We start from the raw sequence: 144,179 nt of genomic DNA, 5'->3' as shown, positions 1-144,179 counted from the left end.
AATTCATTATTCAGACCATTTATTTTTTCATTCAAGCAACTGTATTTTTAATTTTAATTTTTAATTTCAATAATATCTTTCCCATTTTCTGATCGTTCCATATGAATTGCAGCCTGTTCTCATTTTTGGTGGCAAAAACTATTTTGTTTTGAAGTTTTTATTTACATTCCAGTTAGTTAACAGAGTGTAATATTGTTTTCAGGGGTACAATATAGTGATTCAACACTTCCATATAACACCCGGTGCTTATTATAGCAAGGGCTCTCCTTAATCCCCATCATCCACCCCACCCCGCCTCCCCGCCCACACCTTCCACTTCCCCTAATATTCATTTTTTTTAAGTGTAAGCTCTTGTTTGTTCACCAAGCCATCTCCTCTTCTCTAGGGTTGGTGTTTCTTTGTTCATCTTGGTTTTTCTCTTTCATGGTGTTGATTTTCTTTAAATGCTCAGTAACTATTGTTTTCCTTTTTATGTTTATGAAGATTGGGAAGTACACATACTGAGCTTGGGTTTCCTTTGTAGTTAGCTGGGTTCAATCTGGCGCCACATTGGTCAGAGTCCAAACAGGAAAACAAAAACCACACTAACTATTTTAAACATTAATATAGATAAAATTTAATACAGACATTCTTTGCAAGATTGTTGGAAATTCTGAAGGAGCCAAAGATGGTAGAATCAAGTTACTTGAAGATTAATAACTATAGGAAACAGTGATCATCTCTGAGACAAAAATCTTACCCAAAGGACAGCTCAGATGTGTTGCTAAGGCTCCTGCTGTTGGAACCCAGCTGCCTGAGCAGGAACCCAGTTGTTTGAGTGAAAGGTATTATAAGGGAAAGAAGGGGAACTGAGTGGGAAAATTTAAAGAGGGGAACAAACCATGAGAGACTCCTAACTCTGGGAAACAAACAGGGTTGCAGAAGGGGAGGTAGGCGGGGGGTTAGGGTAACTGGGTGATGGGTACTTGATGGGATGAACACTAGGTGTTATACTATATGTTGGCAAATCGAACTTCAATAAAAACAAATAAAAAAATAAAATAAATAATTGGGACTGGGGTCTGCTAACTTAAATGCCTACAGGGGCATGGCAAGCCCTGTAATGTATGAAGCCACTGGGCTGGTGAGCATGGAACAGCGAGGGTGGTGGGAACCATGGCTAGCTGGAGAATGCATACCCAACCAAAAGGCATTTTGCATTAATTTTACAAAATATAGTAAGACAGATTTTCAGCTAGATTCTACGTCTATTGGTTTTCACTCCCCCAAATATTTTAAATATTCACTTTAAAGGAAAACATATTTTCAGATTTACCAGAGGCCTGACGCACACCTTACTGTTGTAAGTTTACTATTATCTGTGGAGCTGAATATTAGCCACTTGTATTTTACTACATCATCTTGTTAGAATCATATATCATAGCATGATTTGGGTAATACTGGGGAAAGCATTCAGTTGTTTTTCTGTTCAGCTCTTTTGAGGGTATAGGAAAACAATTCTGTTCCTTTTAATATTTTATAGTCTGCTTTTCTGTAGCCCTGCCTGACAAACATGAGCGGGAGTATCATTATGCTTTGGATGCCTTCCAGATATGAATATCACTTTTCAGACCGTAAAAGGAGTGACAGGATCCTTGGCAAATGGACTAGAGCTGACCAAACCTCGGAAGGACTGATCTTATGCCGACCGAAACAGTGGTGAAAAGAAAACAAGGAAAAGAAAAATGGATCTGTCATACTGTCATTTGAGTTTTTCCATAGATTATTAAGTTTATGGGGGAAAAGCTCACACCAAGACCAAGCAATTAGCTCCAACATTAGGAGGAAGGAGCATTATGTCAAAGGCATGCTGTGCTCTGTACATTGTCATTTGCTTTTCTCAAATCAACCACACAAGAAAGGCATTTTAGCCCATGTTACAGATGGAGACTTGAGGCTTAGAGAATTTAAGCACTTGACCAAACAGCTATTAAGTGAAGGTGCTGCTATTTAAATATAAATCTGTTTTATTTCAACACTCGGTTCTTTCCTCTACACCATATAATCTCTTTATAAAGTCAGATGTTAGAAATTTCAGAAGATGGTCGGGAAGTTCTCAACAAAGAAGCATTTTTGAGAGCTGTCAATTTTCTACTAACAACGTACTGAAAAAGTGTTTTAGACATTTTACTGGTTAATTTGCAAGCAGAGCAATAAATGAGTAAACTTATTCCAAATTAATATCTACTTAGAGCGCTGCTGAGCCAAGTCAGGCATTGACCATGACCCGGCAATCTTTGCCTTGTTCCACAAATAGAGCAGCGATGACTCATGAGCACAGAGTTGGTAATAAACCCACTGGCTCACACATGTACCCTGAGCTGTGGTCCCCAGTGACTTAACGGGTCTCTGAATGTTGACAGCCAGCCACATCTAAAATCACAGCTAGGAATAGAAGAGGACTGAGAAATCAGATACTGCTCTCTACTTCCAGAACCCTCCCAGCACATAATGGAAAAACCAGAGTAGGCCTTCAATAGGTGGCTTTAAGCTTAAGTTTTGGGATGGCAGGGTAGCCCCAGTGGCCCAGTGGTTTAGCACCACCTTGGGCCCAGGGCGTGATCCTGGAGTCCTGGGATCGAGTCCCACGTCGGGCTCCGTGCATGGAGCCTTTTAGAAAAAAAAAAAAAAAAGTTTTGGGATGGCAGAATTAACCAACCTGAAATGTATTGTTCAAGGGGCAATTGATCCTGTGACTCACAGTAAATAAGATGCCCTTGAAAGCCTGGCAGCTCACGAACACTGTCTGCTTGTATTCCCTTTTAAGATCAACCTGTTGATAGGTTTATGAGCATATAATGGGCACTGCCTAATACCACTAATTGCCACTTAATGTCAATCATAGACTTATTCTTTCTGTGTGCTTTATGATCCCTTAATTGGTTAATTAGACCAGCATTGGCTGAGTGAGTGAAGGCAGTAAGTTAGTGTTGCCTTCTGTGTCTGCTCTTAAGAGACTAGAAGTCAATAACCGCTGCCCTACAGAGACCACACCTTGATTTTTCCTTTGCCACATCGTGTTTTGGAATTAGATACACCTGGAAAGCCCTTCGTGCTTGTTAATATTAACTCAAAAGGACCTAAATAGCTTCCCAGCATCCTCCCTTGCCTCTGTCTAATCCAAGGTTCCTCAAACTTTGGCATGCGTCAGAATCACCTGCTGGGCTTGTTAAAACACAAACTGCAGGGCTGCACCCTGGGAGCTTCCTAGTCACTAAACCTGAGGGGGAAACCCCAAATTGTGCATTTCTAGTGAGTCCCCAAGTGATTCTAATGCTACCAGCCTGGGGGCCATCCTTTGAGCTCTCCTGCTTCAAAGCTGCCCTAGAACCCCAGGACCTAGCAGAAGCCTATCACGAGACCCGAGCCTGAGCAACACTGGAGGTAAAGCCAAACTGTTTTTTCCCCTTAAGTGGGGGTAAGCCACAATGACCCTCTAGTTCAGTGATTCTCAAAGTGCAGTTCCTCAACCGTAAGTATCAGTATCACCTGGGAACTTGTTAAGAATGCAAATTCTCAGGCCAACCCAAGACCACCTGTCTCAGAAATTCTGGAGGCGAAGCCCAGCAATTTGTTCTACAAGCTCCTTGGAGATACTGAAGTGGGACAACCTCTGCTTTAAATCCATTCTCTACAAGGCAGTCAGAGCGACTTTTTTTTTTTAAAGATTTTTTTTAATTTTTATTTATTTATGAAAGTCAGAGAGAGAGAGAGAGAGAGAGAGAGAGAGGCAGAGACACAGGCAGAGGGAGAAGCAGGCTCCATGCACCAGGAGCCCGACGTGGGATTCAATCTCGGGTCTCCAGGATCACGCCCTGGGCCAAAGGCAGGCGCCAAACCGCTGCGCCACCCAGGGATCCCAGAGCGACTTTTTTTAAATTGAATTTTTTGTTGTGATAACTGTAGATGCACATGCAATTGTAAGGAATGCTATGGGGAGATTTCTTGTACACTTTGCCCAGCTCCCTCAATAGTAACATTTTGCAAAACTATAGGATAATGTCATAATCAGGATTTTAACATTGAGAGAATGCACCTATTTTATTCAGATTTCAGCAGTTTTACTTATAGTAGTGCGTGTGGTGGGCAGGCACGCATGTGCATATTAAGCTCTATGCAGTTTTATTACTTATGTGTATTCGTGCATCAACCACCAAAGACAAGTTCCAACACCGTAAAGACCCTTCGGTTTATCCCTTCTAACTGTACCTGCTCTCCTCTAGCACAGCCTGCACCTGGCTTGTTCCTCACCCTTGGCAAACTCTAATCTGTTCCCCATTCCTAAACCTCTCTCACTTCAAAACTGTTAGATAACCGAAATCATACAGTTCGTAACCTTTTGGGATTGGCTTTCTTCACTCAACACAATTAGCTGGGGATGCATCCAAGTCGTGTGTATCAATAGTTTTGTTTCTTTTTATTGCTGGATAGTTTCTAGGGTAAGTATGTACCACAGTCTGTGTAATCATTCCTGTTGAAGTACATCTAGATTGATTCCAATTTTTTTGGCTATGACAAACAAAGTGGCTATGAACATTCATGGAGAGGTTTCTGTGTAAGGATGAGTTTTCATTTCTCTTGGGGTAATGACTCAAAAATATAATTGGTAGGTGGTACATAGTTGCATGTTTGGTTTTATGAAAAACTCCCAAACTATTTTTTGGAGTGGTTGTACCAATTACATTCCCCATAGCAAAATGTGAACGATCCAGTTTCTCCGCATCCTTACCAGAATTTGGTATTCTCATTATCTTTTGTTTTAGCTATTCTGTTAGGTATGTAGTGATAGCTCACTGGCATTTTAATATATATTTCCCTAATGGCTAATGATATTGAGGCTTTTTCTGTGTGCTTATTTGCTATCTGTATCTCCCCAGTAAAATGACTACTCGTGTCTTTTGTCTACTTTCTAATCACATTATTTTTTTGTTGTTGCTATTTTTACTGTCAAGTTTGAAGAATTCTTTATATATTCTAGATGTGAATCCTGTGTTGGGTGTGTAGTTTGCAGATATTTTCCTTCAGTCTTTTCATTCTTTTCGCAGAGGCTTTCACAGAGTAAAGTTTTTAATTTTGATAATGTCCAATTTTTTTCTTTTATGGAAAAATTGTCCATAGTGAGCTTTAAAATTATTTTAAGACTTTTTAAAAAGTACTCTCTACACCCAACATGGGGCCTGAACTCATAACCGCGAGATCAAGAGTTATATATGATCCACCGACTGAGCCAGCCAGGTGCCCCATGAGGGTATTTTTGAATTGTGGTAAAATATAGGTAACATAGTGACCTTTCAGAACACTTTTCTAGAATGACCTTTCAAAACACATATCAGATTATGTTGCTTCCCTGTTTAATACCTTTTAATGGTTACCTATTGCCCTTAGGATAAAGCCTAAAATCTCTAATGTGGAGTAAAGCCCTCACTACCCCACTGTGAGGCTACTCTTCTCTGCTCTTCAGCCAGACAGACCTACTTTTAGTTCCTCTAAGATCTCTGTTTTTCTCTCACTTCTCTCCTCTGGGACCATACTCTCCTATCTTCTTCTCCCCTTTATAAATTCTTTCAGGTTTTAGCTGTTCTACTCTGGTTCCCCTTCTATTTCACAGCATTAGGATCTGTGCTCTCAAAGCACTTATCACATGGACTTACAAGTGCACGTTTCTCTGTGTTCCCCATTTGCTAAGCTCCTTGAAGGCGACAACTATTTATTCATTGCTGTCTGTCCTTTGCTTGTTGAAATGCCTGCCACATTGTATGGCTGGCTAGACCGAAGTCACTAATCCTGGGGACCTGCAGCACTCCTCACAGGACCACCCCCAGGAAAAGAAAAATAAAATCTAAGCAAACCCTTAACTCCAAAGTGAATATCACCCACATCATCTCTGATCAACTTTCAGAACATCCTGAAGTTACAAAGCAGCCTTTATTATTGAGCACTTGTGTGTAGCATGGTATTTTGGCAAAGTGTTTTATAATTAACTCCATTGTTTCTCAAAACCCCGGAAGAGAAATGTTCACCTCCTGTCAGACATCAGGGAACTGAGCCCAAATAGATCAGAAAACTGCATCTCAAATCACATGGCAAATCATCAGCCCTCACCACAAGTGGTTTTGTCTACTTGGCTTTGACCCTGATGTGTATTGGGGAAATCCATGAAACCCAGGGAACACCCAGAGGGGGTTATCCAATACAACTTTCTTTTTTGGACCATTAACAAAAATCGAATGATGATCATTTTAAATGTGTGTTGAATGTAGGAATTGAACAAATAGAAGCCAGCGTTTTAAATGTGGAACTAGTATTCCTTTTTAAAGAGGTAGGCTTATTATGAGTCTTGCTCATCACTGGCTTACTGAATGTTTCCTGGTTTATAGATTAGGTTCCACAGATTAGTATAACCCTTCCTATAGCTTCCATAATACTGAAAGTGGAGAAAAATCTTCACAAATGACAGGAATTAATTCTCTTTATTTTGTACAAATTAATCTGGATATCTTCTTTACCTATTTAGTGGATTTAAAGACAGTCATTGTAACCCAGCCACATTGTCAGGTGGACTTGAGCCCTCAATATCAGGTCTTCACAAAGGGAAGAAGGGCCTATTCAAAGGGAATAGTAATTAATTAAAAAAATTCAGGAAGAAGGCTGACTAGCCCATCCCCCATACAGCCTTCTCTATAAGGTCGAAGGTAATGTATTTTGAGAGTCTACTTAGTCTCCCTTGGGGTAGTTGTATTTGGACTGAATAAGGTATTAGACCTCCTTGTCAGACCAAGTCTTGCTTGCCGCTGGATCTCCATCCTTGCATCCTTGCCAGAAAGACAAGACAGAAAGAACAGGCCTGTCGCAAAGTATCAGCCAACCAGTGAGCTAGGTATAACGCAGCCCCAGTCTGCCATGGGCTCAGGTCTTAGCCCCCATCTATATATCCAAGCAGGGCCTGCACCTCTCTGGGGTGCAGATTCACCCCAGGACTATTGCATGAGGAGCAGAAATTGACTTCTGATAGACATCTTTTCTCCTAAATCCACTCAGTAATATTATAGGCTCAATTTATTTTATCTCGATTATGAAGATAACATTAACTGATGATGAGATTCAAAACATTTTTGTAGTCTGGCTTACTGACCAATACAAAACTCTTGTTCAAGTATTTATTCAACATATACTTATTGAGTACTTCCTCTGTGCCAGGCATTGTGTTTAGCCCTGAGGATAGAGAAGCATAAGCAGGGCCTCTGCCCTCTCGAAGCTTATAATCTAGCAGGGGAAGAGCCTAATATTAAACAGCCATACGAGAGCATACATACATCCTTTAAAGCCAGCCTATGCATGCAGCATCTATTTGTTGTAACACCATTTATATCTGAAACATTTTCCTTCAAAGATACATACACACAGAGCACATTATGTATAAAACACTCTAAAGCAGTGCATTGTGGCTGTGTGTGTTTCCCCCATGCTCAAGGAGAGCCAGCTCAGCCATTGGAGCATCACCCACCATGCTGCAGAGATCCCCAGCCTGAATGTGTTTCTGAGCAGAAACACTAGGCTGCCTACATCCACATGGAGCTGAATTCCACCAACAACTTGAATGAGCTTGAAAGTGGATTCCTCCCCAGAGCTACCAGACACCTTTGACTTTGTAGTTCCCAGATCAGAAAACCAACCAGCCGAATCTATCAGATTGCTATGAACTGCAAGATAATAATTAGTGTTGTTTTAAGATGCTGAGTTTGTGATAATTTGTTACAGCAATAGAAAATTAATGAAGGAGTAAGGGCATGGACACTAATCAAGAAATTATTGCAGAATAGTAACTACATGTTGGTGGCATGAACTACACGACAGTGTGAAAGTGATATGAAACGGTCAGTTTCTACGTATTTTGAAAGTAGAGCCTGAATGATTTGCTGATATGGTGTATCCTTGGGAGCAGCCGAGGGTGACTATGGGGATTTTTGTCTGAGCAATTGGAAGGCTGAGGTTTCCACTTAGAGTCAACTGTGAATGGAGCAGTTTGCAAAAGTGAATTTAGAGAGGTGGGTAGGAGCTACATTATACAGAGCTTTCTTTTTTTTTTAATTTTTATTTATTTATGATAGTCACACACACAGAGAGAGAGAGAGAGAGAGAGAGGTAGAGACACAGGCAGAGGGAGAAGCAGGCTCCATGCACCGGGAGCCCGACGTGGGATTCGATCCCGGGTCTCCAGGATCGCGCCCTGGGCCAAAGGCAGGCGCCAAACCGCTGCGCCACCCAGGGATCCCTATACAGAGCTTTCTGAGTTATGTTAAGAATTTTGAAAGAGAGTAAGATCCGAAACTTCTCATCACAAGGGAAAACATTTTTTGTAACTGTATGAGTTGATGGATGTTAACTAAACTTACTGTAGTAATCATTTTGCTATATATATATAGCAAGTCATTATGTGGTGTATTTATACTTATAAATAAGTGTTGAATGTTAATTATATGTCAATAAAACTAAAAAAGAATTTTTAACTTTATCTTAAAAATAAAGTTATTGAATACTTTTAAGTAGATAAAGACTAGATAATATCTGTATTTAAAAAAGAGCACTCAGGAGCCCTCAGAGTGGGGAAAGATGTAGTCAGGCACATGTACCCAAATGCAAGTAGGTAACATACACATTTTAAGAACATCAGCAAAGCCAGAGTCTTCCACAGTGAGACAAAGGAGAGTCTCCTATTCATCAGAACAGAATTTCTCCCATGTAAGTAATAAAATAAGAGACTATTTCAGACAGGAAGCCAGGATTGCTTTAAACTAATTTAATTACAATTTTACTAAAATATGTAATAAAATTAAGCATAAACAATGTATAATCATAGTTCTTATAACACTATGAAAGCAAATAAATTTACAAATTAAACACAGAGAAAAACAGAACTCAGATTTAGAACATTAGTACACTGTTGCAGAAAATACTGTTTTGCAGAACCTAAATTGCCAAGGCTTGACTTAATAGTTGAAAGATGCAGTGTCCTTTTTTTCTAAACATCAACAATACAAATGCAAATGCCTGCTCTCTAACATGTTGTAAAAAATGTTATTAACATCAAAGTTTTGCTTGCTAGTTCGAGATTATCAGATGTTATGGTAGTCAACATTTTGCCAATGAACAGTCTTCAAATGGCATTTTTAATGAGGCATAATTTGATATTTCTGTAAAGTTTACATACTGGCATCAAGATGAGATAGCATTGTAATATCTGTAGCATCTTAGAAGTTTTCATTAACATTTAATAGTTTTGTTGAACAGTCACCGTTATATGTTTACCTCTCCACTTACTAACAATGAATTATTGTAAATAAATACATATAAAGGTAGAATTTGTGTAATACAGCTGCTTACAACACCACACAGTTCCTTCAAATTTAGCATGCCTAAATGCAAAGAAGACAAGAAGAAACTAAAACTGCAAAGCTTAGAGAAGAAGAAATCAAATAAAACTTCTTGCAAATGATGTGATTTTGTGCATATACTCGGCAAAAGATGCTTCAGAAAATTGCTAAATAAACTCTTATTATTTCTGTTAAACTTGCTGGAAATAAAATTTGGCACGTATTTCACATGTTAGCAGTAGTTGAAAAATAAAATTAAAACATACTATTTAAATTAATATAAAAAGTATATAATAATAAAAATGACAAGATAGGCAAGAACTTTCTGGATAAGTGTATAAAACTTAACTGAATGATGTTTAAGGAGGTCTAAGTAAATGGGAAGATAGACCATGTTCACTGATTGGAAAACACAATGTTTAAGAAAGGTCAACTCTCTCTAAACTGATTCAGAGAAATACTAATCTTAACCCAACAGGTTTTTCTTTTTTGAAAATTAATAAGCTGATGTAAATTTTGCATAATGCAAAGAGCCAAAGATCACTAAGACACTTTTGAAAAAAAAAAAAAGAAAAAAGAAAAACAGGTGAGGTGACAAGTAGACATCATTTACATAAGGCATTATCAAGCTAAAATAATTAAGACCATAAGGTGTTTGTGGAGGCAGAGAAAAACATAGGTCAGAACAAAGTAGACTTCCCAAACAGATGCATTAATAAATGGGCTATTGAAATAAGATTGAGGTAGTACTGCAGGTCAATAGGGAAATGAGGATCTTTTCAATAAGTCATCCTGGGAAATTGACTATCCTTCCAGACAAAAACAAAGTCAGATGCCTCTCTCACACCATGCATAGAAAATTCTCAGGTAGACTAAACATCTAAATGTGAAAGCCCAAAATCATTCAACTTTATGAAGATAATAAAATAGACTATCTTTAGGACTTCAAGATCAGAAAATTATGGATATTAGTCCTAAGTAAATAAAGGTCAACTGTAAATTGTAAATAGAAGTCATGTTATAAATATTATATAAAGTGCATAAACCATAAAAGATTGATGTACTTAATTAAAATTGAGAGCTTGGGTTCATCAGAAGATACTCAAAGAGTGAAATGACAATCCACACGTGGGAGAGGATATTGATGACACGTCAATAAGATGGGAGAGACTAGAGTTTCCTCTTGAGAAGAACCTACATAAAAAGAGATGTGACTGTTAGTAGCTCAAGGTCTTTGGGATGGCAAGATGTGCGCACTCAGGGAGTGCTGTTTTGGATAACCATGGCAAAACTTGTCCGTAACACCTCTGTTAATACAGAAAGGACTCTGGCAAGCACAAAAAGAAACAGCCCCCAGGTGAAAAGGCTGCAGGGGATATGCCACCTGGGGGTTATTTTAGTGACGACAAGGAAGTGGAGCAAATGTCCAGGAAAGAAGTCAAAGGTAAGGAAGATTAATGATTATGGTGCAGGAATTCTAGAGGTCACAGGGGTTGGGTAGGAGAGTGAGGAGAGGCTCAGAGTTCAGTTAACAGGCAGGACGTAGAAAACTGTATGGGAAGGAGCCCTCAGGAGATGGTAGGTGACCAGAGATGTCTGCCTACATTTCATGTGACCCTCATAAACTCAACTAGGAGGCATAAAGGAGGAGGTGAGCACCAAGATTTAGTAGGATTGGGCTTTGTACTTGAAGTAAGCCCAGTGACTATACTGGGAGCCAGGTGAGCCTTCACTGGTGATGGCAGCTACTGTGACCACAGAATGGTCGGAAAAGATGCACAGCAAGTGTGAAGCTGTAGTCTCTCAGTGGGAAAGGGAGTGGGGTCACAGGTGACCCAGGTTATTCTTCCCAGGAATGGGCTTGCATTGTGTATACTTTAAGGGTCCCCTATGTACAAGCTGATAACTACGGTCTTTTCCTTTTCCTCCTTCCCAGGGTGACATAAACTTAATTTTTAAAATATCTCATTTAAAAAATAAATAAATAAATAAAATATCTCATTTACATATTGGCGGTTGAGCCACTTAATGTTGAATATGTACACTTAAAAGTATATAAGTAAGTGACGCCTGGGTGGCTCAGCGGTTGAGCTTCTGCCTTTGGCTTAGGGCATGATCTTGGGGTCCTGGGATCAAGTCCCACATCAGGCTCCCTGCATGGAGCCTGCTTCTCGCTCTGCCTGTGTCTCTGCCTCTCTCTCTCTCTGTGTCTCTCATAAAAAAATAAATAAGATCTTAAAAAAAATTAAAGTATAAGTAAGCTAATGAGTTTCTCTGGGTTAGTAGACCGAGGCTAAACAAGTAGAAACATGTGCTAGTTCTGTTATTTTGGGGTGGGTGGGGGGACATAATAGGCCCTGTGGTAATGCCCCATAATACAAGAGTACATCTTCATAAAAGACTTCTATATTTTCAGAGGCGCATAATACCATGAAAAGGCTTATGGATGTAACTGGACACGTGTGGCAGCCTTATTGTACCACCAGGGATTGGTAGCTGTTAAGCAACGAGGCAAACTTTGGTGGCTTTTGACAGAACAGAAACTTAGGGAAAGGAGGGCTGATAGCTCTGGAGCCACAGACAGGATGACTGGCAGGAACCTGCACCTGCCAGATGGGGGCAGATTCTTCTTCGGCACAGAAGGGCCTCCCACAAGCTCCAGGGTAGGGTGATAGATCTCCAAAATGCCCCACTTCCCCCAGGGGGCTGGTCTAAGCCATCAGGGCCACCTCCTTGAGCAGGGCAGCCCAGGGGGTGACCAGGCGAGCACAGGCTCTGTCCACACCACTGGTTGTCCTGCAGCTGCTGCCGGAGTCAGGGTCCCCCCACCCAGTCTCCCTGCCCCTGCATTGGGGGGACTCCTGATTTACCCCAAAGGAGGTGAGGAAAGCCAGTCGCTGATATATTCAGCTCTAATAATAAGCAGTGTCTGAGCTGCCCAACCAACTCTCAAAGGTGGGGAGTTCTGCAAATGCAGGAAGGGGGGGGTGACACGGGGCAAGGGGACCACCGCAGCACCCACTCATGGTTACTGTTTCCTGTCCTTGCTGTTTTCTTTGAACCTTTTATTTGGGCTTCACCCTGGCATTCTAGAACACAGGGGCCATGGTGCCTACCCTGGAGATCTGTGCAAAGTTGAAGGGGGAAGTAGTTTGCAGGAATTGTACCTGCCTCAGGCTACCCATGGGCCTTCTGTTCACACGTGGGGCTGGGAAAGGGGGGGTTGTGTGGCATGGGGAGCCGTGGGAACTGGTATGTTAGTTTAAAATGAAAGAGATGCGATGAAGTTTAACTCGATTTCTTATTTATTAACGTCTGACCCTGTCATGTTATCCTAGCTCCACACACGCATGTGGACACTGCTGCGTATACACACTTAGACACATACAAATGGAAAATACAAATAAGGCATAAAGGTACCGATCTCCATCTTTGCAGCTGTGCTCCGTTCACTTTGCTTCTGTGTCCTCACTTTTAGATTTTTGCCTTCTTCCTTTCTCTTCCCCACCTCACCCCCCCCATCCCAGTACTGTTGATTCAACTGTGTACCATAGCAACGTGCTTTTCAACCATAAGCCACACGTCCTTGATCCTGGTTCAATTTAATTCAATTTAATAAACATTTATTTGCCTATTATGTGAAACATATGCAGATGTTTTTTTAAAAAAAAACTCAGCAACAAATCTTGTCTCTCCTTGTCTCCCTCCTCACAGCTCGTAACAGATCGAGCTGCCCCAGATAGATATCTCCTGTAAAAACAAACAAAATGAATGGAGGGATTTAGGCAAGATGTGCACAGAATGAGTGAATCCGTTATCTAGAACATATTCGTGAAATACTTCTCTTTGTCACAACCTCTTGTTTTGCCTCTTTCATATCTGAAAACGCCCTGATTTAGTACAGCATTCAGGAGGAAACTCCACATACATTTGAAAATTCACTGCACAGAAGGTAGACCCTGTAGATCAATGAAATAAAGCACAGCTTTCTGCAAGAGAAACATGTGAGGAGATGCCTGTCTTGTTTTTAATTCTCTTTTCCAATATCCAGAAAATATACGCTTGTAGGATAGTGAATGATGTTAAGAAATGTGCATGTAAGATTAAGGGAAAAAAGTTCCAAGGCACTTATAATTTATAAGACCGTGATTAAAGGGTTGTTGTTTAACAATAGATACCACTGGAGTCACTTTATTGGTAATATATTTGAGGCTTCATCAGGGCTATGGTGCCAATGTCCTGGGAAGGCAATGGTTCTGAGCTTGCCAGAGCCCAGGAGACGAGGGCGGAGTGACTCTTAAGAGTAGCACCTTAAAGTCTAATTAAGAACCTAATAAGGACACAGCCGTATTGCTTTTATTTATTTATTTATTTATTTATTTTTATCATATTGCTTTTAATCTAAAGGTCTATCCTGTCACTCAACAGTCCTGAAGATAAGGATTGGCTATTACCAGTATGATCACTGTGAATTGAAGATACTTCTGCAAAAGGAGATCCCTGCTGGCAATGCTAAAAGGAGAATGGTGACTAACAGAGTCTAAAGAAAAGGAATTTGCTACACATGTGACATGGATGGCCAGCCTAAAATCAGGCTCTGGGACTTGAGCTTGGAGACATTCAAGCAAACGGTCTGCGCAGTTCTGTTCCTGTTTCCATGTTACCCCCCTTTCCTGCAACCCTTTTTCCTAACCTTCCTCGTAGCTTTCAAGCTCCCTACCCAGCTCCAGTCCCTTTCCAAGCAAATGACCTTGCCTCCTACCTTTCAGGGAAAGCAGAAGCGCTCAGGGTCGAACTCTCCCAGAGTCCCAACTTCTGCACTGACGCAAGCAAGTGTGTAATTATTTGCTCAATGTCTGCTCATCAATCCTGCTTAATGGAAAGCTCCCTGAGATGGAGACTGTTCACCAGTGTCCCCAGCACCTAGCAGGTGTTCTACCTGGGGCTCTGGAAGTATCTCTGAATGAATGAATGAATGAATGAACACACTTCCTTCTCCTCATTTATCAGTTTTTGTTTTAAAAACAAAAGCTTTGTTTTTCACATAGTATATTGTCGTGGTAAAAAAAAAAAAAAAAACCAGAATAGTACAGAATCAGATTAAAGGGAACACTCAAGTCGCCCTTCCTGGGAAATTCCACTGGTTTCTTGTCTCTCCTCCTTGCCAGCCTTTGGCCAAGCTCACTTTCCCTCTGCACTCAGACTTCATCCTCTTGCTGTGAGCTCCTCCTGGAAGCACTTCTCCTCCACGTGGACAACTCTGGGAGGGGGGCTTGGCAGGGCCTTTACCCAGGGTGGCCAAGAGTTGCAACAGCTAAGGGTGAAGGCAGTAGTGCAGCCAAGGCGAATGGTGGCTGTGTGCCAGACAAGCTAAATCCGTCATCAGATCTTAAGGGTGAGAGCAGGCTAAAGAAAATAAGAGGCAAAGTAAAAGGTCAGGGGAATCCAGCAGGAGGTCAAGAATGTAAATACAAACCCTAGACAAAGAGAGAGGGTCCAGGGATGAATGGAGAGGGGATATCGAGAATGCATTTTTTAAAAAATGTTTGGGGTGTCCCAGGGGGCTGATGAGGGCTGGACAAGCACCCTGACGCCTCTTCAGAACTTCAACGAATTAATTGTCCTCTCTCTCTCTCTCTAAAAAAAAAAATTAATTATCCTCTCTCCCCAGAACACTAATTCCAATTCCTTTCTCAGACTATAAATATGCTAAGCATCTTCACCTAAAAACAAAACAAACAAAAAAGCTTCTCTCTCAACCCTGTCTCCACTTCGCACTACCCCACCCAGTCTCTCCTCTGCCAATTCCAGACAAATTTCTTGAAAGAAGAATGCAAGCTCTCTGTGTACCTCACCTCCTGCTCATGGCCCGGCTCAGTTGATTCTGCCTTTAGCCCCACCACTTAGCTGAAAATTGTCATTGCCAACGTCATCCTTGACTCTTGTATTGCTATCATTAGGTACAGAGGACATGGTTTTGTTCCCACCTGAACTGACTCTTTGGAGTTCTGACAGTTGCCTTTTGGTCTCAGAGGTAACCTCAGAGGTCACCCACCCCTCTGTTGGTTCTACCCCTCTGTCTGTGACTCATCCCTTCCTTTCTTTTGTGAGGCCCTATTTCTCCATTCCTTTTTATCTACAGCTGCCTGTGGACATCAGGTAACAGTAGACAACAGGCTGTAGGTGTCTTCCTATTCTTGAGTGGTTAACATAGCCAAGCTGCCCAGGCACCATACCTGGACCCAAAACCTGCTCTGGATTATTGTCCAGGATTGCTCTCCACCGAGTTTCAATCTTTTATTACCACACCAGCTCACTGCTTCCTTTTTCTTACAAGAAAGCATTCTTTCCTGTCATTTTATAATATTGTTATGGTTACAATTCACTGAGCATTTGCTATTTGGGTATTTCGCTTTCACTAATTTATGCATTCAGTTGTTTCTCTAGTCTGCAAATATTTACCGACTCTTACTATGGTACGGGTGCTGTGGATGTATAATTTTTAGTTATTACAACTCACTTAGGAGAGAGCATATTGTCACTTTAGAGGCTGAAACTGAGGCTAGCCGTTGTCCCTCCTGGCTGACACTCAAGAACAGTTAAGGAATTTGGTGTCATTGCTCTTTACATTTTACTAAGATACCAAAATATAAGTCTATCTTTCATCAAGCATCTTATGTCAGGAGCTTTCCCTCCTTCACCTTACTATAAAATGGTATTATTAGCTTATGGCCTAATGTTATTTTTGAAACAGTGGAGGGAGAGACCATGACAACGAAAACCCAGAATGCCATAAGTTTGTTTATCGGCACTACCACACTTGTTTCCACACGATCCAGGCGAGGCGAGACTACCTATAAATCGTGTAGCTTGAGATTCACTTATTTATTCATGTTCTCTTAGATCTTACAATATATTCCTGGGGAATGGGGAGATGGGAAGATCAATTTTAATCAAATAAACAAAAGAGTTTATTATTATATCTGAGAAAAGTCCCAGGATGAAAAGAATACAGTGGAATACAAACTAATATCAAAGAAACTTGACCCAGATTGTGGAGGGTCAGGGAAGCTCCCCTAAGGAAATAATATTGAGATCTAAGTGATGAATAGAACTTAACTCCATAAGTGAGTAAATACATCATAAGGAGGGAACAGCACATGCGAAGGCTCTGGGTAGAAGAAGAGGCATATTGCTTTCAAAACCTAGCAACTGGGACATAGAATGAGCGTAACAGAAGAGGCAAAGAGGAACAGTCTGGGCAGACTATGCTGACCATGCACAACTCTTTTTTAGCTTAAGAATCAGAGTCGAGCAGGATGGGGTCTTATCAGATTTGTGTTCTGAAAATCTACTACCATGTGGAGAACCTGCTGGAGGGCCCTAGGAAGGATAGAGAAGAATCAGGAACCTATTGCTATCATGGAAGCAGATGATACTTTGGACTAGGCTGGTGGTCACAGGAGAAGATAGAAGTCAGTCTGATACCTATTTGAGGAGCTAGAATTAGTAGGACATGCTGATGCATTTAGAGAAGTGCTCTGTAGAATAAAGCATCAAGGTGTCTCAGGGGTTGGAAATGCTTAACTGAGCGAATGATGATGCAATTTGCAAAGAAAGGGAAAAGCAGTTAGAGGAAATCATGGGTCTCGTGGATTATGTTAAGATGGAAGGGCTTGTGGTACAGCAGGCACAAGGTGATCTCTGGCTGTACCACTCTGGAATTCCAAAGAGAGACCTAAGTTAAAGATAGGAACTAAAGAGTCATCAGAGTAGTAATCAAAACACGGGCATTAATGGGACAAGTGAGAAGAACTGCAGAATGAGAAAAAAGGTTAGGATAGAGCCATCCAGAAAGCCATCATTGAGAAGACTCACTTTCCAGTCATTTAAAAGAAAAACACTTTTGGAAGAAATTTAGCACCTTCTTGAAATAAAATTTCTCTTGACCAAATTTTAAAATATTACCATCAATAAGAAGATTTAAAAAAAAGAAGCCTACACCTCCTTGGCCCTAAATGAATCTGTAATGTTTTATTTGTTTTTTTTTTTAAATCCAAAGCATGCAAGCTATTAACATTTGGTGAAGTCTAGGGGTGCATACATAGGTGCTTGTTACATGTCTCTGTAATTTTTGTACGAATGACATGTTTCATAATTAAACAAACAGTAACAATAAAATATTCCAGGAACTAAAGACTAAATCAGGCCAGAAAATTAAATGCCAGAATCAGTTAAGGGAAAAATAAAGGATTAGAGATATGGCCAAGGTGTCACTTGGCCCCAGTAGGCAAGGTTTAGGCCCTACCTAAGAAGATGTGCTCTAAAAGACTTTGCTGACATATTTTGTAAGAATTTCCAACATTATAGAGACCATAATGAATAAAATCTTGGCTTTATTTATATTTCAGGATAATGAGAAGCAAGAAGTTGGTCAATATTATTTGTGCTGGCTGTACATAAAAGTCATTAGTCTGGTTTAATGAATTGACGGTATCTTTGTGAGCCCTCTATACACGAGAATATACTCAAAATTTGGAAACGAACAATGTCTGAAACAAGACTAGTGATCTTGTTGGTGTCTAATCAGAAATGACTTTGGTATTATAACAGGACAATGAATCCACTGCCTGCCTCCCCAGTACTACCTATTACCACAACCACCACCAACCCTTCCTCTCCACTACCCCCAAGAATGGGTGAGGAAAGAATATAGAAGAATATCATCTTTAAAAACGTACTCTGGCCCTTATATTAAGGGATACATGCCCCAGTGATGGACCTTTTCTCACAAGTACCTAGAAGAATACAAACTCTATTGTTTTGAGAAACTATTCCTGAGAGATGTGGGGACAATTAGAAAAAGAAAGGGGCATAGCTGTAACTCACAAGAGTGGTATATGGAGTGCCAAACCCAGTCCTGATTTTTCTACTGTACTGCAGGTTTGCCAACCCCACCTTGGACCATCCTGTTGGACTCATCCTTATGGTGTTCCTCTAGTAGTAAGTAACTTAGACTTAGGGAAATGGTTAATAATGACTGGGTCCCCTGGACTACCTGTTGGGGAAAGGGAAGGGCTCTAGGGGAAGGGCAATCCCTGGAGTACTGAAGGGACAGCTGTACCATGAGGGTTTGAAGAAGGAAGCCCTTCTCCATGGTTCATAGGCCTGAGATAGAAGGTCTGTTATTCATGGAGTGATGACTATGAAAGGCTTAATTACTTAAGGAATCTTTTATTAGGTTCCAAAAAAATCATAATTAGCATATAGTTGCTTTTCCCTTATATGCTGTAGTTCCTTTATATTTTCATCAAACTTCCAGCAAAATCTGATGAACCCACATAACTGTGTGTAATGAATTGTAGAGAGTAAAAAAGAACAGGCTCAATAGGGAAGGATTCCTTCACTTTTTATAGTGGGTTGAATAGTGTCCTCCGATAATTCATGCCACCCTGAAACTTCAGAATGTGATCATTTGGAATAAACCTTTGTGGATATAACTACGGCAAAGATCTCTAGTTTAGATTATCCTGGATAGGGTGTGCCCTAAATCCAGTGACTAAGTGTCCTTTATAAGAGACAGAAAGGAAGAAAACATAGAGATGAAAAAAAAAAAGACCATGTGAAGACAGAGACAGAGATTAGGGAGACCCATTAACCAAAGAATGTAAAGGACTGCCTGCAGTCGTCAGAAGCTAGGAGAGGAGCATGGAATTCATTTCAGAAGGAACGAGCCCTGCCAAAACCTTGACGTCAGACCTCTAGCCTCCTGAACTGTGAAAGAATAAATTCGTTGTTTTAAGCTGCCTGGTATGAGACAGGTTGTCACAACAGCCCTAGCAAACTAGCTCATCTCCACAAATGCCCTTGTGAGGGTGGCAACATTTCTTTGACAGGGACTGGAATCCTTCAATTGGGAGCTGTAAAGAGCAGTAAAGTAGACAGTGGCCTGCAACCAAGAGCTCAGAAACAGAGTGGAATATGAGAAGTCAAGTAGACTGCTTAGAAATTGACATAAGTCATGGCGCCTGGGTAGCTTAGTCAATCGAGCATCTGACTCTTGATTTTGGCTCAAGTGATGGTCTCAGGGTTGTCAGGTTGAGCCCCACCGAGCTCTATGCTCACCAGGGAGTCTGCTTGGGATTCTCTCTCTCTTGTTCCCTCTGCACCACCCCCATCCCATGTCTGTTCTCTCTCTGAATAAATAAAATCAGAAAGAAAGAAAGAAAGAAAGAAAGAAAGAAAGAAAGAAAGAAAGAAAGAGAGAAATTTTTTTTTAATTTTATAAATTAATTTTTATTGGTGTTCAATTTACCAACATACAGAATAACACCCAGTGCTCATCCCGTCAAGTGTACCCCTCAGTGCCCGTCACCCATTCACCCCCACCCCCCGCCCTCCTTCCCCTCCACCACCCCTAGTTCATTTCCCAGAGTTAGAAGTCTTTATGTTCTGTCTCCCTTTCTGATATTTCTCACACATTTCTTCTCCCTTCCCTTATATTTCCTTTCACTATTATTCATATTCCCCAAATGAATGAGAACATACACTGTCCTTCTCCGGTTACTGTGGCCAAGTTCAAAAAGGGTGTTGCCTGAGTTCTCCTCTGGGATTTTGATGGAATCTTGTCTCACATTTAGATCTTTCATCCATTTTGAGTTTATCTTTGTGTATGGTACAAGAGAGTGGTCTAGTTTCATTCTTCTGCATGTGGATGTCCAATTTTCCCAGCACCATTTATTGAAGAGACTGTCTTTCTTCCAGTGGATCGTCTTTCCTCCTTTATCGTATATTAGTTGACCATAAAGTTCAGGGTCCACTTCTGGGTTCTCTATTCTGTTCCATTGATCTATATGTCTGTTTTTGTGCCAGTACCACACTGTCTTGATGAACACAGCTTTGTAGTACAACCTGAAATCTGGCATTGTGATGCCCCCAGATATGGTTTTCTTTTTTAAAATTCCCCTGGCTGTTTGGGGTCTTTTCTGATTCCACACAAATCTTAAAATAATTTGTTCTAAGTCTCTGAAGAAAGTCCATGGTATTTTGATAGGGATTGCATTATACGTGTAAATTGCCCTGGGTAACATTGACATTTTCACAATATTAATTCTGCCAATCCATGAGCATGGAATATTTTTCCATCTCTTTGTGTCTTCCTCAATTTCTTTCAGAAGTGTTCTATAGTTTTTAGGGTATATTTTGAGAACCATTTGAATGGTAAATGGTTCTCCAACCTTTTATTTTCAGGTTGTAGGTGTCCTTCTGTCTAAAATGAGTCTCTTGAAGACAGCAAATAGATGGGTCCTGCTTTTTTATCCAGTCTGAAACCCTGCGCCTTTTGATGGGGTCATTAAGCCCATTCACGTTCAGAGTTACTATTGACAGATATGAGTTTAGTGTCATCATGATATCTATTTAGTCCTTGTTTTTGTGGATTGTTCCACTGAACTTCTTCTTAAAGGGGAGTTTTAAAAGTCCCCCTTAAAATTTCTTGCAGAGCTGGTTTGGAGGTCACATATTCTTTCAGTTCCTGCCTGTCTTGGAAGCTCTTTATCTCTCCTTCCACTTTGAATGAGAGCCTTGCTGGATAAAGTATTCTTGGTTGCATGTTCTTCTCATTTAGGACCCTGAATATATCCTGCCAGCCCTTTCTGGCCTGCCACGTCTCTGTGGAGAGGTCTGCTGTTACCCTAATATTCCTCCCCATGAAAGTCAGGGACTTCTTGTCGAAAGAGAGAAATTGACCTAAGTTAAGTCCTCCCACTTCCCCAACAATGCTACTAGAAGGAAGTAATCCAAAGGGAGAGGGAAAACTGATGCTTGAGTTTCAATAGAATTCCCCTTCAGGTACAGGAGTGTCACTGATGTCCTCTTCTCTTCCTGTCTTCATCTAATGGCCTTCAGACTTCATGGCAGCAGAGTCATACATCTCACCTGTGTCCACATTCATATTGTGTTGAAGATTATACATAACTTGGGATAAAGCAAGCTTAAATTTCAGTTAAGGTCATACAAAACTTCTCGGGTACTGGCAGAAAATGAGCTATCAGGTAAAGTGCTGTTCTTCTGACTTATAACAATAAAACGGCTTTATTGAGATATAATTCTCATACCATGCAATTCACTTCAAGTGTACAATTTAATGGTGTATACTCACATACTTGTACAGCAGTTACCGCAATCCACTTGAGAACATTTTCATCATCCCCAAAAGACACCTCATACCCATTAGCAGTGACTCACATTTTCTTTGCACATTCTTAACCCCGACCCCCATCCACAACTGTTCCCTCACTCACTTTCTCTCCTTTCTGGATGTGGATGTCAAAGCACATAGCCCTGAGAGTAGTTGGCAGCCACCCTTAAGAAGGCGGCTTTAGTATAAAGCTCCTACTGCAGGATGCAACACAGAGACATAGAAAGAAAACCATGATATCACTAAGCTGCTGAATCACACCAGCCCTGAAGTCGACCCTACCTTCTAGATTTTAAAATCATAGAGCAAATAGGGGCCTTTATTATTTAAGCAAACCTGTAAAGTTGCATTTTCTGTTACTTGTAGCTGAAAGCATCTTTGCTGATACAATGACTCATGATGGAAAGGGACAAAGCATAGTAAAAAAAAGACCTAGGATTTGGATTTTGGTTTCTTGTTTGGCAACTATTTCTGATTGTCTGCCAAGGGCCACACCCTTCCACATGCATACTCTGGCCACTTACTATCAGTGTGACAGTAGGTGAAATTACCCCTTTGTACCTCTGCTTCTTCATCTCTAAAGGAAGGGATAATGGGAATAGAGGGAACAGACTTAGTTATTTCTATGAGCCTCTTCCTGCTCTGATGTGTAGACTTTATTTTAAAAATGAGTAAGATCCCTCTAACATTAATTCACTCATCCATTCATTAACTGAAAATAATTGGAAATCTGCAATGGACTGAGATCAAAAGGATAAATAAGGCATGCTCCCTGATGCTAATGAGCCCAGAGTTATTAGGGAGCTAGATATATAAGCAACTTACTATAATGAGTGCCATGAGCGATGCTGAGGATGTAGGTCACAAAGCGTAGCGGTGACTCCAAAGGGAGTGTGGCTCAGGAAGGGTTTCAAAGAGGAAAATCCAACTGGAGCTGAGTCCTCCCAATGCCTAACAAGTTTAGAGGCAGGTGGTGGGAAAGAGAGCAAATTATCTTTATTTGTGTAAATAATATATTTAATATGAATATATTATATGAACATATCTAATAAGAATACAGGAAAGAGAATAGATTTATAGAGTATTAGCTGCAAATGCAAATGTGAGAAAGTAATAGTAATCAATGACAGCAATCAGAACAATAATATTAAAATCTAATGTTTACTGAGTATTTACTACATCAGGCACGATTTTGTTCCATTTTAGGTTTTTGTCTTTCCACCCTCGCACAACCCAATGAGGTACACCATTACGATCTCTCTCTTTTTTTTTTACCATCTCAATTTTATCAAGGAAGCACGGGGCAGTAAAAATGGCTTGCTAAGGTAGTAAATGGTGGAACCAAGCTACGCCCCAGATGGGTTACCCAGAGCCACTGCAGGAGACAGCTGCTCAGAATCCAGTGAGACGCTGTATTGGAAGATTCTTTTCAGACTCATAAGGTGTATTTGATCTAACAACCAACGAAGGGAGAGTAGGTATGTCAAGTATTTAAAAATAGTTGAGATGTGATGGGGTACATAATGTTAAAAGGATGATACCAAAGACGTAGTCATGGGATGAAAGAGGCAGTGATGAGTTCCCCTGGTGGAGTCTGCTGTGTGGACCTTGTAATATGGGACAGTAGAGCTCTTATCTCACAGGGCAGCATCAGGACAAGGTGAACAGCGTGGAAAATGTCCTGGTGCCCAACTCATAGTAAACAGCCAATAAACAAATGTAAATATACATAAGTTCTTGTCTGGGGATGCTATTCAGTGAAATCAGCAGATTTAACTAAAGAAGGTACAGGAAAAGCATTTGGGGAAGGACATAGTGCTCCCCGGAGACAGTTTCATTACTACTACAACTGATTAAGCAGCATTTACAAACTAGGAAACTTATTTTCTACGGGTGTTCTTTCACCTTATTTATCAACAGAACCAAGTCTCTCTCTTTTTAAGATTTAAGAGAGACAGAGAGCGAGCGAGTAGAGAGGGACAGAGGGAAAGGGAGAAAGAGTCCCACTGAGGGATGAGGGGCTCCATCCCATGACCCTGAGCCCATGACCTGAATCCAAACCAAGAGTCACACACTAACTGACTAAGTCATCCAGGCTCTCCGCAAGTCTCTTTTTTTTTGCCATCATATTGTCTTTCTCATTCTAACTTGGCAATCACTAAGTGTAGTGACAAGGTTTTCTCTGATGTAGTTCCATTGCCAACTCACTAAGAAATCAACAAACTGTACCTGAACTATTTTAAATAAATCTGTTTGATGAAGACACATTCCAGTAAGCGCCCCTCAAGAAGCAAGAAAAATTATCCCTCTGAACTATAACTGAAACTCTATGTTTCTGCAGAGAAATATTTGTTCTGTAGAACTGTAGGCTAACGGAAGAGCTTCCTCTAGATTCTCTGTCAACCTTCATCGGTCAGCAAGACCATGCTGCCTTTAATCCCCATCTCTCATGATCATTTGAGACTCAGGTGTTACCGACTGACTGTGTCTCCCCAAAAGTCATGTGTTGAAATCCTAACTCACAATGTGAAGATAATTACCTCTGGCAGGTGATCAGGTCATGATAGCGGAGACCTCACAAATGGGATTAATGTCCTTATAAAAGGGATCTGAGAGAGGTCACAGGCCCTCTTTCTGCCATAACATATCCCACAGAGAAATTGGCAGTCTGCAACCAGAAGAGGGGTCTCCCCAGAACCCAGCCATGCTAGCACCTTGACCTCAGACTACAGATCTCAGAAATAAATTCCTGTTGTTAACGGGCCACCCAGTCTGTGGCATTTTAGTACAGAAGCCCGCATTAAGGCATCAGGTAAGGACATCTCCTCTCCCTCCCTCCAGCCTCAGGTGAAGTTCCATGTCTGGCTCTGGGTGGCCACATTATACTTAACACATGTCTGTCCCTGCACTAACCCCCCTTCATTAAATTGTGAGCTCCTTCCTCATGCTGATACTCTGGTCATGGTAGAGAGAAGACAGATGTTTGAGAAATAGTCACTGAATGCATAAAAACTTCAACTTTGCACTTGGCTGAAAAATGAAGTAAAGGGGAACTATCTCATTGAGTTGCTCAGACTCTTCCTTCCCCCCACCCCACACATATTAGTGTTATCATTAATACCTCCATGAGCACCGTCATGCAGGAATTTGAGGTGACTACTTGGAACTGCCATCTCCGCATTGTTGAGGCATCATTCACCATAAGGGCCAGGCACTCAGGTAAAGATGTTCCTGATAGAGCTGATCTCCAGATTTCTTGTCAGAGACCGCATGAGAGGGGCAGAGAGAGGGGGAGAAATCCTACAGACTGTGGATTCTGGTGTGTTTTGTAAGAAGAGCCCACAGAGTGTTGGGTTGGGTTTTTTTTAATTTTTTAAAAAGATTTTATTTATTTATTCATGAGAGACACAGAGAGAGAGGGAAAGACACGGGCAGAGGGAGAAGAGGGCTCTCTGTGGGGAGCCTGATGTGGGACTTGATCCCAGGGCCCCTGTATCACACCCTGAGCCTAAGGTAGACGCTCAACCACTGAGCCACCCAGGCATCCCGAGTGCTCTGTTTTTTGTGGCTCCAGTGGCCATGAGTCTTGTCGTTTTGTTCACTGCAGGGCACAGCTGTGCCTACCCTTTAGTGCAGGAGGATAGGGCCTGGGTGTGGACAACAGTGAACATTCAGGGAGATGCCGTAGGAGGGTCTGCCCCTGATGGGCACAGAGAGCCAGAAAGTGAGATCTCAGGTACTAGGGGGCCAAGGAGACCCCAAGGACATCCAATGTGAAGCCAGGACAGTGGAACAGGCTCTTCCCGCCCTCCTTCTTCAATCTGAGGCACCCCTGGTCCTGCTTTTAACACTAGGGTCCCAGAGAGGAAGGGAGGGCAACTCTCTCTCCCAGACTTGGGACTTGGTGGTCTCAGTTTCCTAATGGGAAGACCTTTCTCTCTCAATTTTAGACAGATCACAGCCCCACAAGTGTCCCAATTACGGTGTCAGTTAAGTTGCTAGTTACCATACTGGTGTGTCAGGTGGTAATAGGCAGGCATGGGACCCATTCCGTATGACTTTAAATGAAATTTTAATATCAGATCTTTGTATGTGTTTCCCACAGCAGGAAAAACAGATGATTTGCCAGAAGGACAAAAGTTAGTTAACAAATCATTAGCATCATAAGCACTTCTAATATTCTTCCTTCTTTCCCTACCTCACACAGAGGTAAAAATAACACTTGCCTATAAGCAATTTTTGCCTCAAAGATCATAGGAATGAGAGACAATACTCTCATTGACATGACAATACAGTGTCATATGGACACTGAAACACAATGAATTCAATCCTTGGTAGTTGTCCTAAAAGCTTATTAAAAACATGATTATTTTCTCCTGTGCTAGAGCAAATCCCGAGTGTGGGTTTAGCAATTGATAAAGTCACACTTTGGGCTTGGTTGCTATCAATCTAGAAACTTCCAGGTCCCAGTTCCTTCTCCCACCCTACCCCACTAATCATTTCCTGCCAGTAACATATGTGGGCATGGCTTTTATGGCTGGCGGGCAAGAGGCTGAGCTAAAGGAGGAGGAGGAGGATGCTGGGGCTGGTGTGGCCTCTGCTTCCTGCCCAGGGCCCAAGGAATAGAGAAGTCCCTTCTTTCCACCACCACCCAACCCATCCGGGCCCTGACAGACACATGGGCATTCTGGAGACCACACTATGAGTGTGGGCCAGGATGTCCTCTGAGCTTTTCCAAGTGGCTCCTTGGATAGCTGTGGTGGAATGGGTGCCGGAGGAGGAAAGGAGGAACAGGGTGTTGACTGCGACAGACTACAGTGATTGGTGTGTGGAAATGTGTGAGGTGTCCCCTTTGGACATACTTGGAGGTAACTGGGGCACTTTGAGAGGAAAGGAACCAGCTCCTTCTGTTACTTTGATAGGAGATATATATATATATGTATACATATGTATATATTGTATATGTGCATTTATGCATACAGTGCATAATATATGTACAAATGTGTATGTGTATATATGTAACATATCATGTAAATAACATAATGTTATGTAACACATGTTATAAAATATTATATATTATAGTACATATTATACATTATATATCATATAGTATTATTTAACCTCTACTAAATTTACGCTTATATGGTGTACATATGATACCGTGTCTTAGGATAGATAGGCAATAAATATCTATGAATGAAAAATATCATTTGGGGGATGCTAAAATTCTGTCCAATGTCTTTATACATTAGACATGCAGAAGAGACAATGGATGAGTTTATCCTTTTGCTTAATTTCACATTTACTTTTATTATTTTTAAAAGATTTTATTTATTTATTCATGAGAGACACACAGAGAGAGAGAGAGGCAAAGACACAGGCAGAAGGAGAAGCAGGCTCCATGCAGGGAGCCCGACTTGGGACTGGATCCTGGGACTCGATCCGGGACTCTGGGATCATGCCCTGAGCCAAAGGCAGACGCTCAACCGCTAAGTCACGCAGGCGTCCCTTAATTTCACATTTTAAAAACTCGTTATTTAGTCTAAATCCCATAACACAAATTACTGACAAAATTATTTTTTTAAAAAGCACCCCCAGAATGGCATTGTTCTAATGTCTACTTGTATACTTAGTTATGTACTGTCCTTCACATTCTTTTTTCATTCCTTTTTGTTATTGAAATGGGCAAAAGTTTTGTAAATTAATTTTATTGGCTGTATAAAGCAGCTGCTCTTTATAAGTGAAAGTAGAAATGACAGCTTTTTTTTTTTTTTGTAACTCCTCAGGGTTCTGTTTTCTTATAATTATTTTCTCATAGGACTGAAACATGAAAAGGTGGCATTCTAGAATGTTTACCCCAGAGTTCAGGGCCATGACTTTCTCGCAGCGGTTAGGGTGCTGTGGCCACCTCCTCTGTACCTTGGCTTTACCAGCACAGCAGGGCCGTCGAGTGCTACCCCTCTTTGGGCTTACGCCTCCCCTTACTCATGGTGGCCCTTTGACTTCCACCTGCAGAAGCCATTTCAGCTCAGTTCAGAGGAACCCTGTATTCAGAGACTCCACCCCGAGTCACTGCTGTACCCAGAGTTCATAGCAAGTTGCTATATTTTTTTCTTCCATCTAAATTCTTCTTTGGGAATCAGCCTTGGACCCTGGCCTCCTTGGAGAGACTGGTGTCCCCCCCAATTCCAGGGTCCTTCTGCTGAGAGAATCCATGACCAAAGTATCTCCTGAATCCCCCAAATCAGGCCTCTCTCCACCCTCCCCATGGCACCGCTTAGAATTTCCTCCTCAGCTACTCCCCTTCCACAGACCCCTTGTTCTTCCACACTATGGTGAGTTGTCCCCAGACCCTTTAGGTACTGTATTTGGTCATCTGGACCTGTCACCTTCCCAACAGAGCCCTCAAATCTGTCTCCTCGGTGGTGAGCCTGGTCTATAACCTCAGTAGCAGCACGATCCACTTGAGGGATATCTTAAATATGGACGAACTTGTTAAAATTAGATTCCTACCCATTCCTGAGCTTCTGATTCAACAGACCTGGGGTAGGATTTGGACATTTTTCACAAGTGTCCTGTAGAACTCTTACTCAGGTGGCCATGCAAACTATTGATCTGGTCCCAGGCCCCATGCCAGGTGGCCCCATCCTGCTGTAGTTCACGGACCAGTATTCTGGAGCAAGCAACATCCATGAAATTCATATGGACACTGAAACACAATGAATTCAATCTGTTTGGAGCCTAAATCACTCTCTGACACTAAGCTATGGTCCCAGGAAAGGGAGAGAGCTGGCCTTCCAAATAGACATGCTCCAACCTGGTATAATTTCAGGCATTTCAGGAGATAGTACAATTGTCAAACTTGGCCACACCTTAACACGACCTGAGGTATGTGGTTAAAATATAGAAGCAAAGGCCACAGCCCAACATTACTGAATCAACTTCTCCAGAATGGAGTCTGAGAGTTTCTATTTTACTCTGTGCTCTAGATAAATCTGGTACAAACCTCTGCACAGACCTGTCAGCGATCTGGGACCATAGGGACACAGAACATTCCTTTCTGGTATCTGAAATTCAAATTTAGAGGTCCTAGGCCCTTTGGCCTAAAGATTGTTTTATTATTCTGTTAATATTAAACATCATTAAGAAAGAAGCCTGCTTCAAGTGCCAGAGAAAAGGAATAATAACATTAAACACTACCATGCTGCTTTTGGGAAGGTATGGAGATATGTTCCTACCATGTCCCAACCAGAACTACGAGGCTGCTTAGTTCTTCATTTCCCCCATACGTGTTCCTCATGGGGAGGAACTTTCCACCCCACACCAACGGTTACTCTCATTTATATGAATTATTTTTGTATGTATGACCCCTCCACTAGTTTGCACATTTTCAAAAACAGAGAATGTCTAATTTGTTTGTCTCTTAGACCTTATCCAGCATAGAAGTGTTCAGTAAATCGTTGCTTAATAAACAGAAGAAAGTACTTTAAATTCTCACATCTCAAAGCCAGCGGGTTTATCAGGCCTGTCCTCTGAGCAGGCTTTGATATGGAGAAGGATGAGAAGGTGAGAGCCCTGCCTCGCCACCCCACCACCCCCACCACACACACACCAGCACACACATACCTTTCGTGGGGCAAGAGAAAGTGGAAGATATATGAGACAGATGCCAAACATTCATCTTTTGAGCCAAGGTCAGCTCCAGAAAGGATGATGCCTCTGAAGGCTGCCATAACAGCTCTTTTCAGGGTTTGCTTTGCAAGGAAGCAGCTCTGTGGGTTTTGCTTAGGTGGTACCTAAAGGCCCTAAACATTCAGTTGCTGATATTTAAATAAGAACAAGCTTCTGATAAATGAGAGAAGGGGCAGTAAGTTTTGATGGGCTCTCCCGAGATTAAGACACTACACCAAGAAGCAAAGTAGGGAGTTTAACTTCCTATTTGGACAGAATATACTTTCTTGCCACTTAAGAGATAGGAAATAGGACAGTGGGCTGACATAAAGGGACCAGGGGGCAGTCAAAGGAGAATTTGAACAGTGTGCCAAAGTCACATTCTATCCAATTCACTCTTCTTCTTCTGTCTAAGGCCGATCTGAAGAGGGGTGTGCTTTGGTAAAGAATAGGGACCCTATGTAGTGGGATATGTTTAATTTTAAGTGAGAACAAGGGTACAAATAAGCTTCTGAACAGAAGACTTGGTTTGATGAGGAGACTTGGAATTTATATTTGGAAACCAAATGTCATGATCACAATGACGAACTTACATATTAGCACATGGGTACATTTAGTCGGTAGGATTTTCCCTTTATGTTATAAGTTAAGTTGCTAGCATAAAAATTGGTTACATTAAAAAACACAAAACTCTTATGAATCCAGGAGTCGGTCACAAGAAAAATCCTGGGAAGACCATAAGTACATGGAGGTTAAATAGCGTGCTACTAAACAATGAATGGGTCAAGCAGAAAATAAAAGAAAATACGTGGAAACAAATGAAAATGAAAACATAATGGTCTTAAACTTTTGGGATGCAGTAAAAGCAGTTCTAAGAGGAAAGATTCCAGCAATGTAGGCCTACCTCGAGAAGCAAGAAAAATCTCAAATAAACAACCTAACCTTGCACCTAAAGGAGCTAGAAAAAAAACAACAAATAAAATGTAAAGCCAGCAGAAGGAAGGAAATTATAAAGATTAGAGCAGAAATAAATGATACAGAAACTAAAAACAACAACAACAACAACAACAATAGAATAGATCAATGAAACCAGAAGGTGGTTCTTTGAAAAAAAAAATCAATAACATTGATAAACATGTAGCCAGGCTTATCAAGAAAAAAAGAGGGAGGACTCAAATAAAGCTACAAATGAAGAGGAGAAATGACAATCAACACCACAGAAATAGTCAAAGAGAATTATATGAAAACTTACATGCCATCAAACTAGACATCCAAGGAGAAACAGATAAATTTCTAGAAACAAATAATCTACCAAAACTGCAACAGGAAGAAATAGAAAATTTGAACAGACTGATAACCAGGAAAGAAATTGAGTCAGTAATCAAAAAACGCCTCCAAAAAACAAAAGTTCACAGCCAGGTGGCTTCACAAATAAATTCTACCAAATATTTAAAGAGTGAATACCTATTCTTCTAAAACTATTCAAAAAATACAAGAAAATTGTATTTTTATTAGAAAATACATTGAGAAAATATTTTCTCAAGAAAATACAAGAAAGAAAATTTCCAAATTCATTCTATGAGGACAGCATTACTCTGATACCAAAATCAGATAAAGGCACCACTAAAAAAAGAGAACTATAGATCAATATTCCTGATAAACATAGATGAAAAAATTATCAACAAAATACTAGCAAACTGAAATCACCAGTACATTAAAAAAAAATCATTCACCACGATCCAGTGGAATTTAATTCCCAGGATGCAAGTGTGGTTCAATATTCACAAATCAATCAATGTGATACATTACATCAAGAAGAGAAAGGATAAGAACCATATGATTATGTCCATAGATGCAGAAAAAGCACTTGAAAAAGTACAACATATTTGATAAAGGGTTAGTATCCAAAATCTATAAAGAAGTTATAAAACTCAACACCCAATAAAACCAAATACTCCAATTAAAAAAATGGGCAGAAGACAAAAATAGACATTTTCCTAAAGAAGACATCCAGATGGCCAACAGACACATGAAAAGATGCTCAACGTCACTCATCATCAGGGAAGTACAAATCAAAACCACAATGAGGGGTGCCTGGGTGGCTCAGTCAGTTAAGCCTCTGCCTTTGGCTCAGGTCACAATCCCAGGGTTGTGGGATTGAACTCCTGCTCCCTGCTCAGCGGGGAGTCGGCTACTCCCTCTGCCCCTCCCTGCCTCCCCCTGCTCATGCTCTCTCTCATTCTATCAAAATTAATTAATTCATTATTTAAAAACCCACTATGAACTACCACCTCATTTCAATCAGAATAGCTACAATCAACACAAGAAACAGCAGGTGTTGGAGAGGATGCAGAAATGGGGAGCCCTCTCACACTGTTGGTGGGAATGCAAACTGGTGCAGCCCCTCTGGACAACAGTATGGAGGTTCCTCAAAAAGTTAAAAATAAAACTAACCTACAATCCAGTAATTGCACTACTGGGTATTTACTCAAAGAATATAAGAACATTAATTCAAAGGGATACATGCACCCCTATGTTTATAATAGCATTGTTTACGATAGCCGAGGTATGGAAGCAGCCCCAGTGTCCATCATCTGGGGAATGGATAAAGAAGAAGTGGTGTGTGTGTGTGTGTGTGTGTGTGTGTGTGTGTGTGTGTAATGGAATATTATTCATCCAAAAAAAAGAATGAAATCTTGCCATTTGCAATAATATGGGTGGAGCTAGGGAGCATAATGCTAAACAAAATGAGCCAGAGAAAGACAAATACCCACATGACCTCACTAATATGTGGGATTTAAGAAACAAAACAAATAAGCAAAGGGGAAAAATAAGAGTCGGACATTTCAAGAAAGACTCAATTATAGAGAACAAACTGATGGTTATCCGAGGGAAGGTAAGCGGGAGGATGGGTTAAACAGGTGGTGGGGATTAAGGAGTAAAGCAAAACAAAACGAAACAAAACCCCCAAAACTCAGAACCTGGGATTGAGGTGTGACTTTGTCCTTTACACATTAAATATTGCAGAATATTGCAACACATCTTTCCTAACGTACTACATGCTGCAATATGTCAACATAAGTTTAAGTAGAAATGCAGGGACTGACTGTAAATCTCACTTCCAAACTGACTTTACCATTTTTGTTTGTTTTTTTTTTAATATTTTTTTTAAATTTTTATTTATTTATGATAGTCACAGAGAGAGAAAGCGAGAGAGGCAGAGACATAGGCAGAGGGAGAAGCAGGCTCCATGCACCGGGAGCCCGACGTGGGATTCGATCCTGGGTCTCCAGGATCGCGCCCCGGGCCAAAGGCAGGCGCCAAACCACTGCGCCACCCAGGGATCCCCCATTTTTGTTTGTTTAAGGTTCAAAGGAACCTGTGTTTCATGTACCATATCTTTCTCTAAATGGAGGTCCTCAGTGTCCCATGCTTGAGGCTGATTCCTTATTACCACCCCCACCCCACCCCCCATTTTACAGTCAGGCTTTTCACAAGAACCAGAACCTTTTTTGCTCCTGAACTCATCAAAAAGATTCCATCAACCTGGATCTTTCCTTCCGGACAGCAAAGGGAGTAGCCACTGACAACTAACATTCCATGATGTTTACTGCGGTGTGGCTGGCCTGAAGCAGGACAGAAAAATGATCAAAAGCACCATAGTGAGTGGGATGAGAAGCTCTATTATTCTTAAAGAATCAAGCAAAAGGAAAAGTAACTCTGGTTATGTCTAGGTGAATAAAGCACGTCTCTGTGAGATATGTGGATTCACAGAGGACCAAGTAATAGGCCAGCCAGTCCTTGGCTCTTGCTGGCAGGGAGACCAGAACCAGAATCAGAATCCCACATTTACCTTATTTGGGAGATCAGAGCATGTCTGCCTTGGAGAGAAGTCCTTCTTGCTACTTGAGATGGCTCTGCCCCTCCACCGTCTCAGGAGCACCAGCTCCAACACTGGCATGGCCTTCCCATGGGCATGAAAATGCTAAAGTCACTACTGTCTTAAGAAACAAAAACTTTCCTCAAACTCATCCTCAAGAGTCATTTCCTCAGGCAAGTCTTTCTGTGGGCCCAGTGCATCCTTCCTTCATTGTAGTCTTTGTCATTTTACATATATTTGTATCACACTTTGATTAAAATAGCTTCTCTCCCCAAATTATACACGCCATGAGGACAGGGATCGTGTTTGTTCTGTTTCTGGCACCTAGCTTTAAGGGGGAACCCAATAAGTGTAATTAAATCAGAAGATGAGTAGCTACGGACAGGACTGGGTTTTCTGAGGGAGGAGATGGGGTCACCAGGCTTGAATGGAGGGCTACCTGTGGGTAAGCAGAGTCCAGAGGGGAGGAATATTGCAAGTGAAGGTAGCGTTCAGGAGGCTTTGCGTCAGAGCCTTCCTCTCTACAGTCGAATTAGCCATGATTTCAACCTTCAAACTTCCACTTTGGAATCACCTTCTGAGATGTGCCTTACTCTTCAGAATTTAACGTACCTACGTAGTCCTGGGGAGGGGGGTGCTGTTGAGGGCTGACCAGGTAGTATTGCCACAAAAGAGAAGGGCCCAGACCTGCTTTGCTGAGAGGCTCATCAGAGAAGGAACTGGAAAAGCACTGCCCTGGGAAGAATAGAAGACAGAATTACCCCTTGCATGGAGTGAGACAGACGATGATCTCAGTAAGACTCCACTTCTCCAATGTCCCATATAGTTAGGAAATGAATGAAGTCACATAGCCTCCCAGTAACACCAGGTTACAGTTTTAAGACCAGAGAGTTCCAAAGTCATCTTCACAGTAGTATTTTAACCTGAAATTCTCCGTTTGGTAAAAGTCCAGTCTTCAAATTATTACTCAACTTTTCAACCTCTTGAAAAACAGGGAAACACCAGTTGATTTACCCATCCGTTCATTTATTTATTCAGCAAATACATCTTGACAAAACAGCCACAGAACTTACAGTCTCAAGAGGTATCAGGCAAACAAGTGATTATACAATGAGAAAGAATGAAGCAAAAATACAGCATTGGGACAGCCAGATGCTAGAGGACAGTGCACAAGGGAGCGTGCAATTCTGACCTCTTCCACACCTCTCTCTCCTACATTTGAAGACGGGAAGCGAAGGGCTTCCATGGAACTTTGCAAGTTTTATTTTGTCTTATTTTGGATTTAGTCTTCTGAAAATTAGGAAGTAGATTCATAATTGTTTCCTGTCCTCCATCTCTTCAGAGGTCAAATAGGAAACTGAGGCTTTGTAGTGGTAGCAAGGGAATAAAAGAACACCCAGAAGCTAGTCATTTGTAGAATGTAGATCACACAGGATGCAAGGATCAAATAGTCTGCCCTCTTGTACTAGGGATGAGGAAACAGGCCCAGGGGGACAGGGTTCTGGGGTAATTATAAGAATTTTTCACTAACATGGGATCCCTGGGTGGCGCAGCGGTTTGGCGCCTGCCTTTGGCCCAGGGCGCGATCCTGGAGACCTGGGATCGAATCCCATGTCGGGCTCTCAGTGCATGGAGCCTGCTTCTCCCTCTGCCTGTGTCTCTGCCTCTCTCTCTCTCTCTCTCTCTCTCTCTCTCTCTCTCTCTCTGTGACTATCATAAATTAAAAAAAAATTAAAAAAAAAGAAATTTTCACTAACAAATGATGTGACTACTATCAGCATTTTCCATTTGAAAAGGATATGTGGCCTAAGTGACTTAATTAAGCTTTTTTTTAACTTTATATATTTATTCATGAGAGACGGCGGGGGGGGGGAGAGACAGAGACACAGGCAGAGGGAGAAGCAGGCTCCAAGCAGGGAGCCCCACGTGGGACTCGATCCCGGGTCTCCAGGATCACACCCTGGGCTGAAGGCGGCGCTTAACCACTGAGCCCCCCAGGCTGCCCTAATTAAGCTTTTTTAAGCAACTCTATGACTAGGTACAACTGTTATCCTCGAATAACAGATGAGGAAACTGAGGAATAGGGAGGCTAATAATTTGCCTAATTATTATGTAAGCAGTTTTTAGCTAGTAAGTGTCAGAGCTGGAATTCAAACCTAGGATATCTGGTTCTAGAAATCAGAAACCAAGTGTTTAACTTCAAATGGCTGTCTCCTGTACATCTGACATTTGTACAAGTATGTACAATACATTTTTGTACCTATATTTGTACATATAAATGTATTTAACGTGGTAACTGTTATTAAACATGTCTGGCTTTGGGTGATAAGTCTTTTCATTTGATTTATCCAGACAAAGAAAATATGAAGTTAAGATTGACATGAATAAGTTTCTAACTCTTGGAGGAATGTCACAAAGGGTAAAATCTGCTTTTAGAGTAACTTGGTATCATTTTCTGAAAAGCTGTCATGCTACTGTGTTACCTGGCGATGGCAAATTAATGTCAGTCTCTGTTCAAACACCAGTTGTGCAAAGCGCGTCAGAGTAGCAGGTAGCCTGGGAGATTTCATCATTGTCTCTCTGGGCACCACAACTGGAGCTGGCACCTAATCATGATGTCTCTTGACTTAGGAGGAAAACACTAGGGAAAAGATACAGATTATCCTTAGGGATAAATCACAGGTGATTTTATTTAATGACTCAGGAATAGATGGTGTTTGGTACAATTGGCAAATCGTAGGGCATTCTTCACTCACTCACTCACTCACTAACTCACCCACTGGATATAGACGTGCTGAGTACCTAGGGGTCAGGTGCTATAGCAAATGCCAGGAACACAGATAAGAATAATAGAGACTGGCTGCTGAGGGGCCTAAAGTCTAATGTATTATGATGTATTTCCGGAACCCAAATGAGGGCAAGTTTACTCATGGGACAGAATGAGGAGAGCTTTGGGATCTCCTACATCTGAATCCTAATTCAAATTCTGTCTCTTGCAAGCTGCTTAACTCAGTCTGTTTTCTCATCTGAAAAGTAGGGATAAAGCATCCACCTCACAAGGTGGTTGTAAGTACTAAATTCCATGTCCAGAACATGCTGGTTTTCTTTTCCCATCCTTCTTTGAACATCCCTTCCCCACACCATGTCCCCAGCCTGCCAAGGGAAAAGATAACTGGAGTCAAGAAGGGTTTCATTCACTGAGGTGGTGACATTGAGCCAGGGCTTGAAAGATGAGGTTGAAGAAAGGTGAGGTTGACAGGCAGAGTCAGTGGCAAGGGCTTCTAGAAGGTGGGCATGATGCATTCAAAAGCACTAAGGCGCGGAAGACCATGGTGTTGGGGAGTCAGGGGGAAGTGAGTAGTTTAGAATGTGAGCTGTATAGATGGGTATAGTTGATTGCTTCCATGAGTGGCAAGTTGGAAAAGGAGTGTGATGTCTTGGTGAATATGGCCGGTCAGATGCCTGCATATAATGCCATGGCCAGACCAGACCAACAGAAGTTGACTTCCCTGGGGCTGGTGTTGAATGTTGACCACACAGTGCACTTTCTCTTCCCTGAGCTATCCGTGTGTGACACGTGGGCTCAGCTCTCTCTTTTCACCTCCTGGATGGGACCCACAGTCTGGCTCCTGACTCCCCATATTGGACACTAGACTTGGGTCTTCTAAGATCCTAGATCTAGTTTGATATTTTGTTTTGAGATCCAGTTGCTAGTTGTTTCATCATGTGTGAAACTGAAACGGTGAGTGATCTACTCAGGTATCTTTTTCCTAGTACTAGTGAGAAATAGTAGCCCATTTAGAGAACGTAACACTAAAACTCATACCATAAATACAACCCTGGGATTACTCAGTTTCTCACATAAATCAAATTCAAATTCATATAAAATAAAGTCATTATACTGACATTAGAATTTATAGAGGCTCATGCAATTATGATAGATAATTGCTTTTATAATAATTATTTTAAAAAAATCATAATTTTATGGCTAAGCGTGCCATTCAGGGATGGTTACACTGAAGGCAGGAAAACAGTTCTCAGTCTTGGAAAAGAAAATGCTCAGGAGTAAAGGGAGGTGCGCTGTGAGAGACAATGAATTTGAAACCAGTGGTTCATGCTGAGTCTGTCAATTTATTGGTTCTGTGTCTTTGGGACAAACTACCTAAACTCTCTGAGTTTCCTTTCTCATTGAATGGGGAAAACAATAATTTTATGGCTGGCTTATTTTAGTATCAAGGGCCATAATATATATTAAGGTGCTTTGTAACCTACAGCCATTTTACTAGTTAAAATAATTATTAAATGGAGAAATAATCCATGTCAAAAGTCTGCTATCAAAGGAAAAAATTTATACAAATTCTACTAAAATCACTACTATCAAACTACTCAACAATAGTCGGTAAACCAAGGAACTACATACACTGTCATGCAGTGTTAAGTAATAATTGTGTTCCATTTCTTTCATGAAGCATTCATTCATGCTAAAATTTGGTAATGAATATACTCTGGATCATCAGCCCTGAGAGATGTTTCTCCAAAAAGGGCTTATGGTCATGCAAACTCCACCCCAGCTTAGAGCGACTGGTTAAAACCTCTGAGGAATCCCACAATAACTTTGAACACAACGTTTTCCAAACCCTATTGGAGCACAGAAGTCTGTTTTCAAGTATTAGCTTTGGTTCAAAAGAATATATTTGGGGAATATTTTTTCATATGGACTTTTCTTAAAAACAAAAGTATTCATGACAAAACTAATAACCATTCTAGGTTGATGTGATTTTAGAGCCGAGAGCTTTGACGTGTTAATGTGATTTTGTATTAATATTTGTGCTAATGTGTTCATGTAATTTTAGAGCAGAGAGCTTCAGTCAAGCCAGCTTTGTCAAAATGGTAGTAAATGTTATCTGCCCTGTAAGCTTTTTTCTCAATTGCAAACATTTCATTTTCCTCCATCACTAGGCGAGTTTTTAGTACTGTCTGAAAATAGTCAGGAAAACAATGTATCAAGAAATATTCTCCATTTTTCAGAAGGAGAAAATGAGTCACGAAGAACTTAGTGATTTGTCCAAGGTCACATAGCTCGTGGATGGTGGCTCTGACATTCAAACTTGAGCTAATTGGGATCCTGGGTGGCGCAGCGGTTTAGCGCCTGCCTTAGGCCCAGGGCGCGATCCTGGAGACCCAGGATCGAATCCCACGTCGGGCTCCCGGTGCATGGAGCCTGCTTCTCCCTCTGCCTGTGTCTCTGCCTCTCTCTCTCTCTCTCTGTGTGACTATCATAAATAAATAAAAATTAAAAAAAAAACTAAAAAAAATAAAACCTTGAGCTAACTGCTCAGTGAATGATCTGATGATAAATCAGTATGTGTTTTACATCGTGGTCTTGTAGGTGTATTCACGTTGCTGGTTGGGGCTGATTCTCATTGTTTCAAAGACTGGTTTAGAACAGACATTTGAAGATTGTTGGAAAGATTCAACAGAGATGTCACTGGCTCAAGGTTTGGGTGGTAGCAGGGAAGATAAAGGGGGGTCAGTTGCCTCATACTATCCAGACATGGTTTGGAGCTCTGCTTAAACTCTGCTGGGTGTTAGCTACAAAAGATAATACACTTGAACTTTGTTCAGCGCTTCCCTGATTCACAGATGAGTGCAACTCATTTTACCTCAACCCACACCTGACGTTAACAGTTTATATAGATGAGTAACCTATTGGACTCCAGCAAATCAGGCAATGAAACACCCTTTTATATCTTTTCTGGACTAAGATATAGATGCCAAGGACTGATTAAATAAGCAGTTCATTAAAAAGTTGAGCAGTTGCACAGTTAACTAGTGTCTGTCTTAGAATTGCATGATGCCATCCTCATTTGGTTTTCTCTGGAAATGGCTTTTCACTTTAGAAATCTGAGTTTTTACACAGCCATTAGAGACGACAAATAGCCACCATTTGCTTTGATGGGGATGGAACTGGAGGGTATTATGCTGAGTGAAATAAGTCAATCGGAGAAGGACAAACATTATATGGTCTCATTCATTTGGGGAATATTAAAAATAGTGAAAGGGAATAAAGGGGAAAGGAGAAAAATGAGTGGGAACTATCAGAAAGGGAGACAGAACATGAGAGACTCCTAACTCTGGGAAACGAACAAGGGGTGGTAGAAGGGGAGGTGGGTGAGGGGTGGCGGTGACTGGGTGACGGGCACTGAGGGGGGCACTTGACGGGATGAGCACTGGGTGTTATTCTATATGTTGGCAAATTGAACACCAATAAAAAAATCTGAATTTTGTCTTTAATATATGTTAGGTTAGGCACAGAGAAATATACATCTGTCCTGCTCTCTCTACTAATCCTTTCTCAATCCTATCAATTTTGACACTTTAGTAGCTTTTTAAAATACCCTCATGTTTATTAAGTAACAATCAATGGAAAGCAAGATAGTGTAAAAATAATCTAATTTCAGCAAGTTTTAAGGGACTTGAAAATTATTCTGACATATTCTAATTTCTTAGAATGGAAACTTCTTGTTACGACAAATGAAAGAGGTATGTCATTATTGGTCAGGCAGGGGATAATCAGCTTTCATAAAACAACTATTTTTTTATTTTTTATGTTTTTTAAGGATTTATTTATTTTAGAGGGAGAGAGAGAGAGAGCAGGCAGGTGCACAGAGTAAAGTGTGGGGGAAAGGGAGCGAGAATCCTCAAGGGGACTCCCCCCTGAGGAGGGAGCCCTCTGTGGGGCTCATCCGGGGATCCTGAGATTGTGACCTGAGCCAAAACCAAGAAGCAGCTGCTCAACTGACTCAGCCACCCAGGTGCCCCAAAACAAGTATTTTTTAGATACTGAGTTTTATATATGTTTAGGCTCCAAAGTGGTCATTTATTGCATCATCCTTCTGTTGAATTTGCATTGTTGGATGGTTTGAGTACAATTTGGTGTGTACGTATGTACATACGCATGCATGTGTGTTGATATTTTTTAAGTGTTCCTGGTCATTACACATTATCTGGGTAATTCTTGTCCTTATCCTGTTTTTTTTTTTCTTTATGTGCTAAGGTGCCGCTGGTGTTTTTAGTCAATGGGAACCCTGAGTAAGATAAGATGGTTCTAGGCTTTCATGGTATGATTAAACAGTGAGACTTACCATCCTCAATACAGCGATATTGGACATGTCAGAGTTCAGAAAGCAATTCGTATTGCCTGGCGAGTTTGCTGAACTGTGGGGTCAGTTCTCCACTGGAGAATATTTTTTCCCCAAAGAAAGACAAATGAGTACTAAAATAAACAGAGGGTTGTGAACATATTTGTTACACAGGCCTTCTCTGAAACAAAAATTTTGCCTAGCATCAGAAAATAGTTTTACTATAAACAGTGTCCCTTAAAATGGTAGGCTAATGCCTTTAATAAACAGAATTAAAATTACAGTGCTATTTATTATATCCTAATTCCTTTTCCATATATACTGAGGGTTGTGTTAAAATTGAAGTCCGTTAAAAAAATTCCCACCAAGATCCCCACTCATGGTTAAATGCTACCAAGTTATCCCCATCTTCACTGACCATAAAGTGACTTTAACTGTGAACGACACGTTTTTCATTTGTACCCCCTTCCTCAATATTTTTTTCCCCTTTATGTCAAGCTCGGGTTTGACATCCATAAACCTGGAGGCAGTTTAGAGTCAACCTACCTGAAAGATTTTTTTTTTTTTTTTTTTTTTTACAGACTTCAAAGTGAAGATCAACAGGTAGTCCTGCATAGAGGGCAGATTCGACAAATGCAACCTTGACTAATGAAGACACTTCATCACAAAAACAACAACCAACCAAACAACAACGAAAACCCCAACTCACACCAAGATCTTCTGGTTTCAGGGACCCAGAAAAGAGGGAGCAGGGGCTGGCGGCTCCCAGGCTTCACTCTGGCAGGACAGCTGGACAAGTCAGCCCACCTGGGAGGATGCTTTTGTTTACATCTCAGGTTGCCGCCTGACGATTGGTGGCTGGGCTGGAAGGGAGGGTCCGCAGGAAACGCGACACTGGGGATGCTGCCCCCTATCACATGATGGAAATTTCCACTCTTTGGAAAGGCGAAAAGAAAAGAAAGGAGGGTCTCTCAATCCACCCTTTTCCGATACTTCCCTTGGGTCCCAATCGGCAGAGGTGGAAAAAGACGCAGGTGAGTGAAACTTCTGTTTTCTGCTAGGCTTAGAGACCTGTCAGTGTGCAAACTTGTGGCTGGATCCCAGCCCGGATTGGTGTTTGTGCCTGTGTGTGTGTGTGTGTGTGCGTGCGTGAGCGCATAGGGACACGCACACGTGTGCAGTCCGGCCTCTCAACCGTCTGGGGCTTAGGTTAGGTATTGAGGCTCTTTGTCACTTGTTTGTTGATTGACCCCAATTCTTATGATTTTCCAAAGGATCGCGCTTTGGATGGGTTACTGCAGGCTGATGACCGGATTGGCTAGAAATGAAGTCAACCGGGGCAGAGTTAGGGGGACCCATTGGGAAGGCTCACGTGTGACTTTGCAAGAGAGGTGGCAGGGTAGCCACCTACCCAAGAGGTTGGCCAGGTAGCCCAATCCCAGGAGGCGGGAGGGGGGCGCTGGGGTTTGCCCCCCTCCACCCCCCACCTCCCACCCCAGGCCCCAAGCCCCGGGTTCCCTCCACTTGGATTTCCAGTTGGGTGTCCCGGGACCGCCGTCCCCAGCCGTGGCCCCGCCACCAGCCTAACTCGGGTCGGCTTGGGGATCAGTGCTGGCAAGTGCTACCCAAGTTGCGGGCCCGTGTCCTCAGGGCGGGGACATTGGGTGCTGGACCTAAAATAGACCCGCTGTCCCTGACAGCTGGGCTGCCTGGGCCGGGCCAGCCGGTCCCTCGGGTGGGGGGCTGCGGCCCCGGGAGTCCCCAGAGAGGCTCCTTCGGGGGAGGAAGGAGGCGGGAGCTGTGCTGGGTGGGGGCCTGCAGGGGGGCGCGGGGACCGAGACCGCAGCGCCGGGACGGGGACGCCTGGGACGCTGGACCCAGCGCAGGGCGAGCAGAGGCGCGGAGCGGGAGAGGCAAGTGGGGTCGAGCGCACGGGGTGGGGGGGGGGGCGGAGAGGGGGACAGAGAGCGCGAGGCTGGGGGGGGAACGGGGAGAGGAGAATGAATTAGGGGGGGAGGGAGCCCGACGCCGGGAGCCCCAGGGAGGGGCGGGAGCACGTGGAGCCCGAGAGCGGGGCGCGCGGGGAGCAGCGCAGGGAGCGGGGTGCGCCCCAGCGAGAGGGGGCGCCCCGGGAGAGGCGCACTCGGTTAGGGGGAGAGGATGGACTAAACTGGGGAGGCTCGGCCCCCGGTGCGCCCGGGGGTACCTGCCGGGGGGAGGCAGGAGCTGGGACCTGGGGCGGCTTGGAGAGGCCCCGGACACCCCGAGCCACGCTTCCAAGCACGGTGTTCAGATACCCGGGCCTGGTGTCGCCGCAGGATGGGGTGGCCTTTGACGTCCTTCTCTCAGGGCGAAAGTGCATCTCCACCCGTCTCGGGGGGCATCTTAGATCCCGAGAAAAGAGGCGTCAGGGCAGCGGCGGCCCTGCAGGTGCTGCAGGTGCTGCAGGTGCGCGCGTACCTGTCCGCCCGCAGGGCGCTGCTCCGCGCCCCTGCACGACCCGCTTTTTTTGTTAAGCACTTGGAGCGCTGGGACCTCGGCTCCTCCGGGGAGGAGGGAGCCCCGACGGCCTGTCCCCCGATTTCCTGGCTTCTCCTAGTCCTTTATTAGACTTAGTTGCTATGAGTGAATTGTCTCATGTTGTAAAAAGCACTTGCTACACCTGGATCACGATTTCCAGGGCCCGGTTCGCTAGGGCCCTCTAGTCTGGGTTTGTTCGGTTATTGCCTTTTTAGGGACACTGACTTCTGGGAGTGGTAGGGTGGGAGGAATTAGCCCCACTGCAGACTAGTCTCCCAAGAGGCACAGAGATGGGTGGACTCTCCCACATGGAGCACAAGACGTGTGTGCGCACACACACCTGTGTAATAGAGCTTCTGAAAGGCTAAGAGAATCTATAGAAAAAATCTATGATCTGGGTAGAAGCTTGTAAGGACAGAGAAACTGAGGAGAATATATATGAACTTTCCAAATTATTGAATACCACGTGGTGTTTGGAGACAGAAAGCTTTTAGTGGGCTGATTCTATCACAAAACATTAAAAAGCAGGGAGATGGGTGGAAGGGGACAGATAGTTTTCAAGCCTGCGGGGGTAGATGAGCTCTTCCGTCAGAGTATGTAGTGCTGGGTGCTCCGAGGAGGCTAGTCCGCACTCGATTAATGGTAACAGTCACACATATATATCAATTATTACATTTCTTTTATGTTAAATCCTCATAAGAACCTCATCTGTCATGGGACAGATTCTATTATTATACTCATTTTACAGAGCAGGACAGAGACATAGACAGGATGAGGAACACAGACGGTCTCTGGAAGCCCTACGTGGTCATTAGTTATTCTTAAATCTAAATGAACAATTCTCTTTCACTTTGTATTTCATCAGAGGCAGAACTGGACAGGTGACTTTTCGGGAGCCAAAGCTGACCGTTTGGCCTGTGACAGACTAATCCTATGCTAAGAAAGCCAACACATGGTCATTTAGCTATAGGCTGAATCCCCACAGCCCCAGAACTAGATTTTTTCAATAAGTGACATTTGGGAAATGCATAATATGCCTATGGTTACCCATCGGTTTATCGAATCCTCAGGCCAAGCATAATAAATAGATCAGATGCAGACTTCTGGTTAAATGATTTTCTTCTTTCATGTCATTGCCCTTGTTTGTTTCCTCAGTGTTTTTCAGGAGTCTTTTCCTTTCTCTTCCTCCTTCTCCTTTGTACTGACTTACTGATAATTTCCAACTATTTTTTTTAAAATAAGCCTTTTTTTTTCTTTTTTAATTTTAACATACCTGAAGCAATGATTAAAAAAAAAAAAAGCCCACAAAGGTTTAATGGGGTTTATGGCCACTTAGGTATTTTTAGATGTATCAAAATAATATGGTCTTTTAAAATGTACTTCATATATCACCTGAAGTCATCTTGCATGCCCCTGCTGCCCTGGTGACATCTTGTAGGAAGGGTATGGGGTGGGAGTAGGGGAGAGACATAGAAAGGAGAGAACTCTCTACGAATTCACACACTCCTCCTTGTTATAGGTGTTTGTTATCTCCATTTTAAAGAGGAGGAAATTGGGATCCCTGGGTGGCGCAGCAGTTTGGCGCCTGCCTTTGGCCCAGGGCGCAATCCTGGAGACCTGGGATCGAATCCCACATCGGGCTCCCGGTGCATGGAGCCTGCTTCTCCCTTTGTCTGTGTCTCTGCCTCTCTCTCTCTCTCTCTCTCTCTGTGTGTGACTATCATTAAATAAATAAATAAATAAATAAATAAATAAATAAATAAATAAATAAATAAATAAATAAATGGAAATTGAAGCACATAGAAACTAAGGAAAGAGACAAGGGTCACCCAGCTAGTAAATGACAGTGCTGGCATCAGAGCTTTAAGCCCCTTCTATGCCAGAGCTCCTGCTTCCAATAGAGCTGGCAGAATGAAAGTTAACTAGGAAAACAAAAACTTAAGGAGGAAGGAGGCTTACGGAGATGTTACACAACACGGTAGGATGTGCCCAATGGGAGGAATGGAACTGCCAAATGTCTTCCCTGTGACTGCTCATCTTCCTCTGGTCTTCCTTCTATTTTTGTAATGACCTAATTCCATTCGTTCATTCCCCAAACAATCACTGAGTATCATTATCTTCCAGGAACCCTGTTAGGGAGTGTCTTTTATCCCTGTTTCCCTAATACCTACCGCAGTCCTGGGCAAATACTAGGTGCCCAAGAAACATTTGTTGAATAAATGAATCAGTCTAGAGGAGGAAAGAATAAGCAAGCAAATGGTTGTACTAACAGCATGTTGAGGGCCCAAAAAAATTCAGATTTGAGCCCCTGAAGCTGGCTTGGGAAGGGGTCAGAGAACATTTCGAGACTTGGTAATGAAGCAGAAATAAAAGTCAGCCAGGCAAAGAAGTGAACAAACTGGGAGAGAATTCAACAGAGACCTGGAGAAAGGAGGAAGGAGAAAGTGGGAGCCACTCTGGGAATTTAGGAGTTCAGTAGTGGGAAGTGGAACTCCCATGAGAGGAGGTTGGGAGGGAGGTGTGGTCTGGAAGGTCCTTGCCAGCCTCTCCGTGAGGCTCCCAAAGCTCTGGCCCACCCTTGAATTTCAGAAGTGACCTGTGCTAAGGAGGAACACAATGACTGAATACAGAAATTAGCACCTTTTATTATTTCATCATTCTATTATGCACTCCTCTATTAGAGAACTTTAGTGTTTCAGACTCTTTATAACGTTAGGGTTTTAAACTCTGCACTCAAATGGAAAGAGTAGACTTGGCTGTCCTCTGTTTGGGAAAATCAAATTATTTTTCTCATTCTCAAGGGGGATATTTTATTTTAACAAAGATACAATTGACACAATCACAAAAAAATATTCCCAAACAAATGCTTTTCTGTGTTTTTCTGGTTAGGGAGGGGTAGCTGGGGAGAATTTCTCTCCTTATTTTAGTTTTTAGTGGCTTTGTTTATTTTAGTGTGTTACAGAAGAGTCTGGAAGGAAAAAAGCATTTAAAAAAAATGAAGTGAGATAGGGCATGGAGTGACAGTAATGATGTCAACCTCTTAGCTCCAAAGTAGATGTTTATGCCAGTTAAGATTCTGGCTTTTGATAACAGACTTGGAAAATGCAATTCCCAGAGTCTCTTGTTTTTTTTTTTTTTTAGAGATCTTTTATACCAGTTTTCCATCCCAGGCTCAGAGGTCTGCATGCCTCTTCACTATTTCCACACTTGTAAAATACTCTCGTAGTTAAACTGTTATTTGGAAGGGAATCCGAACGGTAAATGAAATCCACAAATAATCCAAAACCTAATTTCAGTTAATACACTAAATCCTCCACTTTTTAGCGTTACATCCTTGGGCAAGTTTTTAAATCTTTTTTGAGCTTCATTGTCTTCAGCTATAAAATTGAGATCATACTGGCTCCTGTCTCATGGGATTATTATGAGGATTAAATGAGTTAACACATGTAAAATACTCAGACTAATGCCTGATTCATAGTGAGCACTCAATGTGGGACAACCATTACTGTTAATGTCATCACTCGGACACCCAAAGCATTATTTGAAATGTTAACGAATGTCTATAATAGAGGTTCTCTGGTGTTTTCCTCTGTCAAAACAAAAATGAAGGAAACAGAAGAGAGGAAATGAAAAAAGAGATAAATAATACTCACAAAGGACAGTCCAGGCCAGAATAACGTCATTCCCTGTATAAGAAGATTGAAATGTTCCCTTCCTGTTGGCTATTTGCCCCTATTTCTTTTGATAAATCTAGTGTGTATCCATCATTAAAATGCACACCATCTCCAGTTCCCTTGCTTTCTCTCCTTTTTCCCTCTTTGGTCACTCCCGTCTCCATGGTGCCACACACAGTGCCTGGTGCAAACAGATACTCACGCATGTTTGCTGAGTGAATGAAGGAAGGAGTGCCTATTGTGTTTTTTATAATAGTGTTTATTCTTCAGTTAAGCGTGTTTTCACTGCAATATTTAAGGCCTCGGCAAAGTGAATTTATGCACTACCGGCAGTCAATACAAATATTTTTCAATTAAATTGTTTATCCAGTGTGCATTATTGCACACAACTAAGCATGCGGGCTGGGGAATCAGGGTGTGTGGATACGAATCCCTGTGCCACACAGTTGGGCTTCCTGGGTCCCGATCTTGGCTCTCTCACTGGGTGGGACTTCCAGGCCTCCAATTTGGGTCCCCCGCTTTCTACCCGAGTGATCCAGATAGAGCTAGTTACCTAACCTGAGTGCTTCATTCTCTTCAGCTATAAAATGAGGGACACATTTCCTACTTCATGAGCATTTTTTTGAGGATAAAATGGAATTATATATGGCTCATGGAGAGCATTAGGGGTGTTTCTTAAACAGTTAAAAGAGTCTTGTTTTCCAATTAGATGCAATACGAATGCCTACCTTATAAAATTGGCGTGATATCAATGGAACGTAATAAACTCTCAAAAATGTTCCTATTCCTATTGCTTTTATTGCATATCCTTATTTATATTTTTCACAAAGCAGTTAAGGCTCTGATTTGGCTTTTCCATTTTTTTTCTTTCCTTCCTTCTCCGCCTTCCCTTCCCTTCCCTTCCTTCCCTTCCCTTCCTCTCCTTCCTTTCCTCCCTTCCCTTCTTCCCCTTCCCTTCCCTTTTTCCCTTCCTTCTTTTCTTTCCCTTCCCTTCCTTCCTTCCCTCCTTCATTTCCTCCTTCCTTCCATTCCTTTCTTCTTCCCTTCCTTCCCTTCCCCCTTTCTTCCCTTCCTTCCCTCGTTCCTTCCTTCCCTTCCTTCCCTCCTTCCTTCCTTCCCTCCCTTCCTACCTTCTCTTCCTTCCTTCTGTCCCTCCTTTTCCTCCTTCCCTCCTTCCTTTCCTTCCTTACCTCCTTCTTCTCCTTCCTTTCCTCCCTTCCCTTCTTCCCCTTCCCTTCCTTTCTTTCCCTTCCCTTCCTTCCTTCCCTCCTTCCTTTCCTCCTTTCTTCCCTTCCTTCCCTCCTTTCTTTCTTTCCTTCTTTCCTCTCCTTCCTTTCCTCCCTTCTCTTCTTCCCCTTCCCTTCCTTTCTTTCCCTTCCCTTCCTTCCTTCCCTCCTTCCTTTCCTCCTTTCTTCCCTTCCTTCCCTCCTTTCTTTCTTTCCTTCCTTCCCTCCCTTCCTTCCTTCTGTCCCTCCTTTTCCTCCTTCCCTTCCTTCCTTCCTTCCTTCCTTCCTTCCTTCCTTCCTTCCTTTCCTTCCTTCCCTCTGTCCTTCCTTTCTTTCCCTCCTTCCCATCCTTCCTTCCCTTCCTTCCTTCCCTCCTCCCCATCCTTCCTTCCTTTCTTTCCTTCCTTCCTCCCCTTCCTTCCTTCTCTATCCATCGAAAGTCCTATTGATCCTACCTGACGCTTCAGGGTCACTTTTCCTCCCCACCCACCCGGGTGTTTGTCCGGTCATTTTGCCTTGCGTCATCCGCGCCTTTTACACCGCATACTCCTCCGGACAAGGACTTTGCTCTTTGTTTTGGCATAATTCTATAACCCCGGGTACACTCCTGGCGCTATAAAAATGTTAAAGAAGAAAAAGAAAAAAGAGGGGGAAAAAAAGAAAAAGGAGGCAATCCCCCAGGAGGCCAGCCCGGCGGGCGGCGGGTGCTGTCCAGCAGCATCCCCATCTCCGGCCGCGCCTGGCGGCTCGGGGCCCGCGTCCTGCTCTGCGGCCGCGCGTGGGGACCTGCGGGGACCTGCGGGGACCCCCGGGGACAGCCCGCGCGCTCCGAGGCTGGCGGCTTCTGCTGGGACTTCGCCAGAGGAACCAGTGAGTGAGTGAGACGTGGCAAGGACCTGGAGGAGGAGGAGGGCTGAGGCAGGGCAGCCGCGGGGCTCTAAGAAGGGTTTCCTGCGTGCGCCTGGGGCCCCTGGGCCGTGGCCTCGGGCTCTGGATCGTCCCCAAAGGGCAGGCGCGTGGGCACGCGTGCGGGATGCGCCCGAGGCCCTATGCGCCAGCCGATCTGGACCTACTAACCGGAGAGCATTTGTGTTTCCAGCCCGGCTTTGGGAGCGTCTGCAAAGCCATCAAATGGGTCGCAGCCCTGCAGACCTGGAGCGATTTTATCATAGGCCCGAGAACACATCATCCCTGTGTTATTCCTTTTTTGGGTTCTTGAGGCAATGGTGTAGAAACAGCACACTTAAAAAAAAAAAAAAAAATATATATATATATATATATATATATATATATATATATATATTTTGTTAGCATGTGTCACGGTGCTGATTTTAATTATACTTGCAGTACAGAGGAGTCCGTGCTATCCGTGGTGGACTTACATATATTTAAAGTTTTTATTTTGAAGTGATTGTACAGTCACCAGAAGTTGTAAAGGTGGCACAGAGAGCCCCCCCCCTCTGTCTTTCACCCAGTTTCCTCCAATGGTTACATTGGGCATGATTTTCATATAAGATCAAAACTCAGATTTTGATGTTGGTACAATATGTGTGTACAAAACGTATGGATCGTTTCCATGTCATTCGATCACACGCGTAGGTTTGTGCAGCCACCAGCACAACCAAGGTACAGAACTTGCATCACTTGGAAGATCCCCCTGCTGGGATTCCTTTACAGCCACACTTGCCTCCTTCCCCCTTCCCCTGACAACAGATGTTTCCCGGCTCTATGTTTTAATTGTTTTTGCAAATGCTATGTAAGCAGAATCACACTGTGATCTCTTTGAGACTGGTTTTTGTCTCTTTTTGACTGGTTATGCTGAATGCATAACATTCTAGAGATCCATTCACGTTGCTGTATCCAAAGTTGGGTCCTTTTTATCACTGAATAGTATTCCAGTTGCTTCACCACATTTAGTGGTAGCCTTCTTCTTCTTCTTCTTCTTCTTCTTCTTCTTCTTCTTCTTCTTCTTCTTCTTCTCTTCCTTCTTTCTTCTTCTCTTCCTTCTTTCTTCTTCTCTTCCTTCTTTCTTCTTCTCTTCCTTCTTTCTTCTTCTCTTCCTTCTTTCTTCTTCTCTTCCTTCTTTCTTCTTCTCTTCCTTCTTTCTTCTTCTTCCTTCTTCCTTCTTCTTCTTCCTTCTTCTTCTTCCTTCTTCCTTCTTCTTCTTCCTTCTTCTTCTTCCTTCTTTCTTCTTCTTCTTCCTTCTTCTTCTTCCTTCTTTCTTCTTCTTCTTCCTTCTTCCTTCTTCCTTCTTCTTCTTCCTTCTTCCTTCTTCTTCTTCCTTCTTCTTCTTCCTTCTTCCTTCTTCTTCTTCCTTCTTTCTTCTTCTTCTTCTTCTTCCTTCTTTCTTCTTCTTCTTCTTCTTCCTTCTTTCTTCTTCTTCTTCTTCTTCCTTCTTTCTTCTTCTTCTTCTTCTTCCTTCTTTCTTCTTCTTCTTCTTCTTCCTTCTTTCTTCTTCTTCTTCTTCTTCTTCTTCTTCTTCTTCTTCTTCCTTCTTCTTCTTCCTTCTTCTTTCTTCCTCTTCCTCTTCTTCTCAATTGATATATTTGTCTAGAACTTCAGTTGGATACTGACGGTACTCAGTAAGAGTGTGAGAACAAAATTTGAATGCGTTTTCAACTTCAAAATGACCTTTGTGTGTGATAGGGCCAAAGGATATATAAGCTACGTTTTAATTTAAAGCAGAGACCACCAGAGGAGTGCAGAGGAGAAAAGGAATGTGGCAGAGAAAAGGATGTATTTAGACAGTTAAGATCCAAAACCTGGCACTTTTTAAGATTTCCACACCAATAGGACAATTTATTCTGTGATTCTTATCTTTCGTTAGGGCAACTCAGATTTCTTGAAGCTGATTTTAAAAATGCTTCTGCAATAGGGAATCCCTTGCCAGTCTGTGCAGTCAACATAGCTGATAACTCAAGGACATGGCTGGAAATGACCATGAGTGACTCTAGTTTGAGGAGGGTCACCAGAGTCAAAATAACATCTTTAGCCCCAGGGCAACTGTGGAGGGTCCTGAGACTCTCCTTGGCCACTCACCCCACCCACCAGTGGGAGGAGCATCACCCAGAGTTCACTTAAGTCAGATTTTAAAAGGAAGCTGTGACTCTTCACCCGAACACCCACAAGCGACTTGAACCTGGACTCTCCAAAGGCTGTAACTAGCTAAGGGAAATGCAGCCCTTCTGAATAGTACCTAGAAGAATTAGGCTCAATCCCTGCCTTCAGCCAGTACCTACTGGAGAGTTCTCTCCCCCACTTTGTCCTCCCTGGAGGAGAGAACAAAATATCCACTACTATCTGAAAGTATACTTTGTGTTTTTTGAAATTTCACACCTTGGGCTTTCAAAGACATGCTATCAATTCACAAAATAACTATCAGTCTCCAGCCCTGCCTAGATCCAAGTCTAAGTGAAGACATTGGGCTAAGTCACCATTTTCATGATTTCTGTTACCAGAAAAATATTCCTTATTCCAATCCCTGCCAGGGGATGGAGGGTAGGTAGCAGATGCTTGTTCAAAGCCTACACATATATAGAACTGCCGTAAGTAAAATAATGTATAACTCCTTTCATGGGCAAATCAGCTTTCCTGAATCTTTCCAAATGGAACAGCATCTTCGTACTGTGTAATTTATTTTGAAATCAGGTGATAACTGGCTTTCTTTGATTGACTTATTTCACTTAGCATTATACCCTCCAGTTCCACCTATGTCACTGCAAATGGCAAAATTTTACTTTCTGGTGGCTGAGTAATATTCCATTGTGTATATATTTACCTATTCTAGTGTACATGAAAATCTGGGCTCTTTTCCATAATTTTGGCTATTGTGGACATTGCTGCTCTAAGTATTGGGGTGCAGGTGCCCCTTCCACCTGATCCCATTTCTCTAGCCTGGAACCACCCTCTTCTCTCTGAAGTCATATCATTCTTCCTTCATGAAACCTGTTCCACTTGCCCCAGCTCCCATGCTGAGCTCTCTAGCTGTGTTGAAGACAGGGATCCTGTTATGAATAGTGTCCAATGAAGAGTAGGTACCCAGTGGTGATGAAATATTGTTAGGAGCTGGGTTCTGCAGTTAGATGTGGGGCTGTGAGTCCTGGCCCACTCACTTGTTCACCAGCTTTGGTCTTTGGGTAAATTACTTAATCTTCTTGAGCATCAGCTGCATCACTTATAAAATGGGGATGATAATATTACCTACCCAAAAGGTGAGGGTATTACTGATATGATACATGTGATATGCTTAGCATAAGGCTGGCTGTAGTGAATATGATTATTACTAATGAGAACAATAAAAATGAGATTTCAGACTTTATAAAATTAACAGGTCTGAATGGAGGATGTAGACTAGAAAACTTGGTTGTTAAGGATTCTCTGTGTCTCTCAATCATAACTGCTGTCATACGAAGGGACAGGGTCCCTCTATGCCTATCAACCAGGGAGCCAGTATCTAATCCATACCTACTAAGATGGAACACAGACTGAAGCAGAGAGAGTCTTTTCTTTTTAGATCTAACAAAAATGTGTGTGGCTTGGCACAGATTTTATTTTTGGTAAGAAGTAATCAAATGATGAATAAACTTCTATGAAGCAGGGAACAAATACTAGATATTGGCTTCAAAGAGTAATTAAAATAGTCTCATGATGAGTCATCTATCCTTGAAGCTATTACAAATACAATCTGTAGCTTTAGAAAAGTGAAAAGTTCAATGAATTAACTGGTTGTTTGATCTGCATAAAACCAAATTAGTAGGTTTTCTGATATTCTCCTACAAATGGTTTCACTGAAGCATAGCTTCAATCCAATCAAGGGCATAACCATTAGTGCTCTCTTGTTTACAATGATGTCTAAACAAACTCTTTTTGTGTTCTGAATTACAGATCTAAAAATGATGTGTTTAGACTATAGCATGAGATTACAAACAGAATAGTAATGCTTTAAATAAATAGCAAAGTAGGTTAGATTTGGGTTGAAAGAGGGGAGTCACATATAGATTCTGATTTTATCTTGTTCCTGGGGCCATATCTTAAATAATTACTCTTTGTCAAGCGATTGGACTCTATGTGTATAAGTATTTCAAAATAAACAGTCCCCCAACCTCAAAGATATCCTCAAAAATTTGCTGAAGTACATATGTATGCATGGCTATTCATAAATTTCAGAGACACAGAAAAGAAAATTTCTTCTCAAAAGTCTCATTTGTTTAGCTAAGGATATAGAAAAACTCTGTTACACAATTAGAGAGTCCAGTGTTCTGGTTAGGAGGAAATTATACCTGCCATGGCTTGTCAATTTTCAAAGGACTAGAATAAAGCAAGATCCATTTTAAAATCAGAATTTTATTGAACATGATTTAATGTTTTAGCATGCCTTAGGCTTACTAACTATCGTTAACTTCATGTATCAGGGTAAAACTAAAAATGCTAGGCAATAGAAGTTTCTGGTTGGTTAAAAGAATCTATAGGTCTTTCTTCTGCTTTTAAACTTTGGGGAGGACTATCAAGAAAAATGTATGTTGAAGTTCTAAAAGAGGGAATTTAAACTTTTTTAATATGGAAAATTTCTAATGTATTCCAAATTCTAGTGTAGTACAATGACACTCTGTCTGCACAAAACTTCAACAATTATCAATACTTGTCTGTTATATTTCAACCCTTCCCATGCCTTTCCTCCCTGCTGCCCTTACCACAACCATTACAAAATTATTTTGAAGCAAATCCAAGTCATCATATAATTGATCTGTACATGAGCCATATGTATCTCAGAAAGATAAGTCTTTAAGAATAACCAAATTATCACACCTTAAATAAACCATTTTGTTAATATTATCAAATATCCCAGCAATGTTTAAATATATCTGATGGTCTCTTTATTTTACCTCTAGTTTGTTTGAATCAGAATCCAAACAGGGCTCATACATTCACTAGTTGATATGGATTCAAAGAGACTTTAAGCCTCATCTCTTTTTTCCTCTCTTGCAATTTATTGGATGGTGAAAACAAGCCATTTGTCCTCTGGAATTTCCCATATTATACACTTGGGATTTGCTTTAACATAATGGGGGAGGGAGAGTGGTGGTTTGGGTGTAATAATATTGGCCATGGTTGATAACTGTTCAAGTTAGATAATGCATCTGTGAGGTTTCACTTTATTATTCTATCTGCATTTGTATAAATTTGAAATTTTCCATAATAAGAAATAGAAATGAGAGGTATCTGGGTGGCTCAGTCGGTTAGGCTCAGGTCATGATCCGAGTCTCCTTCTCCCTCTCATTCTGTGTGCACACTTGTTCTATCTCTTTCTCTCTCTCAAATAAATACATAAAATCTTAAAAAAAGAAGAAGAAATAGAAATTATATACATTATATTACCTAAGCTAAATAACGAAACATTTCATTTAGGAGCCTATGTTGTTAATACCTTTGCTACATCATCCGAAAATCATGACTAAGGAACAATCTACTTGATTTCCCATTCCATAAGTCTGGCTTGCCTAAAGACAAGACTTTTAAAGTAAAATAAAATCATCATGTAAGTTAAATTTAAATAAAAGGGGGACATGGCTTGGAATGACTGAAAATAGGAATCACAGTTGTGTGATTTGTCTAAGTTGCCTTTCTTAAGACTCTATTGTGGCAGAGCTCGTGGACATGCCCTTGTAGTCTACTAACTGCTGACAAGATTCCCAGGAGAGGAGTGATTCAAACTATTTGATTATCCCATAAGAAAAAGATTCTAGAATAGATTAGGAAGGTCACACTTACTAGCTCTCCCTGCTACTCTACCAGAAGAACAACATGCAGGTCCTGTTTTCCAAGGTGAAACAGACCTTTTTAGAAACTTATCAGCATTTAACTTTAGTCTGATTGCTCTTTGCTTTGTTCGACTGTTGAAAAGATAAGAAAATTTAACACCTTATGCTTACATTAGCCATACATACTAGGAAATGCTTTTTAAAGAACGTACAGCCTTTATTAATAATTTTCTATTGTTTCATTAGCATCATATTTAAATAATACAGTTAAAACTGTGATCAGCCATGCAACTGCAAAACTCATCACATATATGGACCTGATTCATTGCATCTTCTCTAAAGTCAGGTGAATTTAGCACCATAGAGTACATACAAGTTTCCAGTCAGCCCAGTTGAGGATAATTAAGGGGAAAAGAGTAAGAACTGAGGCTGAAAATGGAAAAGGAAAGAAAAATATATGCACAGCAAGAAGAAATGCTTTTGTGTGAAGCCTTGGAACACATCAGTGGAACATAGGGCTCAGGGAAAGGCCTGTTGGGTTCTTGCTTTGACAGGAGGGACCTGCAAACGGTGCACAGAAGGGCTGGCAGCTTGTGCCTTATGATGTAGTTTTCTGTCCCAGATTAGAAATACCTGCTTTGAGAGACAGATGAATAGGCTTGAGAAATATCTACTCATCTAGGCCTAGTAGGTTAATGAAGGCTTCCAGAAGTTTCTCCATCTTAAGCATCTATGTTAATCCTGTATCACACTGGGAGATAACAAGCAGGAGACAATGCCTCTAATCCATAAGATGAAAAAGGCACCAGACCTTATTGGAATAAGGTCATACACTAGAAATGTGCTCTGGTAGATGTATATTTCTGTACAATAAAGCAGTATGAGCTTGCAATTGTTGGAACTCTGGGAGAGGCTCTGAAGACATTTTGGTGAGCAAAAGGTGAGAAATCTAAATTTAATTGTCTTTGTTAATACCAATTTAAAATATGTAATAACATCATTGGTAATATTTTTTACTTTCATGATTGCAAAAATGTTGTACAGATTCACACAGTCTTGGCCCCAACCCCATAAACTATATATTCTCCATAAGCTCTGTAAGCTATTAAGTTACCCAACCTGGAATTCTCCTGTCATAGACTTTAAGAATTTGATCCTCTCGTCTGGTGAGAAGTTATTCTATACTCAGATCCCCCAAAGCCTCTGAGCTGTTACTTCCTACATAGTCATTTTTAAAAAATTTTAATCAGAATTGAAATAAAAAGCCAATTGGTGCCCCTTTGTAATTCTTTCAGTAAAGTTATTATATATATTATATATATTTATATATTATATATTTTTATGTATTTATATATATTTATTATTATATTATATATTATTATATATATTTCTGAGTTTATTGATTTATAAACATTTTAAATTTTGCAAAAAATGTTGAAAAACTATTCAAAAGCCCAAGTGGTACATTTTTTATTATTCTTTTATGCTCCACCAAAATTAATTGAGAAAAATAAATTTAGGGTTGTACACTTTTGAATAGGAAAAGTGAAAAAATAGTCAGGCGTGATGGGATTTGGGTCGCCAAATACACACTAATTGAGGCCAAAGAAGCCCCAGTCATCTGCCCATCTGACATACAAAGTATAAATAATATTCTCACAATAAGAAAAGAAGAAATGTTTTACATTTGCTCCTCATAAATTAGTATAGAGTGTCTGGGTTCTTTTTGTATTCTTTTTAACAAGTAAGCTTCAAACATATATAGAAAATATCAGACAAAATAAAACTAAGGCATATTTACATATCATGTTTTTAGTAAAATGATAGTCATTCGCCCCAATTCTTACATTGCTATGATTATGTCTTCTTTGCCAAAGTCACTATTATGTACATCTAACATATTTTTGAATGTTCCTTTAATAAAAAAAAGTTCTCCTTATCTTAGAAACACATATATGCTTTGTGTTGCAGTGGTTGCCATGGCAAGTCTGTATATTTTATTAAATACCAGACCAGAGTAAACAGATATTGCAGCAGACAGAGGTAGTGCTGGAGGCATCAAGGCTTTGTCAGCATTTCTGATATAAATATATTTTTTTCAGGGTTTCCTACCTGAAATGTTAACTCTATAACAAGTTAACACAAGACAACAAATGCTAATGCCCAAGTGGCTGAATGTTTCAAGGGGCCCTAAAACAGGAAATAAAAGGAAACCATTTCTTCTGGAGATCTGTGACTATTATAAATAACAGAAGTTTGAGACCATTCCTGAAATGTTTATCAGTAGGCCTAAGAATTAAACTTGCCATTTGGTTTTTAGCCAAGAATACTGACTAAAATTTTTGAATTGTGGTTTGGTTGATATAGGAGATAATTCTTCTTCTAAATCAAAAATAGTCTACTGCTCAAGAGTAGCTTCTCATAAAAATTGTAAGTACATAGGCTATTTTATGTGGCTCACGGATTTAAAAATATACAACCAACAACAACAATAAATAATATTTATCTAGCTCTTATTATATCCCAGGTCCTGTTCTAAGCCCTTTACATGTTATTATCGGACTTGCAGAAAAAGTAAATAAAGAATACATATACCTTCTTTAATAAGTTATCGTTCTGTGCAAAAATAAGGAAGGTAGGGACCAAAAAATAAAAAGAGGTCTTAATTTACTCATCTACTTAAGATGTAAAATGAGGGCCATCTCCATAGGATTCACAGAGCAGTAGAGAGTGAGATAACCACTCTAACCACTAAGAAGTCTTGAACAATTATTTTTGGCCGAAATCTGGCCAATACAGGCATACTTTCTTATGTATCAGTTGTGCCAATTATTCTCAAATGATTTCAGTGACCACAGCATGGAATAACTAATTGTGATTAGGTGAGTTAATGAGATGCTTTAAAAGAAAATCATATCTTAAACATTTTAGGTGAAAATTCAGGTGCCACAAAACCTCATCTATCTCTGCATACTAAAAATGAATCTATTTATACACCTGAATATTCCTCTTGGGTATATCTAAACATCTGTGATAATGTCTATAATAAAAATTGAATGCTTTCATTTGCTGAAATTCCAGGAAAACAAATCAACAGAGCTCCCAGTTTTTCACTCCAGCTGGAATGATTTAGTTTATTGAAGTCATCATAAGGAGAGTTCTCTAAGACATCTGAAAATGTGTTTCATCTTTTGGCCACATATTTCTCAATCCTTATATTAGTGTAATAAAAATAAGCTGTATTGGATATTTAAGAAATATTTAAATAATGTTTCTTGTAATCCATGTTTTGGACCAGAACATACTGAGTAAAATCCTAGAGAGTCTTCCAACAACTCACTGCCGCCTCATTTTCTCTCCTCTTTCATATTGTAGTTCTTGCTGCTATTGTTTCTTTTCTTAATATGGCTTTGATTGTTGCAATGGGGCCCAGAAGTGATAAAAAAACACTGTTTACTTAACAAATGCCACAGGAAAACCAGTCTATACTTTGGACAGAGACTAATTCAGCAGACTAGCTATTGTTATCCTACCACCAAATAGCAGGACTGATTTTTTTTTTAACTAAATTTACCTAAGACAATTTAAAGTGGGTTGTTGAGACCATGAATCTTAGTAGTTTGGGCTGGTACCTAAAGACTAAAGACATCTATATTTACGTAATAAATATACTTTGGTATTATTCTGTTTTGGAAGACAACGGGGACTTGTTCACATCAGTATATTCACACTCGTGTGAGAAGAGCTCAATATGTCAGCAACTGGAAGACCAACTATTTAAGAGGGGAAGAAGTGGAAAGAAAATAAATACCAGAGCACACATCACCAGCTGCCATCAGCGGCACACTCATTCACATTTATACCCATTCCACCTAATGGGTTAAAAAAAAAAAAAAACTGGCTTGTTTCCCAAACAGTGTAAGAATATTTTATAAGAATGTTAAAGATTTTAATCAAGTTTATTTTTAATTTCTGTAAAGAGTTCTGTTTGAAAATATTTGCATGTATGTTTCCTCACGTCTAAATCACAAAGAATGAATTGAACTGGAATTAATAAAGGATTTGACAGCGCAGTCTTTTAGACTTCAATTCAAATTCCAAGCGGTTGCATCCAGGTTAACCTTCCAGTTAGTGAGAAGTAGCATCTATGCATGCTTGTAACACTTTTGTGTATGTTTTGTGTATGTATGGGGTCCTGTTGGAACCAAGAAGCTACCTCAGAGAGCCAGTCATCCATTTGTGTTGCACTCTTATCCATGCACCAATTGATGATGGTGAAAAGGGTCTTGCAACTGAATTAAGGGACAATGATTAAACCAAAACTAGGACTGGCCAAGTTGGGAATTAGTACTAAAATGTTCAGCAATCTCAAATCCTAGAGTGGAAGCAAAATGTAGGCCACTTAATCTGGCATTTGAAAAATGTGTTCTTGGTATATCTTTGGGTCTTCATGTGTTGTCAGTCTCACCAAAAGGAAAAATAACCCAAAGCAAAGCCAAACCAGCCCCCTTCCCACCAAAATCTGCAAGTATATTTACATGTTTAAACACTGGCTCTGGGGACAGGTTCAGGGATAAATATGTACCGTGGTACTTTTCAGCTTCACAAGTTGGTTAATGTTAAACAAACACATATTGCAAATCGTGTCTTCTTACGAGGTTGTTTTCTGAGATTCCATGGGTCAGGGTCAAAACCTCCCGTTTTCTAGCTTTTCTACAGTGCTAAATCAATAGTTTGACAAATGGAATAACGGTCTAATTAAACAGTGACAATACCCTTCCAAAGCAACGGTGCTGAAACTATTTCATCATCGGTTTTGCTGTCATATCGCCCTTATAAAACAACAGCAAAAACAAACCAAAACCAAAAAAAAAAAAAATCCAAACACATATGCCTTTTCTGTTTATAATGATTAAATATCCATGATCACAGTTACACCTCACAGTAACCTGGCATAATGGTTTTTGTTAAACCAGTTTTATTTTTTTTAAAGATTTATTTATTTTATTCATGAGAGACAGAGAGAGAGAAAGAGAGAGAGAGAGAATGGGAGAGACAGGCAGAGAGAAGCAGGCTCCCTATGGGAAGCCCATGTAGGACTTGATCTTTGGACCCCAAGATCATGCTCTAAGCCAAAGACAAATGCTCAACTGCTGAGCCACTCAGGCATCCTTGTTAGACCAGTTTTAAAGAAAAAGTGGAGTTCCAGAATATTTACGTGACTTCCCTTATTCAACAAAACTATATTAAGTAGGTACCATGCTAGTTTTTAAAGTTAAGAGACAATTATTTAAATACATGAATATTTACATAATGTTTACTATGTGCCACTCTTCTAAGGCCTTATAAATATTGAACTCGTAATTCCTCACAACAGCAGTGTGAGGTGGGTACTATTATTACCTCCTCTCTACAGCTGAGGAACCTGAAGGCACAGAAATGGCAAACAGCTTGCCCCAAGTCAGACAGCTAACAAAGGACAGGAATTGGATTTAAGTAGGCAGTCAAGCCCACAATCTATATGAGCTGACCCTGTGCTATGCAGAATAAGGCACAGCATCTGCTCCCAAGGACTTCAAAGTCTAACAGTGTAGACAAATGGACCAGTACAGCTCATAGGAAGCAGAGAGCACAGAGGAGGGAGGATTAAGTCTAACCTGTCTAAAGGCTCTCAGCTGGCAGGGAGCAGAATGGGAGTCAAACGTGAATCTGTGAACTTGGACTCCAGAGTCAACGTGTTCTCCATGACACAGGGCAGGCCCATATTTGATAAGAGCTTGGAATGACAGTGAGAAAACAATGCACTTATAGGAAACGGCGTATGAGCCAAAGGATAAAGGCTGGGCTTCTTTGGGGACAGAAAAAGCACTGTGGTTCCTAACAGATATAAATGTAGACAAGGTACAGGTGAGCAGATCTCCCTCTTATCTTCGTCACGGGGCATGCATACCTGCGTAATACATTTAACACGTAATTTAATATATATGTAGTTACCAGCAGAACTCTTCTGTATGGCAAATTAACTGAAAAGCTTCACAGTCATTCTAAGGCTTGTGGTCAGTCAGAAGGAAACAGAGTCAGATGTTCCGCTCACAAGTAGGAGGAAAGTCCAGAGACATGGAGACAGTGATGAGCATCATTCAGGGCATATAATAGATATTCAGTGATTACTGCCTCATTGAATGACTGCCTCATTGACTTACTGAAAACAGGAGCCAGACAAAAAAGACTAGAGACGATGCATTCTCTGTTGCTCACTTTTTATTTTTTTATTATTTTTATTTTTTTAAATTTTTATTTATTTTGTTGTTGTTGTTGCTCTCTTTTTAACTTGGCTGAAAATTTTGATGGGGGGAATGATTCAACCGAAACATTTAGAATCAGGATTTTATGTCAATATATCAATTTTAGGTCCAACAGGTCTCTCCTGGGCAACCATTTTGATATTTCTTTGACCACTATGTAAGTCCAACTACCAACTACTTATTTCTAAGTTTTATAGTCCAAGCAGAGGCAAAAGGAGCTACACAGGAAGCAATAAATAACTGTTTGGCCAGTTTGAACTATAGTTGTGTTTGTAAGTGTGTTCCATGGCACATAGTAGGTCCCCAGTAAGTGAATGGGTGAATTTCATTTGGTCCTTCCAGTGGTCCTTGTTATTTTTTTAATAATAAATTTATTTTTTATTGGTGTTCAATTTACCAACATACAGAATAACACCCAGTGCTCATCCCATCAAGTGCCCCCCTCAGTGCCCGTCACCCATTCACCCCCACCCCCGCCCTCCTCCCCTTCCACCACCCCTAGTTCGTTTCCCAGAATTAGGAGTCTTTATGTTCTGTCTCCCTTTCTGATATTTCCCACCCATTTCTTCTCCCTTCCCTTCTATTCCCTTTCACTATTATTGATATTCCCCAAGTGAATGAGACCATATAATGTTTGTTCTTCTCTGACTGACTTACTTCACTCAGCATAATACCCTCCAGTTCCATCCACGTTGAAGCAAATGGTGGGTATTTGTCATTTCTAATGGCTGAGTAATATTCAAGATTTTATACTTTTTATAAATGAAAAACTGAAGACCCAGAGAGTTTACTTGTTGATAGTGCCCATAGCTAGTGAGTGAAGGAGTTAGAACTTGAACCCAAATCTCCTGATTGGTACCCCAGTCAAGTGTTAGCATGACAAAGGAACAAGAACTTGTTCAGCCATCAGATCCTTTGGGTGTCAGAAGACTTCTGGTGTAGATTGAAAGAGATGAAGGGGGACAGTTACAAGACAAAAAAAGGGAAGCTCCTTTTAGACCTCCTTTGAAAAAACTAAAGTCTTATGCAAGATTCAAAGGAAATGCCATCAGCCTTTTAAACTCAAGAGCATAAGCAAAATTATTTGAGTTACTCTGGTTGTGTTACACACATGTCAATATCAGATCCCCCACAATTAAAAAGTATCAGTCTTCAAGTTTTCACTTATCATGTTATACTAGACACTATAGAAAAGGAAGTTGACTATAGATGCTTACAAATTAAAGTATTAATATTACTGGATAAATTACTCATAATTTACTTAAGCATTGATCTTTACTTGGGTGTATTTTAAAATAATTAAGCTTAAATATATTGAACTTTAGATTCTAACTTTAAAGATAATCTTCAAATACCTAGGAAAGAATAGAAAGAGTAAAGATTTCTATACCTGAAAATTCAATTCCTATAAAAGTTGTAATTAGCTTTTTTCTCATGTATTTTACACTATTTGAAGCAAAATACCTCATAAGCCTAAACTTTTCTGTTCTTAGCCAAATTATGCTACTACAATCCTTATGGTCCAATCACAAAGCAGAGGCCCCAACCCACGTGAACACTCTCTCCAAGAATGTAATGCAGGCAAGAATTGCTCCGGGCCACTCTGGTGGTTTTGGGTTTTTTTTCCTGTTTGCAGTAAATCTTTATTATCACAATTTCTAACACATTTTCCTGAGATCTCAAATTTTGATACTGCTTGACTGCTCTTTTTTATGAGCTCATTTGCAACAGAACAACTTTAAAAGACATGGTACCCAAAACCCTGTAATCCCCTCCGAACTCCCCACCCTCTCTCCTCCCCCCTTCCCATCACCTGCCTCAAAATCCAGGAATCTGGGGGGCCTCTTGCCTCCTTTGTCTTTGCTCCTGCAGTTCCCCTGCTGGTTGCCTCCTCCTCATCCCTCTGCTCCTGGCCAGCTCCTGTTTATTCTTTTAGTTTGAGCTCAGCTGTCACCTCCAGGAAGTCTTGTTCATCCCTTTCAAACAGAGTTGGGAGCCACACTTTTCCTACCCCTCACTTCCTACAGGCATCTCACCCACTACCTTATGGTGTCATGACTTATGTAAACAATGGATTCCCTTGGGAGACCAGGGCTTTTGAGAGTGGGTCTTCTTTTCTTACTGTCTATTGCCTTAACCCCTACCACAAAGTACATAGATGTTCAATAATATTTATCGAGTGAATAAATGAAGATGACTTCTTATGCTGTAATAGAAATTGAGTATCTCATAGCATTACGAAAAAAATATTGATGTCCGTTTTTTTCAACAACATTTTGAGATCTATTAGTGTATGTACCTCCTGCTGGTGGGGGAGAAAAATAATCCTTCCTTTCAGAACAAACTGGACATGTATAATTTTGTCTGGACTCTAAATAACTCATAAGTGCCCTTTCAGAATCAAAAATTTTTTTAAGAGAGTTGATTGTTGCTGGTCAAGCACCCAAAATATTCTCACTAAAAATAGACATTTAGCTAGTGGCTAATATCCAGGATTGATTAACATTTGTTGCAGAACCGAGGAGAGAACTATTTGGTTTTGTTGCTTTTGTTTTTAATAAATGTTTACGGTTTCTCTCAGAGGGAAAGTAATCCATAATTTTTAAAGGTTGGTTGCAAATATTGATGGGAGGGGAAAAAAGATTACCCACATTTTAATAATCAGGAAATAACCACTTATTCATTATTTTGGTAGATGTACTTTCAGGCACTTTTTTCTTTGGAAACATATGTTTATGTTATATATTCATAATTTTAAAAACATAGGAATCGTATTACTATTAGATTTTATATCTTGCTTTTAAAACTTATAATTTTCCCTGTGCCCTTATTATGCCTTGAATATTCTCTGAACACATGATTGGTAATTATTGCTTTACATTTTTGCAAAGGAACTTAATGCTTTCTTCTGAGCAGAAGGAACTAGTGCAGGATCCATCAAATGAAATAATTATTATAATGTTTCTTGTTGTAACCTCATATATAAGTTCCAATGAGAGGTTTTGGATGCACATATCGAATTAGCGTCCTTAACAGAGATTTTCATTAATTCAACATTTACACAGTACCTATTAAAACCCAGGCATAGGCTAAAATTAATCAAGGTAAACAAGGAAAAGAGATTGTTTACAACTAATCTACATTGCCTGTCTGGACATACTTGAATATATCCCCAAACCTCCTAAACCATCTGACCAAATGTCTCCAATCTGCTGCTAAGTAAGGTCAAGACATTTACTTTAACTGAGTCAATTTTGCTATATTTATTTTTAAAGATTTATTATTTATTTATTTGTTTGTTTGTTTGTTTATTTATGAGAGACACACAGAGAGGCAGAGAAATAGGCAGGGGGAGAAGCAGGCACCTCGAGGAGAGCCTGATACTGGACTTGATCCCAGGACCCCGGGATCGTGACCTGAGCCAAAGGCAGACACCCAGCCACTGAGTCACCCAGGTGCCCAATTTTCCTATATTAAAAGAAAGATTGATGCTACCAACTTTACACTCAGCCCTCCAGGATTTATAAATTCTCACTCAAGTGACCCATAAGGCACAAAAAGCTCAAGTTGTCTTGTTGCACTGGGCACTGCTAACCCCTGTATTCATCAAAGGATGAATACATCAGCGTACAAGTGCCTTGTGAAGAGCTCTGAGGGCCACTGCCCTTCGGTGGAGTTGCTCACAGTTGCTTACAGGAGAGATGAGCATTCCTGGCAAAAACCTGTCCCTCTCTTTTTCTGCTCAGACCTGACTCAGGAAATCCTCTGCATTCCCTAAGAGCAGTCCATTAAGAGTTGTCCCTGAGTCACAGCTCGAGATACTTTGGGGAGTCCAAATTCAAACAAGAGGGCACCCGGTTTACAATCTCCAATCACTGATGAAATTACAAAATCAAAATATGTAGAATTTTGATTCTGGTAGAGCAAATTCTGGTAGAGAATTTGCTTTTATAGGAAAGGGATTGATAGAATATGAAAGAGAGCAATGGAAGTTAATGTGCCGTGCCCCCCAAAGAATATAATTTTTAAGCCATCTATTGCTATTCATTAGACAGGCAATCAGCTCACACTACCATTGTGTTAATACTGCATTCTGTACAAAGAACTGGAATTAGCAAGGTGATTTCGCTGGAAGTGTTGTTATTATACATCTCCTTCCCAGGGCTGTTTCCTCAAGTAGGCATCGTAAAGGGTTGGGATCTTTCTTTAAAGGAAACTTTTAAAAGCTCTAATTTAACATTTAGAATTTCGATATATTATTTAAGTTGTAATCAGGCATAAATAAGCCTCACAGACCTTGTCATTCTTCTTTACCCAGATAGATCTGCATAGGCAGAAACTTGGCATGAACTTTTGATACGTTTTTCTCTGCATCATATCAATGTGGAATCAAGACATAAAATTGAGTTGCTTCAAAGGCAAATGGCAGAGAAAAAATATCAAGACATGAGCTGTCTCCTAACTAAAATTGTGGGGTTTGATTTTTTTTTGTTTTTTGTTTTTTTTTTTGTCAGCTGAGGCTCAAAGGAATTTTCTATTTAGGTCTGTAGCAAAGCCAGTAAATTTGTCAACCTGAACCAAACTTGTTTGCTAATTTTGCAACATAGTATTTGACTATTCAAACATTTCCAAAATGCTCCATTGTATAACTGTAAAGGTGCTTTTGGCTGGGTTGACGAGAGGGGCATGCCATCAACTAAGCAATTTCCTCACAATGCATGGGTCATTGCATTTTTCTTGGCCAAGGAGGTTTTTAGAGCAGGAAAGCAAGGCCTCCCCCAGGGACACAGGCTGGGAAGCCCTTTGGGGCCTCATATTTGGGAATGTCCCGAATTTAGACTTTTTAAAAGTGTCCTCCCACTAGGCTAATGAAAGTCATTTGTATTATATGTGCGTTTAGGTGTTAATTTTAAGTAGACATGTTGACAATGTACTACAATTTAGTAACCCTGTTTTGGATTTAAGTACATTTTCTAATATATTTGGAGCCTCAAAAAAAATGGAAGTGGCCTAAGATTCCACAGATATCTGAGAGGCTGTGCTGAAGGAGAATTAGAAAAGCATTAATCTTTACTTTGGTGTCTACAATTAACTTGGCATGTGCCTCTTTGGGGGTAATACTCAATTTTACCTTTTTTATTCCATGTTTTTTTATTCTGTAAGCTGAGGTTAGTAATTATATAACTGTGAAAAGAAGTACCTATAGCAACCCTTAAGTTTTCATCACCCTGCAAATGATACAGAGACTACAATGGCACAAGTATGTAAGTACTCAACTCACCTTCAGAATAACATGGAATTCAGTTATTTGAATAATTTGGGAAGATTTCTGTACCATTTCCATATGAAATTTTCTTTTTCTGCATGTATCCATTTTAAAAGAGATAAAGTGAAGAATTTGGAATGCCAAAGCATGATATCAAAAAAAGATCAAATTCTCTTCAACACTGTAAGCCTGAAAATCAAAATCCAAAGCGTAAATCCTATGTCAAAAAGAAGTAATCAAGGTCTTGTTTCTAACTGCAGTGGTGCTAAGTATCTTCCATTTTGGGGAATGACTTGGTAGATCAAGTCTACCAAATCTGATTTACCTACAATACAATAAGAAAATAGTTGGATCAACGTAAGTATCCATATTTGGAAGCGCTAGCATTGACTGTAGAATGACAGACATATCGTCTTGGAACTTAATCTACTTCCTTAGATTTTGCGTTTATGAAGCTAAAGGCTGAAAATGATAAAAAAGTAACTCTTCTTGGGGTACCTGGGTGGCTCAGTCAGTTAAGCGTCCTACTTTTGTTTTCAGCTGTTGTCATGATCTCAGGGTTGTGAGACTGAGCCCTATGTTGGGCTCCATGCCGGGCAGGGAGTCTGCTTGAGATTCTCTCTCCCCCCCTCCATCTGCCCCTGCCACAAACAACGTGTGCGTGCTCTCTTTCTGTCTCTCTCAAATAAATAAATAAATCTTTTTTTTAAAAGTAACTTTCTTGGAAAATAAGTCATCACAAAAAGAATGTAATATAGAAAAGTTAAAGAAACAGAGAAGAAAAGAGATAGAGGACCTAAAGAGAAGTTGAAGTAGGAGCAAAGAAAAGGAAGTGAATGCAGATACAGACACAATATGAAAGTACTAAACATTAGGTAATTTGGTTTCTTAGTCATTACTGTTCCTACCCATCTTCTTCCAATTTGGCTGTATCTAGATCCTATTTCCAAGTACTATTTTGTCCCATAACTAATGTTAGAAATTTTGGTGAAGTCCCGATGAGAACAAGAGGTTATCTTTCCCAGTGTCATTGCAAAATGCCATGATGGTCTGGCTAAGGCATTTTTTTTTTTTAATTGTTGACTCACTTTGACTTGATCCAGCTGGAACTTTGAGGACATCATTAAAGGTAGAGATTTTAAACAAGATGATCAATGATTTTAAAGATGAGCAAGAAAAAATTTAATTCAGTGCACAGGTGTGATCTGAATTTATTTTGAGCCAACAATTACGTACTTTCAAAAGATAACATTTTGGGATATACACTCTTATGAACTTCTCTGTACTATTCAAAAATTATAACCACAGATGGATGGAAGGGTCCTGAAATAGATGAGTTATCACCATATAGTCTCTTTTGGCATATAAAGGAAAATAAAGACTTTATTGCAAGTTTCTTATTTTTCATAGAATAGTCACATGGAATTAATGGACTGTATTGTGAGCCAGTGAAAGTGATAAATAGAAGTAATACTACCAGAAAGAGTCAAACTACCACGGACTCCTATTTAAATCCTTTTGATCTGCCTTTTCATTTGCCTGAGAATAGAGGACCTAAAGAGAAGTTGAAGTAGGAGCAAAGAAAAGGAAGTGAATGCAGATACAGACACAATATGAAATTATTCAACATTACGTAATTTGGTTTCTTAGTCATTACTTTAGATCCTCTATCTATTTCATTTCATTTTCATTTCTACCTCTATTCATTTCATTTGTCTGAGAATAACAGCAAAAATCACCAGAGCCAAGCTATCATTCAGTCTCCTCACCATCCTCCAAGTCCCTACCTCCATCTCCATCCCATCTTCCTACCTACATCTCTTCCTTCTCTGCTGATTTCATGATTGTTTTTTTCAGAAGCTTTCAAGAGATCCTTATCACTAAAATTCTGTGCTTCCTAGACTTTATGGCTTTCACAGTCTAGACTATTCCATTCTATTCTACTTTTTCCCTGAAAGTGTCTGCTGCAGCCAGACTGGTTCTCACTGTTGCCAGAATATGCTTTAGTTCATCTACAGTTTTTCCCCCAGGATGCCCTTCCCATTTCTCTCTACCTGTTGGGATCTCATGTAGACTTTTAAGGTCTTCCTCAAGGTCTATGGACTTCCTCATGCTTTCTTGGATTGCCTCAGCCTCAGGAGACTCTTTATCTTCCGGAGTCCTGGGGAATACTGTGCAATTCTGCTGACATTAACTGTGATATAGTCTGGGAAGCCAGACATATCTTACCCTTTGCCCCCGCCACCCCCTCCAGGGACCAAGCCTCATATACTTGCTCCTAGTGGCACTTATATGAATTCCTTATATGAAGGATCAGTTAAAGTGTTTGTCATTTTCTTGCTCAGACTTGCTTCATTATTCACTACCTGCATATTTTTCATTTTATTCATTTTTTTAAGTTGGTACATATTCTGGTTCATTACTTCTTTCTATAGTGGTACTGGAACCAAATCAGAACTAAATAAATATGTTGCATTTGCCATGCTTTAAAAATCAAAAGAGCACAGACCTATTACCAAATAGAGAAATATGCAGAACATTAAACTATAGTGTTGTCTGTGTTTTCCTTATGAATGGAAAGTTACAATGAGTTTTGTCAAGACCAGACCATACATTTTTCATCAATCAACATATCTAAACGTATCAAAAATTAAGGGAAGAAAATAGTCAACAAACAAGTTCCTAAGCTATATTAATTCAGCTGACTTTTGTCAAATTAATTTTCATAGGTCTATATTTGATTTTTAAGTGTGTATTAGGAAAGTTTGTGATAAGAATTTTGCAATTAGAATAGGCTCAAGAGAAATCTAAGACTTCGTAGAAGTCTTTTAAGTGTGCATTTTATTTTAATCTAATATTGCCAGTTTATAACTTAGTATACTTGAAGATCTAAATTATGAAGAAATCTAAACAATATTTTAAGGGAGGTAAAAGTATTTAGACATTTATCTCTATCCTTTTTTATATGGAGATATCATAGTATGAAATTCACATATTAGAACCCTTTTCTTTTCAGTTGACCAACTATGAAACAGAATTTTTTTAGAATACCACTATTTAATCTTCTAACAGTTAGTGCAGGTTTTTGCTTGCTTCCTCTGTTAACTTTGCAAAAAGGAAAAAAATCTTAAATTGGAAACATCACAATAATGGAAGTTGAAAAGGAATATTCTTTAAATTTTTCTGAAATGAAGATTAACATATTTGTTACAATTTTTTCCGAGGCCATAATACATTTCATCCAATAAAAGACAAATCTACAGAGTAATTTTGAAAAATAAAGAACAAACTAAGAGACAAATACAAGCAAATACACCATATAAAAGTTAACAAACCAAATGGGCACATTTGAAAAGGAAATAAATGGATAACTGGACATTTTACTTAATATTTAATGCCTTGCATTAGCTTAAGAATTTCTTACTCAAAAGAACAATGTTTAGTTGTGTTTTTATGGAAATTGGGAGTTGACTCACCTGTTGTAATCTAGAATTTCTTCTGATTGGTCATGAGCTTGTTCACTCGTGTCATAAATATTTAAAAGGCAAAAAATGTTTAATTCTGGATTGATTTTTAATCTTTTTCTCAGCTAACTTTGATAAATATAACTGATATATTTTCACAACAGCATAAATTATATGCCAATACATTTTAACTCTTTCTCTGATGTTTGGAAAGCCAAGTAGATTTCTTTGAAAAGGACAAATTGTTCATTTAGAAATTCTTTAAAAACTCCAAATAGCGTTTTTGCTTACTCAGCACAGTGCCTTTGGAATGGTAGCAGTGGCGGATAGAGCCGATGATTTTCAATCTTGCGGTTCCTTGAGGAGTTGGTGCCATTTGTAAGTGTCTGTCATCCCATAAAATTTCCTCTGAATAAGCCAGCAATCCAAAGAAAAACAACTCTTCTCTTCTATAATTACTATTTTCTATGCATTCTGATTGTAATGTTTCATTAAACAATCTGACTCCATAACTATTGTTATTGTATTATTATAACTTTGCCTTCAGTTCATAAATCTAGAAATGTTAATTTTCCAAAAGCTTATCAACCAACCTATAGCATCTTGATACAGAAGGATACCAATAAAGAGAAAACTTTCAGTAAGTATTTTGCTGTATAAAAGCCAAAATTCTAAAAACAAATAGAAATTGGTGTAACCGATGTTTAATCCAAATGTACAACAGTAAACTGAGTTAGCTTCTCTCTATTTTTTTTTTAAGAGCTGACGCAAGTTGGACAGAGGGAGGTGTTGGGGCAAGGTGGTGGTGGTGTGATTGGCTTGTCTCATTCACGCCCACTGGTCTTTAAATCATTGTCTAGGTCCCCAAAGGTTCATATAAGTCAACACTGTTACAGGGGTCTGCCATTCCAAACAATTCCAGAAAGATTGCACAGGACTGGATAAATAATTAAGGTAAAGCTCTTTTTACACGAATAGTTGTAGAGTTAAAATAATGCTTCCTTTCTTCTTTTTATGGTGTAGAATGTTTATTTATTATAATTTAAATATTTGAAAATACTACTTACATTTTTTTCTCATTAAAAAAATAAATTCAGTATAATGTCAGACATTGAAATTATTTACCTAAGTCTTGACTGCAGCTTTCTTTTGCAGATAATTTTAGGTTTGAGTATAAAATCAGGACAGGGGATAATAGAAAAGGGAGACATAGTAAAAAAAAAAAAAAAAGGAAGGTAACAAGTATTTAGTTATTGACATCTCCTGGTTAATCACTGAGTAAAGAGTGGACACAATTTGTCTTAGAGAAAAATATAAGGTTTTAGAAGTACATTCTCAATGCTGTAACATTAAAGATTGTCTTTATCTTGAAAACAAAAATACTCACAAAAACTAACAAAAGGAGGAACATCCCATTACTGCAGCAGATATGAATAGCTAAGAGTATGGGCTGCACCATTGTCAAATGAAAAAGAAAAGACTTGTGTCCCCTTGTCTTCTTATGTGTCCATTTTAATGAAGGAGTATTTTTAGAGCAGATTTACTGGAAGAAACTGGGAAGTTGAATAGAATATAAACATAGTGTTAGATTTGGAAGGACTAGAATCCATTAGAGCTGTACTCCTCAAATTTTATCAGTCAGATGGGGGGAAAATTCTCAGTGGATTTTAGTATCGCCATCTCTTGGGTACCTTACAGAGCATATCGTGATGATTTTAACTAAACACCTAGCTGACAGCAAAGAGTGTTTCCTAACTCAGTAAGAAAAATATTTAAACTGATGATATATATCGCATTCATGGATAGTTGGCTGAAAGTCTGATTTTTGACATACTAAAGATATTTAGGGGTGTTTTCTAGAAAAGACTACTATTTGTTCTGGAGTCCAAGATCCTCCAGTTGTTCAGATTTATATGTAGACGATGTTTAAAGGTTTTTTTGAAAGTCTTTATTTTTTAATCCTTAAATCAGTAAGGTTGAAGTACTGAGAAAGGTAGTTTTGAGGACCAAACTCTCAAGTTTTCTATAATTACGTTATACAGGATGCTTTGTGGATTACTAAAGTTCTTGTTTTTAATACATGAGTTACTTTAGAGAAAATAAAATAATTTATTTAAAAAAAATTACCTCTGAAGGTGGTCCCGTATCTATTATACAGGATATAGACATTTTAGAAATTGACTGCATCCACAATTTAGGTTCTTAAATATCACGTTTTAATACATGAAGCATGAAGAGTTCACTATGATAATATCATACGTGGTACATATCTTTCTACATTTCTGGAAACTACTGCTTGGGAAAATAGGACCTGAAATTTATGTGTGAATTTAAGATGACTAGAGAATCTAGGTTGCCTTCTAAGAACAGAGCTAGAAATGTTATTTTGCTTATATTTTATATTTACATTTATTTTTTGTTTATATTTATATTTTGTATGTAAAATATAAACAAAATGACATTTTAACATATTCAGATTTAACCTTTATACCTCATCATATGGCTGCTGTAACTCATATGAGCAAGCATTTAATATTCTTAGCAAAAGGAAAAGACCTCAATATAGGGTTATTTCTTTTAACTTTTCTAGTTCTCCCTAGATATTATTTCTAAACTATATCTGAATGGAGGAAAGGAACGGAAATTCTAGAATATTAGCACCAGCAATAAGACGTGGTCAGGTAAATACAGTTTTGCTGTCATTGGCAGTATCTTTTCTAAGATGTACCTCAGGCTGAATGATACTGAACGTTTTTACAGAAGCTAATTTCTGTGGAAAAATCGTGCCACAGACTAACAAACCATCTGACTCTCTGTGTGCAACTAGAATGGCACCGTTGGGGAAATTGTTTAAAAGAATTTAATATAAAGGTGATATAAGATTGACTTCGTCGTTAAAGCTGTGTTCGTTTACCTAAGGCACAATTGGGATGTGGATTTAAGTCAGTTCCTGGGATGCAAAGATCATTTGGCTTTTAGAAGTTGTATGACCAGCTACTTCCCACTTACTCAACCAAAAGGTAAATGACATGGGAGGAGATCTACTATCTGAGCCCAGATTTCAGAGTAGATTCGTCAGAAATAGGTTGGCATGAAAGAAAGACAGACTAGGATAGTGGGAAGTGCTCTGCCAATGTCAGCTTCCTTTTCACATTCACTTATCAGTAAAATAAATGTTTGCAGTCACTAGGGAAGGTCATAACTTTTGCCTCTTGACTCAAGGACAGTTTTGCTTTCCAGATTTGAGGTTTTTCTTTGGAGTTGAACCACCTAAGTAAGACAGGAGAAGTCTGCTTTTCTTTTCTGAGAATCTCCTATCCTACATTTCTTGGGTACGTCTTCAAAGAATAAGACATCATGTTTAAGAACTAGAATTTGGATATAAATGAGGACATTTAGATAGCTCTTAACGAATATGAAGAAACAAAGCCTTCTAACAGTGATAGTATTCTAAATACCTTTGTTTCAAGTTCTGATTTATCTTCATGCATAAGTGAATCGAAGCAACAGTGCAGATGACCAGTGCATTGAAGGCCTCTTCATATCGCAAAGAAACTTCACTTCATCGAAGAGAAAAGCTAGACTATACAAAGTTCTGTCAAACCAAATTTGCTTTTTCTTTTAGAATAATTTTGGACAATCTTTGTGGAACAAAGCTGTTCTTCCTCCTGGCGGCCAGAGGGAAATATTTCCATTTCACTCTGAAATACTAACCTATAATGGTATAACAAGAATGCATACTTGTATCTATGAAGGGGAGCATGTAGAGTGGCAATGGTCATAGTAGACTACCACACCAGGCGCTGTGCCACGTGCTGGGAATCATGTAACGTTTACAAATCCAGCACTCTTCCCACCTTCGTGAAGCTCTCTACCTAGTGGAAGAGATGGTCATTTATCAAATAATTACACAACTGAAAACCTAAGTACAACGTGTGATAAACATATGAAGGAGAGGAGAACATGGTACGAGAGCATATAACGGAGGATCGAGTTTATATGATGGTGGTAGCTGGCCCCCTGGCATTTAAAGATTTTCGGGTTCCTTTTACCTTGGGAGACACCTAGGTTTAAGAATATGGAGAAGATTTTAAAAATACAATAAAATTCTTTTTTAAAAAAAGAATGTGGAGAAGAACATTCCAGGCAGAGAGAACAGTATGTTAATGGGTCCCAAAGTGGCAATGAGAAATTTTAAAAAGCCTAGTTTATCCAGTGAGAAAGGGGAGGTGTGGTTCAATATGGACCTAAAAAGGTGTGTGTGGGTTAAAGTATGTGGACCCTGAAAGCATATTAGGAAATTTGACTTTATTCTAAAAAGTGATGAAAAAAAATCATTTTAGGGCCTTCAGCAGATAGTCATTTGGAGTTATTGGTCATGGAGACAGAAGTGAATGAGTTGTTGGGTTTTTTTTAAAGATTTTATTTACCTATGCATGAGAGACACAAGAGAGAGGCAGAGATGTAGGCAGAGGGAGAAGCAGGCTCCTCACAGGAAGCCGGACGTGGGACTCGATTCTGGGACTGGGAACACGCCCTGAGCCAAAGGCAGACACTCAACCGCTAAGCCATCCCGGTGGCCCATTTTTAAATGTTGAAAGGATTGATTGGACTTGGTGATAGACTGGACATAGGTAGGGAGATTCAGGATGGAGAGTGAGAGGTGTCGATACCTATAGCCAGATTCCTCCCACGAGGAATTCGGTTAATGAAGGTGATGGATAGCCGTAGAAGAATCTCTGCCTATGAACATTTAATTCTATTATAATGTTACATTTAATATATCATATATATTACATGTAATATATTATTATATTTTTCAATCAAAGTGTATGCCAACATCATTCTTTTCTAGCCTACCCATGCAAGGATTCATCAATTTTTCATTAAGTAGCTGCTTAGAGAAAAAAAGGTAAATTATGTTATAATAGAATAGTTCATTCAAAATCTGTTTTTCTCTACCAAACAGTTCATTGGGTGCAGGGATTCTATCTTTTTGTCTTTTTAAAAAGATTTTATTTATTTATTTATTTATTTATTTATTTATTTATTTATTTATTTATTCAGAGAGAGAGAGTGCGAGTGCGGGGAGGGGCAGAGGGACAGAGAGAGAGAATCTCAAGGAAACTTCATGCTGAGCGCCAAGGCTGATGTGGGCCTTGATCTGATAATCCTGAGATCATGACCTGAACCAAAACCAAGAGTCAGTTGCTGAACTGACTGAGCCACCCAGGTGCCCCATGGGATTGTCTTAGTCATGCTTCATATTTTATAGTTTCTGCCTCATATTTCATTTTCAGTATTTGTTGAATGAATAAATACCATCTATAAAATATTCCCACACTGAAGTATAATCGTGCTAATAAATTTTAATAGTTATGATACGGTCTGAATGTCTCAAGGTATGTATGTACTTTGTGCTATAGACAAATGGTACAGAATATCTAGTTTCTCATAATATTCTAATTCCTCTTAAATTTTGCTTATGGCTATTGTTTCCTTAAAATAGGTCAATAATGGAATCTTCAGAGCTAAAGATATAAGCTATGAAATGTGTTCCAACTTTTACACGAAGATGCCCCTTGGCCAGGGCCAACATTAGGATTTGGGGCTGAAATCTTAAACCACTGTTTAATACTTCATGGGCTATATCATGTCATCTTCCAAAGAGAATGTAATGTTTTATATCTGGCTTAAACAGCATAAGATTAGGTCCCAATTTCCTTATTTGAGAAGTGTACCCACCTTGCTTACATTTTTTTGTGAGTTTTGAGAATTGTAAAGTCCTCTTTTATAAAAGTTGTAGATATGCATATAAAATACTATATAGCTTGCATGCAGATAAAGACAGCAATTAAATTCTAATTATTAAAAGAAAGGGGGGGGTGTCTGGGTGGCTCAGTCTGTTAAGTGTCTGCCTTTGGCTCAGGCCATGATCCCAGAGTCTTGGGATCAAGCCCCTACTTGGGCTCTGCACTCAGCAGGGAGTCTGCTTCTCCTTCTCCCTCTCCCTCTGCCCTTCCCTAACCTCTCTATGCTCTCTTGCTCTCTCAAGTAAATAAATAAAATCTTTAAAAATAAATAAATAAAAATTTTAAAAAGAAGAGGAATTTAAATTTACTACTACATACCAAACTATGAAATGCATAATATCATTTATGGGAGCTGGGGTGGCTCAGTCAGGTAAGCATCTGACTGTGGCTCAGGTCATGATCTCAGGGTCCAGGGCTCGAACCCCACATTGGGCTTTATGCTCCGTGGAGAATCTGCTTGTTCTTCTCTTTCTTCCTCTGCCCCTACTTCCCCACCCCACTTGTGTGCTCTCTCTCTCTCTCTCTCTCTCTCTTGCAAATAAATGAAATGTTTTTTAAAAATATATAATTTAAATCCTTGAATGCTGCCTTGTAGTAAATGGTATTACCCTCATTTTACATATGGTAAGACAAAAAAGTCAGAGTTATACCCAGTTATATTTATCACCAGAGCCAGAGTTTCTGTTCCTTGTAGGCTTTAGTTCTCTGTGGTGGAGACAGCAGAACAGAGGTGGCATAGCAGAGAGGCCAATTTACCTCTCTGTGCCTCCATGACTTCATCTGTAAAATGGGAATAGAACCAAAATAGTACTTATCTCAGAGGACTGTTGCGAGGATTAAATGAGTTAATAGATGTGAAGCTCTGTAACAGTATCTGGCAGGTACGTAGTGAGCGCCACCATATTGGCTATATTTTTCAATACCAGGTTAGCATGCCTTAATAGGAATGAGATCAGTGAGGCTCCTTTGAATAAGTATGAAGTGAAATGGTATTTAACTGAAGCCCCCAGGCCTACTGCCATGTATATTCCTGTAACCCTCTAGAGGGGTTAATAAACTAAAGCATGGAATGCAGAGCATTCCAGGCACCATGGCTCAGGTGTGAAAATGGCCTGAGGCAGTAGAACCTGGAGAGTTCCTGAAATTATAAGAGAGCTAATATAGCTAGAACATTGAGGTAGAGTGGAGAGGAGACCAGAAAAGAGGGTGAACCATGCAGAACTGCATGGACATGTTGAGAACTTAGACTTTCTCCTAAAAACAAGGGAAAGACATGAAAGTGTCTAAGCAAATAAATATGATCTAAATTTTGTTTTCAAAGGATCATTCTGAAAAATAAAATAAAATTTAAAAAGGAACATTCTGGCTGTTGTGTGAAGAGTGAATTGTGGGGGACAGGAGGCAACAGTTGACAGGGCAAGAAAAATGATGGTAGCTTGGACAAGAGTTCTGGTGGCAGAAATGGAAGGTAGTAGATTAACGAGAATATACTTTGATTACTCATAAAATTCAACCTGACTTTGTAAAGGACTGGATGTGGGGGTAAGAAAAGAAATATTATAATAGAAGACTCATGCTTCTCAGATGGTAACAATATTGTTTGGATAGGAAACATTGGAAGAAGAAGAAACTGTTACAAGTTGGATTTTGGACATGTTGAATTTAAGATATGCAAGCATATACATCAGTTAGGACACTGGACATATGCAGCTGAGGCTCAGAGAAGCCTGGGCCAAAGATGGAACTTGTGATATGAAGTCTTGGGAGTAGATGGGAAAAATGGGGGATTGGGACCTAGTGTTGAGGAATTCAAGCAATGAAGCATTAAACAAAATAGTACTTTTAAAAAAAATATTTTATTTATTTGGACATTTCAGTCTGTTTGGGCTGCCACCTTTGCTCATAGGATAAGGCTGTGACTTAGTCTGTAAAGAAAGAACTTTACAAAAGACATTAGGGCCTCCACAGCAGACAAAGAGGGATTACAAGCAGGAATGGAAGCTCCACCCAAGAGGAAAATCCGTGACAGCATTTTGCTCCTATAGAAACCTCTCTGAAAGTGCCAGCTGCCATCTGGGAGTTGGGTTCTCCAGGATGCTCCAGATGCTCTTCTCTGCAGAGAAGCCACTTACAGAACCTACAAGGGAGCAACCCATTAATGAAGTGGGCCTGCAAGATTTAAGAGAATCCCCAAGTACTACCTAAGTTAACCAACATACTCTTCATTCATAAAGATGAACAGAAAACCTAGGATCCCTAAGAACTTAAGGAAAACCAGGAAGCATGAGAAGCACCAAGATGAACAAACAGAATTAACTCCAGAAAAAAAAAAAAACTAATTTACAGAACAAAAGGAGCTTTTGAAAACTTCTAGTCAATGTCCTTGGGAAGAGTTGAGAAAATATTGCATCTGTAAAATAGAAAGGTTAAGATGAAAAAAGAGGAAGATGAAGACCAAGTTATTACAAATTAAAAACATGATAGTGAAAAGCAATTAGTGGACACATTGAAAAATAAAATAGATCTAGCTTAAAAGTAAACCATGCTATACATGGAATATGACTCAGCCATAAAAAAAATGAAATCGGGATGCCCAGGTGGCTCAGTGGTTGGGCAGCTGCCTTCAGCTCAGGGCATGATCCTGGAGTCTTGGGATTGAGTCCCACATCAGGTTCCCCACAGGGAGCCTGCTTCTCCCTCTGCCCGTGTCTCTGCCTCTCTCTCTCTCTCCCTCTCTCTCTCTCTCTGGGTAATAAATAAATAAATAAATAAATAAATAAATAAATAAATAAAATTGTGCCATTTGCAACAACATGGATAAAACTAGATAATATATTCTGCTAAATGAAATACGCCAGTTAGAGAAAGACATATATCATGTCATTTCACTCATGTGTGGAATTTAAGAAACAAAACAAATGAGCAAAGGGGGAAAAAAGAGAAAGAAGCAAAACAAGAAACAGACTCTTAATGATAGAGAACAAACTGGTGGTTTCCAAAGGGAAGGTGGAAGGGGGACTGGGGGAAACAGGTGATGGCAATGAAGGAGGGCTTGTCATGATGAGCACCAGCTAATGCACGTAAGCGCTGAATCACTATACTGTACACCTGAAGCTAGTATTTTACTGTATGTTAACACTCTGGAATTTAAATAAAAACAAAAAACAAAGTAGACTATGTTTTTCTACTCTACTCAATACTTTTTCAAACAAAGTTTGAGGGCAAAGTTGTTTTTTTTTTTTTCCCAACATGAAATATCTCAGAAATTCTGTTTACAAACATGGATACATTTTATAAAAGGAGTCATTCAAGGTGGATTCCAGCACAATGCAAAATGAATTGAAGGAAAGTAGATGCAATGATGTTCAGAAGACATTGGCAGCTGAGTGAGACCCAGAGGGTGGAGGAGAAAGCCATTTAGAAAGTAAAAATACGGAAAATTCACTTGCAAAGTTTTCCTAACAGAGGACTTCTCTATCATTTATTAGTAGTCAAATATACCACGTGACTTTTGGAGCATATCATTTACACAATCGTAACATTGTAAATGTTGATAGTTGTCTTTAAGCGTTCAAAAACAATTGATAGAAAATTATGAGAGATGTCATTGTTTTACAGAATAGTATGAAAGTATCATGCATGTTAACATTGTAGTATTTCATTAACTAAAACGATTAGGAGCTGTGAGAAGGACAGTTAGGACGTATGCTAATGTCCTCATCTGTTATACATACAGATTTAGAATTGATAAACCATCAGAGAGGTTTTAGTGAATAGTTTAAATTTAGAAAAACTAACTTTAGGGATGCCCAGGTGGTTCGGTGGTTGAACGTCTGCCTTTGGCTTAGGACTTGATCTTAGGATCCAGGATCGAGTCCCACATCGGGCTCCCTGCGAGGAGCCTGCTTCTCCCTCTGCCTATATCTCTGCCTCTCTCTGTGTGTCTCTCATGAATAAATAAATAAATCTTTAAAAAACAAAAACAAAAAAAAAAGGAAAGAAAGAAAAACTAACTTTAAATAAAGAACTACAAATAGAAACAGTAATTGATAGTTCCTGCTCTTAGGTGAAACTGGTCTGTGTGATGGTAAGAGAAATGTTACTCATTTAATATAAGTTTTTATTTTTTTCTTTAACCATATGCTTATTTTCTATCCTCTCTGTTGGCTTTTATAATTTTTCTCTTTATCTTTGATGTTATATGTATAGTACCTCGTATCAATGAATTTATTCCTCGTATTAATGGAGTAGTATGTGCTTTTTTTTTTTTTAAATCCTGAGAGCTACTATCTTTTTTTGGTTCTGGACAATTCTCTGCCATTATTTTTTTCTATTTTGCTTCTCCCTGGCCTCGTACTTTCTTCATATTAGGAGGCCTAGTAGAGTATGCTAAGCTTCTTATTCTTGCTCTCCCCATTCCCACATCTCTTAACTTCATATTTGTCTTTCTTTACCTATTTGTGATATAATTTGAGTGATTTCCATGGATCTTTCAGTTTCATGACTCTCCCTTCAGCTGAGTACTCTTTATTTCAATAACTACTTTTTTTTTAGTATTTAGAATTCCTTTTTTGACTCTTTTTCAAACCAGCCCGATCTTCTTTTACACTCTTCTTATTTTATGGATGTTATTTCTTATATCAAATTTCCTATTAGTTTTTATTATATAGTTTTAAAGTCACTAGTAGTTTGCTTTGGTTCCTGTTACTCAGGTATGCATCTTATTTCTTACGCTTACTGACACCCTGAGTTTCCATGTGTGTTTGTGGCTTTTGTAATTTGGGGCTGTGACCTCATCAAGTGTGAGTTGCCTTCTGCAGATTTGCTGTCACGGCACCGGATTGTGTAGGCATTCCCATGTGGTTGTTTTAGATTTGCCAGAGGATTTGTGGATTTCATTTCTAGAGCAATTTTCATGTCCGTTTCTGTGCTCAGGATTTTCTTACCAAATGGGTAGTGCATATTCCAGAACCACACCTTCCAAGAGTGATAGTATTTCTCCTACTATAACACTTCAACAAGAATTAACTGATTGTGATAGTAAAATTTGAGAAGAAATTGTATCAACCCACCCATGATGGAGTCATAGCTTTTTTTTTTTTTTAAACACAATGTCAGTCCACCCCTTTCCATGTTACAGCTGAGGAAAATGAGTTAAAAAAAAAAAAAAAAAGAAAGAAAAGTTAACTTGTATTGGGATCCAATGAATTAAAGGCCTAACAGAGCCTAAAAGTTGAGCCTCTTTGTTGTTAAAATGCATTTTAATTTTATATGGATGGTGACAGATGCTGGTTCAAAGATAAACCTGGACTACCTTTTATTATATTCTTAACTTTGGTTTCATGATCCAAGTGCCTGGAAAGCAGTTCCCCTAGCAAGATCCTCCCCTGTGTTGCATGTTATCAGGTATTCTGGTGATGTGAAATCTTTCATACCCAATTAGCAAATTCAAGCAGTAATTGTTACTGCTAGTAGAGATACTGTTCGATTCTGCTTTGCCAGATCTTTGTCAACAGTTTTACTTTCATCTTCCCTTCTTTTAAAATCAGGCAATTTGCTTACAAATAGGAAACCTTTTTGCAAATCACTGCTAGGTCTTTTTCTTTCTTTTTCTTTCCACAGTGCCTAGCAAAGCACCTGCCATGTTCATATACATAGGCACTTTATAAATATCTGCTGATTCAGCAATTTGTTAGTGACTTTCCTTCTCTTTGATTTTTCATTTTTGTATTGGGTAAAGGAAACATGCCAGACATAAATTTTTATAGGACATTTTCAGGAGCTTACTTTCTTTCCATGTTTCTATAGAGACCATATGCAAAGTATGTGATTCATATTCATTTATCTAATTTAAAGAAAATTATGATTTATTTCATATTCTGCTTCCAGAAAAGAGTGTTCTGAACATCACCCTGACGTCAAAGAACCTGAAGCTGAAGGAGCTTGTGTGTGGACAAGAGGCCCTGGCAGCTCAGATGGATCCTATGGAGCTGAGAAATGTCAACATCGAACCTGATGAGGAGGAGAGTGTCAGTGGAGAAAGTGCTCAAGATAGCTATACCGGGATGGGAAACTTAGAAAAGGCAGCAATGAGCAGGTATGGGATTAAAAATGACCAGGTTCCATGGAAAAATGTCAGGTTTATGGATGTGTAAAACAAGGGTTTTGTCAGGAAGAATTGGATTCATTACTTACTTGCTAGATAACAATGGCATCGATGCTCACACATCAACTCTCTGATCCTAAAGTTCATTATTATATCATTACTATATGTCAGTCTGATTTAGATTGTGTGTGACTAATTTAGAATTGAGGTTACAATGTTCTTGTCCCCATTAATATAGAACATTTTAAGTTATATTAGCTAATCATTTCTTTTACCTTTTGGACTATATTCCCTCCGACCCCTCTTCCTTTGACTGCCCTGTAAATGTTGCTGCATCTCCAGAATTCTGTAGGGATTCTTTGGTCACTAAAAGTGACCGGTGACCAAGCTCATTCACAACTATCAGGGTTTCACTCACTGAACGTGTGCCACATCTTCAGCCTGTTAGACTTCTCAACTTCATTTCAGAGCACTATATCCAACTGTCAACTACACATCTTTACAGGGTGACTCATGTGTCTGAATTGCCTTATTTATAAAGTCAAACTTGTGGTGTCTAATATTGAACTCTGATATTTCTCTTCAAAATCTACTCCTCCTCCAGTAATTGCCACCATGGTGGAAGTCACCACTATCCTGAAGCAAGTCAGTGAAAAGACCCTGACTGTCAATCTTGAATCATCCCTTCCCCCAACCACACATCCAGTGTTCAATTATATCTAGTTGGTTCTACCTCTTTAATGTTAAAAATCCACCCTCTTCTCTGTACCCATTCTACTGCCATCTTTCTTTAGGAACATATCATCTGTCACCTATCTATTAAAACAGCCCTTCCTGTCCTTGGTCTCCCTATCTTACATTTTGCTCTCCTCCAACTAGCTGAAAAAGTAATCATTTACAATTGCAAAGTGACTCGGATTCTCCTTTGGTAAAAGGTGGTACCCCATTAGCTGTTAAGACAAAAATGGGGCTATACATTGTTTGGCATATAAGGCCCTTCATGATCTGTCCCTGACCTGGCTCTCCTGTCCATCTCTTGCTCTGCTCCCTTTTTGTAGGAAAGCCTTGTTGAGCCACTCCCAGCTCCCTATACCTTCACTCATTCAGCTCCATCTGCCTAGAATGCCCTCTTCTTGTGTCACCCACCCACCTTCCCCTTTCTCTATTGATACCATTCATCCTCCAAAACACGGATCAAAATCAGAACTCCCATGAAGCCTTCCCTTGAGTAGAAATGACCATTTCCTTCTTTGTGTGGCCTCTCTCGATCTTTATTCCACTACCAACAGGGCAATGGCATCTGTGGCCCCAGCACATATCACACTGCCTGGAACATAGTAGGTGCACATAGTCATTTGATAAAGTAAATTAATTTCTCACGAAATGGCATAGAACACAGAGGGTGGCATAAAACATAGAACACATAAGACACTGAGATGGAATTTTTTTACTAAAGCTAGACCTGAAGTAGAGAATATTACCCTCAGACAAGGACATCTCATTTCATTTCATATCATCCAGGAAAGATCATCAGGAGGAGCACTATTCTTCCTCCACGGAGCCAGTGCAGTTGACTTCCGTGCTGTTGGACTAGAGAGACAATGGAGATGTAGATTGTGGTATTTTCTAGGTTGAGCAACTCTCGAGAGGGCACAGTGGGGCAGAACACAGGGCTTTGGAATCTACAGAGTGGTTGCCTGAGTTTGGAGAATTTACTTATCTTCTGTGAGCCTCGGTGAAAAATGTGGAATGACAAACTAGCACCTACTTTTCTGAGGATTACACGAATGCCTGAAAGAGAGCTGATACCCAGTAAACTCTGGTTCTTTTACCTCCACTTTGTTACTGGGGTAAAATGACCAACTCTGAGGGCTCTTGTTTCCGAGAAGGCTGCACACAGATATGAACTCCTGCAGAGGTAGCCAGGCTGAAGGGGACGCCATCTCGAGAACAGTCCTACAGGGTCATTCAACTTGGTCCTCTTAAAGCCGCAACAGAAAGATAGGAATGCTTTTGTTAAGATTCTTACAATGTGTTCTGGAAGGCTTACAGTGATTGAGCTTTTAACTCCTGACTCAAACACAGGTCATCTTTTTGCAATCTTATAATCACTTTTAAAAGATGAGTTTTGCTTATGTTTGGTTTGGATTGATGCCTTAAGTGTAAATTTCTAGGAAATTGAACATAATTCACTTATTTGGAATCATTATACTTATATTTTCAATACATGCTGGGTTTGGTATCAAAACATTTAAGACATTCAAAACATGTCTCATACATTTTATCCAGTCTTCTCATGTTGTAGAATTCATCTCATGCCAAAATAAAAACATGTGAATGCCTCGAGAGAGAATCTATTTACTTTCACATTTTAAATTTTAAAAACTACTCATGGACTAAAGGATTCTAATTTATTGATTGAGATTAAAAAAAATAGACTGTTGGCCTTCCAGAGTTTAAAATCCAGATGACACTTTTGTTTTATAGTCCTTAGGCCTGTTTTAGGCTCCATTTCATCTTACTTTGTCTATTTCCAACTATGAACATTATGTACTAGTCTCCACACAGCAAATATATTAACTACAGACCATTAAAATAAAGCACAAAAAGGAGCAGAGGGTGATAGGGGTTAGTACAGGAATGGAAGAAGGCATCAGAGGGCATTATGCTTCCTAGGAGGAAGAGGCAATGCCAGGAAATGTTCCTAACTTGTACACAGTGAACATTCTAGAAAAGCAAATAAAGCCTAGTAATTTTGTCTGCTGGTTCTACCTACACTTTAAAAATTGTTCTGTACTCTCCCAAAGTAACCTTGTTATCCCTCTTTCTCACAAGATATTTTCAGGATTAGCTGCTGTTATAAAGGATAATTTGTACAGATCTCCTATAATTACTAGTCAAGCATTTTAGAAATGTGGTTCTACTAGATCCATATCCTCAAAACCCCTGGCTTATAACCACAGGACCCATGACGCTGTGCAGTTCCAGCCTCTGCCCAAGTAGGCGACAATCACAATGTTTGCAGATAGTGACGGTGTAATGTCCTGTTTCCTTCCCAGCTCCTCTACCAATTCATAGGTTTCTTTAATCTTTTTCTTAGTTTCTCATTATCTAAACAACCCAAGTATATTTTCAGAGTAGTTAAAATCTACACACTCACAAAAACAACCAAACACAACACAGAGGTGCCATTGAACTACATTCCAGCAAGGGATATGAGATTAAGCAAGTAGTGTCAAGAAAAGAAGAAAACATGAGCTATGGGGTCTTGCCTGGGACTGCACAGTGCCATGGAAGACCCTAGACTTGGGCATGCTACTTCGTTCTTCTGAGCCAGGGTCACCTCGTCTTTAGAGTAGGGGCACGAACGTTCCTCTCCTTGGGATATTCGAGCATCAAATGAGATGAGGATCACAAGCCTAGGCACTTAGTATTTATTGATTAATACAATCATCTGATCATGGTGCAGTAGTATTGAGAAACCTCAATCGCCACTTTGTACCTTTTCTTTTGGAGGGCTCAAGATGAAAACAAAATTAGCTGTAATTATTCTCATTTTTGCATAGTTCATGAGGGAAAGAAGGGATGTGGCTTAAAAAATGTTTTCTTCCTTCACAACTTTTTCTCTCCTTCCCAAAGGATATTCATAAATGGAGCTCAATTGTTGGTCTGGAAGGAGCACTGGTGTGAAGGAAGAGAAGAAAGGAAAAAAAAAGTTTCAAATGCCTTGATTTTCCTCCTTGATTCAGTTACGTGGATCACCTGAAACATAAATATAATTCAGAGCATTTACTTCAATGTTTTTGCTTTATTTTCTTTTTTGTATGTGCATCCAGTCAATTTACTAATGAAGATGCTGAAAGTCAGAAATTCCTGACAAATGGATTTTTAGGGGAAAAGAAGCTGGCAGATTATGATGATGAACATGTAAGTGAATCTCTGCTTTCGGGTAGTAAACAGGACTTGAGGGTGCTTGATCTACCTAGTCTCTGTGGGAAAACAATGTGACTGAAATTTTCCAAGCCTTGATCAGCACATTCTCTGTTTATTCAGGCCCTTACTGGAATAAGGACTTGTTTTTCCTGTTCGCCATATGGCTACATAAATCATTTATGAAATTCATTTGTTTTTTGGAGAAATCATTCTAACCCAAATGTAATCTGCAATCAGACATGCTTTCCCTTCTTTACGTTATTCAACCTGTCTTTTCTATTTTTTTTTCCTGAGACCCCTTGCTGAAACCTAGCATTCCTTTGAAAATTATATACTTTTAGTGAACTAACAGCTTTTATTCGTTGTGATTTTATCTTATTATTTGATTTTGAGCTGTAACCTCCTCCAGTAAAGATAATAGCAGAATAAGAATAATTTGGAAAAGGTTCATCCTTTGGCAAATATTTGCTTAAAATGTGCCCTTTTTTCTTCTTTAAGCACCCTGGAACCACCTCCTTTGGAATGTCTTCATTCAACCTGAGTAATGCCATCATGGGCAGTGGAATCTTGGGCCTGTCCTACGCCATGGCCAACACGGGGATCATACTTTTTATGTAAGCATATCTGCTTCAACGCCCATGCACACCTGGTGTTCCTTCAATTAACCATCTCTATTAGCAATCTCAAGTTTGATCTTTGTGAACAAGAATGATCTGAGAAAGTATTGGCATATTCTCTAGCTTATAGACAGCAATCCGAGGACTAATCAGTAGACTAATCCTGGTGCTTGTTCAACCAACTGTCCCCACCAAATGACAGAAAGTATATGTGGTCAACCACCCAAAGTACTGGAGCAGCCCTACCAGTTCACAGAAATCATTTTACAGGGTGATTCACCGTAAAAGGATCTTTCCCAGAAGCAGATCCAACTGTATCACACTGTGAGGAAAAGGATCCCATCCCAAGTCAAGCATACAGAGTCCTGTGTGCTCTGGTTCCATCTTGGGCCCCATCCACTACGCCCCCTAGATGCTTGATACAATGGGCACACTGGCCTTCTCTCCATCACAGAAGGTGCCTTATTCCCTGCTCATCACAGGGCCTTTACACATGGTCCTAGAATTCTTTTTCCTTTCTTCTTCATCTAGTTAGTTAACTCCTCATAGCACAGCTTGTCATCACCCAAGTTATGCCTTCACTGACCTCCATGACTGGCACAAACACCTCATTAGACACTCCCCACAATTCTAATATTTTAGGGTAGTTGTCCAGTTTGGTTAGTATGCATCTCCCATGCTAGACTGTAATCTCCAGAGGACTGAGCCCATGTCTGTTTTGACTCACTGTATGTCTGTATCCCCAAGACCTAGTATAGTGCTTGGCACAGAAATATTTGCAGAGTGGCCAATGTTTATTCCTAAACCTAGGTACTTGGTCAAATGTTGCCTAAGGGCAGCAGCATCCCATAGCTGACCTGCAGGGTAGATGTCATCGTCTGTGACGGACAGCCACAGATGTTTGTGTGCATTATGTACAGCCTGGTATTTTCCAAGACACAGTTGGCAGTAGTGGAATTCTTCACAGGAATACAGTCTAATATTAGTCAGGCATCAGTGTGAATGCAGATTGCCATCCCTAATGCAATGCTAGTGCATTAAATAACTGTCTAAGAATGCAATGCTTATGTTATAAATATATGCTATTTATGTTTTGAACATCATTTATGATTAGATAATCACACAGCTATTTGAGGGATAAGAATCAGGCAGGACTATAAATATTTATATCATGTTAGTGCTCTGATCTGTTGTAGGTATAATATTTTTTAGCAGAACGGATTTTTGTATCAACCACTTTTTTACGTCATGTTTGAAATAAGGTCGTTTTTTCATTCTTTGATTCTTAATGCCTTAGAGATATATTCATACACACAGTCATGTACTTTTGTAATATGCACTAAGACAGACTGTCTTCTCCTTATTAATTATACAAACCATTACAATTAGGGTAATACCATCGATCACTGATGAATAGAAGTGAGAGGCTCTTACCCCCATCCTAGGGCCACAAGATCATTTTCATGGGAGGAGAATATTCCACTTTTAAAACCGGGGGCCTCATTTCAGGCCTAAACATTTAAGGGATTAAACCGTCCAGAGCAATTAAATTGTTAGACATCACAGGGCGTGCTCTGTGTATCCAAGGAGCAAGACTGAATTCGGCCATTTCCCTTAATTCACAGTGAATGACACAGGATTTCATTGGTTTTACTTTTAGTATTTAGCCCAAAGCAAGTATGTGGTTAGAATACAGGGGAGGCTCATTATTTTTCCAGGAAACAAAATTATGTAATCTGAATTACATCTTTAAAAACAGGTAAGTTCATGAGGTGTATGGAAACATATATGAGTAAGTCATTAGTTAGTTTTGATAAATGTATTTTGTAGAAAACAAGAGCACAAATAGCACAAGAACTTGTGGCCCAAATGTACATTTGCAACATTGATTTCATCAGGTATTACCAAAGAATTAGATCAATTGTGAGGAAAATGTTTAATGTGTTCTGATGGTGTAAAATAAAGAATAAGTGTTTTTTGTTTTGGGTTTTTTTTTTAGATTTCAAATAAAGTTTAGTATTGTTCCTTTATTCATTATAGAGATGCTTTTATCTACACTCTTAATTTTGCTTTCCAATTCTTTTGTTTGGAGAAACACCGATCACTACATATACATAAAGAATCTGTACATGCCTGAGGACATGCCAGAAATGATTCTTTCTGAACACATACCAAAAAAGTCATTTTACTGTACCCTACACTTCCCTTCTCTCTTCTCTCTAGCATACAGGCAACTACCTGACCCTCTGGCTCACAAAGTATTTTGTCATTTAATGTGCAGGATCAGTAGTAATACAGTTTAGACTCTTCATGCTTTGGCTTCTCTATTTCTAGATTTTACCTTAAGGCTTAGCCAAGCTGTCAAATAGCCTTGCGATTATAAATGTTGCTGAGAATAGCACATAAATATGATGGACATATAGCCATATGCTGAATAAGTAGATATACTACTTGCTAATTTTGCTATACATTTAACATCTAAGTTATGGACCAGATTCTACTAGTGGGTAACATTAAAAAAAAAAAAAAAGGAATGTTAAGAACTTCCGGTGGTATGTTTCAGCACATAAAATATAGCAAATTCCAGTTCTGTGACAGTAAAGGGTGTGTGGGGGGTTCAGAAAAGAATTTCTCAGCTTCCCAAAAATCCACATACTTTTAGAAAGTTAATGATTGAAAGGACCAATGCAATAATTTATTATGACATCTAACATGAATATGCCTTATTTATTATAGAAATTTATTTTCTACTCTCTATTCCCTTCCCAGAATCATGCTGCTTGCTGTAGCAATATTATCACTCTACTCAGTTCACCTTTTATTAAAGACCGCCAAGGAAGGAGGTATGCTACACCCTAAATCCAAAATGTTCTATCTTGATTCTTGTTGAAGGATCGTTCAGTCTATAGGTCTATAACTAGAGGAGGATTTTAGTCAATTTCACATTTCATTTTCTTCTGACCCCAATGACATGGCCTCTCAATGTTTTTAGTAATTTGGGTATCTAAGAGAAGTGAAAGGCAACTGGCTCAGATTCAAGCCAAATAGGAAATAGGAGTCTTGATGGATGACAGAAATAACAGTTCTGACTTGCTGTGCAGAGCGAAGATGAATGAAGCCATTGCTTCTTGTCTGGAGAACATTTAACATATTTTGTATTGGCTTTTGAGATTGCATCTTTGGGGTTTATGATTCCTATGTGGTGTTTATGTACATATTTGAGACTCCAGTGTACAATTATAGAAATATTTTAGTCATTAAAACAATCTTTTTAAAGCTTTTTTTGTTTTGTTTTGTTTATTTGGTTTTTTTGTTTTTTATTTTTTATTATAGGGTCTTTAATTTATGAAAAACTAGGGGAAAAGGCATTTGGATGGCCCGGGAAAATCGGAGCTTTTGTTTCCATTACGATGCAGAACATTGGAGGTAAGGGCATATAGTTTTACTACTACTTAAACTTTCTAAAAAATGCTCAATAAATCAGAAAACTCTTACGAACAAGCACTTTACATGCAGAAAAACAGCTGGTTTGTATTCAGAAATTTTAAAAATAAGGATTCTTAAGTAGATTTGCTGTCCTTCTTTGAAAATAACAATATCTAAGAAAATACTAAGTAAAATATAGAATAAAAGCTTTCTTGATTTCAAATGCTACTATGGCTTTAATTTAAATGTAAAAAAATTAAGGCGTTAGTGCTTATTCCTGTCATTGACAGAACAGTTGATGTTTCATATGTATGACTGAGTTTATTTCATAAACCTGAAAATAAAGTATGTGAAAGGCAGAGCCAAATATGGGGGATCCTTGAGACAGCCTATAAAGAGTCAGCCCACTGGAGTATCTCCTAAGAAGCTAGGTAGGCACCAGAAGTCTGATAATAAAACCACAAATTCCTTGTTTCTATAAATTCTTAGGATTCCTACTAAATATAATTTTCAGAATAGAACCTATAAATTCACATGTTTAATAGTGTTTCAGGTGATATGTTTCCCCATCAGCTTCACTGGTCCTAATGGAGTCTTTGACCCTCAGAAGGCATCCACACCCACAATTTCTGTGTCCTACTGCCTATGTCCTCTTGCCTGGCCTGGAATCTATCATCACAGAGGGGTGCTTACTTCATCTCCTCCTCTCCAGTCCCCAAACCTGTCATTCTACTCTTCTCTTCTTTCTTCTCTCAGTGAACGAGCAGCATCCAGTTTCTTCGGCCAGAAATTGTGGGTGTAATGTACCATATGTTGGCTAATTGAATTTAAATTAAAAAATGTTTTTTCAAACCCTTGAGTAGAGAATAGACTTTTGGAATCTGATGCACCTAAATTTGAGTGTTTCTGTCACTGTCTGTGACTTAACTCCTCTGAGCCTATTTTTTCCATCTATTGAAAATGAAATATTCCATTTCACAAGGTCATTGTAAAGATGAAATCAGATAACATATGGCACATAATAAGGGTTCAGTACATCCTTTCCACCCCAGTTCTCGGATTCAATGTCTCTAGAGCCGTACTGATTATTTTTTAAATGGACATTTTGATAATTATAAGGCAAATATATGCTAATTGTGAAAACCTAAAGCATTACATAAATACATATATTATAAAGAAATGTTTATGTAAGTCACCATTAGAAATAACTACTCCAAGGTTTTCCTCTATGCAAAATTTAATAAGTATATTGTTACTGATAAAATTGGATCATTTTATAATACCGATTTGCAGCTTCCTTTTTTTTTTTTTGACAATATGCCTTGAATGAATTTGCATATTATTCTTTTAAATAGCTTTTTGGATTTTCCGTTGTACAAATGTACCATAATGGGTTTACTGAATCCCTATTGATGTTGGATTGTTTCCAGTTTTTCACTATTACTAACAATTGCTGCAATAAATAAATTTATACAGAGATCTTGCAAAGAGGTAACCCTTCTTAAATAAAATCACTGGAGCTATCTAGGATTGCTGGAATGCGGCAATTCTTTTAATAACCTTATCCAACCATACCCGTTCCTGCAAATGGTTGGTAAGCAGATAAATACAAATCATTAAGATATGCCTGGATTTTATTAATTTATTTCCACGTTTGTATATATTAAGACTATAGGCCCACGTAGAATTTGACAGTAATACCAGGATTGCTTCATACATTTTACTGGTTTGGGTCCACAAGCTTATAAGGTCTCCATCCCCCATCAAATAGACTGCTTTACATTTGGTTCATCTTCAGTCTTTTCAAGACTTAAAAATGTCAGGCATTTAATAGGATCACCTCATAGCTGATCTAATTTATTTGTTTGGGTACCTGAAATAACTGGACATGCACAGAGTTAGCCCTAGACCCAATGAGCTGAAGGGCAACAGCACCGTCTGTTGCTCAAAGTGCAGCTTCCATTATGCTTCTAAAAAATGGAGTGAACTATAATATGGTCTCTCAATCAAGATGCACACACATGAAGGAAATATGGCTTTAAGGGAATAAAACAAAATTTCATATACCATTCCTAAAAATGTTCTCACTTTGGTTATTCTATGTGATTAGTAGCTATATTAGCCTGAGAGAAATCACTTGTATTTCTGTATTTAGCAACTCCACATTTAGAACGTTTAATTTTCTCAATCCCCTGAAAAATTAACATTTACCACAGATGTTTCAACATTAGCAGAATAATGTTGACATTACCCAGACAGGCCCGGATCATTCTAAATTTTCGAAGACCAAACACATTAACAGTGGTGACATCACTGAAAGTCAGCAATTAATAGCTCTAAAATTGAATGGTACCTCACTGAGCCAGTTAATCAGAAATATCTCCTCTGTTTGCGCTCTGTAAGATTTAGCTTTAGCCAAGGTCTTTGTAAAGATTAACCAAATAATATTTACAGAAGACACATCAGGTATTGTAAAAATCATTTCACTTCACAATAGAGAGGAAACACTGGCCTTATATTTTGGATGTGGTCTGTTGTTTTCAATCTGTGAGATCTTGGACATGTCATGTAAGCTTTCAAATCTTTATATCCTCAGCTGTGGAATGAAAATAACCTACATCTTGCTGTTTTTACGTGGCTTTTCAGCTGATCAAATGGACTAGTCTGCACGACTAAACAATCTAGGGAATTGTCATCACTCTTATTACTATTGTTGGAGGTTAAAGAAATACTTCGAAACTATTAATAGTACAATTTGCAACTTAGCTGCTTTCCATGCCTATGAGCAAAAATTCACTAGACGCATATAGCACGCACTTAAACATTGCAATGCAAAACTTGTCAGTTGTATTTTTAATTTAAATCAATAAAATGAATTTTATTTTTAACTCACTGGACCATGGGTCAAATTTGCATTATACTTCACAGCATGGATAGACTTGGGGAAAGAGGTGTTGCATAAATCCCTACAACTTCAGGCAACATTCATTATATGTTATGAATATGCGTACATACTCATTTTCCCAGGGAGAGGGTTTTATACATTATATCAGCAGATTTTCAGAAGAGTACATGATCACACATCTATCACTTATGTAGATGCTCAAGAACTTTTGCCTTGTTGTATAATTTCTTATTTGGTCAAAGGGAGACTGGGATATAGAGAAAACAAATTCACTGACCAAGGTGGGAGAAGATGGCATCTCTCACATTCTTTTATCAACCCACTCAGCCTCCAGTTTAGATGATCAGTGCTCTGAGGCTTTGCATGCCCCTCAGGGAGGGTAAACACAGAGGACTAGACTAGCGCCCTCCTGGGGAAGCCAGAGTGGCACACAGTCTACAGGGCACCAGCCTGCAGTTCCGGCCTCTCTCCTCTGGCCCAAGCCTTTTGTTGCCAGCCCCCTGCCCAAGTGATGGATCCTAAAACAGGCGCTCAGTACAGGCCATGATGACTTATAACTAATTAGGGGGAAACTTTGAAAGAGCAACTTCACTGAAAACCTCAGAGCTGGATTAAAAACAGAATCAGCATTGATACTGTTAGCAGAGGTCCATGTGCAAGAGGGCCAAATATCTATTTTTGAAAAGAACTTGGAAGCAGTACAAAATACACTGGTGGCTTTTCTTTCCGTTTGGGGGATTAGATGCTCATCTTACCAGAAGACTGAATGTCCCAAATGCCGGGACTTCTCACAACTTGCCTGTGACTTTAGTGCTATTTACACCACTAAGCTATCACGTTTTCCATTTTAGCAATGTCGAGCTACCTCTTTATCATTAAATATGAACTACCTGAAGTAATCAGAGCATTCATGGGACTTGAAGAAAATACTGGGTATGTCTTATGTCCCCTCTGTAACATCTGTTAACTCGTTCTACTTGGTCTTTTCCGATCCTGATTTTTTTTTTTTTGAGAGTGAGGGGTGGGGGGTGCACGGCAGAGGGAAAGGGAGAGAATCTTAAGCAGGTTCCACACCCACTGCGGAGCCCAAAGCAGGGCTTGGTCTCACAACCCTGAGATCATGAATCAAATGTCTTACACTTAACCGACCAAGCCACCCAGGCGCACCCTAATATCCTTGCCACTCTTTCTCTTTCAGAGAATGGTACCTCAATGGCAACTACCTCGTCATATTTGTGTCTCTTGGAATCATTCTTCCACTTTCTCTCCTTAAAAATTTAGGTAAAGTCATTTTTAATTTTTATTTTAATCTCATATTCTAAAAGGTAAGCTAATTGTAGATACCGTATTCACCTTCCAGAATTTCTCTGCTAACTTTTAGGTTACCTTGGTTATACCAGTGGATTTTCTCTTACCTGCATGGTGTTTTTTGTCAGTGTGGTAAGTGATTTATTGACACGATCCCTGTAGGTTGGTGAGCATGAGACACTTAGTCCCTGAATTAGTGTCCTCATTTTTATTCAAGTACTTCACTAGCATGAAATATTTCTTGCATCACAAGCCATTTTCTTATATTCTAATTTGGAATGAGGAAAGGACAGTCATGAGTTTAAAAATAGTTGAGTTAGAATGTCAAGGCCATAGCTAATAGCATGTTCTGAGCACACTGGATGTATATTTGGACAAAAGGAATCCTTCAAGCAGTAATGTCACAACGACTTAACATTTAGAAAGGTGGAGGAGGAAGTGAAGAGTCCCAGAAGAGAAATGAGTAGGCTATAGAATTATCCATATCTACATCAATCTGCCATTTTCTCCTGCACATTCCACCCATGAAAAGAGAGTGACCCCAGTGGAATTAAAAGAGAAATCCTTCTCCCCACAGCCCCCACTCTCTACCAAAAGGGAGTTTTCTTTTTTGTAATATCATGGATGCCAAAATGTATACAGCATTTCCCCAAAAAGGCAAAAGAAGAGAGGAGAATTTTTGATAACCCACATTATATTAGTTTGAAGAACTAAAAGATATGACATGTAAGGAAATGATCATCTTTCTCAGAAGAATATGAACGATGCTTAGGATGGGTTCATGCAAAATACTGCTCTGTTGACTCTCAGGAGCAACCACCGTTCCAAGTCTTTCCTTAGAGCAGAAGCTAGAGGGAGGCTCCATTTTCCCTTAGTCTAAAGGAATCCTCAGCAGAGGCCCCTCACCTCTAACACATAAATCACATATATGGATTTTTGTTTCACTGTTTTCTTTAAAAGGCTGATGGTTCTTTCTTTCTTTCTTTCTTTCTTTCTTTCTTTCTTTCTTTCTTTTTTTTTTTTTTAATGACTGGGCCTAGGTGATTTACAAGAAATTCCAAATACCCTGCCCTCTGCCCGTTCTGGATCACAATGTTGGAAATCTGACATTCAACAATACCCTTCCAGTGCACATGGTAATGTTACCTAACAACTCTGAGAGTAGTGGTGTGAACTTCATGATGGATTACACCCACCAGAATCCTGCAGGGCTAGATGAGAACCAGGCCAAGGGCTCTCTTCATGGCAGTGGAGTAGAGTATGAAGCCCACAGTGATGACAAGTGCCAACCCAAATACTTTGTATTCAACTCCCGGGTGAGTGATGAGCCTAATATATAGCTGAATCTTTATTTTATAAGTTGAGATGGTTTGGGATTGTCATCTGTGTCAGAATGCTACACAGGTGTTGCTACCTTTGTTTTTCAGACGGCCTACGCAATCCCTATCCTAGCATTTGCTTTTGTGTGCCACCCCGAGGTCCTACCCATCTACAGTGAACTTAAAGAGTAAGGCAACCATCATCTTAGCATTTTAATTTGTTTTGCAAATATGCTCATGTGTTCAAAGGTGCTTTATACAGAAGCACGGTTAATGGTTTTTCTCTTCACTGGACGTTTGTGGTACATATCACTCATCAGTAATGTACTTTAACCAAAAAGTGTGAGTCACCCCCTTCACTGCACTACCTTATCTGCTTCCTTCACTCCTAGTTCTCCACCTAATGGTCCACAAGAGGGGTTTCGGGCAGGAGGAGGAAGAGCCAATGGCTAGAAGAATTTTGGCTGGCATGAGGAATTTGAATTTGAATTTCGCTGGGAATGATGTCACCTCAACAGGAAATGACCACACCCATGAAGACCAAAAATTATGGTTAAGGTGGCCTTGCTAAGCCATTGATGTCACTTGTGGTCAGTCCCTAACCTTGTCTAGAAGACATTCACCACGGGATGTGCCAAAATCTGGCCTTCATTGTCTTATCTGTACAATGGAAACACTGGCTAGACAATCTTGTTTCTTTTAGCTGAAATTCTATGATTCATTAAGTCTTTTCCCTTTGAGGCTGTTGACATATACTTAGGTATGAAGTACGCCTGAGCCCATTACCACAGTTTTTCCCTTTACGTTTAGAGAAGGGTGTCCTATAATAATTCCCAATTTATTTAGCCCAGAAATCAATGACCCCACTCTTTATTATCCATAAATAGTGATAACTTGTTTCATAAATTCTGATTTACCTTATAAGAAATTTTTGGAATACTTTCAATTATTTTGATGTCTTTGGTTTACTTGGAAAATCACAATGTAGCAGTTACTCTATGCTTGGTTTTAGCCAAAGATCAAGAAGTGATAGCAGCCATTTCTGGGGCCTGATAATTGACTTTAAGCATCTGGGTGCCCTCCAGAATGGTTTCCAGAAGCTGTCCAGGCTTCCTGGTAGTCTGGACTCATGAAAGCTATGTTTTGCTGATTCTAGTAGGTTTGTATCCTCAGTAAACCCATCTAACTATGAAATATGAAAGCTTTCTACAGTGGGAGTCAGTTTGATCTTTATCTTAATTACATTCTTGAATACTCAGTAGACAAGTATATTTATGAACACAAAATAAACTAGTCTTCTAGGAAAATGGTTGTCTCTAAGACTAAAGGAGTAGTGTTTAAGAAATATGGAAATGGGGTGCCTGAGTGCCTTAGTTGGTTAAGCATCCAACTCTTGATTTTAGCTCAGGTCATGATCTCAGGGTCATGAGATTGACCCCTGCATCAGGCTCTACACTCAGCACGGGAGTCTGCTTGAGATTCTCTCTTGCCCACTCCCTCTGCTCCTTTCTCAGCATGTGTTCTTTCTCTCTCTCTCAAATAAATACATCAAAAAAAAAAAAAAAAGGAAAAATGGAAACAAATCCTCCACAGCTCTCTCATACAAATCTAAATAAACTATGTTTCTGTACCAGAAATGTGGGTTTATAATAGCAACACAGGCTTACATTCTTTCACTATTTTTTTAAAATTGAATTATAAAAAGTGATACTTTCACAAGTTAAAAAAAAAAAGACATAAAGCTTGGTGTTTTCTTTTCAGTCGGTCCCGGAGGAAGATGCAAACAGTGTCAAATATTTCCATCACGGGGATGCTCATCATGTACCTGCTTGCTGCCCTCTTTGGTTACCTAACCTTCTATGGTAGGTCACTCTGTCAGTCATTTTCTTTGTGCAAATCCTAGTAGGACTGATCATTAACCCAAGTAGGTATAATTCTTTTAATTGCCCTCTATAAGCAGCATGATCTATAATATAATCAATTAACATGCTATTTTAGTCTTGTCACTGTGATCTATGGAAATGGAACCTAAACTAGACTGGCTAACAAGTTACAACAATTTGTGAATTCACGCATATTTATAAAAATCAGCCTATTATTTTCCCTAAAGGATAGATTATATTTCTTTCACTTGACTCCCTAGGCCATCTCAAGCTAGAAGCAATGACAATGAGTCCAATCGTGTACTGTGAAACTCTTGATAGAATAACTAGCTACCAAGCAAGTGGTAGGAAAAGTACAAAGTCTTGGAGTTGGAACCTGCTTTTGTTGACCAGTCCAGTGGAATCTGGGGGCTTGGAGCACTAGGCGAATTTTCTGGCTTATCCCATTCTATTCTGACAGTGAATGGTTTCCTGGAAAAGAAGACAATGCAGAATGCCTTTCAATCTGGGAATGTACTAGCAAAAACAAAGGAAGGTGACTATGGACACATTAGATTATACCTAAAACAATTTCTCTGTGACATCTTAATGGACACACAAAAAAATAGGATTGCTACCGCCTTTCATGAAGCATGGCCCTATAGATATATTTCAGGGACTCTAACATTGACCTGTTGCTGCTAATTGATGTTAGCAACATAGACAGATATTTCATATAAAGCTCTCTAACTTTTTAGTTTAGTTTTTTTTTTCCCCCTGATGCAGTAAATTTAATTGATTGCATGACAAATTGTGGAGGAAAAGACTGGGGAGGAGTCACCATTTACCTGGGTTTTTCTCTGTTTGGCTAATACTTGGCTATTAACCAACATTCACTTTAGATTGGGCATTAACTTTGTTGGATTGTGAATTAATAAAAGTCAGATCAGTACCAGTGAAGGTATTTTTATCCCCCTTTGTCTGCTCTGGAGGGGAGTAAAAAGAAAAAAAATCAAACTACATCTGATTCTATAAGCATCTCCATGTCATCTGTGTCTGGAATTCTGAATGAATAAGATTTCTAGGTGGGTGGCATCTTAATCTTAGATCAATAGTCATTGGGAGACCCTGTAAAAAATCATGCTAATTCATCTTTGCATGTTACTTATGCTGACTCTAATAGGTTTCATAAGTCAAACAAAAGCTTGAAAAAAATCCCCAAAAGAGGCATTTGGGTGGCTCAGATGGTTAAGGGTTTGCCTTTGGCTCAGGTCATGATCCAGGTCTTAGAATTAAGCCCCACATTGGGCTACCAGCTCAGCAGGGAGTCTGCTTCTCCCTCTCCCTCTCCCCCTGCTTTTGCTCCCTTTGTCTTTCTCTCTCAAATGAATAAATAAAAACTCTTTTTAAAAATATCCCCAGAAGTACGTGTATCAGCGTCATGATAGAGTCATAATTGTTGAACTTGAAAAAATGTTAGGAGTTCATTTGTCCTAAGGTTTCCGTACGAGGTTCAGAGGAGCTATGTCAATATGTCAAGACTCACTTGGCAGGTGGGAGTGGAGGGGGGTTGGCAGGATGTGAGGGACAGGCTGGTGGGGCTTGGGCCTTTCATCCCCTTCAACCAAAGCACCTCAGCCTGTCACCTCTTTTGTGAGGCTTCCAAATAGCAGAGATGGACTTCTCACGAAGCAAATGAGCTAGAGTCACCTTCATAATTTTATCCTAGTTTCTGCAACTTTATAAGCTTCAGGGTTCCTTTGTTCATTTGAAGAAAGGTCACACAACTAACTACTAAGCTCAGAGACAGGATTAAAACAGATGTCTAGATTCCCACACCTGGGTTTTTATTTTTTTCATCCCATCGTACTATGTTCCTTTTCTAAAATGTTGCTGTTGTTATTGACTTGACAATGGCAAGTGAACCCATTCTCTTTTTCCTCTTTGTAGGAGAAGTTGAAGATGAATTACTGCATGCTTACAGCAAAGTATACACATTTGACACCCCTCTCCTCATGGTACGCCTGGCGGTCCTTGTGGCAGTGACATTAACAGTGCCCATTGTCCTGTTCCCAGTAAGTACCTGAAGTTTTGATGAAAGAATCCTGCTTAACCTCTTAAATTAGTACATATGTTCTGATTTGATGTGGATTTAATTATAATGTGACTTTGCAATCGCAATGCGTGAAGACGTTATTTTTGTATAGCACTGTGGAGCCATTTAAAATGGATAATTTAATATGTAGCTACAACAAATACTCTTAGATGTTAAACACTTTTAAAATCTAGGGGGCAAAAAGTCACAAAGTATATTTCTATATTTTCCAGCTTTATTGAGATGAAAATTCATTGTTAAGCTCAAATTCGAAAAGCGGATCCTGGGTTTCTATCTTGTGGGTTAGTAGAAATGAGTAGGATTTCACAGAGCTACTGAAACTTGAAAGCAAAACTACATTACTTTTCAATTCATTGCATTTTCACCAGTTTTGAAGGTATTTAATTCCCCCCACCCTTGGTTTGTTGAGTTGCAGTGACACTCAAAAGTCACTTAATCTGATTCCTTGAAAACCAATGAGAAGGGGAATCCTCTTAAGGAAATTACATGCTAGAGCTAAATTTCTTGAAAAACAGTTATATTATCCATCATATATCTTTTCTACGATCCCTAAAACTGATATACGCTCTACCAGACTCATACTGGGATCTCCCCTTCTTGGCATTTGCCTTTGGCGTCACTTGTTCTGGGATCACAGAGCAGGGCTGGTTGAAGAGATTTGGGCCGCGTGAGTTAAAACCACCACCTATGGATAAACACAGGTCTACCTTCTCCTGCCAACTCTTCTCCTTTCATAAACACTGAATTTACTCATTCATTTTAGGGGGGAAAATAAGCGACATGGTAACCAGCACCAGCCTGTACAGAATGTTCCATACAGGGCCCAGCATGTGAGGACTACTCCTATAATGACACTGTGGTCACTTTAAATGCAGCTTGTGTGCCAAAATATTTTTTGACACATTCCTTTTCCATGAGTGCATGAAATCAGATCCTTATTACCAGGAGGACTAATATTTTACTCTTAAATAATATCTTGCCTCTCATATGTCTCCAAGTATTTCAAATGACATGCACACAGCTTTAGCCTAAAATCAGCTCCATCGTGGGTACAAGGCACAAGACAGCTGTAGACAGAAAGCGAACCATAGGGTAAAATTTCCAAGCAAACAGTGTCTCTGAGGAAAGAATGTTGAAAGCCCCTTTTTTCTGTGTAAAGATATCACTCATTAATTTTTGGCGCACAATATGCACTCACATCATTATTGAATCAAAGTAATTTATAAAAGAAATCTGTTACGTGCTTCTGTATTGTTTTATTCATAAACCCTAAATATAGCGCTTTCATGTTGTGATCTCAGGAGATTAATGGACTTGGCCGTGGTCTTGTAGTTAGTCAGTCACAGTTGACTCATGCAGTGCTCACAGCAGGACACTGATGGCTGGGGTCAAGATAATGGGAAGTGGAAGTTAGCCTTTCATTTACTGATGGTAATTTCACTTCAACATTTAAAACCTAGATCTCCCCATAGAAGTTCTTTCTCTCATGACAATTAAGACACTGGTATAACTATCAGGAAACATCTCCCATTTGATGGCCCTTAGTATCAAAACTGACTATGAGGACCAAATTTCAGAAAAACTATTTGTTATCCTTAACAGTTTTTTTCACCCGACATTAGCATTTATGAAACATTTGCACATAATTCTGTCTTTGACCTTACAATGTTACATTGAGATGAACTGTGTAAGGGTCCACCTTCTCCCCTGGGTTAAAAGTCCTGGAGGTTAGGGATGTGCATGGTGACTGGCTCAGGAGATCAACAATGGTTGCCAAGAGAAATGGTCTCCGAATGAATCTTGCCTATTCTTGGGAGGACAAACTGCCTTTTTCTGGCAAAAGCACAGGCTGTTCCCCTTGAACATTTGCCATGAACTTCAGTTTGGGTGAGGATCTGGGCTAAATGAACCAAGCCGCCATGGGTATGATGGAGGACATAAAAGTGAACATGGAGGAGAAAAAAGCCTCCTTGCCCCAGTCAAAACCACAAGGCTGCCTTCAAACACTTTTCCCCCTAAGGTGAGAGAAGTTATTAGTGGCGTTTTTGTTCCTTATGATTTACAGCCACATTTTCAACATGCCCACCACTGAGTCACGCACAGCAGGGTTCTCCCGGTGGTTTCTTTGAATTAAGAAACTCTTGACCAATAAGAAGTTTATTTACTTTGCTTTGACATCCCCACATACCAATAATAAAAAAAATAAAAATAAAACCTAATCTATTAGGATTAAAACCTCTCAAGTTTAGGAATAATTTTATATTCTACCTCTTTCAACAAATGTCAAGTGTCTCTTTTTCTTAGAAGTCCAAGAAGATACGACAAGGGTGTTGCTGTTCTTGGGTGGTTGGATGGATTTTCCTTTGATGATTCCATTTATTTTCTTTATTTTCTCCAGTTAGGTCAGTGTTTCCCTTCTTAATAAAAGACACATATTGAGTGCGAAAATGATTATCAAACAAATGAATAAATGAAGTGAATTACTTTTTCACTCGTATCCCAACATTTCTGTTTCCATCGTTGGGGTGGGGTGGTACAGGCAGGCCTGTCCATTACGGTGCTGCACGTCCTTCCCAAAGACTATTAATACCATTTTCAGCTTGTACTTCCCTTTATGCAGTAAAGTTCACACATCACCATGAAAAACAGAAAACCAGATAATCCTAATGAGTTTATCAAGAACACCGACTCACATTCCATTTGCCACATCTTAAAAAAACCTAAAGATCACATCTCAGATTCTCTAGCTGCTTCTATTTTATCTTCTGATAGTGAAATCATTCTTTACGTTTATGCTGCCTTCAGACCCCCTGTTAGATATAGACATAGAAATATGGCAGATGTTGCCATGGACTGGAATAGAGTAGTGATCCCCAGATACTCCAGTGATCCGCAGATATTTCCAACACTCTTGTCCTAAGCAATCTTAGAAAGTGAAGCTGTGATTCACTTCTAAACAATAGGATTGATTTTTTTTTAAGAGTTCAGACCTAAAGTTCCCTCTTCTACTCTGCCCCTCATTGGGTCCCCAGAGTAGAACATACCTGCCCCCCCCCCCCCAACAGATTCCTATTCCAAACACTCTCTCTGTAAATAACAGATGTTTTTTTCTAGAGCTGCCCAGGACCTTTCCAGAATCATACTGGGTCAGAGGCCATGGCTGTTGCTATGGACTTCCTCCCCCCTCCATGCACAGCATCTGACCCACATTTCCAGGTTCTTATCAGTTTGTGTCAGTAGAGAAAAGGCACTTAGATAAGTGGAACAGGAGGCAGTGCTTTGTGGGTAACAGGGTGACATAGGGTAAACAGAACTGCTGCGGACCTATTGATCCAGGCTCACCTCCCAAGGTGGCATTTTAACATAGAATGACCAGCAGTTTTCTTCTACTCCTTTCCACCACCGCCTCCACCAGCAGCAGCCTGCTCTCTCCCTGTGGGCCCTCTTATCCTTCCTAGGAATGCACTGGCAATTCCGTATGCCTTCAGTTCTGTTTGGGATTTTGTTATTCTTTATTTGCTATGAGTAGCAAGTTTTCACCATTCCTTCTGACCTCAATTCCTGTAAACCTTCTGTACTCTTACATCATCAGGCCAAACCTCGGTCTTTCTGGGAGCCATGAGACCTTAGCAAACTGCATTCACTCTCAGGGACGCTGTACGAATAGGTTTACCTCTAACTCAACCTATTGAATAAAGAGTATTATTTTAACAAAAGGCAAAATCCCATACGTATCACCTCTGCCTGTTAATAACCTGCATCCTACTTGTTCGCTCTATAAATTTAGCACTTTCAGACAAACAAATCCTTAAGCCATGTGGATGTGCCAGAGAAAGCTCATTTTTAAGCCTAATAAGACCAGTTTGGACAATATTGAGGAAGCACGAACTGTGGATCATTATGTAGAATGTATGGGCAGCTGGGGGAAATGTAATCAAACCATTTGCTTTCTTCAAGCCTACTTTTCAGAGCGAGTTTCATAATTTTCACTAATCCAATTTTTAAAATCCTTTACAAAGTCACCCTTAAACCATTTCCAGAGACTATCTGGTTTGCCATTCTGGAAATGAAATTGCTTTTGAAACCTAAACAGATGGCTTTAATTTCGAGGGGAGTGGTATGAAAGGAATGTCACATTAGACACTGTAAGCAATCCGGCTCAAGTTTTTGTCGTTCCTACATGTGTTTCTAACTGTATTTTACATTTTCTGTCTTAAATGAGTTCCCATCTCTCCACCAGTTAGAGTCTTCAGAAGTAAAATTTTAAGTGAAAAATCAATTCCAGCATTTCTAAGAATGTGAAGTCCTAGCCTACCTAAAGTGCTCATTTATTGAAAAGCCAAGAGACTAATTCCACTAAGTCAAAAAGTATCCTCTAAAAGATTCCAAAGATAAGAGTATTTTCTACTTTGTTAAGCTGTTCAAACATGCAGGGCATTCCCTCTGCCCACAAGGATCTTTTGATCCGGTTACAGCACAGTAACTTGAAAGGCTGCTACAGATGGAGCCTCTCTTGACTCTTCACCTACTTATTGTAGCTCCTGAAATAGGGCTGAAGTCTATAAGGCTCCTGAAGGGAGGGAAGGGGTTTGTTCCGTTCAGTTTGATTCAACATTTATTGAGTGCCTGCTGCGTGCAAGACACCGAACTGGAAACTTTAAAGAATGTTAAAACTATTAGGTCCTACTCTTTGCTTCTTGTACATTTATAATCTAGAATTGGGAAGAGGGGAGGGAAAAGGGAAAAAAAGAGAGAGGAGTAAATACCAAGAATACCATCTTTTAAAAAAACATCATGTGGCAAAAATGCTAAATACAATGAATGCCAAGTTTTAAAAAAAACAGATTTGTAAAAATTCTGTTCATGAGCAGGATATAAATCAATGCAATGCCTGCCCTTAATACTTAATCCCGTCTAAAAGACGTGTTTAGGAATCAACAAGGATCTTACCCTGAATTCTGTGTCTTACCTGTTATTTTATATCTTTCTGAGACAATTTTGAAGAAAAAAAATCTGAAAGCTGAGGTGAGCACAAGGAAAATACCCTCTCAAACGAATGTCAGAATCAAGTATTCTGTATTGTAATATATTAATATTACTGTACTTAACCAACGTGTACCCTTAAAAATGGGTAAGATGGTAAATGTTATGTATATTTTGCCACGGTACTGAAAGTTTGAAAGATAAATCAGCGTCGAGATATTTTCTGGGAGGAAAAGGAAAAAACACAGAAGATGCTTTAGAGTGACAAGGATATCTGAAATTGTAGTTAAAATCAACTTTGAACTTTCTTGTTGCAGATTCGTACATCAGTGACCACACTCTTATTTCCCAAAAGACCCTTCAGTTGGATAAGACATTTCTTAATTGCAGCCATACTTCTTGCACTCAATAATGTTCTGGTCATCCTCGTGCCAACTATAAAATACATCTTTGGATTCATAGGTAAGTTTGAGTAAAGCTTTTATTTAGTCAACTCAAGCTGATACCTCCTTAAATGGCAGACAGGGAGCTGGTGGATGGGAGGGCAAGGATCCCTGGTCCATCTTAGGCTCATGGGATTCTTATTAGTCCAACAGGACTCCAGCTGGCCACCTCCCCTCCCTTGCGGGTGACTCGGGAAGTTATTCATAGGATCAGAAAAAAACCTTAGAGGTCATCTAGTCCAGCTGCCTTTTCTGACAGATGAGGAAATTGAGCCCACAGAAGTCATCTACAGCTTCTCCACCATCCCCCATCCAAAAGTCGAGCATTCCTATGAGACCTTTTGTAAGCCTAAAAGGCATAAACCAAAGCAATTTACCATCCATTTATATGGGAAAATATTTGAGCATCCCAGACATAAAAAAATAAACTCCTTGGGCTTTCCTGATACCTTAGGATACGTATTGGTAACAAATGCAGAAAATACATGGAGATAAAACACAGATATTCAGACATCGTTCAAAAGCTATGACAGCTTACTGCTGAGTTGGAGGGCAGCTCCCAGGCAAAGAATCTGGTGACTCACTCTCACAGCTCAGGGTGGGCTCCCCTCTGTTCATGCTCACCGTGCAGCAAATTCTGAATGCTATTTTCACTTGTTGCCCCTTTTTTTTTTTTTTTGAAAGGCAAAAATCCTCCTCAGATTCCAATTAGCAAAAATAGGTACTAATCTAGGTCTTCCCCAAAGCAAACTGGCATAACATGAACTTTCAGAATTGGAGAATATCAGTGACTTGGAATAGATCTGTGACTTAGATTTAGGTCTTAAATCCGAATCAGAAAGTGAGGAAGATAGATTTTACCCTCAGGATGCTTCCTCAAGTCTGTCAGGATCTGCTGAGCATTGACGGCCACCTTTGGAGGTGAAGGAGATTGGTCTCATAAAGCATATCCTCCTGACTGTGTAGCCTAATAATTTAGTATTCATCTCCTGATTTGAGGGATTACTCAAATATTAAATATACTATAAAATTTTTTAAAGATTAGGTGTAAGCAACTTGGAAAGTTTAAAGTGGATAAGAAGGGTGTGTGATGAGTTCAGCTTCCTTAATGGGTGTTATATTTTCAATTTTCTATGAATTGTTAATAGGCAACCTTTTTTGTTATTTATTATTTGCTATGTGCACGTGCTATACAACTGTGATGTTAGGGATATTTTAATTTTCTTATAAACATATCTTCTTTGCATAAGCAACCAAGATGAGTGAATATATAGTAGTTTTAGTGCAAAGATTAGAGGAATGATAGATTTAGTTTCTTTTTGTTTTTTTAAGATTTTATTTACTTATTTATGAGAGATTCAGAGAGAAAGGCAGAGACATAGACAGAGAGAGAAGCAGCCTCCCTGTAGAGAGCCCGACCCGGAACTCGATCCCAGGGACTCCAGAATCATGACCTGAGTCAAAGGCAGATGCTCAACCACTGAGCCACCCAGGTGCCCTGGATTTGGTTCTTTAAAGTGCAAGACCTTGAGTCTCTGCCTTGCTGAAAAAGACATTGACCTGTCCTGTGCTTCTCTCCTCAGGGGCTTCTTCTGCCACTATGCTGATCTTCATTCTTCCAGCAGTGTTTTATCTTAAACTTGTCAAGAAAGAACCTTTCAGGTCACCACAGAAGGTTGGGGTAAGTAAGGTTTGCAATTCACCCCATTATAAGTTGCTCTTCGGCTACTTACAGTAAAGCAGAAAATACACGTGATTCAAAAAATTGATGAACAAGAGCCAAACATCAGAGATTAGCTGGAACTGTAATGGAGAGAAACAGGGGTGGATTTCGGGTACGGTGAGGATTCCTGGATTTCTTCCTTTCATACTGTCAAAGATCTCGTGTTGAGTTCTTTCTATTTGCCCAACACTAATGGAGTTTTCCGCAGGCATGCATGTATACCAGTTTCCACCACCAAGACCACAGCACTGTCTATGGGAAATTTTGTGGGAAGGTATTAGGCTCCCTGGCAGTGTTAAGAAATAATTTAAACACTTTAGTCATATCCGTTAGGTGTGTAAGGCCAAAAGAAAAGATGCTGCTTTGTTTCCCCCTCCATAATACCCTGGTGTGGACGGAGATCCAGGACAGAACCATTCCTTTTCCAGTTGACCTCTCTAGATACAAAATATAATCTTATTAAACTAGAGCATAGTTATTTTCCAAAATGATTCTATGGAAACATATGCCAGAAATAATTGTTTTTCTGATAATTATTATCAATGACTTTTTAATAAAGTCTGACACCTAATGCTTAAAAGCAATGCCTCTTGACGAGTTACACTGAATTTTTCTGGAGAGTCATTCATCCCTCAAGGCTGTTCAGGGACTTCAGGACAACTTGGTATCAAAAGCTCCTCCCATCATCTCACCCCCGAATTCCTACCCTCTTTGGTCCATCTTGCTCGGACTGCAGTGTGACCTTGGCAAATTACTAGCCCTGTTTGTGACCCATTCTGAGTTTGACCAGATATAAAAATGAGTACAATTCTCTCCTAGATCCTTTCTAGTGAAAAAAAAATTTTTAGCTGTTGTTCCCTCATAAATAGAATGAGGAGGTTGAACTAAGTGGTAATATATAAGGCCTCTTCTGGTGTGTGTACACACACACACACACACACATACACACGCTTTTTAAAAGAAATGTACAACATAGATTAGGCTTTTGTTCTTATTTGTTTGCTTTATAAAATTTAATCCTATTAAATATACTATGATATGCCCTTTTAGGACCGGTCCTTTTTCACCTAAAACATTGCGAGTACACTCAATATCATTAGATCTTTTCTGTCACTTGATTTTTACAGGATTATAGGATATTCCATCATTTCAATGTATCAAATCAACCATTTCTTGGGTTCTAAAGTCACTGAACTGCTAGGAACAGACATCTGAGCTAAAAGCATAATACGATTCAACATGCCAATCAGATTGCTGCCCAGTTGTTATAAGTAAACAACTTATAAGAGCAAACCGTGCTAAACATGGTTTCTGTGTCCCCTAACAAGTTCTCTCTGACTTACAGGCTTTAATTTTCCTTGTGGTTGGAATCATCTTCATGATTGGAAGCATGGCTCTCATTATAATTGACTGGATTTACAATCCCCCAAATTCCAAGCATCACTAACCCAAGGAAAAATACTTTTTCTATTGGAAATGGTTGCAAATCATGCTGCAAGAGACGTTTGAGTTCTATTGATTGGAATGTTATTCATAGGAAATAACAGGAAGATTCCAAAGATGTTTATAGTAACATCACCAGGCACCTGCGGAAGAGGAAAGGCATCATTTTTGTCAAGAATGGCTGTTTATATGTTTAAAATCTGTGGTGCACATTTCTACCCAGGTTTTCCTAGAGCAGTGTGAGAGGATGTATTTTTGCTGTTGTACAAGCAGAATAAGGGTAGCTGCATGTAATGGTCATCAGATAATACCCTTCCTCCCCCCGTCAAAGTACCAAATACTTGTATTCTGAGAACATCAAACAAAAATGCCCTGGTGGCAAAGCTATCACTGCTTAATGCGTTCCCCCAATCCAGCACCAAATTCTCTGGGTTTATTTAATAACAGAGACAAAAGGCAGGTCTTCTGAACTGTCCATGAATAATCAGACAGCAGGCTAGAACATCTTATTCTCAACAGTAAAGGAATATTTTGCCCATTTTGTTTGTGACGTGGAAATAGTGACTTCTTCCTTCAATAGATTTTTGGTAAATGCTAAAACAGCTTACTAAACACAGGCATACCTCGTTTTATTGTGCTTTGCTTTATTGTGCTCAGCAGATACTGAAGTTTTGTTTTTGTTTTTTTACAAATTGGTTTGCAGCCACCTTGCCTTAAGCACCATTTTTTCCCACAACGTCTGCCCTTTGTGTCTCTGTGTCACATTTTGGTAATTCTCACAGGACTTCGGACTTTTTCATTATTATATTTGTTATGGTGATCTGTGATCAGTGATTAAGACTTGCTGAAAGCTCAGATATGGTTAGCATTTTTTAGCAATAAAGTATTTCAATTAAGGTATGTACATTTTTTTAGACATAATAGTATTACACACTTAGTAGACTATGGTGTAGACATAACTTGTATATGCACCGGGAAACTAAAAAAAAAAAAAATCTATTTGACTTGCTTTATTGTAATGTCTGCTTTATTGTGGTGGTCCGGAACCGTACCTGCGATCTCCGGGGTATGCCTGCATGTCTTATGAACTGTCCCTGTAAGGTACATACATGAATGAACAGACACCAGGCTAGAACACCTTAGTGTCAACAGTAAAGGAATGTTTTGCCCATTCTGTTTGTGACATTGAATGAATGCCTTCTTTGTTCAATATTTTTTTTGATAAACGTTAAAACATCTTACTAAACAGAGAGAGGGGCTTTATTTAAATTATAGAGCAACAACAAAAATAATGCTTATTGCTAAACTGCCTGTTCTGGAAGCATCTGCTTTTCAATATTATTCCTAGTCCTCTTGTCATGCTTTTGTCATTGAACAATGCTCTCCCTCTCGTCTTCCATTGTCATTCAGAATTTTTCGATAGACCACGATTCGTGTGGAGCTACATTACCCAGTATTGTTTGATACATTTTTATTTGATAAACATTCAGTGCAGGAAACTGTGATTGCTTATATGTTTATGTATATAATCTTATTCTGTAGTCATCAGAATTTTAACGTATGGTACATTTGATTTTTATTTTTTACATGTGTAGTTTTCTCTCTTCACAGTCAAAACGTTTATATTATTGAGGGTGGGGCAGGGAATTAAGTTGATGGGCTCAAAAATCCATTCTTATGTATCTGTCTATTAGGAATATTTTAAATTTGAAACCTAAGTTATATATAGTTCAGTAATGCTCTTCAATGTTTACAATGATAACACAATCATCTACAAGAAAATAAGTTATTTGCAAATAATTATCAATACTGAGGTTATTCTTTTAACTTAGCATGTCTAAGATAGGATTTAGTTCATTTTGGCTTGCACGGGAGTATGCTGACATTCATTTGCCATTTAACACTATGTTAAATGGTTCTCCACAAAACCGGAAGTGCTAACACTACAGAGAGAAGCAAACTATTATTCTTGCTCACTTCTACAACATTTACATGAAATGGATTTAAAAACCAGCACTCACTGCCCAGAATTTCTGGAATGTGCCACCTTTTTTTACCCCCAAATCAGTAGCAAGAACATTTATTGCATATTTTTATATTTTAGTATAAAGCCAAGTATGAAATACAACTATCATTTAAGTATAATATTAAATCGTATTTCAATAGTTGCTTTAAAATGTGCCTTAAGAAAATACACATTTGTTTTATGTAGTATTTTCTGGAGGTAATACTGTCAAATGGTGCACTTTGTTATGGAAATTGAGCATTACTAGAAACTATCATAACTTTTGAGTCATTATTATTGGAAATTATTTGCCAAACAGCATCTTCAAGATACGTTTCCATTTACATTCACCTAAAGAGTGTACCAAAATAGAAAGTGGAAAAAGCCACCTTCTATGTGTTTAAAAAAAAAAAAGTTTAATCTGAATGTATTTAAATGTAAATATCAAAGATTAATTTTAAAAATTGGGAAAGCATAAAATCTGTATATATTTTTAATGTTTTACACCTTTGAAATAACCAACTTGAAAATATCAACCTCTGTAATTATACAGATATTCAAGAGCAATACTACAGTGCCAAATAATGAAGCACCATTTCTTTTCTCCTGGCCATTTTCAGGATTAGAGCTCATATAGACTGCAGGGCAGACTTACATATCGTATCTTGTACTGGTTAATTTAACCCCATTTATGAACAGATGAAAATTTTATTTTCTTATTTCATTTATAAGATGGTTCAATGTACTGGGAGGCTTTTTTTATTACAGAAAGTGTATATTGGTATATAATAAATGAACTTTTCAAATGATTATGATTTGAATTTCTTTCTATTCTTGAAGGCTATAAATTATTTGCATGTGAAAAACGTTTTAGGTCTAAATATTGTCTTTTGTCTATTGGTATATGTTCCATTTTCATTGTTACTCTTGACACGTAACTAACATTTATAGCTGTCAAAAAAAATAGTTGCCATCTTATTTTGGCAAAATACGCAGCTAATCTAAGTCATTTCATTTATATCATCACATATTTACCTCCTAGAATGGATGTGGGAAAATGTGTTTCTTTATGGCTAATTAGGGATAATTCACTTGGGATGGAAAGAGAATAGAAGAAATATGAAAATAGTAAAATAAAGACATGGAAGATCTGAAAGAAAGAAAGCAACATGGGAGTGCAGAGGATTGGGTAGAAATCAACAGTTGGTGGGAGAGACAAGACCTGTGCTAAGTGGTGTGTTTGACTTTCTAAGAAACTTCCAGGTAGTTCTCTGAATTGTTTCAACCATTTTCATTTCACTCAGAATATATACGAGCTCCAGTTGTTCCAAAGCTTTGCCAACCCCAGGCATTGTACTTTATAGCCTTTCAAGTGGGTGGGAAATGGTATTTCTTTGTGATTTTCATTTCCATTTTCATTTTCCTGGTGATGAGTATTGAAAATTCTCCATGTGTTTAACGGCCATTCAGGTTTCCTTTTATGAAGTGTGCATTCAAATCCTTCACCCATTTTAAGAATTAGGTTGTTTGTCTTTTTATTGTGGATTTGTCAGTTCCTTATACATTCTGGACACACGTCCTTTGTCAGATGGCAAACACCTTTTTCAATCTATGACATGCCTACTCATTTGCCTAAAGGTATCTTAATTCTATCTTTCTGGGACCTGTCTTTATAGCTTGAGGCTCTGCAATTCCTGTCTTATGGAGATAAAATTAATTAGGATGGTATTGTTATAATTAATGCTAAGATTTTCAAATGTAGAGAGTAAGTTTTCTTTTTCTCTTTTTTGGGGGGGTGAAGGTGGGTAGTATGTTTTCTTGTCTTGTAGTGAGCTTTATTGAATATAGTTCTTGTTTTGTTATAGGTAATTGACTAAGAATAACCTTTGCCTAGTCACTTTGACTCTTGGTTAGGAGACCTAGTACTACTTAGATAGTCCCAGGACATCAAAAACCCTTTCTGGCTGCTTGTAATCAACTTCATTAGTTTTTTCAGCCCTTTCTTATAGGCACATACAGATGAAACAGGAGAAATCACTTCATGTGGTTCTTATTGATCAGCTTGGAAGTCATGCCATTTCCTCTAGATTCTGTGTTTCCATTCACTTGCGGAAGCAGTTTTGCAGAGCCTATGCTTTTATGGCATGTACTCTTGTGACTGTCTTTTCCCAGAAAATATTGGATACTAATTATTCAGTAGACCATACTGAAGAAACTGCCTGGAAAATAAAATCCGTTTAGAGCCTTTCTTCACACCACACACCAAAGTGGACAAACGCAATAAGGAATATAGAAGCAATGGCATTTTAGGAAGAACAACGTGACAGCTGCCTGGGGAAGTAAGACACAGTGGAGGAAATTACAAGGGCAATGATGGACCGTTGATTATATAGCAGTGCATGAAAGAGCAATTAACAAAACACCAACTCCTATAAAATATAGACCAATACATCCTTAATGTATGAATGGATAATGAAAACCAATAAGGGAACTACTAAGAAACTAATAGAAGAATGGGCAATGGACATGAGATCACAGAAGAAAAAAATACATAGTTTGACCTCACTAGGAGTCAAAGACCTGCAAGTAAAAACACAAGTACAGGGACGCCTGGGTGGCTGAACCATTGAGTGTCTGCCTTCAGTTCAGGGCATGATCCCAAAGTCCTGAGATGGAGTCCCGCATTGGGTTTCCTATGGTGAGCCTGCTTCTCCCTCTGCCTGTGTCTCTGCCTTTCTCTCTGTGTGTGCCTCTCATGAATAAATAAAGTCTTAAAAAAAAACTACACAAGTACAATTGTTTTGTCTGTCATGTTACTAAGAAAGAAAAGGTAATCATTTGTGCTGGTGAGGGTAGGGAGCTGAACATTCATTCAATGTTGGTGGCAGAAATCTTGGCCCAGCTTCCCTGGAAACCATGCTGGCAACACTTAAAGACACCTAAGGATGTGTGTAGCCGGCAGAAGAGCTCCTCAAAGATCTAATCAGATGAGCGCTTAAAATCAGAGAACTTTCTTCACCTGAAGTCAGAAAGAGTCAAAGCATGAGAAGGACTCAAACTGCCGCTGGTGGCTTAAAGATAGAAGAGACCATGTGGAAACAGAAGGAAAGGAGTTTTGCCAACTTAAATGAGCCAAGAAAATGGTTCTCCTCCTGAGTCTCCAGCTAGGAGCCCAGAGCACCAACACTTCAATCTGAAGCTCAAGAGACCTTAAGCAAAGTACTCTGCTGAGCCAGCCAGACTTCTGACCTCCAGATCTGTAAATAATAAAGGAGCATTGTTGTAAGCTGCTAAGTTTGTGAAATTTGTTACAGCAATAGAAAACTAGGAAACACAACGTTCATGTCTTTTGATCCACTAACCTTTTTTTTAAAGACTTTATCTATTTAACACAGAGGGAGAGTGAGAGGGAGAAACAGATTCCCCACTGAGCAGGGATCCTGATGCAGGGCTTGATCCCAGGACCCTGAGATCATGAACTGAGCTGAAGACAGATGTTTAACTGACGGAGTCACCCAGGTGTCCCACAATAATTCTTTTCTAAGAATCTATTCCGAGGAAGAAATCAGAGAAGTAAATTTACTTCTGTCTACTAATGTAGTCTTTCACCATATAATGAGCTACATTTTTTAAGCATTCCAAATGTCCAAAAACTGTGGAATGACTGAATAAATTCTAAGACCTTCATAGGCTGGAATAGGACATAGTGATTAAAAATGTTTTTGAATAATCACCAAAAAAAATGAAAAACTATGGTATGACATTAAAGTGGAAAAAAAAACAAAATAAATGCTTTATTATACCAATTTTACATATTAAAAATGCATGGAATAGAAAGATAGGAAATAGGAAGAAAAGGAAATAGACATATATGATAAAAGATATCATAGGTAGCAAGGTAATAAGTGATATTTGTCATTTTCTAAATTTCCTACAGAGATTATGTATTTTTTTATAGTTGTATTTTTTATAGTTGTAAAAAAAGAACTTAGAGAAACATTTTTCTATCACTTTATATTTTCTGGAAAAAATAAAACGTGCTGCCAATTTCTATACATTTTTGTATTTTCAGCTGACTCTAAAGGCAGAATTGGATGAGAGTACAATTCACAATTGGGGAATAGTTATTGGTGACTGAAGCAGAAGTTGGAAGGATGGGGCAGACCCTTGCCAGAGGTTGAACATGAAAAGGACTTAAATAAGATGATATAGCATAGCCAGTAGACCAGGATTTCAGATCCATGGTTTGGGCAAGTCATTTAACTTTATTGAGCTTCAGTTTTTTCATTTCTGTTGGTATAATTTTTGTGTAATGCAATCGCCAAGATGATTTAGATTGTGATAACTGGAAATCAAAGTCCTTATAGCACAGTCATATCTCTACAACAAATGCTTGACAGTCAATAAATCAGAGGTCATTGGGGAGCTCCAAAGCATATCTTGCAACAATGATTTCTGCAGCGTGATCCTTTAAATGAGTTAGAATCAGTCAAATGTTTCTGGGGACTACTCCACCTTGCCACTCAGGTTGAATAAATTAATGGATAAACATTTATTCAATGAAGACCATGTATCAGATACTGTCCTAAGCACAAGAATACAAATTAGTCTTTGTCTATTAAGGAGCTTACAGTATAGAGGAAGGGGCACATGTATACAAATAGTTATAATATAAAATGGAAAATGCTCTACATATACCATATATATCCAAATGCCATGGAGCCTCTAAGGGGAATGCCTAGGTCAAGCTTGGGGAGAGTAGTCAGATTTCTAGCAGCAGATGCCCATTGCGTTGAATTCTAAAGGAGACATTGAAGTTGTCAGGAAAAAAGATGAAGAAGCACAGCAGGATACACAAAAAAAATGATTCCTCCATTGACTTTGCACTCCACACGTACACACCCATATGTATGCATACACTTTTCACATAATCTGTATTAGATTCCTTTTGCTCCTATAACAAATTACCACACACTTAGTAATTTAAAACACATTTCATTATCTTATGAGAAGCTCCAACAGGAATCGGTACAAGCCCCAACAAAATCATAAAGCAAGTAGACCAAATAAAACAACAAAGATTCTTAAAATTAAACTGATTAGTACTACAGTCACAAAGTAGGCCAAGATCTATGTGCCAAATCTAAAGAGTGACCACTTGCTACAATGAGATTTTAATAGAAAATCTCATACACAATTGAAAATCACCCACCATACCGAGAACCAAGAAAATTACAAACTGAACAAGATAATCAACTGACATGAACACGGAGAGGAATTAGATGTTCAAATACCTAGCAAGAATTTTAAAGTAGCCATCTTGAAAATGCTTCAATTATAAATTCTCTTGAACCAAATGAAAAAATAGAACATCCCAGCAAAGAAACTAAAGTTTATAAAAAGAACCAACTGGAAGTTATAAGCTAAAAAATGTAATAACAGAAATTTAAAGAAAAATTCATTGGATGTGCTCAGTAGAATGGAAATGGAGAATAGAATCAACATTCCTAAGTATTAATAGAATCCATCTAATTTGAACAAAAAATAGGAAAGAGACTAGAAAAGGAAAGAATAGAACAGAACTGGGCTCTAGACCCATGGGACAAAAACAAAGTCAACATTTATATTATCAGAGTCCCAGAAGGAAAAGAGATGGATTAAAGCTAAAAGACAATTTGAAGAAATAATGGCTGAGAACTTCCCAAATTTGTTGAGAGATACCAAGCTACATACTTAAAAAGCTCAGTGAATTCTCAAAAAGAAAACCCAAAGAAAAACAGGCAAATAATCATCAAAATTTCTGAAAACTAAAGGAAAAAATCTTGAAAGCATTCTGCAGGAAACACAGTACCTATAGGGGAACTCTCACTTGAGTGTCTGTGGATTTCTTATCAAAACACATGGAGTTACAAAGAACCAGCACATTTTTTTAAGCGCTGAGAGAAAAGTTTCAACAGTAAATTCTATATCCAGCAGAACTATCTTTCAAGAATAAAGCAGAAACAACAATGTTCTCAGAAAAAGGAAAACCAGGTGAATGATTCCAGGCCTACCCATAATGATGCACTAAAGAACGTTCTTCAAACAGAAAATGGCAAAAAAATTAGAAAATCAAGAAAGAACAAAGGAAAGACCAGAAATATGGGTACAATAGACTCTCCTTTTCTTCATGAGCTTCATAAATACATTTTATGATTAAAACAAACATTATCATCTAATACTCAATGCAATGATTTTTTTAAGTGGAAAAAGTAAAAGGCACTTATGGAAATGAGGTTTTCACAATTTGCTCCAGATGGTAATATGTCAATACCAGTAGACTGTGATAAGTCATATATGTATCCTACAATACTCAGAGCAACTGCTACAAAAACTATACAAAGAGATACACTGAGAAATGCTATAACTAAACATGAATTTCTCAAAAATGTTTAAACAACCCACTGGAAGCCTAAGACAGAGAAACAGGAATGAGAACCAGGAAAAACAAAGAGACAATAATAAAATGGCAGACTTAAGCAATAACATCAATAATTACCTTAAGTGTAAATGGTCTAAGTAGACCAATAAAAATAGATTAAAAGAATAAATAAAAATCATGACCCAACTAACTATACATTGATAAGACACTCCAAATTCACTGACACAGGTAGTTTGGAAGTAAGCAAAGGGGTATAAAAAGACATACATGCAAAAAAAAAAAAAAAATAGAAAAGTAGATGTGGCTATATTCACATTGGATAAAGTAGACTTCAGCGAAAAGATAATTATTAGAGATATAAAGGTGTTCCTTTGGTCCTTTTATTATGTACCTGCCAGAGGCAATCCACCAGGAAGACATACTAACCCTAAATTTACACACACACCAAAAAGCAGAGCCTCAAAAGACATGAAATGAAAACTGACCAGAGAAAGATAAATCTGCAATTTAGTTGCAGACTTCCACACCCAATTCTCAGAAACTGATAGAACTACTAGACAGAAAATCAACAAAGATAAAGAACATATGAGGAATACAATCAACCAAAAGATTCTAATTGATACATATAGAATGTTCCACCCTAGTGGCACAGTTTCCCCCACCCCTATCCCCACAAGCAGGCAGGGAACACTTACCAAGGTAGATCATACCCTGGGTGATAAAACCACCTTTGCACCTGGCCTTTCTAGTCTAAGTTCTAAGTCTGGCTCAGGCAGTTTGTAGCTCTAGCAATAAGGCTACTACACAGCCATCTTTACCCTTAGTTGGACGTTCAGGATAAGTGTCCCTAAGCTGAAGTTTTTCCACCAGCCCTGGGAAGTACAGGGAGCAGGACAGAAACCCAGTTCTTCCCTGTCCATCATGGCTCAGCTTCCCTGGCACTGGATCACAGAGCGTTTTATCAGGATCATTTGTGAATAAACTACTCAAGAATGATTATTTTATGCTCTGGTTGCTGGTATTCTCTTCTCAAAGGAAAATTTGTGCTCCAGAAAGTGATAGGCATATTTATTTTATTACTGCCAGCTTTAGAACTTAAAATTTTGGAAAGTCATCCAGTTTTACTAGGTAAGAGATTGTCTAAACCTGGTCTGCAGCCCAAAATTCTGTTCCCAGATGGGTAATCAGCATTTCCTTCAACCTGTGCAAACTCAGCAATTTGAGGAGAACTAAAACCAGTTGCCATTTTGCATTTAGCTCTTCTAAAGGTAAAAATCTTGGCCAGCTGCTGAAGTCCAGCCATTGCTGGAGGAGTATAGCTGCTGCTAAGATGGCAGTAATCTTGCTGTGTAGGAAAATGAAAAGAAAATGGACTATTTTGTCAAATAATTTACCTGTGAAGGATGTTCATCACATGGTTCATTTTCAATATAAATCCTGCTGTGAGATGAAGTGCTGTTTAGTAGAGCTTTATGAAAGTATTTGGGCTACTTGTTTAGATCCAGTAGGGTAGTCCAGTTGGCTTGTGCTGGCTTGCCAGGGCTGCAACTCTCTTAATAACTCCATTTAGTGAGATCATGTTGGCAGCATGAAACTGATGGGGCATCTTTACACCATGAGAATTGGCAAATCGGGCAAATCAGGGGGTTTCCTTTTAGTTTAGTTTTGTTTTATTGGTAAAGCCAGTTGTTAAAGACTTAGCAGCAGTCTAGTTTTTTAGACCCCTCTGTAGGTTCCTGTAATAACCTCCCTCTATCATACTTAACGCATATTATACTTGCTGGTTCCTTGTCTATATATATAGTCCAGCAGACTACAGGTTCTATAAGGGCAGACTCAGCCCATCTCATTCACTACTGGTACATCCAGCACCTTGTGTAGTATCTAGCTACATGGTCCTCACCAAGTATTTTTGAGTAGATAGTTTCTTCTTGTCCCCCTCCACCTACTTGATATCTGACATGGCCACCAACTGTGGCCCAGACAAAACATGGTTAAAGACACCTCTGTTCCAGGCAATGAACACCTCTTCAGAGGCTCAAAGCCAAGCTCTGGGCAGCATCTGTGAATGGAGAACTCAGTCCCTCCAGGGTGACATTCCCCTTTTATCCCCAGCCAGTTTTTAAGAGGGTGGAAGAGGTGAAGCACTTAGAAAACTATGAAGTGTGACTCAAAAGCAAGGCTCTGAAAAACACTTCACCCACTTATTAATGCCTGAACTTGCCCTAAGAGATAAATTATTTCTTGCCACGATCAGAGAGAGATATAAAATATAAACGTCCTGTTAGAATGGTGTATCTGTTTTAAATTCTCAATTAAAGTAAAAGAATCCTATAAAATCTTCCCTTAAAAGCAAGCTTTGATATAGGAGTGGGCAAAAGAACCAAGAGCTGGACGATATTAATTGCCTGAAATAAGGGAAGGAAAATGGTCTTCAGTCTACAAAGATGGTTGCCGTCAATCCCACCAGCACCAGCTCTGCTCATATGCTCGCCACTTGTCCCATCAAGAGATGAAGTGCCCTTGAATTTGGCTGGTCTTGAGACTTGCTCTGACCAAAAGCATGTAGAGGAAATGATCCTATGCCAGTTCTTTAAGAGGCCTGGGAGTTTCTACTTTCACACTCTCAGGATGAGTTGGTATGAAGACTTTGCTACATATCTTTGCAGACCTTTGTCATAGACAAAACTATAAAATTGTTTTGTATCATTTTTAAACATAAGTTTATATACTATATTTATTCTATAACTTTTTAAGAGTATAATTTTTTGAAATTTTCATTTTCAGTAGACTGGGTTTATTGCCTTAACTAAGATAACCCCACTGTTTAATATAGCGTACTTAACTATTCCTCAAGTCATAGTCATTTATTGTTTGCAATTCTTTCATTATTACAAAAATTCTGCAGATCATAATTCACATCTACCTATATACATAAGCAGGTGTTTCTCTAGCTGGGCCAAATAGCACATACAACTTTAATAGCAGCTGTCAAATTATTCTCCAAAATAATTATCAATTTATTCTTCTACAGGTAGCATAAGACAATATTCATCTCCTTATAATTTGATAACTCCTTAATATTGTCATTATTTATTAGTCGCCTTTATGATGGGGAAATACATTATTTTGTTTTAATTAATCTAAAGGTTATACATATTCAGAAATATGTTTGTAACCACTGTTTCATCACTGGAAAGTTGCTTGTTTATATCTTTTACAATTTTTTCCTATTAGAATTGTTTTTCTATTAATCTATCTTAACAGTTTCTTACACACACTCTGCTAATATGAGTTTAAAATAACTTGAACATAATCTACCAGAATTGAGACAGGAATAGAAAAATTTGAACCGACTAATTACCAGCAATGAAATTAAATCAGTAATCAAAAAACTACCCCCACCAAAAAAAGTCTAGGACCAGAGGGCTTCAAGGTGAATTCTACCAAACATTCAGAGAGTTAATCCCTATTCTTCTCAAACTATTCAAAAAATACAAGAGGAAGGAAAACTTCAAAATTCATTCTATGTAGCCAGTATCACCCTGATTCCAAAACCAGATAAAGACATCACAATAAAGGAGAACTATAGGCCAATCTCTCTGATGAACATAGATGGAAAAATCCTCAACAAAATGTTAGCAAACCAAATCCAACCATACATTAAACGTCAGACACATGATCAAGTGGGATTTATTTCTGTGATACAAGGGTGGTTTGATATTTGCAAAACAATCAACATAATAGGTCACATCCATAGGAGAAAGGATAAAAATCATATGATCATTTCAATAGATGCAGAAAAAGAATTTGACAGACTACAACACCCATTCATGATAAAAACCCTCTGCACGTAGGTATAGAAGGAACATATCTCAACATAATAAAGGCCTTATATGAAAAACCCACAGCCAACATCATATCCAATGGGGAAAAACAGAGCTTTTCCCCTAAGGTCAGGGGAAAATGCCTTCCTCTCACCACTCCTATTTATTTTTTTATTATTTTTTAAAGATTTTATTTATTTATTCATGAGAGGCACAGAGAGAGAGGCAGAGACACAGGCAGAAGGAGAAGCAGGCTCCCTGCAGGGAGCTTGTCGTGGGACTCGATTCCGGGTCTCCGGGGTCTTGCCGTGGGCCGAAGGCAGGTGCTACACGGTGGGCCACCCAGGGACCCCCCTCAAGCCCACTCTAAAGTAGCTCCTGACACCTTGCTAAGCCACAGCCCCACTAAGCTCTACTAAAGAGGGTTGGTGAATTTCGTGCCAGCCACCGCGGTCATACGATTGACCCAAACTAATAGGCCCACGGTGTAAAGCGTGTTTAAGATGATATTATACTACAGTTAAAACTTAACTAAGCCATAAAAAGCTACAGTTACCATAAAATAAACTACGAAAGTGACTTTAAAACTTCTGACTACACGATAGCTAAGATCCAAACTGGAATTAGATACCCCACTATGCTCAACTCTAAACATAAATCATTCCATTAACAAAATAATTCGCCAGAGAACTACTAGCAATAGCTTAAAACTCAAAGGCCTTGGCAGTGCTTTATACCCCTCCAGAGGAGCCTGTTCTATAATCGATAAACCCCAATAAACCTCCCCATCCCTGGCTGATACAGTCTACATACTGCCATCTTCGGCAAACCCTCCAAAGGAAGAGTAGTACACACAATCGTGTCGCATAAAAATGTTAGGTCAAGGTGTAACTCATGAGATGGGAAGAAATGGGCTACATTTCCTATTTTAAGAACAACTTTAGGAAAGTTTCTATGAAATGAAAAACTGAAGGAGGATTTAGTAGTCAAGAAGAGAGAGCTTAATTGAATAGGGCCATGAAGCATGCACACACCGCCTGCCACCCTCCTCAAGTAAAAATTCCACGCATATTAACGACACTAAAATACAAGAGGAGATAAGTCGTAACAAGGTAAGCATACCGGAAGGTGTGCTTGGATCAACCAAAGTGTAGCTTAACTAAAGCATCTGGCTTACACCCAGATTTCATGCACTATGACCGCTTTGAACAAAAGCTAGCCCAACAAACTTCAAACTAAAGTACATTAGTTTGAAGCACATTAGTTTATTATTAAACTAATTAGTAGTGTAATAAATTAGTGTATTATTAAAGTACATTAGTTTATCACTCTAAAACAAAACATTTAGTTAAATCACAAAGGTATAGGAGGTAGAAATTTTAATTGGAGCTATAGAGATAGTACCATAAGGGAATGATGAAAAACATTTTAAAAGTACAAAACAGCACGGATTACCCGTTTTACCTTTTGTATAATTAATTAGCTAGAAATAGCTTAACAAAAAGAACTTAAACTAAGCCCCCCAGAAACCAGACGAGCTACCTATGAACAATCTACAGGATCAACTCATCTATGTCACAAAATAGAAGATTTATAGGTAGCGGTGAAAAGCCTAACAAGCCTGGTGATAGAGAGCTGGTTACCCGAAAACAGAATTTTAGTTCAACTTTAAATTTACCTAAAAAAACTATAATTTTAATGTAAATTTAAAATATAATCTAAAAAGGTACAGCTCTTTAGAAAAGGGATACAACCTTAGAGAATAAATATCAATATTACCATAGTTGGCCTAAAAGCAGCCATCAATTGAGAAAGTGTTCAAGCTCAACAATCAATCTCACTCGATTCCAACAATATTCAATCAACTCCTAATTTTATACTGGGTTAATCTATTTAAATATAGAAACAACAATGCTAATATGAGTAACAAGAATTATTTCTCCCTGCATAAGCTTATATCAGAAACGGATAATCCACTGATAGTTAACAACAAGATAAAATTAATCCAAAAATAAAATACTTATCAATTCCATTGTTAACCCAACACAGGCATGCATCCACGGAAAGATTGAAAGAAGTAAAAGGAACTCGGCAAACACAAACCCCGCCTGTTTACCAAACACATCACCTCCAGCATCTCCAGTATTGGAGGCACTGCCTGCCTAGTGGCATCTGTTCAACGGCCATGGAATCCTGACCGTGCAAAGGTAGCAAAATCATTTGTTCTCTAAATAAGGACTTGTATGAATGGCTACACAAGGGTTTAACTGTCTCTTACTTCCAATCAGTGAAATTGACCTTCTGGTGAAGAGGTGGGAATAAAACAATAAGAGGAGAAGACCCTATGGAGCCTTAATTAATTAACCCAAATACATGGACTTAACTAACCTACTAGGCATAATGTATCACCATTTTTATGGGTTAACAATTTAGGTTGGGGTGACCTCGGAAAATAAAAAAACTCCTGAGTGATAAAAATCTAGACTAACCTGTCAAAATACTATATAATTTATTGATCCAATAATTTTTGATCAATGGAATAAGTTACCCTAGGGATAACAGAGCAATCCTATTCAAGAGTCCATATCGATAATAGGGTTTATGACCTCGATGTTGGATCAGGACATCCTAATGGTGCAGCAGCTATTAAGGGTTTGTTCAACAATTAAAGTCCTACATGATCTGAGTTCAGACCGGAGTAATCCAGGTCAGTTTCTTTCTATTTAATAATTTCTCCCAGGACGAACGGACAAGAGAAATAAGGCCCACTTTACAAAAGTGCCTTAAAACTAATAGATGGAATAATCTCAATCTAACCAGTTTATTTCCCCATTAGCCCAAGAAAGAGTCTTGAAAAGCTGCTCAACATCACTCAAAGAAATGCAAATCAAAACTACAATGAAATATCGCCTCATACCTGTCAGAATGGATAAGATAAAAACTGCAAGAAACAATGAGCGTTGATGAGGATGTAGAGAAAAAGGAACCCTCTTGCACTGTTGATGGAAAAGTAAACTGGTGTAGCCACTCTGGACAACAGTATGGAGGCTCCTCAAAAAAAAAAAAAAATAGAACTACTCTATAGTTCAGTATTCACACTACTGGGTACTCAAAGAATACAAAAACACTGGGGGGCCTGGGGGGCTCAGTGATTGAGCATCTGCCTTTGGCTCAGGTCATGATCCCAGGTCCTGGGATCAAGTCCCACATCAGGCTCCCTGCGAAAAGCCTGCTTCTCCCTCTGCCTGTGTCTGTCTCTGTCCCTTATGAATAAACAAATAAAATCTTTTAAAAAAATACAAAAACACTAATCTAAAGGGCTACATGCACCCCTATGTTTATAGCAGCATTATCTACAATAACCAAACTATGGAAACAGCCCAAATGTCCAACAACCAACATATATATATATATATATATATATACACAATGGAATATTATTCATCCATAAAAAATGAAATCTTGTCATTTGCTATGACATAGGTGGAGCTAGATAATATAATGCTAAGTGAAATAAGTCAGAGAAAGACAAATACCATATGACCTCACTCCTATGTGGAATTTAAGGAACCAAACAAGCAAAGGGAAAGAAACCAAGAAACAGACCCTTTAATTTTTTTTTTTTGTTTTTACTTGAAAGAGAGAGAGCACGCATAAGTGGGGTGGGGGCAGAGGGAAAAGGAGAAGCAGACTCTTGCTGAGTAGGGAGCCCTGCTCAGGGCTCAGTCCCAGGATCCTGGGATCATGACCAGAGCCAAAGGCAGATGCTTAATTGACCTAGCCAGCCAAGCACCCTAAAAGACTGACTCTTAACTGATGGTTACCAGAAGAGAGGTGGGTCAGGGGACAGGTGAAATGGAGGATGGGGGGGTGGGGAGGGGGAGAGGAAGACCTGCATGCAAACATTTCTTGAAGCCCAGAGCAATGAATCTGTATTACAATGTACGGTCTAGGATTTTGTGGATTTAAAAATGCTTCATCAAGTCTACCTGTATTTTCATGGTTGTAACTAAAATAAGTATTTGACAATTAAAAGTGACCTGAACAAAGGCTTCTGATCTCAGATATCTTAGTATAGGTAGTAATTTAGCCACCTGATTTGATTACAAGGGATAATATATTTGTAAAAAAAAAAGTATTAATAATGAGAAGATAGGAGGATAGAAAACTATGTAAGCAACACCCTTCTAAAATAAAAGGTTACTTTTCTTTTAAAATAGTTTTCCGGAGGTTTTAAAAACCATCGTGTAAGAAAAATCTCCCATTCCAAATAAAGTTACAGCTTAAAAATTCTTAAATTCTTAAATTCTTTAAAAAAAATCTATTGTTTTTGTTTTCATGATTTTCCATCAAATAATCACATTAGTATCTCCTAATTTTCATACATTAGTTAGTTCCTTGGAACTTGGATATTTTATGACTTCTCCTTAATGTTTAGTGTGGTGTTATTACCATGAAATGGGAACCGTGCACTGAGAACAGCAGCATGAAGAGTTGTCCTGCAATAGGGAGGACAATTAAGTCTAAGTTTAGCTTTTAGCAAGTTAGGCAAATGGTTATATATAAAAAAAAAAAGCAGGTCAAAACAATTTCTTCTTTTTTCTGATTTCAGTGTTTATGAAGCACAGAATCAAAACAAATTTTTTTTGTAAGATCCAAGTTCTCCAAGATAAAATGTCTAAGTCAAGATAGCAGGGTCAAAATAGAGGTGTAAAAATAGCAAGACCAAATCATCTGCTCATTTTTATTATTTTTAAGTATTTATTTTAATTCCAGTTAGTTAATACACAGTATTGTATTAGCTTCAGGTGTACGGTATAATGATTCAGCCCTTCCATACATTACCCATACGGTGCTCATCACACGTGCCCTCCTTCATCCCCATCACTTATTCCCCCCATCTCCCCATCCCCCTCTAGTAACCATCAGTTTGTTCTCAGTAGTTAAGAGTCTGTTTCTTGGTCTGTCTCTCTCTCTTTTCCTTTGCTCATTTATTTCTTAAATTCTTATTTCATACGAGTGAAATGATATGTCTTTCTCTGACTTATTTCACTTAGTATTATTCTCTCTAGCTCCATCCACGTTGTTGCAAATGGCAAGATTTTACTCTTTCTTATGGCTGAATATTCCATTGTGTTTATTTATATACATCGCCTCTTTATTATCCATTCCTCAATTGATAAACACTTGGGCTGTTTCCATAATTTGACTATTGTAAATAATGCTGCTATAAACATAGAGGTGCATGTATCCTGTTGAATTAGTGTTTTGTAACTTTTGTGTTAACATCCAGTAGTGCCATTGCTGGATCATAGGTTTGTTCTATTTTTAATTTTTTTGAGGAACCTCCATACTGTTTTCCACAGTAGCTGCACCAGCTTGCATTCCCACCAACAGTGCATGAGCATTCATTTTTCTCTACACCCTCACCAACGTCTATTCAAAATAATTTCTTGTTGCTGATTTCATTATGATTAATACCTACCTTGTCTATTTTTAGCTTTTCATAGCACATTCACATATACAATATAACCTTCAAAACACGTTCATAACTTCATGAACTACACATAGGATTCCACAAGAAATTTATCTCCCAAGCATTCTTTGGCTCCCCAAAAGTTTTGTAGGAATATGATCTACTGATTAAACTTGCATTGCTGAATCTCTAAATGTTCCCCCACTCACCTTCAGAACATGGACTTTACTGTGTAACAGTTGGCATTTGTCTGACCTGTTGACATCTCATGTGTGCACCCTGCCCCTTCAAAAGCCCCAAAGAAGAAAAAAAAAAGCCCCAAAGATTCAAGCTCTCTACTATCCTTGCTGCTGTGAAACTGCTGTTAGACTAGGGTCTGATACCAGGCACTTATAGCTACAGCCAAATTTCAGCCAATTGTTTCCTTCTTCCTGGAGTAGTTCTATGTAATGCTTCTCTTGAATTGATTTAAAGCTCTGTTTTATTATTATTATTATTATTATGGTAAAAAACATATAACATAAAGTTTACCATCTTAACCATTGTTTAAAATTATAGCCTTAACTATAAGCAACTTGCTATAAAATAGATCTGAAGAATTTCATCTTATAAAACTAAACCTCTATATCCATTAAACAACTCTTTCCCCCTTCACACAATCCCTGGCAACTGCCACTCTGCTTTTAAGGTTTCCATACTTTAGATGCTACTTTAAATATAAGAGGAATTATGCAGCATGTCTCTTTTTATGACTGGCCTATTTCACTTATTATAATGTCCTCAAGTGTCATCCATGTTGTGGGATATGACAGGATTTCCTTCAATAGGAATTAGAAATTAGAAAAATCATAAGATCAGAGACACCATTAGAAAGGATAAATAGAAGCTTTACAGTCACTTTTACCAACTATAAAGTCCATACAGTTCAGAATGGGCAAACCCTCCATGGGATTAAAAGAGTTGAATTGGTATTCCTTAAAGCTCAAAATGGATGGACTACTTATTTCTTTCTCCAAAATATCAGAACAACATCAACAAAACCCCATAGAACCACTGAAAAACCAAAAGCTAGGTCATCAGCAGACCAAAATATTAAGGAATTTCTGTGTGAATAATATGAAGCAAATGGACTTGAATATTGGCAAAACCTAACAGAGTGTGGAAATCCACTTTCCAGCCATTGCCAATAGCATTCACCCCCAGTCTACCGTTCAAAGAATACCTCTCAGAATAATGGAGTTTACTTTCAGAGAATGCCCAGCATGAGCCCTGGAGGTAGAGAGAGGAGTAAGGTAAGGCCCCAGATCATTTCCACCCTCACTGTGGACATGGAGTCCTATACCCCAAAGATGGGCTTTCAGAAGAAGCCCACCCATCACACAAACTTACCCAATAGAGAGCCAGGCCCCAATATTTGAGGGGGAAAAGCCAATAAATAGAATAAGTAGAAGAACTGTCCACAAGGGAAGCATAATTAATGCAAGAAAACTAAAATCTTAAGAATAAAATCTTTAAGGTCTGAAAATTCAAGAAAATCATAGCCATTAAATGAGAAAGGGATAGTATGGAATTTAAGCATGGGAATACTAAATAACTCCTGGAAGGCTTGCTGAAATAAACACTCAGTAGAAGAATTGAATAGAAGGAGAGAGAGACAAAAGACATTCTGAGCAACCCAGAAGTTGAGCGAAGGACTTTTCCAAGAACAATCCAAAAAAGAAATGAAACTATGAAGGAGTTAATAAACATGGAGCTACATCCAGAGATCTAGTATTTACCCACTAAGGTGAGTGGGTAAATAAAATCAAATAATGGAAGAAATTTCCATATGCTGAAGAAGGACATGCATATGTTTTATGCAAATATTAAGAAACAACACCTTTGTGATTTTTATGAATTCCAAAGATAAAAAAAAGTGCTACAAACTTTCAAAAACAGAGAAAGGGGGTGAAAGGAAAGGAAAAATTACAAAGGAGTTAGAACGAATCTGGCGCCAGACTTCTGACTAGCAAATGGAAAAGCCAGAAAGTCATAAAGGAATAGCGAAAATACTCTGAGGAGAAAGGATCTGGAAACTTTTTCCAGCCAAATTAGCATTCAACTATGAAGGCAAAATGAAGAGGATTTTGAGCATGCAGGCAATTTAGAAATTTTGCCACCCACATAACCTTCTGAAAATACTACTCAAAATAAAAATGCAATCCAAGAAAGAAAGGACACAAGGAATAGAACAGGACTAGAAGAAATGAACAAGTAACAAGTACAGCATATAATTAAGAGAAATAGTTTCTTACAGGACAACTGTAATATGCATGGAAATTGTTCAGCAAAGTGTCTCAACACAGAAAATATAATGTGGAGGTACCTGGGGGGCTCAGCTGGTTAAGCGTCTGCCTTTGGCGCAGGTCATGATCCTGGGGTCCTGGGATCAAGCTTCTCCCTCTCCCTCTACTGTTCCTCCTGCTTGTGCTCTCTGGCTCTCTCTCTCTCTCTCTCTCTCTCTCTCTCTCTCTCTCTCTCTCTGTCAAATAAATAAATTAAATATTTTTTAAAAAGAAAATGTAATTTTAAAACAATCTGGAACAACAGTTGCAGCAGCTAGGAGATGGAGAGGAAGGTGGGGGGTGGGTGGGTAAAGAGGGGCTAATTAATGCCAATTCTCTTGTACAGTTTTAAGGGAAGGCCAGAGGGAGGACACAGCAATCAGAAAGGAATGGATCAGTGGGAAGGAGGGGCCCCCATTGTCACTGAAGTTTCCATTAAGGTCCCAATTCAACTAGCATGAATCCCCACAATTTATCAGGACTCCAGAAACTCTACAGAGCATGAGCAGATGCTGTGTATCCTGCGTAACTTTTTCCTGACCTCTTGTTTATTTTTTTTAAATTTTTTTTATTTATTTATGACAGTCACACAGATAGAGAGAAAGAGGCAGAGACACAGGCAGAGGGAGAAGCAGGCTCCATGCACCGGGAGCCCGACGTGGGATTCGATCCCGGGTCTCCAGGATCGCGCCCTGGGCCAAAGGCAGGCGCTAAACCGCTGCGCCACCCAGGGATCCCCTGACCTCTTGTTTAAAAATAAACTTTATCATCCATAAAATTTATCATCCAAACCTAGACATGCTTGAGATTGAATGGGACAATTAACTGGATTAATGTACAACAATATGCATAACCCAGGACTGTCCTGGAAAATGGAGATATGTGGACATCCTACCCACAAGGTAGTCATCGGTCAGTTACACTGACTATGCTGGATGCAGTACACTCGAGTTGGAGAAAACAGCTGGATCCTTGCTTGGCTGCAAGTCATTTATGGGTATCAACACTGTTGAAGAACTTACACTCTGAAGTATATACCTCCCTGTAAGGGACAAGGTTTGCAAACATCAGGACGTATCCTTGAATCAAGCTCTTTTAATGGCTCTTCTTGTTGAGAGTCTCCCACTCTGCCATCCTGTTTACTCGTGAGGTACATCTAACAAAGCAGGTGCCAAATTTGAGGTCTGTTGCAATGCTTGTTTAAAATAGTCATTTCCTCACATTCAAAAGCTGAGGGGCAGAGATTGTAAAACACTCCTTTGAAGGGACTTAAGAGATAGTACTGCGCTGAGTGAAATAAGTCAATCAGAGAAAGACAACTATCATATGGTTTCACTCATATTTGAAATATAAGAAAGTGCAGAGGATCACAGGGTAAGGGAGGGAAAACTGAGTGGGAGGTCATCAGAGAGGAAGAAAAACTATGAGAGACTCTTAACTAAAGGAAACAAACTGAGGGTTGCTGGAGAGGAGGTGGGTCGGGGGATGGGGTAACTGGATGATGGGCATTAAGGAGGGCATGTGATGTGATGTGATGAGCATGGGGTGCTACATGCAACTGATAAATTATTGAACACTACATCTGAAACTAAGTATGTACTATATGTTGACTAATTGAATTTAAATTAAAAAAGAGAAATAATATTGCTATCTCAGAGGTGGAGAGCTCTGCACACAGTGTCCATCTGGGCTGGTCACAGCTAAGGAAAACATAAGCAAGCACCTGTGGACAAAAAGACCATCAAACAGCCCTTTTAAATCCAACTGTGCTTGAAGTGCAGGAAAACAAAGCAGATAACAGCTGTGAGAACCCCAGGTGAGCCAGAGTTTCCCACTGACAACCCCCTGCCTCTTCATCCCACAAGTCTTAAATGACATCTCTACCTGCAAGGTTTTCCCAGATATAGGCTTCCCAGGATGTGGGCTCTGAATGCAGGTTCTAGAACATCTTTCAGACTTGAAAGTGTTTATTCTGTCAGTGTATCCCTATTTTCTTACTGCTTTTAAGGCCTTTAAAAAAACCATTTGGGATATAATTAAAATTGTCCCAAATAAACTTGTGTGATGAATAGGGGTGTATTTCCTTTTCAGTCATTCCTGGGTTCTTCTGGAAAACTCATATCCAATTTTGTTAAGCAGAAGTACAAGTAAGCATGAAACCAGGTGTAAAAAGAAATGCAAAATTGAGCATCTACAGCAACTGGGTTGTTTTTATTTATAGTATTTAGATTTAATGACATGCAGTGAGACCTGATGTTCAGCATCAGAATATTCTCGACATTTATGGAGTGATAGGATCTTTGCTGTACTAACACTGAATCATCCTCTAGTGTTCCTCTCTCAAGAGCAAGATTTAGTTTAAATTGACCCATCTTGCATCACAGCCAAAGTGGTTTAATTCCTGAAGTTTTAAAAGAACATCACTATAAAGCATGGCGGGCCCTGGACTATGCCTAAGATAGGTCCATTTTTAATTAGTGAATTGAGTTAGTAAATAAAAGTGAATATTTCAAACAATGCTTACTGTATGCCTGGAATTGTTTTTAAATGCTTTACAAATATTAACTCATCATAGTGAAGTCAAAGACTCTAAAAAAAAAAGAATACCAAGTATTTCTAATAATGTAAAAACCTTATTTTTAAAGGCAAGAAAGGGAGAGAAAGAAGGAAGAGAAAAACAAGAAAGGAAACCAGGAAAATGAGAAACAAAGATGAGGACAGAAAGTGGGATTGTTTTCAGTGGGAAATTGAAATAATTGCTGAAGGGAGGTCATGATGAGAGAGACCCTCTGAAAAGTTGCTAGTTGAAAACTAATCCCCTTCCAGCATTGGTAATTTGGGAAAACCTTTTGTAAGAGCACAACACTGGTGGCACAAAATAAATAAATAAATAAATTATATATATATATATATATATATATATATATATATATATATATATATATACACACACACACACACACATATATAAAGGTATGTTTCTACTCTGGCCTGATTCTTCAGATTGCCCCTACCCTGGAGCTTGCCTTTCACCTCTGGGGAGTAATGCCAGGCCAGCAACAATAAAAACAGCATGGGCACATCTGGGTGGCTCAGTTAAGTGTCTGCCTTTGGCTCAGGTCATGATCTCAGGGTGCTGGGATGGAGCCCCATGTTGGGCTCTCTGCTCAGTGGGAAGTCTGCTTCTCCCTCTCCCTCTGCCTTTCCCCTCCTCTGCCCATGTTCTCTATAATAAATAAGTAAAATCTTTAAAAAAAAAAAAGCATTCATTGAGCATTACCCATGTTACCAGCAAATGCACAAAGCATATCATGTGCATTTTAGTCCTTGTGTCACAGTCAACAGATAAGCCCACTCATCTCTCTGCCCTTCCAGATGATGTTGATGTCATCAGACAACAGATCCGCTCTGCATAGTCAGGAAATAGAGGATGAAAAGTGAAAAACTGTATTTCCAAGACTCCTTTATAGTTCAGCCAGTTACATAGCTTAGGCTAAGCAGATACACCTGCATGAAATTTGGAAGATTCAAATTCTAGGCTATCTAGAAAAATAGAAACTGTACTCTATTGCTTCTGGGAAACAGTGCCATAGGGTATTTCTGTGTGAGACACAGAAGAAGCTTGTTCTCTGGACCATCCTTAGCTTTATGGGTGTTGAGAGAGAAGGAGCAGAAGATCCATTTACCTGGTCCACATCATGGCAGAGATCGGGGGGGAGGGTTTCTGGAACCAGCAATTGTGGAGAAGCTTCCTACATCCCCAGCTTCCTAGTACTGGCAGAGGCACAAGCTCACTCACTTTGTAAACAAGTTCTGCAGTACGATTTTGGGAGTCATTCCTAGAAACTCAGCCTAGACACTGCTGTGTCACCTCTCAAAGTTTTACAAGCATCTAATTCCCTAACTAAATCTCTCCTTAAACTGGCTTGAATGGATTCTGCTACCTACCATTGAGCTTACACTGAGGTACCTTGGCTGACTGAGACTGGTTATCGGAATTGGATGGGTGGCTAGATAGTGAAGATCCATTTGCCCTTAAATAATGGAATATTTATAATTCACAACTAGCAGTGGCAAAGTAGCTACTTAAACTATCATTTTCAGCCTTATGGAGAAAGTGCTTGTTGAGGAAATGATTTTGGCATATGAGGGCTACTTCCATAACACAATATGAAATACGAGTGCTGAGTGGTAAAGGCTTTTAACTACACTTCAGAACTTAAAGAAAATTTCAGGCTTAGTGTCCTAAGTGTTTAGATAAAGACAGAGAGAACCAGGGAGTTTCTCAGGGTTACCCTGAAAAAAAAATCAGAGTAAAAATTTTTTAGGTAACCCTTAAAAAATCTCTTAAGAATGATATAGCTAGTAGATAAAACATATTGATTAATAAAACAGATAAAATGGATATATAGATAAAAATCAGATGCAGAGTGTCATCATGGGGGCTGAAGAATTAAGTCAACAATGTATTTCACGTGAAACAGCACTGACTGAGAAAGAGTGGAACCATGAGAATTAGGATGGTAACATTTGGGAGGAATAAGGATTCTGAATTCCCCAAACTCTACTAATCATCCTTTGAGAGCAGAATCAGCCTGCCTGACAGTGTTCTTGTTCGAAGTCTCTTCAGGCTCCACCTATACCACCTCTCATTGCCTTTAGAGTTTTAATTATAACCCAGCATCCCCCAGGAGACCAATTAGAAAGTCAAATCCAGGAGGAGAATGCTCACATGCCAAAAAAGTAACAAAACTTTGCTAATTAATTTTCCATATTGCTACATAACATACCAGCCCAAAACTTAGCAGCTTAAAGCAACAGCAGTTTTATCTAGCTCATGAGTCCAGTTATCAACTTGGGCTGAGAAGGCCTGGGTGGTCCTTCTGGTCTGGGTCAGGTTCAGTTATTCATGTCTGAGTTCACTCACATGTCTGGGATCTTAAGTGGATGGCGGCAGACTATTTGTACAATCTCAAATTCGCCAACGGGCTGGCTTGGGTTCATTCATGAGCTAGTGGAATGGTTCCCACTGTCAAAGCAGAAGCTACAAAGCCTCTTGGAGCCTAAATTCAGGACTTGATCAACATGGCTTTCTCCATGTTCTGTTGGTTAAAGCTGGTCAGAAGCCTACTCATTTTCAAGAAGTGGAGAAATAGATTCTACTTTTTAATGGAATGGGGCAAGTCATTTGTAGCCCTTTTTTCAACCTACCACATATGGGTAGTGATGACAATAAAGCTAAGCTGGCAGAAAAAATAAGGAAATGGATTCTGATGGTACCAGAGCAAACCAAGGTGGGGTGGGGGTGGGGATATCATTATGTCAGCTGAATGTAAGGATATTAGTGCACTTAGAAATTTGAGGATATATTAGCTAGAGTAGCTAGAAATGATTTTAATTCTTTGCTTGGTTGATTATCTCAAAATGTGAATTACTGGTTATACTTTGAGATGTGAAAATGAATCAGTGTAACATAGAAGAAGCATAAAGTAATGGAAAAGGGCTGAAAACCAGATCAATAATCACAATCCAGGGGCCAGGAATAGAAGTGCAATTAAAGCTACCATTGATTAAGTTTATGATACTCCGTTGTCACTCTCCAACATCTAGGGCTTCATAGTCACACAGATGAGTTCAATGGCAGGAAATAGGGGCTCCTTTTTACTATTTGCTCTGGTCAAAGAGCTCCAGGAGATTCTACTTGACCCTGCCTACCATAAGGCTAGGTCTGGAAATTACATGAGAGGCTAGGACTTTCTGTTGAAGTGACTAAATTAAGCCTCTGCTCTCAAGATTTAAAATTCTTTGTTATACAATGGTGTATTTCCAATGGAGGACAGTTTTAGGAAGGGAAATGGGCACTGGAAATAAATGCATATATACACACTATCAATAGGTTGGCTTATATTGGTACACATGTACAAGAGTTCTATTCAAAAACTCTTTAAAAAGGAAATTCTGCCTTAAAAATATACCTTGGTACATCAGAACAAAATTTGAAAGAAATTACCTAAACATTAAAAGTGAATACAAGCAGGTTGTTGAAAAGAAAACAAGCAAAGTGGAATTGAAAGCCTTAAGACTTCTTTTGAAAATGTTGCAGAACTATCTAAGAGGAGAGACTTGAAGACCAAGTTATCACGGAGAAGACAACATCATTGACGTGAGCCCAGTAGGTCTACGCTTTTTCCTTTGGAGCATTTGTCTCACATAGCAGCATGAACTGAGAAGAAAGTATCAGATGATAGTCTGAGAAGAGAAGCAGAGCTTTCGGAAGTTCTATTTGCTGGGAAAAAAAAAAAAACAGAATTCAGAACCCATCGAAGTAAGAGGTACCTCTTACAAACTTCATGTTTCTAGGTAGGACTCCTACAGAGCTGAACACAGGAGCAAGGGTGAGCCAGAAATAAACAGGTTTCTACAAATGCTGAAATCCACCTTCAAGGCATATCTATGCTTAACTGCAGAGAGGCAATCTACCCTATCCTCTCTGCCAGAAGAAAATTAAATGGTCTTGGGAGGAAAAAGACCTCATCCCAAATCTTCATGGTTTTTCATATTGTCCAACATTCAATTTAAAAAATTAGCAAGCATGTTAGTAGAAAGGAACAAGAAAAAAAAACCCAGAAAGAAACACACAGATGATCTAGATATTATGGTTATCAAGTTCAATTTTAACAAGATGAAGAGTTTCTTCAAATAAGTGAAATCTATTATTTAAAAAAAAAGGAAATAGAACTATGAATGACTTAAAAACTCAAGAATTCCTTAACCACAGCCAGTCATAGCATTAGATGGGATTAGCAAACTGCAAGATAGATTAAGAGGAAAAATTACTAACTGTAGGGTAGTATTGCAGGTCAGATTCCTTAGGAAGCAGACTCTTAGAGAATAGAATTCAGGAATTTGGGGGGGGGGGGGGGAGAGAGCTCTTCAGTTAAATATCCGGAGGGAAGTAAAGAAAGTGAAGAGAATGGAATTGGGCAGGGGGAAAAATCAGGTCTCAATATAGTCAGCCAACACCACAGGAAACACTCAAGCTGAAATAGCCCTTTATAATTTTACCAAGGGCGGGGAGCAACAGGGCTCATCTTTTATACCTCTGCATTGATTAGTCATTTGAGGCAGGCCATTCCCAGGAAGAGGTCATGAACTTCAGGGAGGTGGCTAGCTTCAGTTGAATTAAATTTTTGGAAAGGACCAACACTTGAGAGTTGTCAGCACCAACATACCCAGCAGCTGGGAAAATAAGCCTCTCAATCCTCACTGGGGAATATGAGTGATGCAGTACAGCATCTAAAACGTAAAGAGAGAGAAACATTTAAACAAACAGAAATACACATATAATTCTAATTATATGTATTCCACTATATATATTCCAATTATATATATATATAATTATCTCCCAAAATTATATATATAAACAAATATATATATATATATATACATATATATATATATATAATGATAGAAGGGCCTACCATACATATAATCGGAACCCAGAAAAAGAATGAGGCAGATGAAATATTTGAGAATTTTCTAAAACAGTCCAAAGATATCAAATCACATATTTTAAAATTCTATGAATCCAGGATAAATACAAAGAAACCACACTTAGGCACAACATAATCAAATCACTGAAAAGAAACAAACAAAAAATGTAAATGCAGCCAGGATAAAAGAGACATTACTTTCAAAAGAAAAACAATAATTCTGAGAGCTGACTTATCAATAGAAATAATAAAATCCAGAAGACAAAGATATAACATTTTCAAAGTGTTGATAATAAGTGATTGCCACACAACCTAAAGAAAATGAAAGTGAAACAAAGACATTTTTTAGCAGGGATGGGGAGACTCTGTTGCCAGTAGACCCTTTATGAAAAGAAAGATTAAGGCACTTTTATTTTATTTTTTTAGATTAAGGCACTTTTAAGCAGTAGAAAAATGATCCAAGATGGAAGCATAGAAATGAAGAATGAAGAGAATGAGGAGCAAATCTAAGTGAATGTTATTTTTACAAAACACTGATAGTAATGTATATAGTTAGCATATATGTAGAATTAGAATACAAGAATAACATAAAGGGTAGAAAGGGTGAATAAAGTTAAAGTGTTCTCTGGGTTTTGCATTATCCAAAAAGTAGTAACAGTGACAATTTATATTAGTCTGCAATAGTCAAGAATGCATGGTATAATCTACAAGGCAAGCTGTGAAATAATAGTATTAGAATATGTAAGGGGAAGAAGAAGGAGGAGGAGGAAAAATGGACCAAGAAGACTGAGAATGAAGCGGGAGAAGAAGAAATGCAAATGTTATTTAGGATGCCCTCAGCCACCACAACTGGTCCTGCAGATGGACATGCACATCAACACTACTGCTTTGGCACACTGTCGAGCAGCATCTTTTTAAGCTAAATCTACGTACACCATGTGATCCAGTAATTCCACTCATAAGACTGTACCCAACAGAAAAGCATACGTATATTTATCAAAAGAATTATACAAGAATACACTTTTATCATTTATAGCACTATTCCCAAAAGTCCCTAACTGAAAATATCACGAATGTCCATCAACGGAGGAATAGATTTTTAAAAATTGTGAAAAAAAAATTGTGGCATACTTGTAGAATGGAAAAATATAGCAATGAGAATAAACAACCTACCACTATAGACAAAAATCACGGAGGAACCTCACAAATTGAATGCTGGGCATAAGAAGCCAGACACAAAAGAAGGCATCAATAGAATTCAAGAAACAAAATTAATCCATGGTTATTTTAGAAGCCAGGCTAGTGGTTGCCTTGAGAGGGGTAGGCAGGCACTGGAGGAGGGCTTCTGGGGTCCTGGGTGTGCTCTGTTTCTTGATCTGATTGCTGATTCCACTTTATGAAAATTCAGTAAACTCTATACGTATTATTCTGCTCTTTTATAAATCTATGTTTTTCATAAATAAAATGAAAAACTGTTTCCTTGTAAAAATATATATAATTAATTTTCTACATATTCACAAACTTTAATAAGTTTCTTAACATTACCTATCTTCAACATCATGTCTAGCTATCTTTTGTAGGATTTACCTTCTTAAATATGTTTTTTTTAAAGTTAATTCCCATAATTTTCTCAAATTTACATTTTATGGTTACTAGGTCTTAAATTGGTGATGTTTTTAAATAATCCTGTTTTGTAGATTTTGTCTACCTGAGTAGATCTCTCTCTATTGAGGTACCCGTTAAGCTTTGAGCAAAGAGCAAATGTGCCTAAACTGGGGCCACTGTTAAATTCAATAGTTCTAGACTGAAGTGTGCAAATATGGAAGCCCAGCTATTTTCTCAGAAAATATCCTTTTGTCTGCCTTCAGGATACATTTCTTTGATAAATATATTTATAAGACAGAACTTATCAATTAAGTTGATGATTCTTTTGAACATTTTGCCAAATTTAGATACTGAAAACTAATTTTTAAAATATGATTAGTGAATCCCAGATCATTGTCGCTCTCCTGGGTTCTGTCACTGAGGATTGTCCCCTCCCCTCCTTCTCCCTGAGACAGCATCTAAATGGGGTTCATGCACCATCATGGCACCAGGGGAGAAAGCGAGGCCTTAGTCATCTGTCCACAGCCATCTGTCCAGTCATAACCATGGCCATTGTCCCACCTCCCCTTGCTGGCAGCTCCCAAGCAGTCACATTCTTAGTGACTCTTTAGATGTACTATCCTTTGACGTCAGTTGACCTTACAACTGATACAACTGATATAACGACCTCAGATCTGTCAGTTTTGCTCACAGCTATTTTTTGTGCTTTCTTGGGGTATGGAAAAGTTCTGCTCTTATAAAATGGGTTGCAGGAAACCTGCTGGGGCTGCCTCAGACCTCTCCAGCCCTGCTCCCCGTGTTTCTGTCTCTAAGTCTCTGGTCATGGGCTGCTGCTGCTGCTGAATGAACACTTCCCAGGGTTCTAGAGAGGAAGCAGAGAACCTGTCCCCTCTACTCAAGGCTTCTTACATTTTGAGAATTGTTCTAGGATCCACCCCCTCCCCCACCTCGGAGCTAACCACAAGGCAGGGGAGCAGGGCACAGCTCACTTGCTTAAAGATCCTCTAGCGAAAGGGACTATAAGGGAAAGGAGGGAAACTGAGTGGGGTAAAAATCAGAATGGAAGACAAACCATGAGAGACTCCCAACTCTAGGGAAAAAACAAAGAGTTGTGGAAGGGGAGGAGAGTGGGGGGATGCGGTGACTGGATGAAGGGCACTAAGGAGGGCATTTGATGGGATGAGCACTAGGTGTTATACTATATGTTGGCAAATTTAATTTACATTTTAAAAAGCTAAAAATAAATAAATCAAAATGAATAAAGATCCTCACCATCATCTTGCTCTCGGCTTCTGCTCGAAGTTTTCCCCTAACTCTAAGACTCCACCCCTGCTGAAGAGCTAATGAACAGACTTGGCAATTTCAATAGGATAGACTTTTTTTGGACACTTAAAAGCCAAGGATTTAAGGTATTTATCCTCTGGTTCTGCTGGGCTGGGACAACAGAAGCTTCTGGCCTAGCCCCAAGAGGGGCAGGTCACAAGATAAACAACCTAAATAACAACAACCACATGCGAGAATACGATCCTGCCAGAGTAGGCAGCCATTCTCTTCACAGTACTTGTTAGGGGACAGCGAAGTCCTCTTAGCTCAACACCTGGTGTAAACTTTGCCTGTGCAGACGCAAAGCCTGAAATCTTTCCTCCCAGCAGTAAGAGCCCTGTTACAAGGAAATGCTGGCTTTGGGACAAGAATAGCAGAGTGCACACAGGAAAGATATTTAAAAAATTTTTTAAAAAAGAAAGAAAAACAGAATTGGATGATGAACAGGCCATCAGAAGTAGCAGAATTTTTAAGACTTGATTCCTTGATATGGAATAGTGTTTCTCAGCTAGGGTCCCTAGACTCATGGGGGTCTGTAAGTACATTTCCAATGGCCTACATGTTCCCTACAGGAACACTTTAAGTCTATGTATTATTTTTAATGATGATCTTTAGGAGTATCATCAACATATCAGGAATCATCTGGACAGCCACTTTACCATCCATAGTACCATCATGCAATTTTAACTGCATTTGTAGCAGCCCAGAGGAGTCACTTCAAGTGTCCGCATTTAAGGCATCGGAAGCATGTTTGCCTGATGGTAGATCAGCAGCCAGACCTTAGGGGTCCTAATATCAAAACAGAAATGACTTTCCCTTATTCTCAATTACACTCCAGTTGAATTATATTACCAGCTATAAACGTGCAAGTTCTCTTTTGAATGATAGTTTTCAATTAAAAGATTTTCCCACAGCACACAATTTCGATTTCACATATTAGTTAATAAATGAGATTGATTTGACAACTTGAAACAACCTTCTGCCACCAAGTAATATAATGGACTATTCTAATGATTAAGACTAGTGTAAAAACCAGCGGTTGAGGATTTAATGCATAGATGAGGCATTTCAGCTACATGAAGGCCAAATGATGTCACTGCGCACCTTATGAGAAAAGTTTCTCACACTTCAGATGAAGAAGAGGGATGAGACGGTTGAGTCATCCCTTGGCACAAGAGACATTAGGTACAGCAAACTCAGAAGACCCAAACAACATTGCGTCTACATTTCAAAATGCAACTTAGCCAAAGAAAACAACGATCCATCACACTGAAATAATATGGTTACTATTGATTACTATGGTTTTTTACAGCTTTGTTGATTTTTAGCATACAAATTTTGTTCTTACATTTGTATAGGAATTATGGGCCATATGGAGTTTATAACTAGTTTTTTTTTTCATGTGGGGAAACATGAAAATAAAAACAATCTGAGTTCTCATCAATAAGACTTCACATACACACACACACGCAAACACACACACCTAAACATAAACAAACACAATCCAGATCCAATGCTCCCACCTGTAAACTCATCCAAACATTAAAGAAGAAATAACAGTCCTTTTACACAAACTCTTCCAGAGAAGAGAAAAAGAGCATGCGTCCCAACTCATTTTCTGAGGCCAGCAGAATCTTGACAACAAACACTGTCCCAAATATTATATTAAAAAAACTACAGATCAGTCTCTCTCATGAACAAAGGTGGAAAACTTTTCCACAAAATATTAGTAAATTGAACAGAAGGATACTTTTTACTGGAGTTTGTGAATCATTGATATGATTAGGCATTGATAATAGTAGGTAGCAATTATTATGAACATACGTACTTTTAATGAAAAATTTATTTCAAAAGCCAACAGCAGCACTTTCCCAGTGAACATATCATTTTTTTTTATTTGACAAAACATCCTGAAAGGATGTGGTTCTGGAAGGTGGAGTGTGACCCAAAGGGAAAGCTAATTGCTGTGAACAATAAAGAAAAATAGATGGGCTTCCTCTGGCAGCACAGGAAAGAGAACATGAGGAGACCAGACTAAAAAGGAAGGGACATGAAGAAGGTGAAGCTGAAAGGGAGGAAGGGCCCAGGAACCGGACATGGGAGCAGGGACACATTCCTGGCGATGGGAATGTCCAGTGGACTTTTGAAGGCAGAGGTGTGTGATAGTCCATATGGAAAACCGCAGTGCTGTGCTACAAGCTGCCACTCTACTACCCTCAGAACCTCAGAGAAAATTCTTCTAACTTGCTTGGCGATGGAGATACACCAGGGGAATCCAGGATAAGAGGCCGTATTCTACCTTTGGACCAATAGGTAGAAAAAAAGGCACCTGGCGTAGGGGGTGAGGAGAAAGGTGAAAGTTTAGTGAGCAAGAGCTTCTGGAATCTATAGGAATGCACACAAATGGGGAAGCGGGGGCACTGGAGATAGGATCTTTGGCTACGCTAATTTTAACATCAAGAACAAGATGACTCTGGGATGATGGCATTTGGGTTAAGTGGATATGAGAATAATACCAACATTTATTGAGTTCTTAATGTGGACGGGGCAGTTTTTCTGAGCCCTTCACATGTATTAACCTATTTAATTCTTACAATAACCGTATAACTGAAGTGAGATCCTTATTGCCACTTTGCAGATGACGATTAGGTAGCTTGTCAAAGACCACACAAGTCTTCCATGTAGAGTTGGGATTTGAACCCAGGGGCTTGATTTAACAGAGCCTGTGCTTTTACCTGCCAGATCATACCATCTCTCAAAAATAACACCCCTGTATTTTCTTCCTCTTTTAATACAAACAATTGGGCAAAGAGACTACTTGTGGGGTTTTGGGGCTAGCTTTTGTTCAAAGAAAGAAATCCACCTTTCTCTTGGCTTTATAAGGCCCACAACTAATAATGTCTTAAACCAGAACCTTCTTGTTTGCACAGACCGCTTCCTGGTTGGTCTCCTGTCCTCCTTCCTTAGCTCCTTCGAATCTTTCTCACACTGATGATTCAAAGTATATTTCTTCACACAGCGATTTGTTTAAAACAAAAATTCTGGAGATCAGTATCTGGCCTGAACAGATACCACCTAACTCATCCAAGACTTCGGCAATCCGAGGATGCAAGACCAGAGTATGTCTTTCAGAATGTCACCTTTTTGAAGCTCGTTTCTTGGTCCACTGGTGCCACATTTTGCTCTTTCTCTTCCAACAGCTGGGCAGTCAACACTGCTAGAGAAACTCATACTACTCTGTCTGTCTGTGTCCTCCAGGCTCTGCTGAGTCCTTACTTTTGCCCTTTGCTCTTTTTTCCCCCACTTCGGTCAACGTCTTCCCTATATTCAGTTACCGCTGTAAAGCTTCACCATTCTCAAGGCCCCAACACACTCCTACTCCTTCCGGTATTAGCCGGTGGCAGTGCTACCTACTTCACCCACATCCCTGGAGCAAGCAGGCTTAAGCTGCTACAACCTCTACATCATCTTCTCTTCACACCTCCTGCTGCTCTGCTCCTACATTCTGCATTTCAGGTGATCACAAACTATCCACCCAGCCGGTCTGCAGAAAGGGGATGGATCATCTTTGCTCCCTCAACCAACCCTCAACCAATATATTACCCATCCTTTCCCAATACATCCCCAATACTTCTCAGATTTGTTATTCCCTCATCATTCCTTCCAACACTTTCCCAGGGTGTCCTTATTATCTTTTAAAAAATGATTGCAATAGTTTTCTCTTGGTCTCACTGCACCCATTCCTCTTCCCCCTTTGAAACTGATCCCTCCCCCGTACAGCCTTTTTAATCGATCTCAAATCCAACCTCTACACATCACACTGCCTTAATTTCCCTGTGTTCTTATGTATTGGATGAAATGGAAGTTAACCTCTTTCTTTTCTTCCTCCAATATTTAATTCGCAATTGTAGCATCAGGTTTATGCCTTTTAGAGTCACTCCAGGTTTCAGCCATCTGGAGTCAGGACAAGATAAAGAGGGCTGGTAGCTTGAAGCTCTTTTGCAGCCCCTGAATGGCAACATTATCATTATGGCTCTCAGCCCTCTGCTTCAGAATGAGAGAGGAAAAGGCCACAGGAATTGAAAAGTATTTTTTGGAGATCAGGAACCAGTTATGGTGGAATAGACATGGTGCCTTGGGCTCCTTATCTAATTACTTACACAGCTGGCACACAACAAACACAGGCTAATTAGACACACTTAAGTAAAAACATGGCATATGATAAAAGAAAATTAACAAATTATTTTCTTTTGCAGACACCATGGAATATCCAACTTAAAATTGCTTTTGTGGTGTTTTCATGTATTATGGCACCTCTGGGGTTAGGATGGCTCTTTGTTCCCGAGCTGGTTTGCACATGCCTGCGTAGTCTCAGGTTGTGCTAGATGCACGCTATTGGAGTTAACACCACATATTTTGGGAATTCGTCATGTCTGAAAGCAAGAGCTTCCTCTTTCTGGTCGACTGAGGCAGGTACTTGCTTGTTTCAGCTCACTTCTTCCTTCCCAAAAGGCTTAGCCACTCAAGGAAACTGACAGCTCGTTATTTCAGAACTTGGAAGAAGTGTTGGGGTTGGCATGCACGAGCCTGTCATCCCCATGAAGACTGCCTCCCTGATCTTTAATCCAATGTCATTCAACGACACAAACATTCATTAATTGATTTCAGTACAAAGGACCAGGCTGGGCACCCCAAGGAGGAAAAGGAGCATGACACAATTTCTGCTATCAGAAGCCTTGGTGTAGGGATAGTACCCAAATACCTGTACTAGCAGGGATGGCAAAGTGTCCTGAGGGATGCACAAAGTGCTCTGTGGGAGGGACAGGAAAAGAGAGGGCACCCTTGTGCCCATGATGCTGCTCTGCCCTTTACAGGCTGAGCAGGGAACTCGACTCAAAGCTCTTCTCATTATCCTATGTCAGAAAAGTCAGAGTGAGGACTAAACATATTCTACGTGAATTTCCTTAGTACAGTACCCAAAAGATAGTAGGAACTTAGTGAATGGTGGTTTCTTCTGCTTTGATGGTATCTTTGGGAGGGTCATTCTCCCCTAAATGGGCGTGAGATTGGGGCACGGGGACAGGCATTTTAGGCACGGAAAAGATCATGAGAAGACACAGGGGTTTGGGGAATGACCATTGTAAAGAAAAGGGTGAATGCTCTCCAGTTTTTACTAGTGGGAAGGAAAGACGTGGAAAGGTAAGTTGAGGCCATACTGAAGGAGTGATAAGATCTGGAGGGCCAGGGTGGTGTGCTGGTCTGGCCTGGGCTGGGGAGCCAGATTGTTCTGGCTGTACCATACCTATTCACTCCACGTGCCCCGGAGTAGGCTACCAGCATTCTGTGCCTCCATTCCTTCATCTATAAAATAGAGTTAATTCAAGTGCCTTTGCCATATTTCTGTCCTGTGGATTAAAAGGGTTAAAATGTGTGAAATATTATGTGCCTGGCACATAGTTAATACCAAATAAGCACTAACTAGCTCTTATTATTAGTAAGCTGAAATATGCATCATGAAGTGTCATAGCCAGAAGGCATGCTACAAGTGCTAACCATGCGGAGGAAATCTAATCTGTTTTTACAAGATAAATGGGCCTTTCTGATCTGCGAAATGGCTCTGCCTTTTTACCTGATTGAGATGATATGGAGGTTTCTTAACAGATGATAAAGAACAGGAATGAACTGTGCCCTGGACTTCCTATTCGTTAGCTGACACCTGTAGGTCCCTTAACCCCATGAGATTCCTGAATTCTGTCTCAGTAGGGAGACGCAACCTCTGCTAGGAGAACACATTGCCTCTCCTTGTTTGCTGGTGATGGAGGGTCAATCATATTGTGTCCAATGGAAAGATGGACTAAGTGGCCACAGGCCAGCTTGAATAATAATCAGCCAGGTTTGAGGGAACTAGAAGCCTCACCTTCACAGAGAAACTATAGGGAACCCTGGGTTCAGAGATTAGAGACCAGCCTGGACAAACACCAGCTCCTAGTCCCTGTGTGGCTGTGTGGCCAGACACTGAATGGAGGAGCCACCCAGAGAGGGATGTTCTGGAGGCCTGGGAGGCCCCTGCACCTCCTTCTCCCAGACCTTATCTTAAGCTGGCAGGCATATTGGTGGGGTAACATTGTGTGCTTTGGGCTAAGAACACGTATTGCCTCTTGAGTAAGAGACAGGTGGTTGGAATTAATACTTT

The 144,179-nt window shown here is 39.3% G+C and overlaps 1 protein-coding gene across 6 annotated transcripts; it reads left to right on the top strand.

Annotated features, from left to right (window-relative positions):
- Nucleotides 1-41,272: 41,272 nt before the first annotated feature.
- Nucleotides 41,273-110,327, top strand: SLC38A4 (solute carrier family 38 member 4). Of its 6 annotated transcripts, none has more exons than XM_055318639.1 (16): nt 41,273-41,336; nt 81,218-81,425; nt 85,271-85,361; nt 85,866-85,981; nt 88,754-88,827; nt 89,318-89,410; nt 93,167-93,248; nt 93,514-93,596; nt 93,697-93,755; nt 94,664-94,939; nt 95,051-95,130; nt 96,704-96,804; nt 98,755-98,879; nt 104,221-104,365; nt 105,930-106,027; nt 107,415-110,327. In XM_055318639.1, the coding sequence occupies exons 2-16, from the start codon at nt 81,304-81,306 to the stop codon at nt 107,514-107,516; spliced, it is 1,647 nt and encodes a 548-aa protein (XP_055174614.1). In that variant the 5' UTR covers nt 41,273-41,336; nt 81,218-81,303; the 3' UTR covers nt 107,517-110,327. The 6 variants fall into 6 exon arrangements, 5 of the variants coding, with proteins under 5 accessions (XP_055174614.1, XP_055174613.1, XP_055174610.1 ...); XM_055318638.1 differs by lacking the exon at nt 41,273-41,336 and adding an exon at nt 42,195-42,215; XM_055318635.1 differs by lacking the exon at nt 41,273-41,336 and adding an exon at nt 48,388-48,592.
- Nucleotides 110,328-144,179: the final 33,852 nt, after the last annotated feature.

The sequence above is a fragment of the Nyctereutes procyonoides genome, unplaced genomic scaffold (genome assembly GCF_905146905.1).
Source record: "Nyctereutes procyonoides isolate TBG_1078 unplaced genomic scaffold, NYPRO_anot_genome, whole genome shotgun sequence".
NCBI lineage: Eukaryota > Metazoa > Chordata > Mammalia > Carnivora > Canidae > Nyctereutes > Nyctereutes procyonoides.
Note: the sequence above shows the minus strand (reverse complement) of the source record. Positions and strands in the feature narration are given on the sequence as shown.

Bases quoted from the DNA above. Each gene is read 5' to 3' on its own strand.
- SLC38A4 (XM_055318639.1), top strand. From the start codon at position 81,304: ATGGATCCTATGGAGCTGAGAAATGTCAACATCGAACCTGATGAGGAG. The intron at 93,756-94,663 runs GTAAGTGATTTA...GACTGGGCCTAG, and splicing joins TGGTGTTTTTTGTCAGTGTG to GTGATTTACAAGAAATTCCA. The intron at 104,366-105,929 runs GTAAGTTTGAGT...TTCTCTCCTCAG, and splicing joins ATACATCTTTGGATTCATAG to GGGCTTCTTCTGCCACTATG.